This window comes from Symphalangus syndactylus, chromosome 10 (genome assembly GCF_028878055.3).
Source record: "Symphalangus syndactylus isolate Jambi chromosome 10, NHGRI_mSymSyn1-v2.1_pri, whole genome shotgun sequence".
NCBI classification, from domain to species: Eukaryota; Metazoa; Chordata; class Mammalia; order Primates; family Hylobatidae; genus Symphalangus; species Symphalangus syndactylus.
The window spans coordinates 39,309,333-39,453,511 of record NC_072432.2 but is presented as its reverse complement, the minus strand read 5'-3'; the positions used below and the strand labels follow the sequence as shown (position 1 = coordinate 39,453,511).

Genomic DNA, 144,179 nt, shown 5'->3' with positions numbered 1-144,179 from the left:
GCAAAAAATAGCACAAAGTCATTTTAAAAATATTACAGTAGATATTAAAATGTACTATGAAGCCAGTTGAATAATGTTATATGGTAAGGTAGACTGCTCAATAGACTAATTACAAAGGCAGAAATGCATCCAAATACACATGCACATTTTTGACCCAGCAATTCTTTTTTTCTTTTTATTTTATTCATTCATTCATTCATTCATTCATTCATTTTTAGATACAGGGTCTTGCTCTGTCACCCAGGCTGGAGTGCAGTGATGCAATCATGGCTCACTTCAGCCTTGAACTCCTGGGCTCAAGCAATCCACCCACCTCGGCCTCCCAAAGTGCTGGGATTACAGGCATGTGCCACTGTGCCCAGCCTGACCCAGCAATTCTAATTATTGTATTTTGTCAGGTAGGTAATATTTGTATGTATGGAAAATGACATCTGTACAAAGTCATTCATTACAGCACATTAGTAATACCAAAACATTGAAAATAGCCTTACTGTTCATTAATATGGGACTGATTAAATAATGATCTTCCCACACAATGGAATTCTATGCATCCAGAAAGGAAAATGAGAATATTCTCTATGTACTGATAACAAATGATCTCCTAGATGGAGAGCAAGATATTTAGTACACCATCACTTAATTTTTTAAATGAAAGGAGGGGAAAATTACATGCGTCTATATCTCTGGAATGATACATTGTGGTTGATAGAAAACAAAGAATGGCAATGGGAATTTAAAATATTACCTTTATTATTGATAAAGCTCATATCAGAGAACACAACTCAGGTATGTGCCAACAGTAGATTCCCCAATACTAAACCCAAGAACTAGGCAGTCTCATTCACTTGGGCTGGGCCCCCACAACCCTCCCCATGTGAGGGCCACTCCTGTCCATGTTTAGACATGATTGGAGAGCAAAAAGTCTGTTTGCTGGAGTCACATTGCTCCAAAAAGGAAGGGCAGGAAGGAAATAACTAAGCTCCATGCACCGATTTTTCTGCCATCCTCATCAATCATATAACTCATTATTTTCTGAGGAGAGGAGAAAGGGATGAGGGCCGAGGCCAGGAGAGTTAGGGAAAAAACGCTTTTCAGGTAAACCTTGTAGATGAACAAAAGAAGTCCTTCCCCAGCCCCTTCCCCAAGAGAATAGACAAGAAACTGGAAACTCTGAAGGCCTCTGGGAACAGGCACTAGATGACTGGGCGCGTGGACAGAAGGAGGCCATTTACTGAGTTGCCTTTTCTATTTTTGAAATTTTGAACCAGGGGACTCTATTTATATTGAAATATAAATAAAAATATTTCCAAGTGATTCTGTGCAGATAATTAAGAGCTGTAAGGAAAGAATAAAGAAAAAATATTGAATTCATGTATCATGAATTTTACCTAACTTGATATAATTGGAAAGTGTTTCCAAAACACAGGTAACCTACCCAGAAAGTATAGTTGATCCAGCCATGTTTTTGCTCCTTCTGCATGAAATGTATTGTCTGTCCATCAAGAGACCACAGATGGGGGAGCCAGGTGCAATGGCTCATATCTGTAATCCCAACACTTTGGGAAGCCAAGGTGGGAGGATTACTTGAAGCCAGGAGTTAGAAACCAGCCTGGACAACATAGGAGATCTTGTCTCCACAAAATATTTTAAAATCAGCTGGGCATGGTGGCATGCACCTGTAGTCCCAACTACTCAGGAGGCTGAGGCAGGAAGATTGCTTGGGCTGAGGAGTTTGAGGCTGCAATGAGGTATGATTACGCCACTGCACTCTAGCCTGGGTGACAAAGTGAGACTCTGTCTCAGAACAAAAAGAAAGAGAGCGTAAATGAGGTTGAAGAAAGTAGCTACAGGCTGGATCTGTGAAAAATCCAGAATCTAGAGGAGAAGGCAATATGATCAGTAAAATGCCTTCTCAGCACGGGGGGCTCGTAACATGTGGGCAAGGGTGCTCTGGGTTGAGAGCTCATGTTGACCAACATGGATAATGTTAAAGAATGTCTTCTCCATACTCTGAGAATCGCTTCTCCTTCAGGGCTGGAGTTGGTCATATAGGTGTTTGCTCGTGCAGAAGGGGCAAAATGAACTTGTGTGTGTCCCCATTTTGTGCCTCTTCAGACTGACTGCTTTTTTGCCTCTTGGACATTGACAAATGGAGAAACTGAGATATAACTCAGTAGCTCTCACCTTGACTCTGCTATTGAAGACCAAAGAAATCTAGATTTTTACGACTACTCCTAGATTTTATATATATATATATATACACACACACACACACACAAATAATCTATTTTATATATATATATATATATATATACACACACAAATAATCTAAGAGTAGTCATAAACCCATATGCGTGTGTGTGTATATATATATATACAGGTTTGTTTATTTTTTGCTAATTTTCATACCCTTTTTTACTCATGTTCCCATACTTCTGATAGACTCTGAAGTGTCAAACCAGGCATATTTTTAAAACAGGTACTATAAATAGGTCATGAGAGGCAGCCAATGAAAATGTCACCAACTCACAGTGGCACTGAAAGAAACATTTCAAAGAACAATTGACTCAAAGTGCTTCCTTGCTGAGTGTGCAAAGGCTGAGGCAATGGTGAAAGAATTTAATGTGCCAAATTCAAAAAGGGCATTTAGGACAACCATTCTACCTTGTTCTATCCCTCATCCCCTGACTTCCTCCCATGGAAAAATCAGCTTCTCCCTGACTGGCTCTGCTGGATTTAAAAAAGTGTTGTGTAATTTTTATTCTGAGTTTTCCAATTAAGGTAATGGATTCAGGAGAATAGATTGTGTAACAACGAAGGAAAAAATGAGAAAGAAAAGGGTGTTAAGAGAAAGAGATAACAAAAGAAATAGCAAGCAATATTGAAAACAGAACCAACCAATCAACAAACGTAACCCAACTTTTCTCCCAAACACTGCAGCTTAGAGGTGGCCTCAGGAGATCTATTGCCTAGGGCGGGACATTTGTCTCCCAGGACCTGGCCTTCCAGGCAAGGAGGCTCTTCACACCTGATTGAAATAGTGGCTGGTCCCTGGACCAGAGGAGTTGTGTGGTGAAGCTTTCCCTAATCTACATGAAACTGATGAAAAAGGGAGCAACGCAGCTGAACTTTTATGAAGTTAACATTCAATTAACTCTTCGGAGTCTCATTCTGTTGCCCAGGCTGGAGTGCCTTGGGGAGATCTTGACTCACTGCAACCTCCGCCTCCTGTGCTCAAGTGATTCTCCTGCCTCAGCCTCCCAAATAGCTGGGATTACAGGAGCAGCTAATTTTTGAATTTTACCACCACACCCAGCTAAGTTTTGAATTTTTAGTAGAGACAGGGTTTCGTCATGTTGGCCAGGCTGGTTTCAAACTCCTGACCTAAAGTGACCCGCCTTCCTCGGCCTCCCCAAGTGCTGAGATTACAGGCATGAGCCACCATGCCCAGCCTAAATAACTCTCCTTTTTTATTCTGATGTTGTCTTTCCTAAATTTATGGTGCTAAAATGTTATGTTTTTATCTTATGGAAATAGTAGATGCTAGTTGCTTTTTTTTTTTTTTTTTTTTTTTTTTGGTTGCTTTTAAATATACCCTACCTGGCCAAAAAAAAAAAAAAAAGGTTGGGAACTCCCACCTTCTCCAATATTTTTAGAAATATATATCTTAGTGGAGGGGCACAGTGGCTCAGGCCCGTAATCCCAGCATTTGGGGAGGCCAAGGCAGGCAGATCACCTGAGGTCCAGAGTTCGAGACCAGCCTGACCAACACGATGAAACTCCATTTCTACTAAAAATACAAAATTAGCCAGGTGTGGTAGTGCATGCCTGTAGTCCCAGCTACTCAGGAGGCTGAGGCAGGAGAATTGATTGAACCTGGTAGGCGGAGGTTGCAGTGAGCCGAGATCGGTCCACTGCACTCCAGCCTGGGTGACAGAGCAAGAGTCTGTCTCAAGAAAAGAGAGAAAGAAAGAAAGAGAGAGAGAGAGAGAGAGAGAGAAAGAAAGAAAGAAAATATATATCATAATGATCCATGAAATATAATATCTTATGCTTATAGCTGGGCATGGTGGCTCATGCCTGTAATCCCAGTGCTTTGGGAGGCCGAGGTGGGATGATTGCTTGAGCTCAGAAGTTTGATATCAGCTTTGGCAACATAGCGAGACCCTGTCTACAAAAAATTTAAAAATTAGCTGGGCATGGTGGCATGTACCTATAGTCCCAGCTACTTGGGAGGCTGAGGTGGGAGGCTCTCTTGAGCCCAGGAGGTTGAGGCTGCTGTGAACCATGATCAATATTAGTGTACTCCAGCCTGAGCAACAGTGAGACCCTGTTAAACAAACAAACAAACAAACCCAAAAAATAGATATCATTATGGTTAATTTGGTGAATTTACTTTAAATGAATATCAAAAATCACAATGTGGCAGGTTAGCAAGTACACATATAATTTTTTGAATTGCAAATAATGGGTAAACATATCACTCTTCAAAAATTAGAAGGAAGAGTTAATTTAAAATTCTATTTGTCTGTAAAGACTTGCTTTCTTTATAAATCGCTTTCTCATTGTAATAGCTTTAACAATTATCCATTAAAAAATAGAAATTTACTCTTATTTTAATATCTTTAGTAAAGTCAGAGCAAAATATTAATGTAAAATCTAGAACTTTTCATTCCTGTGATCCAAAAAAATTGTATCTTACTAAAAAATGATAATCATGTAATGGCATGTCTGTATTTCCCTTCTGAAATATTTTAGGATACAAGTTTGCATTATTGAACATATTTTAGACCCATTTACTTGCATCTGTGGCTTCCTGGACAAATTTTCAGGACAGCAGACCTAAAGTCTCATACCAAGATGTGAGTGTAGTCCCTAAAGGATTAGAACAATGGCCTGGAAATCATGATAGAATCATGGTATTGGACAGTAATTCAGCGATCTCTGGGTTCAGCAATTCTTGACAGTGCTTCTATTAAGTGCTTTTCAGTAAAAGAGTTCTTTAGTCAGGCAAATTTAGGAGATCCTGCATAATGCATTTCTACTTTGAAAATCCACAATACACATTGGCATGTTAAAACTTCTGAGAAATCCTACATTAAAGAAAATCTTTAACTTGGCTTAATCCAATATTTCCAAACTTTCTTTAGCATTTAATACTCATGAATGAAGCACACTTTGGGAAACAATGATCGAATACAACCTGTCTTACTGGTTGAAAAAGGGGGATCACTAAAAGGTTAAGAGACTTGTCCAGTAGGTAGTAGCAGGGTAGAGTCAGGACCAGAACCCAGGCCCCCTGGATCCTAACCCAGGGCACTTTCTACTATGACATGCTACTTTTCTTTTACCTCATAAACAATTTAGAAGTGATGATGAAAAGCCTGTTATCAAAATAAAGTAAACCCGAAAGGATACAAAGTGCATTCTTAACCATTTCCATGCTTTTCCAGTTGATGTTGTTAAAACAACATTTTAAAAAACCTGAAGGATGGCTGGGCACAGTGGCTCAGGCCTGTAATCCCAGCACTTTGGGAGGCTGAGGCAGAAGGACCACCTGAGGTCAGAAGTTCGAGACCAGCCTGACCAACTGGTGAAACCCCATCTCTACTAAAATACAAAAATTAGCCAGGCGTGGTGGTGGGTGCCTGTAATCCCAGCTACTCGGGAGGCTAGGCAGGAGAATCACTTGAACCCGGGAGGTGGAGGTTGCAGTGAGCTGAGATTGTGCCACTGCACTCCAGCCTGGGCAGCAGAGCAAGACTTCATCTCGAAATAAATAAATAAATAAATAAATAAATAAAACTAGAAGGCTGGGAGCAGTGGCTCACACCTGTAATTCCAGTGCTTTGGGAGGCTGAGGCGAGTGGATCACCTGAGGTCAGGAGTTCGAGACCAGCCTGACCAACATGGAGAAACCCCGTCTCTACTAAAACTACAAAATTAGCCAGGCACAGTGGCACGTGCCTGTAATCCCAGCTACTCAGGAGGCTGAGGCAGGAGAATGGCTTGAACCTGGGAGGCAGAGGTTGCGGTGAGCCAAGATCGTGCCATTGCACTCTAGCCTGGGCAACAAGAGCAAAACTCTGCCTCAAAAACAAAAAAACAAAAAAACAAAAAAAAAAAACTTGAAGGTTAAATGTGTGCATATATAAGAAAGAAGGGAGGCTTGTGATTGGTGAATGCTGTGAGGAAGTTGCTTTTTCGACAGGCTGTTATTCAAATTATATGTTTGCATGTATGAAAAGTTGAGACAAAGATGTGAGCTTCTAAATAACACACTAAAGCCCTCTCTGAGAATCAAGTTATACAAATTAGTATGAACTTGGATACCTTGTGTCAGAGATTATTTTGGGCATGTGTCTGACAACTGATGTTTGAAGTACAAAATAATACACTGTACAACAACATAAGTTCTCCACAAAATATGTTCATGCTTATTTAGTAACCTCTAACACCTTTAAAGGAATTTTTTTCATCTAGAAATTGCTTAAAGGTAATTTAACAAACATTAATTTTAAAAAATACTCCTTTTAAAATTTTTGAAATAATGTTTATGTAGCATTGGTGTCCCATATCAGAATAGAATTAGTCATGCATTTCCCATTAGTTTGGAATATTGTGAGGTGGTTAATTTTAGTGTTTCTGGATGACTTCCATTAGTACCTTAAAACAGGCCTTAGTGATCCATGTCATACAATGAGTTAAACACACACACACACACACACACTTCTAATTTAATAGCTCCTTATCTTGAAAAAAAATTAAAGAAATCCATCTCCAAATTATCCCACATAAAAATCTTGTGATGATTAGAGAACAGAATTTTCGAGTGGTCTTCATTTAAATAATGACAGAAATGGTTGGGGACAGTGGCTGTGTGCTCAGCACTGTGCTGAAATTAAAATAATACTAGGTGAGTGCAAAAGTAATTATGGTTTTTGCATTGTTAAAATTTGCCATTTGATATTGGAATACATTCTTAAATAAATGTGGTTATGTTATACATCATTTTAATGGGTATTTCTCACTTTTTTGGCTAATAACTTATTACTTTCTATTTATGTTTATTTTAGACTATGGAAATGAGGTTAGACAAAAAGCAATTTTCTTACTCGAGTTCAAAATGGGTTGTAAAGCAGAGGAGACAACTTGCAACATCAACAGTGCATCTGGCCCAGAACTGCTAATGAACGTAAAGTGCGGTGGTGGTTTGAGAAGTTTTACAAAGGTGGCTGGGCGAGGTGGCTCATGCCTGTAATCCCAGCACTCTACAAAAAATACAAAAACTAGCCAGGCATGGTGGCATGCACCTGTAATCCCAGCTACTTAGGAGGCTGAGTCAGGTGAATCGCTTGAACCTGGGAGGCAGAGGTTGTAGTGAGCCGAGATCATACCACTGCACTCCAGCCTGGGTGACAGAGCAAGACTCTGTCTCAAAAAAAAAAAAAAAAAAGTTTTGCAAAGGAGACAAGAGCCTTGAAGATGAGGAGTGTGGTGGCCAGCCATTGGAAGTTGACAACGGCCAATTGAGAGCAATCATTGAGGCTGATCCTCACAACTACACAAAAAGTTGCCAAAGAACTCAATGTTGATCATGCTGTGGTCATTGGGCATTTAAAGCAAATTGGGAAGGTGAAAAAATCGTCATTGTGAAGTGTCGTCTTCTCTTATTCTATGCAACAGCAATGAACAATTTCTCGATTGGATTGTGACATGTGACAAAAAGTGGATTTTATACAACAACCAGCAATGATCAGCTCAGTGGTTGGACCAAGAAAAAGCTCCAAAGCACTTCCCAAAGCCAAACTTGCACCAAAAAAAGGTCATGGTCACTGTTTGCTGGTCTGCTGCCAGTCTGATCCAGTACAGCTTTCTGAATCCCAGTGAAACCATTACATCTGAGAAGTATGCTCAGCAAATCAGTGAGGTGCACCGAAAACTGCAAAGCCTGCAGCCAGCATTGGTCAATAGAAAGGGCCTAATTCTTCTTCACAACAATGCCTGACTGCACATTACACAACCAACGCTTCAAAAGTTGGATGAATTAGGCTACGAAATTTGGCCTCATCTGCCAACCAAGCATTTATCAAATCTTGAAGCAAGGATCTTTATGCTACAGGAATAAACAAACTTATTTCTTACTGACAAAAATGTGTTGATTGTAATGGTTCCCATTTTCATTAATAAAGATGTTTGAGCCTAGTTATAATGATTTAAAATTCAGTCTGAAACCACAATTACTTTTGCACCAGCCTAGTTTATTCAAAAAATTTGCAATTTAATATATGTCTCTTTTGTCTTTTACCTTTTTATAAGAGTATTTTTTCTCAATTTAAGATTGTGTTCAAGTTACAAAGAAAAAAATCACATGTTAAATTTTTATAGCCTAAGGCTATTTCTCTCTATTCGTGGTGTACACCACACCTTCATAATCCTGTCTTTGTTTCTCTAAGCTACTGTTGTAGGCACAGTTCTAAGATGATCACCATGGTCTCTGCCCCCTGGTGTTTCTCCTATGATTATATTAGTTACATGGCAAAAGTATTTTGCAGATGTAATTAAGGTTACTAATCATGTGATCTTAAAATAGAGAGAGTACCTTGGTTGGTGTTAATCATATGAGCCCTATAAAAACAGATTTTTCTCTAGCTGGTAGTAGAGCTGGAAGTCAGAGAGATTCCAAGTGTCAGAAACATTTGACATGTCATTGCTGGCTTTGGAAGTGCAGGAAACCATGTGGTGAGAAATATTAACAGCTTCCAGGAGCTGAGAGCAGTCCCTGCCAGACAGCAAGCAAGGAAACAGGAAGTGCGGTCCTACAACCACAAGGAGCTAAGCACTGCCAACAACCTAAAGGGGCTTGGAAAAGGATTGTCCCCTACTCCCCCTAGGTAAAAGCCCAGTCCAGCCGATACATGACTTTAAAAATGTGTTGAGAAAATTTCTACTAATTCTTATTATTTTTTAAAAATCAAAAAGAGATATTGAAATTTTTTAAATGCTTGTATGCATCGAGATAATCCTGTCATTCTCATTTCTTATCTATTAACCTGGTTAGCTGTTATTGTTTTCTTTGTGACTGTTCTTGTATTTCTGATATGACTCCAACTAGAGTATAGACTATTACTGCATTAATGTGCTATTAGATTCTTTTTTTTTTTTTTTAGATGGAGTTTTGCTCTTGTTGCTGAGGCGGGAGTGCAGTGATGCAATCTCGGCTCACCGCAACCTCTGCCTCCCAGGTTCAAGTGTTTCTCCTGCCTCGGCCTCCCAAGTAGCTGGGATTACAGGCATGCACTGCCACACCTGGCTAATTTTGTATTTTTAGTAGAGATGGGGTTTCTCCCTGTTGGTTAGGCTGGTCTTGAACTCCTGACACCTGCCTCGGCCTCTCAAAGTGCTGGGATTACAGGTGTGAGTCACCATGCCCGGGCGTGCTACTAGATTCTAATTGTTAATATTTTAAAGTTTGTGCACTGATATGTGTACAATTACCCTGTAGCCTTGCTTGTGATACTAGTTTTGTCAGGTATATTAACTGACACTTATATGCCCATCCCAACATGCTGATGCTTACCATTTGCATGCTATATCTCTTTCCTTTTGTTTTTAATATATCTTTCATATTTAAAGTTCATTTCTTGTGGATAGTATACATTGGAGTCAGTCTTGCTTTTTTAATCCATTCTGATAATCTCTACCTTTTAATAGTTTAGTCCATTTATATTTATGCAGTTATTAATATGGTAGGATTTTGATCTACCAATGTAATTTTTAAAATATTTGACCCTTCCACTTTTTGTTGAGGTTTTCAATTTTTGCAGGACTTTTTTTGCCTATCTGGTGGGTTTGGGGTACTATCTTATGGTTTTACTTTATATTTTCCTAAATACTAATAAGATTTGGTACCTTTTCACATGTTTGTGAACTATATGGGTATCCTCCTTGTAAAGTTGATTAGGTAATTTTTCTGTGAGTTTTCTTATCTTTTTCCTTCTTGATGCTGTAGAAGTACTTTACATATTCTGGTTGTCTATATATGTTGCAATTTCCTTCTCCCACTCTATTGCTTGCCTTTTTACTATCTTAATCGTCTTCTTTTGAGAAATACAGACTCATAATTTTAATGTAATCAAATTAACTTTTTCTTAACATTAATGCATTTTGTGCCATGGCCAAAGGCCATGAAGATGTTATCTTCTAAATATTTCATTGTTTGGCCTTGTATTTAGGTCTTTGATATGGTTTGGCTGTGTCCCCACCCAAATCTCAACTTGAATTATACCTCCCAAAATTCCCACATGTCGTAGGAGGAACCCAGGGGGAGGTAACTGAATCATGGGGGCTGGTCTTTCCTGTGCTATTCTCATGGTAGTTAATAAGTCTCATGAGATCTGATGGATTTATGAGGGGTTTCCACTTTTGCTTCTTCCTCATTTTCTTTTGCCACCGCCATGTAAGAAGTACCTTTTGCCTCCCTCCATAATTCTGAGGCCTCCCCAGCCATGTGGAACTGTAAGTCCAATTAAACCTCTTTTTCTTCCCAGTCTCAGGTATGTCTTTATCAGCAGTGTGAAAATGGATTAATACAATAAACTGGTACCAGTACAGTGGGGTGTTGCTGAGAAGATACCCGAAAACATGGAAGCGACTCTGGAACTGGGTAACAGGCAGAGGTTGGGACAGTTTCGAGGACTCAGAAGAAGACAGGAAAATGTGGGAAAGTTTAGAACCTCCTAGAGACTTGTTGAATGGCTTTGACAAAAATGCTGATAGTGATATGGACAATAGGACCAGGCTGAGGTGGTTTCAGATGGAGATGAGGAACTTGTTGGGAAATGGAGTAAAGGTGACTCTTGTTATGTTTTAGCAAAGAGACTGGCAGCATTTTGCCCTTCCCCTAGAGATTTGTGGAACTTTGAACTTGAGAGAGATGATTTAGGGTATCCAGCAGAAGAAATTTCTAAGCACCACAGCATTCAAGAGATGACTTGGATGCTGTTAAAAGCATTCCATTTTAAAAGGAAAACAGAAGATAAAAGTTTGGAAAATTTGCAGTCTGATGATGCAGTAGAAAAGAAAAATCCATTTTAGGGGGAGAAATTCAAGCCAGCTGCAGAAATTTGCATAAATAGCAAGGAGCCTAATGTTAATTCCCAAGATCATAGGGAAAATGTCTCCAGGCCATGTCAGAGACCTTCACAGCAGCCCCTCCCATAAGAGGCCTGGAGGCTTAGGAGGAAAAACTGGGCCCAGGGTCCCCGTGCTGTGTGCAGCCTAGGGACTTGGTGTCCTGTGTCCCAGCCACTCCAGCCGTGGCTGAAAGGGGCCAACATACAGCTCGGGCTCTGGCTTCAGAGGGTGGAAGTTCCGGGCCTTGGCAGCTTCCCTGTGGTGTTGAACCTGCAGGTGCACAGAAGCCAAGAATTGGGGTTTGGTAACCTCTGCTTAGATTTCAGGAGATGTGTGGAAACGCCTGGATGCCCAGGCAAAAGCTTGCTGCAGGGCGGGGACCTCATAAACAAACTCTGCTAGTGCAATGTGGAAGGGAAATGTGGGGTCGGAGCCCCCACACAGAGTCCCTCCTGGGGCACTACTTAGTGGAGCTGTGAGAAGAGGGCCATCGTCCTCCAGACCCCAGAATGGTAGATCCAACAACAGCTTGCATTGTGTGTGTGGAGAAGCCACAGACATTCAATGCCAGCCCATGAAAGCAGCTGGGAGGGAGTCTGTACCCTGCAAAGCCACAGGGGCAGAGCTGCCCAAGACCAAGGGAACCCACATCTTGCATCAGCGTGACCTGGATGTGAGACCTGGAGTCAAAGAGATCATTTTTAAGCTTTAAGATTTGACTACCCCACTGGATTTCTGGCTTGCATAGATCCTGTAACCCCTTTGTTTTGGCCAATTTCTCCCATTTGGAAAGGCTGTATTTACCAAATACCTGTATCCTCATTGTACCTAGAAAGTAACTAGCTTGTTTTTGATTTTACAGGCTCATAGGCAGAAGGGATTTGCCTTGTCTCAGATGAGACTTTGGACTGGGGACTTTTGGGTTAATGCTGAAATGAGTTAAGACTTTGGGGGACTGTTGGGGAAGGCATGATTGGTTTTGAAATGTGCAGACATGAGATTTGGAGCATCCAGGCATGGAATGATATGGTTGGGCTGTGTCCTCACCCAAATCTCAACTTGAATTTTACCTCCCAGAATTCCCATGTGTTGTGGGAGGGACCTAGGGGGAAGTAATTGAATCATGCAGGACAGTCTTTGGCATGCTATTCTCGTGACAGTGAATAAGTCTCACGAGATCTGATGGGTTTATCAGGGGTTTTCACTTTTGCTTCTTCCTCATTTTCTCTTGCCACTGCCATGTAAGAAGTGCCTTCCCCTGCCCCCGCCATGATTCTGAGGCATCCCCAGCCATGTGGAACTGTAAGTCCAATTAAACCTCTTTTTCTTCCCAGTCCAGGTATGTCTTTATCAGCAGTGTGAAAATGGACTAATACAGTCTTTATTTCATCTGGAGTTACTTTGTGTGTGTGTGTGATATGAGTTTGGGCTGAAGCTTCTTTTTTTCCACAGTAATATCTAATTTTTCCTACATCATTTGTTGGAAAGGCCGTCTTTTCCCCCCACTGATATGCAGTGTCATCTTTGTCATGAATCAGGTGTTCATATATGCATGAGTCTATTTCTGGGTTTTCTATTTTATTCCGTTGCCTTATTTTCTGATCTTCGCACCGAAAGATTGTATTTTTAAAATTCCTAATACTTAAAAATAAGTCTTGACACTTGGTAGGGCAAGTTCCCTGAAAACTATTCTTTTTTATTGAGTGTCTTGTCTATTCTTAGCCTTTTACTTCCACATAAGTTTAAATCACTGTTAATTTATACACAAAATTTCCCTTGCCATTCTGATTAATATTACATTAAATCTATAGCTCTATGGGCAATTTGAGTGAATTGACAGCTTACAGTATTGGATTTTTCATTCCATGAACATGACATACAGCTCCCCTTATTTAAATCTGTTAAAATTTCCTTCAGTAATCTATTTAGCCTCCTGCATAAAGGTCTTTAACATTTTTTTCATTAGATCTGTTCATTAGACATTTTTTATGCTAATGCCAATATTGCCTATTTTAAATTTTATTTTCTAACTGCTTGTTAATGATATATAAAAATGTGATTTATATATTGCTTATGAACCCAGAAAACCTGCTAAATTCTAAGTTCACCTATTATCTGCAAATAATGACAATTTTATTTTTTATCCCATACTCCTGTGCATTGCTATTTTCAGTTTTGTGATCTCTCTAGGACCTCCCATAGAATGTTGAATAGAAGTGGGCAAATTTATCTTTCTCCCATTCTTAAAGGGAAACCTTTTTACTTTCCCTGGTTAAATATAACATCTGCTGTAAATTTTGGTAGATGCTCTCTGTAAGATTAACGAAGTTCCCTGCTATTCTTAATTTACTAGCAGTATTTTTTAAATCATGGATACTGGATTTAGTATAATCCTTTTTCTGCATATATTGAGAAATATTATAATTTTTCTCCACTAATCTATTAATTGGTGAGTTATGTTGGTAAATTTTCTGATGTTAAGCCAACTTGAAATCCTTACATAAATCCAATTTGGTCATGATATGTCATCTTTTTTTTTAAAGTGAAAGCAAGTTTATTAAGAAAGTAAAGGAATAAAAAATGTCTACTCCATAGGCAGAGCAGTGTCTTGGGCTGCTCAACTGCTTGTACTTATTGTTACTTCTTGATTATATGTTAAACAAGTGGTGGATTATTCTTGAATTTTCCAAGAAAGAGGTAGGCAATTCTGGGAACTGGAGGTTCCTCCCCTTTTTAGACAATATAGGGTAACTTCCTGATGTTGCCATGGCATTTGTAAACAGTCATGGTGCTGCTGGGAGTGTCTTTTAGCATGCTAATGCATTATAATTGGCATATAATAAGCAGTGAGAGGGGTCAGAGGTCACTCTCATCACCATCTTGGTTAGGATGGGTTTTGGCTGGCTTCTTTACCACAGGCTGATTTATCAGCAAGGTCTTTATGACCTGTATCTTGTGCCAACCTCCTATCTCATCCTGTGACTAAGAATGCCTAACCTCCTGGGTATGCAGCCAAGCAAGTCTCAGCCTTATTTTACCCGGCCCCTATTCAAGATGGAGTTGCTCTGGTTCAAACACCTGTGACATATTTCCCCCTCCCTTTTATAAGAGAACCTGTAATCCTAACGGTTGTAGAGGAATGAATACCCATCTTCTGTAACTTCTTCAGGCTGAATGAGGGCAATGATATTCCTGCCTGTTAGGGTCTCTTGTATTCAGGATAGAGAGGAGCTCAGTCACAAGATATCTGTATGCTGAGGGTCATTCATAACTCTGAGTTCTGACAAAAGGTGGTATCTGGAAGATTAATAAGTGTTCAATTTAAGAAAACATTCAGTAAACTTATCCTGCATTCCTAAACAGAGTACAACAGCAATATTTTCCACAACAGTAAAACAAAATCAGTAAAATTATCCCAAGTAAACTAAATAAGAAGGATTTCCAAGAACTGTGCAATTATTGAAACCAAGCTGATTTGGGGTTGCTAGCTGATTCCAATATGTGGTCAGAATTAGAATATTGATCCAAATTTTTACATTACCCATCCTTGTTTCTTCTGAGCTGCAGCCAGAGATCACTTGTTGGTTCACAGGAATATGCAGTCAGTCTATTGCTGGAAAAAAAAAAAAAACTCAAAAGCAACTGATGGCACTAGAAACTAATAACAGATGTATCATTACTATCTTGAAATAATAATGTATCATTATCTTGAAATAATTTTTTTCTTTTTCCAGTTTCCCATTTTTACTAAAGACAAATTATGGCAAGACTGATTTGCTTTATTATATTTGGCCTGGTTATTTGTATAAAGTGCAGCAAAAATAATTATTTGCTACATAGGCTTTTAAAATTGGCTTTGATGGAACTTAGTTCCATAAGAGGAATCTCAGATAAGACTTTTTCTGAAGTCGAGCCCAGCCCAGGGTTTGTACCCTCAAATACCTAGGAATTGGGTAAATTCCTCTCCTCTTGATGTCCTAAGATCACTTGGGGCTCCTGGGCCTGTCAGAAAGTAACATTCTTTACTTACTACAGTTAGCAACCCTGTACAGGGACTGTGTAGACAAGGTATGAGGCCAGTTTTCAGCTTTTATTGGCTCTACAAGTCAAATTTGATTCCTTAAAGGAAAGTGTACTATTCCAGCCAAAGCCTTGGTAAAATAACTAACTTCTCCAATTGTGAACTGTTACAAAAGAAAACATTCTTATTGTATTTATGCAAATAACTACATTGCCATAAATTAAGAATACTCACAAATAGTTTCCAAATTCTGGAGAAATCAGTTAGAGAGAAACAAATATACTCCAAAGTTTGTTCACAGGGGTATACTTTGCTCAATTGTTAAAAGCTGTAAATAGTTCAAGAGAAAAGTTTTCTTGGCTCTGATAAACAAAACAAAGGATCAGCAACATTTTAAGCAAAAGTCAAAAAGATTACTTCAGTCTTCTATTAGTTCAGTCCATGCAGTTAACTCCTGTTCTGCTTGATATTCATGAACATTCCAGCTCTCCAGGAGAGCCCTGAAAGTTTTTTCCTCTATTCTAATGTCACAATCTCCAAAGTTACTAGAAACCTACATTCAAGAGCACTTGTTTGTTAGAGTTCTACAGTTGATTATAAAACCACCTTTTGAAGAGGATAAAAACAAGACAACAATTATCTGTGGATGACAAAAAGTCTTAGGGCAGCCACTATTAAAGCCACAATTAAATAGGAATTTTGGTTATGTCTGTGTCATACAATAATTGTACATAACAATTATAACTGTTATTCACTGAGTTATACCAGAATTATAAGTTTCCCATAATTTTAGAACACATACCAATAACATATTTATACAAATACAGCCCAAAGAAAGCCAAACACCATTTCATATTTGATAACATTTCCTGTATGATTTTAATATTCCAAATAAGCCAAATACATCATTTTTGGACTTTAGGGGACTTAATATACAAAAGATTAACTACGTAAGAAAAAGACATAATTTATAATTTGATTTTGGAAAGTTTGTCAAATATTAAAGGTTTAAGTACTTGATATTTTAAAATAGAATATGAGGTTATTATAAGCCATTCATTTAGCCAAAATGATAACTCAAAATTTTCAAAAAGGAAAACCTTATTAATAGAGAGAAGACTTAGCTTTCCAAACAGTCTCTCTTTTCTTTCCCTTCTTTTTCCTGTAGTTTTTTCAAAAGGCAAACAAAAATTTTCATTTTTTTAATTAAATCAAAATCTTGTTCAAGAGAAAGCCTAAATTTTACCTTTGCATTAATGCATAATTGATGTCAAACCCAATTCTTAATAAAACCTTATGGATAAATCTATCAAATTTTAATCATTTTGATCATAAGGTAAGATTCTCATAAACATTTTATAACCACTTACAATTTTTTTGTTAAAGAGCAGATCATTGCTCTCAGGAAACCCTGTTGTGCTTTTATTCCAATGCTCAATTTATGAAAAAAGTGAATAATGCCACTTTAACTTTTAGCTAATATGTTTGCACACAATTTTTTTACAAGAGTAGTTGTTCATAAATCTTTCACAACTTGTTCAAATCTTCAGCTTTTTCCTATCTAACTTGAAACAATCCTTTAACACTTTAGGCAAAAAAGATCCACATTTTCATGATTTCTTATAATCTTTTACCAAAAACACATTTCACTTTCCTTATACACCTAGCATGTAAAACTGTTTCTTCAATAGTCTCAATTATATGTTATAATGTTAACTCTTAGAAACGATTATTTTTGGGAAAAAAAACCCTGAGAACTAAGCAATTTTAATTATTTACTAGGTGTGGAGCCTAGGACATCAAACAGAAGTGCAGATAAGGTCTGCCTCTTTCCAGCATAGCTAGGGCCATGGCTGACTCCAGATGTCCCCATGCCTTATCTAGAATCTAATGCTCCAAAGTAGTTAAATGGAAAATTTTCAAGAGTCAAAGAAGTTGGGCATGGTGGCTCACACCTGTAACCCCAGCACTTTGGGAGGCTGAGGCGGGTGGAACAGAACAGAGCCTTAGATTTTGAGAGGGATCTATCCACTTTCAATTCCTGGGGTTCCGTGAGGAAAATTTTTCCCAAAACAGATTTTTCCCAAAACATGATCTTGTGCCTCCTCAGTTCTTCCCAAGAAGTCCCAGGCTATAAGAGCTTGAATATCTGCTTTTAATCAAGCTGAATTTTAACCATAGTGCTCTTATAAAAAAAAAAAAAGTCCTTTTAAATCTCTTATTACCTGACTTTAGCCATGCCAAACCACCAATATTTCTGGCTTTTGAACTTTACCAAAGGTACCTCCCAGTTGCTCAAAGAAAATTCAAGATGGTTCATGGAGGGGAAGAGAATAAAAAAATGTCAAAGGTCACTCAAATATCAACCAGAAAGTACTCATACCCTAAATCAGGATTGAACCTTTCACGGTAAAATGGCAAAGCCTTAGCTACTGAACTACAACACTGGGCGGTTTCCATTGCCCGACCCAGAAGGAGTCCAGAGCAGCCAAGTTTGAGCTTGCAAAGGCTTTTAACTGCTCAGAATAATTTTTAGTGCTAACTATGACAGGAGCCCCAAAATCCCTGTTCTATGGAAGCCGGAGACCAAGAGGAAGTACTGCCACGTGGTTTCAAGGTCAAGCTCCCAAGAACATTTTTCAACATGTGGTCTCTGGGCAGGATGAAACAGTGGACAGTTGCCCTGAATAACAGAAAAGATAGAAAAGAGAAAGGAAAGGAAGGGAGAAAAGCATTGCCTGCAGCAGAGTGGGGAAGGCAAGGAGTTCAGGGAAGCCAGAGAAAGACACACCCATTACAGTGACACTGAATCAAAAGTTCAGGCAGCTGCTTGTTGGTAGTGAAGGAATCTTTTCCAGCAGTCCCATCAGCTCTCAAGATTCCCCCTTTGGAGAGAAAAAAAGTTCCCCATGTCCCATGATCCTGTACATGCCTAATCCTGTCACCCACAGCCATCAGCAAAGAGTGCAAGGCAGATTAATCCAAAAAGAATAGCAATTAACATCCTGTAGTGCCAAATCTGTTCTTAGCTGAGGGACTTTACTGAGAGAGATCTCTAACCCCCTAAATCTTAGGAAGGACTCTAACCTTCCTAAGTCAGGCCTTGAAGGCAAGTGCAGTCAAGAGTCCTGCCTTTTAAGAGGCACCTTTAACCTACTCTGTCTTAGGAGAGACATTAACTCTCCTAAGTTGGGCCTCTAACCCAATCCCATCCTTTACCCGGATACCCTACCACTTATCCAAGGTCGGCCAATCAGTGTTGTATCTATTTCCTTTGGGTCGGGGGTCTCCTCAGTATAGTCCCTTTGGGGTTTGCAAGGAAAATGTTATTGGAAAGGGGTCCCAATCCAGACCCCAAGAGAGGGTTCTTGGATCTCGTGTAAGAAAGAATTTGAGGCTAATCAGTAGAGTAAATTGAAAGCAAGTTTATTAAGAAAGTAAATAAAAAAATGGCTACTCCACAGGCTGAGCAGCCAGTCATGATATATTATTTTTTAATTTATTGCTGAATTTGTTTTGAAATTATTTTATTTGGCCGGGCGCGGTGGCTCACGCCTGTAATCCTAGCACTTTGGGAAGCCGAGGCGGGCGGATCACCTGAGGTAAGGAGTTCAAGACCAGCCTGACCAACATGGAGAAACCCCGTCTCTACCAAAAATACAAAATTAGCCAGGAGTGGAGGCACATGCCTGTAATCCCAGTTACTCGGGAAGCTGAGGCAGGAGAATCACTTGAACCCAAGAGGCAGAGGTTGCGGTGAGCCGAGATCGTGCCATTGCACTCCAGCCTGGGCAACAAGAGCGAAAACTCCGTCTCCAAAAAAAAAAAAAAAAAAAGAAATGATTTTATTTAGCATGTTTGCATCCATGTTCATAAATAAAATTGGCCTTTATTTTTCTTTTCTCATTTTGTCCTTGTTGGATTTTTGTATCAGGATTTTGCTAGACTTATAAAATGATGTGGGAAGTTTTCCTCTTATCTATTCTCTGGAAGAGTTTACAAGATTGAGATAATTTCTGCCTAAATGTTTGGCAGAACTGGTAGTTGATGCCATCTGGGCCTGTATACTTTTGTATGTGTGTGATAGGTTTTTAATTATTAATTCAGTTGCTTTAATAGTAATATGATTTTATTCCTCTTTCTTTCACAGGTTTAGTGAGTTGCATTTTTGTTGAAATTTGTCCCTTTAAATCAAACTTTCAAATGTATTGGCATAAAGTTATAAAAAAAAAGTTTGTTATCTTTTGAGTGTTTGTAGAATCTGAAGTGACATTTTTCTTTAAATTCCTGATCTTGGGTATTTCGTTTTGCTTTCTTTCTTGATCAGACTGAACAACTTAATCAAATGTATTAATGTTTACAAAGAACTCACTTTTAGTTTGGTTGGTCCTTGCTTTTGTAGATTTGTTTTCTGTTTCATTCTCCTATCTTTTTTCCACGCTTTTCCTGAGCTGTAAATTTGTTTTAATTCTCTTATCTTTAACACTTCTTTCTTTTTACTTCTTTTCTAACTTTAAGCAATAAAATGAATGCTTAGCTTATTAGCTTTCAGCCTTTTTCTTTTCTAATGTAAAGTTTCCACTAAATAGTGTTTTAATTGCATCTCACAAGTTGAGGAGCCACTGACAATTTATTCTTCTACTTAAAAAAAGTACGATTCCCTAATTATGTTGATTTATCTCCCTCCTCTGGAATATAAACTCAATGAAGGCAGATATTTTTGTCTATTTTGTTCACTGACTTATCCCCAGAAACTAGTACTATGCCTGGCACACAGTAGGTAATCAAAAAATATTGAAGGAATGAACAACTTAGAAGTTGAGAGCACCTGGTGGAGCCAAGATGGCCGAATAGGAACAGCTCCGGTCTCCAGCTCCCAGCCCCAGCGACACAGAAGATGGGTGATTTCTGCATTTCTGCTTGAGGTACAGGTTTCATCTCACTAGGGAGTGCCTAACAGTGGGTGCAGGACAGTCGGTGAAGCGCACTGTGCGCAAGCGGAAGCAGGGCGAGGCACTGCCTCACTCGGGAAGCGCAAGGGGTCAGGGAGTTCCCTTTCCTAGTCAAAGACAGGGGAAACAAACGGCACCTGGAATATCGGGTCAGTCCCATCCTAATACTGCGCTTTTCCAACGGGCCTGGAAAACGGCACACTAGGAGATTGTGTCCCGCACCTGGCTCGGAGGGTCCTATGCCCACAGAGTCTCGCTGATTGCTAGCACAGCAGTCTGAGATCAAGCAGCAAGGTGGCAGCGAGGCTGGGGGAGGGGCGCCCGCCATTGCCCAGGCTTGCTTAGGTAAACAAAGCAGCCAGGAAGCTCGAACTGGGTGGAGCCCACCACAGTTCAAGGAGGCCTGCCTGCCTCTGTAGGCTCCACCTCTGGGGGCAGGGCACAGACAAACAAAAACTCAGCAAGAACCTCCACAGACTTAAATGTCCCTGTCTGACTGACAGCTTTGAAGAGAGTAGTGGTTCTCCCAGCACGCAGCTGGAGATCTGAGAACGGACAGACTGCCTCCTAAAGTGGGTCCCTCACCCCTGAGCAGCCTAACTGGGAGGAACCCCCCCAGTAGGGACAGACTGACACCTCATTCAACCGGGTACTCCTCTGAGACAAAACTTTCAGAGGAGCTATCAGACAGCTGAATTTGTGGTCTCACGAAAATCCGCTGTTCTGCAGCCACCGCTGCTGACATCCAGCCAAACAGGGTCTGGAGTGGACCTCTAGTAAACTCCAGCAGACCTGCAGGTGAGGGTCCTGTCTGGTAGAAGGAAACCTAACAAACAGAAAGGACATCCACACCAAAAACCCATCTGTACGTCACCATCATCAAAGACAAAAAGTAGATAAAACCACAAAGATGGGGAAAAAACAGAGCAAAAAAACTGGAAACTCTAAAAAACAGAGCACCTCTCCTCCTCCAAAGGAACGCAGTTCCTCACCAGCAACGGAACAAAGCTGGATGGAGGATGACTTTGATGAGTTGAGAGAAGAAGGCTTCAGACGATCAAACTACTCTGAGCTACGAGAGGAAATTCAAAACAATAGCAAAGAAGTTAAAAACTTTGAAAAAAAAATAGAAGAATGGATAACTAGAATAACCAATGGAGAGAAGGGCTTAAAGGAGCTGATGGAGCTGAAAGCCAAGTTTCGAGAACTACGCGAAGATTGCAGAAGCCTCAGTAGCAGATGCGATCAACTGGAAGAAAGGGTATCGCTGATGGAAGATGAAATGAATGAAATGAAGAGAGAAGGGAAGTTTAGAGAAAAAAGAATAAAAAGAAATGAACAAAGCCTCCAAGAAATTTGGGACTATGTGAAAAGACCAAACCTACGTCTGATTGGTGTACCTGAAAATGATGGGGAGAATGGAACCAAGTTGGAAAACACTCTGCAAGATATTATCCAGGAGAACTTCCCCAATCTAGCAAGGCAGGCCAACATTCAGATTCAGGAAATACAGAGAACGCCACAAAGATACTCCTCGAGAAGGGCAACTCCAAGACACATAATTGTCAGATTCACCAAAGTTGAAATGAAGGAAAAAATGTTAAAGGCAGCCAGAGAGAAAGGTCGGGTTACCCACAAAGGGAAGCCCATCAGACTAACAGCTGATCTCTCAGCAGAAACTCTACAAGCCAGAAGAGAGTGGGGGCCGATATTCAACATTCTTAAAGAAAAGAACTTTCAACCCAGAATTTCCTATCCCGCCAAACTAAGCTTCATAAGTGAAGGAGAAATAAAATACTTTACAGACAAGCAAACACTGAGTGATTTTGTCACCACCAGGCCTGCCCTAAAAGAGCTCCTGAAGGAAGCACTAAACATGGAAAGGAACAACCGGTACCAGCCACTGCAAAAACATGCCAAATTGTAAAGACCATCGAGGCTAGGAAGAAACTATAGCAACTAACGAGCAAAATAACCAACTAACATCATAATGACAGGATCAGATTCACACATAACAATATTAACGTTAAATGTAAATGGGCTAAATGCTCCAATCAAAAGACACAGACTGGCAAACTGGATAAGGAGTCAGGACCCATCAGTGTGCTGTATTCAGGAAACCCATCTCACATGCAGAGACACACATAGACTCAAAATAAAGGGATGGAGGAAGATCTATCAAGCAACTGGAAAACAAAAAAAGGCAGGGGTTGCAATCCTAGTCTCTGATAAAATAGACTTTAAACCAACAAAGATCAAAAGAGACAAAGAAGGCCATTACATAATGGTAAAGGGATCAATTCAACAAGAAGAGCTAACTATCCTAAATATATATGCACCCAACACAGGAGCACCCAGATTCATAAAGCAAATCCTCAGTGACCTACAAAGGGACTTAAACTCCCACACAATAATAATGGGAGATTTTAACACCCCACTGTCAGCATTAGACAGATCAACGAGACAGAAAGTTAACAAGGATATCCAGGAATTGAACTCAGCTCTACATAAAGTGGACCTAATAGACATCTACAGAACTCTCCACCCCAAGTCAACAGAATATACATTTTCTTCAGCACCACACCACATCTATTCCAAAATTGACCACATAGTTGGAAGTAAAGCTCTCCTCAGCAAATGTAAAAGAACAGAAATTATAACAAACTGTCTCTCAGACCACAGTGCAATCAAACTAGAACTCAGGATTAAGAAACTCACTCAAAACCGCTCAACTACATGGAAACTGAACAACCTGCTCCTGAATGACTATCCAGGACCTGACGGATTCACAGCTGAATTCTACCAGAGGTACAAGGAGGAACTGGTACCATTCCTTCTGAAACTATTCCAATCGATAGAAAAAGAGGGAATCCTCCCTAACACATTTTATGAAGCCAGCATCGGCCTGATACCAAAACCTGGCAGAGACATAACCAAAAAAGAGAATTTCAGACCAATATCCTTGATGAACATTGATGCAAAAATCCTCAATAAAATACTGGCAAACCGAATCCAGCAGCACATCAAAAAGCTTATCCACCATGATCAAGTGGGCTTCATCCCTGGGATGCAAGGCTGGTTCAACATACGCAAGTCAATAAATGTAATCCAGCATATAAACAGAACCAAAGACAAAAACCACATGATTATCTCAATAGATGCAGAAAAAGCCTTTGACAAAATTCAACAACTCTTCATGCTAAAAACTCTCAATAAATTAGGTATTGATGGGACGTATCTCAAAATAATAAGAGCTATCTATGACAAACCCACAGTCAATATCATACTGAATGGGCAAAAACTGGAAGCATTCCCTCTGAAAACTGGCACAAGACAGGGATGCCCTCTCTCACCGCTCCTATTCAACATAGTGCTGGAAGTTCTGGCCAGAGCAATCAGGCAGGAGAAGGAAATAAAGGGTATTCAATTAGGAAAAGAGGAAGTCAAATTGTCCCTGTTTGCAGATGATATGATTGTATATCTAGAAAATCCCACTGTCTCAGCCCAAAATCTCCTTAAGCTGATTAGCAACTTCAGCAAAGTCTCAGGATACAAAATTAATGTACAAAAATCACAAGCATTCTTGTACACCAATAACAGACAAACAGAGAGCCAAATCATGAGTGAACTCCCATTCACAATTGCTTCAAAGAGAATAAAATACCTAGGAATCCAACTTACAAGGGATGTGAAGGACCTCTTCAAGGAGAACTACAAACCACTGCTCAATGAAATAAAAGAGGATACAAACAAATGGAAGAACATTCCATGCTCATGGGTTGGAAGAATCAATATCGTGAAAATGGCCATACTGCCCAAGGTAATTTATAGATTCAATGCCATCCCCATCAAGCTACCAATGACTTTCTTCACAGAATTGGAAAAAACTACTTTAAAGTTCATATGGAACCAAAAAAGAGCCCGCATCGCCAAGTCAATCCTAAGCCAAAAGAACAAAGCTGGAGGCATCATGCTACCTGACTTCAAACTATACTACAAGGCTACAGTAACCAAAACAGCATGGTACTGGTACCACAACAGAGACATAGATCAATGGAACAGAACAGAGCCCTCAGAAATGATGCCGCATAGCTACAACTATCTGATCTTTGACAAACCTGACAAAAACAAGAAATGGGGAAAGGATTCCCTATTTAATAAATGGTGCTGGGAAAACTGGCTAGCCATATGTAGAAAGCTGCAACTGGATCCCTTCCTTACACCTTATACAAAAATTAATTCAAGATGGATTAAAGACTTATATGTTAGACCTAAAACCATTAAAATCCTACAAGAAAACCTAGGCAATACCATTCAGGACATAGGCGTGGGCAAGGACTTCATGTCTAAACCACCAAAAGCAATGGCAACAAAAGCCATAATCAACAAATGGGATCTCATTAAACTAAAGAGCTTCTGCACAGCAAAAGAAACTACCATCAGAGTGAACAGGCAACCTACAGAATGGGAGAAAATTTTTGCAACCTACTCATCTGACAAAGGGCTAATATCCAGAATCTACAATGAACTCAAACAAATTGACAAGAAAAAAACAAACAACCCCATCAAAAAGTGGGCAGAGGACATGAACAGACACTTCTCAAAAGAAGACATTTATGCAGCCAACAGACACATGAAGAAATACCCATCATCACTGGCCATCAGAGAAATGCAAATCAAAACCACAGTGAGATACCATCTCACACCAGTTAGAATGGCCATCATTAAAAAATCAGGAAACAACAGGTGCTGGAGAGGATGTGGAGAAATAGGAACACTTTTACACTGTTGGTGGGACTGTAAACTAGTTCAACCATTGTGGAAGTCAGTGTGGCGATTCCTCAGGGATCTCGAACTAGAAATACCATTTGACCCAGCCATCCCATTACTGGGTATATACCCAAAGGACTATAAATCATGCTGCTATAAAGACACATGCACACGTATGTTTATTGCAGCACTATTCACAATAGCAAAGAGTTGGAACCAACCCAAATGTCCAACAACGATAGACTGGATTAAGAAAATGTGGCACATATACACCATGGAATACTATGCAGCCATAAAAAATGATGAGTTCGTGTCCTTTGTAAGGACATGGATGAAACTGGAAAACATCATTCTCAGTAAACTATCGCAAGGACAAAAAACCAAACACCGCATGTTCTCACTCATAGGTGGGAATTGAACAAGGAGAACTCATGGACACAGGAAGGGGAATATCACACTCCGGGGACTGTTGTGGGGTGGGGGGAGGGGAGAGGGACAGCATTAGGAGATACACCTAATGCTAAATGACGAGTTAGTGGGTGCGGGAAATCAACATGGCACATGGATACATATGTAACAAACCTGCACATTGTGCACATGTACCCTAAAACCCTAAAGTATAATAAAAATAAATAAATAAATAAATAAATAAAAGAAGTTGAGAGCACCTGTAGTTCTAGCTACTTGGGAGGCTGAGGTCAGAGGATTGCTTGAGCCCAGGAGTTCCAGACTGCAGTGAGCTATGATTGTGCTATTGCACTCCAGCCTGGGTGACAGAGTAGGACCTTTCTCAAAAAAGAAAGAAGGAGGGAAGAGGGGGGAGGGAGGAATGCAGGAAGGCAGGAAGGCACAAAGGCAGGCAGGAAGGAAAGACGGGAGGGAGGGAGGGAGGGAGGGAGGATGGAAGGAAGGAAGGAGGGAAGGAAGGAAGGAAGGAAGGAAGGAAGGAAGGAAGGAAGGAAGGAAGGACAGAAGAAAGAAAGAAAGAAAGAAAGAAAGAAAGAAAGAAAGAAAGAAAGAAAGAAAGAAAGAAGGAAAGAAAGAAAGAAGAAAGAAAGAGACAGAAAGAAAGAAAGAAAGAAAGAAAGAAAGAAAGAAAGAAAGAAAGAAAGAAAGAAAGAGGAAGGAAGGGAAAAGAAAGAAAGAGAAAGAAAGAACAAGAGAAAGAAAAGAAAGAAAGAGAGAAAGAAAGAAAGAAGAAAAGAAAAGAAGTGGATGATTGGTGTGAAGAAAATAGAACTGGGTGAGGAAGATTGGGAAATAACATGGAGTTTTTACAATTTGAGGAGTTAGAGTCAAGGTAGAGCTCAATGAGCAATGACTTGAGGAGTAGTGGGAATATGCCATATGGGTATCTGGAGGAAAGAGGCTCTAAGCAGAGGAAAAAATGGAAAAGCCTTGAGACTAGAATATTCTAGAAATATCAAGGAGAACAGAGTGGCTGGTGTGGAATGAGCAAGGAGGAGATTACTAGGTGATAGGAAAAAAAGAGGTAAAGAGGGTCAGAGCACATAGAGTCTTTGGGATATGAAAAACTTTGGCTTTTATTATGCGAAATGAGGAGCTATTACAGCATTTTGAGCATGCACATTGCATTTTTAAAGGATCATTTTAAAAAATCATTCTGGCTGTGCTGAGAATATAACAGAGAAGGAAGGATAGAAGTAGGAAGACTAGAAGGTAAGCTAAGACTTATTGAAGTGACTTCAGGCAAAAATTGGAAGAATTAAATTGGATACAACAAGGAAACACAACCTTTTTAAGTTTTGCAGAAAAAGAAAACAGAAATGATTTAAGGAAAGGTTTTATTTTTTAAGATGGTAGAGATAAACAAATATTTGTATACTAATAGAAATGACCCAACAGAGAGTAAAGCATGAGTGGTTCCCAAAACCCAGGATTCTAAACTCTGGGAGAGGAAAGGAATTAGTACAAGAGGGTGAAGAACAAGAAAGATACTAGGGCCTGATGGAGAGTGGTCACTGAGACTTTTATGTAAATACTAGTTTCAAATTACAGCTACCAGAAATACCATTCCCCCTGGAAAGTTTCAGAGTAGGGTGGCATATCTCTTCCCCTTCCACATAACCAATGCTACAATTACAAATCAGGAAAGAATGGTTTCACATAGAAGTGAGAGTGGGTTTGTCAGCCTTTTCTCCAACCTCCATGGGGGAGCCGCTGTTGACCCCAGAGTTCACATTACCACCATTTCTTCCTTGCATTCTTGATTTTATTTTCTGGTAAACTGCATGTGGTTTATCTTAATATTTAAATCCTACCTCCCCACTCCTGCACCATATTCCCTCATGAAGACACGTGCTGTCTGTTCTCTTTATTTTCAAATCCCATAGCAGAATTAAGTGGGTGGGTTATTTGCCAGCAGATCATTCTTTCAGAGAAAGATGTAATCATCTAGATTGGGGTTTCTTAACTTCAGCACTATGACATTTGAGGCTGGATAATTCTTGGTGGTGAGGGGTGCTGTCTGGTGCATTGTGGGATGGTCAGCAGCATTCTTGGCCTCTCCCTACAAGATGCTAGTCACACCTTCCTCCCTGCTTTCCCCTCATCCCAATTGTGACCAAAAAAAACAAACAAACAACAACAACAACAACAACAACAAAACAGAAGTACTCCAGACATTGCCAAATGTCCCCTAGGGTTCAAAAATTGCTCCCAGTTGAGAACCACTGATTTAGATGTAAATTTTCTCAATTCATTAGCCAGGAGTAGTGGCTCATGCCTGTAATCCCAACATTTTGGGAGGCTGAGGCGGGTAGATCACCTAAGGTCAGGAGTTCGAGACCAGCCTGGCCAGCATGGTGAAACCCCACCTCTACTAAAAACACAAAAATTAGCTGGGCATGGTAATGGGCACCTGTAGTCCCAGCTACTCGGGTGCCTGAGGCAGGAGGATCACTTGAGAAGGAGGTGGAGGTTGCAGTGAGCCAAGATCACGCCACTGCACTCCAGCCTGGGCAACAGAGCGAGACTCTATCTCAGTAAGTAAATAAATAAAATTTCTCAATTCATTATCAATAGATCCTGGTGGTGTCAATAATATATGGAAAGAAGCTGAGGATTTATTACCTATATCTTTATTCTCTGATTTATTTATGTCAAGGATATCAGTGTTAACCTTCCACTTCTTACCACTATTCCAAAATGAATATTATGGACCCTCATTTTAGCAACTGGTACATTTCTGCACATGATTAGCCTGGGAGAATAAAGGAATGAGTAAAGTCGTACTATGGAAATTTAAAACACCATTGGTGAGATTTTACCATCAGAGGCTCTTCAAAATATTTGCCTCAAGCATCATGGAAGAGACTTTTTTTTCTATCAACTGATTGCTGATAACCTAAAATTGATGTTATCTGCATTGGACCCACAAATATGTATTACTTTGTGAGGTATCAAAAAAAACCACAGCATCAGAAAAGCTCAATCAAGCTTGAAAAAAGATAAATTTGAAGAATTTATGCTACCAGAATTCAAGACTTAGCGCAAGAGCTGCAGTAGTTAAGATAGTGTGGGATGCCACAAGAATATACAAATAGACCACTGGAAGAGAACAGTCAGAAAAAGACCTGATTTGTAACAGATATCAGTGCAACTCTCTAAGGGAATGAATCATTTTTTAATAATTGGTATTGGAACAATTGAATTCATAGGACAAAATGAAACTTGACCCCTCCCAATCATACTTTGCCAAAATTAATTTGAGATGTATCACAGTTTCAAGTGTATAAAATAAAACAATAAAGCATTTAAAACAAGAGAACATCTTCAAGACAGTCCTAAATAGAACACTAACCATAAAAGACTAGCTTCATTAAAATTAAAATTAAAATTCATCAAAAGACAGAACTAAATATGTCAACAGGCTGGGCATGATAGCTCACATCTGTAATCCCAGCACTTTGGGAGGTCAAGGTGGGAGGATCACTTGAGGTCAGGAGTTTGAGACCAGACTGGGCAACAAAGTGAGACTCCATTTCTACATCTAAACTATATTTAAAATTAGAATTAAAAAAGCAAACCACAAACTGAGAGATTTCCATGGCATGTATATCCAACAAAGGCTCATATCCAAAACAGCAAGAAAATGACAAATAATCCAATTTTTTTAAATGGGAAAAAGACCTGAACAGGTCTGTCACAAAATAGGCTATTCAGGTAGCCAACAAGAATAGGCAAAGGTGTTGAATATAATTATTCTTCATAGAAATAATAATTAAAACTACAATGAGACTGGGTGCAGTGGCTCATGCCTGTAACCCCAGCACTTGGGGAGGCTGAGGCAGGTGGATCACTTGAGGCCAGGAGTTTGAGACCAGTCTGGGTGACATGGCGAAACCCCATCTCTACTAAAAGTACAAAAAATTAGCCAAGTGTGGTGGTGGGCACCTGTAGTCCCAGATACTCAGGAGGCTGAGACAGAAGAATCACCTGAACTCGGGAGGCAGAGGTTGCAATGAGCTGAGATGGTGCCACTGCACTCCAGCCTGGGTGACAGCACAATACTCTGCTAAAAAAAAAAAAAAATCTACAATGAGATAACTCACCTACCATACGGTTAAAGTTAAAAAGACTGTCAATATAAGATATTAATGATTAATGTTGCTATGAAGCAACAATTGGAACCTTCATTTATTGCTGATAAAATACAAAATTAGCCAGGCGTGGTGGCACATGTCTGTAATCCCAGCTACTCAGGAGGCTGAGGCAGGAGAATCGCTTGAACCCGGGAGGCAGAGGTTGCGGTGAGCCGAGATTGCACCATTGCACTCCAGCCTGGGCAACAAGAGCAAAATTCCATCCCAAAAAAAAAGATAACTTTGTTCAACCACTTTGGAAAATGGTTTGGCAATAGAAAAATTGATGGCACTATGTGCTAAAACAAAACAGTTCTATTTCTAGACGCATACCCAAGAGATGAATGCACATGTCCACCAAAATATGTCTTTAAGAATGTTCACAGCAGCATAATTCATAATACTAAAAAACTAGAAGCCACTCAAATGTCCCTCTGTAGAATGAATCAGTTATGGTATGGTCTTACAATGGAATAGTACATAGTAATTTTAAAAAATCAAAAACCTTGATGCTTGCAACAAAATAGATTAATACTATAGACACTGTATTAAGTGAAAGAGGTCACAACAGTGCATACTGGATGCTGCATTTATATGAAGTTTGAGATCAGGCAAAACTAATGAATAATGACAGAAGTCAGAATAGTGATTGTTAAGGGTGATATTGACTAGGATGGAACATGAGGAAACCTGAGGAGACAGAAATGTTCTATAGATGTACATGGATGATAGTTTCATGGATCCTCTAGAAAGTGCAGATCACTCTTCTGAGGCATTTTGCTGTAAAGCAGAGAATGAAGGCAGTGGCTGGCAAAGCAAACAACAACAACAAAAACAAAAACAGGTTCTATAGGAGCAGAGGTGAGACCAGGATACCTGTGAGTCATTGTCTATGTGAGCAGATGAAATGGGGGCCTAGGGAATTTTCTTCCGATTGCCTCCATTTTCTCAGAGAATTAGGAAGCAAAAATCATCAGAGTGAGGACAGAGGAAGTGACTTGGAAGTATGGGGAAAGTGCAGCAGGAGATAATTAGAACAGGAACTCAGTGAATGGACCAGGGATATATACTACACTCTCGAGGTAGGTTCAGGGCAGGGAAGTTCATGTGGGTGGGTTTCTCTCCAGTTATGTTCTGCTGCACAGAGCACAGGCACTTCTTTGAGAGGAGACTTGGATTTAACCAGCCTTGCAGTTTTACTATAGGGTAAACATAAATTTTGTGCGTGAGATAATATATAACCTAGGAACCTTATTTTTACCAATTGGGGCATCATCAGATCTAGGTTCTTTCAGTGCACAAAACTAGGAAATTATTTAAATATATTTGAAGAAGTTCATGTTGATATTTATAATTCACATTTAAGACCACAGCGATCTTTCTGAACTTTTGATGTGATATTTGCAGCTCTTTTCTCTGGTAGTGAAAATCTTGGTTGATAATTACAATACTGATATTACTATCAGCAATAAAACTACCCAGCAAAGTTTAAGTTGAGTTCCTTTTTTTCTTAGAATATATCATATTAAGGATGTACAAGTGGAGTACTATATTCAACAGTCACTTGGAATCATTACTTTCTCTGTATGGATCCTAACAATATGAAATAAAAACAGGTTCCTTAATTGTTTGAATTAAATTTGGATGTTTGCTTTTCACACTTCTAAATTAATTTTTAAAACATTTGAAACACATTAGTAAGAAGAAAATCAAAACTATAGAAAAGGTTATATTCAGAGAAGTCTTGCTTCTATCCTTGTCCTCTCCTCATCCCCTCTTCATTCCTTATAGGTGACCGTTTCTTACTCTGAAAGCTGGTAGTTTAAAGAGAGGAATTAAACTCTGAGGACAAACCAAAATTTATCTGCAGCTGATGAGTGAAAATTGTTCTTTCTGACTGAGAAAAAATGAGTTAATAAATGAAGAGGAATTTACTTGGAAAATCTTTCTGCAAATCTCATAAAGTAATTCAGACAAGGATGCTAAGACCATTAGATATAATATTGTTGGAGAAGAAAATATTGGTGCAGAACCAAAGTATCACCCCATTCTGAAGCTGAGTTCAAAACAAACAAACAAAAACAAAGTATCACCCCACAGATTACTTGCTTGTTGCAAAGGAAAAACGTATGACTACAATGGAGAGATCTCATATTATCATCCTAGCCAGGTGATCAAGCTTGACATTATGTGCTTACTGATGTGAGGCAATATGCCATACACAGCACCAGCCATGAAAATAAATATTTTCAAAAATATTTAACATGATTCTAGTCAAGCCACTAGGCTGAACTTCCAGTTTAGAACTGGGAGAGGATAGAGGAATAAGTTTAAAAATCTGGGGTATGGATCATCCCACAAAACAACTGGTCTTGTTTCTTCAAATAGGCAGTGTCATGGGGAAAACATAACAGAGCTGTCTAAATAAGACTAGATTTTTAAAAGACAGAATGATACAAATAACAAAATATTCATACCTGGCACCCAAAGTGCAACACTGTGCAATATTAACCAACTCTTAAATGCATGTATAAATAGTTGCAGAAGTAATATGTGAAATGTGCTACTGATTTTTTACACTGGCAACAAGGTGGACATTAAACATTAGAATTGCAGAGGTTTATATAAACCATTTAATAACATTTTATTAAATTTTCAAAAATTAAATTTAAAGTTTTATTTAAATTTTTATTTAAAATTGAGACAATTATATTTACATTTTGTCTTTTAAAAAATAATTTTGAATATTTTAAAAGACAACTTTTTTGAAAACATGAAAATAATTTTTAATATTTACTTAACTTTTCATTTTCAATGAAATGTATGTAAATATTATACATTTGAAATACATTTCTTATATTTTATATTACTGCCAACAGACCACAAATAATGAGAAAATTCATTTAGAGGCAGAGGCAGGAAGACTGCTTGAGCCCAGGAATTAGAGGCTGTAGTGAGCTGTGGTTGCACCACTGCACTCCATCCAGCCTGGTGACAGAGCAAGACCCTGTCTCTAAAAATACACACACACACACACACACAGAATTAAATTAATGATTTTGCTAGGATGAAAGCAAGACAAAACTGAGAAAGTTTCTTGGAATGAAGATTTGAAAAGACAAGAAGAGATGGCTGGACATGGTGGCTCATGCCTGTAATCCCAGCACTTTGGGAGGCCAAGGCGGGCAGATCATCTGAGGTTGGGAGTTCGACACCAGCCTAACCAACATGGAGAAACCCCATGTCTACCACAAATACAAAATTAGCCGGGCGTGGTGGTGCATGCCTGTGATCCCAGCTACTGGGGACACTGAGGCAGGAGAACTGCTTGAACCCAGGTGGCGGAGGTTGCGGTGAGCAGAGATCGTGCCATTGTACTCTGGCCTGGGCAACAAGAGCGAAACTCCATCGCAAAAAAAAAAGAAAAGACAAGAAGAGATAAAACAATGGAAGAATAGCCAAATATATAGATAACAGAATCAAAATAAGCAGAGTTCCTGAAAAAGATATCTGAACAAAATGAATATTAATCAAAGATACGTTTTCATCACTCACTCAAACATTGCTGCTAAACACCTGGATAAGTGCAATAATTGTCATCTTTGATATTTTGCACTGTGTCATATACAAACCACAATGTTACATATCTTTCTTAATGTCATTATAATGAAAAGTTATTTGCCAAGGTAAGAAGATGGAATATATTTGAAGTTTGTTAGCTTGATTCAAATATTTTATTTTATTTTTCATTTTCTCTTTGTTTTTCTTTGAGACAGCGTCTCACTCAGTCACCCAGGCTGGAGTGCAGTGGCACAATCACAGCTCACTGCAGCCTCAACCTACCAGGGCTCATGTGATCCTCCCACGTCAGCCTCCTTTGTAGCTGGGACTAGAGGACTGTGCCACCACACCCGAATGATTTTTTTGTAGAGACAGGGCCTCACTTTGTTGCCCAAGCTGGTCTCAAATTCCTGGGCTCAAGTGATCCTCCTGCCTCAGGCTCCTAAAGTGCTAGGATTATAGGCATGAGCCACTGTGCTCAGCCAATTCAAATATTTTAAATAGTTAGACATATTATATGTGGATCTTCATTTGAACTCTTGCCTTGGGCTCTACAGCTGCAAACATTAGGGGGTGGGCCTGACTGCAATTTTTAAATGCCAAGAATAATTAAGCAATATCTATAAAATTTTCAAAGAAAAACATTGCAACCAAAGGATTCTAATTATTTATACCTATTCAAGTTTCCTTTAACATGTAAGAGAAACGAAAGAACATTTCAGATATTCAAAGGCTGAAAAATATACCACTTATGAATCCTTCCTGGAAAAATTATATAAAGACCAAACATCCCAAAATACAGAGCTCAAGATTAGGAGATTTCAGGCAAGATGGCCATATGAATGTGTTCCTGCCATTCGACACTCTCTACTCCAGCCCAGTAACAACTGCTTCCCCAAGTAGGTAGGTATGGACTATGTGAGCTAACCCTCAGGTCTTCTTAGATCATTTCAGATAGAGGGAACTTAGGACTTTCCCCTCCAGGCCAGATGAAGCCGTGGGGCCCTGTAAAAAGAACAAGAGCCTTAGGATGAGGATTGAAAAGTCACCCATATAGGCTTGACTGGCTCATGCCTGTAATCCCACTACTTTGGGGGGCTGAAGAGGGTGGATCACCTGAGGTCAGGAGCTTGAGATGAGCCTGGCCAACATGGTGAAACCCCTGTCTCTACCAAAAATACAAAAATTAGCCAGGCGTGGTGGTGTGCGCCTGTAATCCCAGCTGCTCAGGCTGTTGAGGCACAAGAATCACTTGAACCTGGGAGGCGGAAGTTGCAGTGAGTTAAGAGTGCACCACTGCACTCCTGCCTGGGCAACAGAGGGAGACTCCATCTCAAAAAAAAAAAAAAGAAAAAAAGAAACAGAAAAAAAAAAAGGCACTGATATAAGATCATACCAGATCTCACGAACATTTCTTTTTGAATCTCTGGCCCTTGGGGACCTGTGGAAAACTGACAGGTAGATTGGATCCCTGCTGCCCAGAATCTGAGAAGTCAAGGGAATAGAGCATTGTCAGCAGTGAATAAACACCTTCTGGCTTAGGTGCCAGTGGGCCGCAAGATAGAAAACGACAGTGCCTCTCAGAACTAGTGGAGTTGCACTAGAGGAACACCAGCATCAGGACTTTAGCTCTGAGCAAGGGTGTAGCCAAGCAGAGTAAAAGGAAAATAACAAGACCCCTAACCTAGCAACCAGAGTGAGGAGGAATGGGCAGAACCACTATTACCTCCCAAAACAGAATTACTGGAGGACAAAGAAGCCATCTTGAACAAACCAAAAAAAGTGCTTAAGAAAACCTGATTACAAATCACAAACCATGGGTTTTAAACTTAGAAAATAAGTAGATGAATTGAAGCAAAGAAAGGTCACTATTTAGATTTCAAATGCTGAACTGTAAAGGTCAGGTTGAAGGCCTAGCTCAAAGCATTCAGCAAACATGCAAAAACATGAGAGAAAAAATAAAAACTACCAGGACAGATCCAGAGTATCTCTCATAAAAATGACAGGAGTGCCAAGAGAAGTTAAAGAAATATAGACGAAGGAAAGGCAATAATTAAACAAATTAATAAAAGAAAACTGAAGTCTGCAAATTAAAGGGGTCCACTAAGTCCCAGTTAGGATTGTCAGAAAAAACATACACACCTACACATGGCTTCATAAAATTCTGTACTCCAAGGATAAAATCATACAAGCTAACAAATTGAAAGAAAAAGCATAAGAGAGAGAAAAAGAGTCATCTTCTTACCCCTCCAAAAAAAAGATTTCTTTCTTAATCAAGTTTGAGTCCTTTCTTGAACATTTGGCTAAAATGCTGTAGGTGGTTTGTATGGTCTCTGAATATTTCCATATCTGGAAATTATTTTTCATTCAGCAAGTAAAGGATATCTTAGCTGCGTAACAGACATTTATATAATACTTACAATGTGCCAGGCACTCTTCTCAGCACTTTAGAAATGTTAACCCTCCTAATTCTCATAACAATCCCATGAGATTGTTATAATACCCATTTTAACAGAATGGAAGTACAGAGGTTAAGAAACTTACCCAAGGTCACAAGCTAGTAAGTGGCAAAACCTTTTCTCTTTGTTACTATCAGTCCATGTGCATCTAATATTAAAAGCCATACACTGAATAAAGAGAGGCATCATATAAAGTAGCAATTCATGCGGATATAATGGTCATTAACTTGTATGAACTAACAACATACATACATAGATTTGTATCACAGTTTTTGGATGAGAAAAAGTACCATAACTAGAGTCAATAAACAATATGCTTGCAAAAGTATTTACAATGCAAAACAAATAGTTAAATAGCTCTTAGAAAACAGTAGTAAAAAAGCAACCTGACAGAAAAATGTCCTAAGAAAGTAAATATGCAGAAAAGTAAATACAAATACATACATGAAAAGATGTTCAAAATACTACTTTGCAGAGAAATATAAAGTAACAATGACAAATTACTTTACATCCATTAGATTATCAAGAACAAAGAGCTTTAGTTAACACATTACCAAAGTTGTTACTATAGCTTATAGAGCCTAATGTAATCCAAACCCAGACCATCCCTTCTGACCTCATTTCTTTCTACTTCTCCCTTATCACTCCACCCCAGCCACACTATCCAGCTGACCTTCATACAAAGCACGGCTCCCTTTTCCTGAAACACTCATTCCTTAGATACAACTCTGGCTTGCTCCTTAATTCAGGTCTTTGGCCAAAAGTCAACTTTTCAGAAATTTGCCCTGATCACTCAACAATCTTATATATAATGCTCCTTCCATACTGCTCCATGTGCTGACCCTACTTTATTTGCCTCACAGCACTTATCAGTTACCTAGCATAACTGACTTGCTTATTGCATTTGTACAATACTTATTTTATTGTATTCATTTGTTTATTGCCTGTCTCCCTCAGTAGGAGACAGGAACTTTTTCACTCTAGCACCTAGAACAGTGCCAGGAACATGGCAGACACTCAGTAGACACTGACAGAATGAACAAACATGCAATGAACAAACACTGACCACTGGAACAGATACCAATAAAATGGAACTCTTCTATACTCATGGAGAATATGCAGATTTATAACAGCATTTCTGAGTTTCTGTAAAATGATACATATGTATGATAATATTCCCCTTAACTGAGCAGTAGGTCACCATCTGCATAATCTAAATAAACTTCCAAATGTAAGGACAAATGTAAAAGAAGAATATCTACAACGACACTGCTTATAGTGGAGAAAACTAAAAACAAGAGTGAATCCTCAGCAATAAGGATATAATTAAGTAAAATGTGATACATACACAGCCTAGTTTATGCAGGCTTTAAAAGAACTGAAATTAGATCTATGCCTGTTTTCTTAGAAGGATCTGTACTACGTATTAAGCAAGAAAAGCAAGATTCAGGTGTTTATACTGTGAGCCCACTTTATGAAACAATGACTAAACCTCCACTCTATAGATACACATATATTAGCCTAGTGAAAGGGAGGTACCAGTGTTGATAATCGTCATGTGGAGCTTGGGCAAGGTAACGAAAAAAATAATGCTCTTTTGAAAAATGTCCACCCCAAAATCAACACAAATGATACAGTCCCCATTATGTACAATTATACATGTGTGGCAGATACCATAGGTTGTCTATCCAACAGCTGCTCCTGATCATTCTTCCTTGCTATCAAAGCTTACCTCTCAATATAGTAGCAGAAAATGCCAGAAACACTTGTTCCCGGTCTCCATTGTAGTTGAAGGATGACCATGTAACCTGACCAATGGGAACTAAAAATCTGCCAGAGTCTCCTAGGAAGCATATTGTTTCCCCTTGAAAAGAGAGACATGAAGAGAAGCAGCTCATTTCCTTGCTTCTAGCTTTTGAACATAGTTATCTGAGGAAGTTATGACTGGAGCTGGTAGAGCCATCCTGCGACTATTCCAGGAAGGCAAGATCAAGAGAAGTCAATCCAAAGCCCTGACTCTGCTAAACTGCTATCAATCCTACAACTGTCATCTCCAGCCTTGTTATTACAAGTTATATATTTAATGAATAAATTTCTATTGTTGACATTACTTTCAGTCAAGTATTTGGGTCAACTGCAGCCCAACATCTTAACTAACCCTGTATGTATGTAAATTTTATGAATCCATAAAAATTTGACCACCAGGCCAGGTGCAGTGGTTCATGCCTATAATCCCAGCACTTTGGAAGGCCAAGACCAGTGGATAACTTGAGCCTATGAGTTCAAGACCAGCCTGGGCAACATGGTAAAACCCTATCTGTAGAAAAATATATATATATACGAAAATTAGCTGAGACTGGTGATGCAGGCCTGTAGCCCCAGCTACCTGGGAGGCTGAAGTGGGAGGATCACTTGAGCCCTGGAGGTTGAGGCTGCAGTGAGCCAAGATTGCACCACTGCACTCCAGCTTGGGTGACTGACAGAGCTAGATCCTTTCTCAATAAAAACATTAAAAAAAAATTACCACCAAAATATTAACAGTACTTATCTTGGATCAGGGAGATGGAAGGAAATTGCAGGTAAGTTTCATTTAATCCTATACTTTTATAAATTGTTTGGATCTTTAGTGAGCAAATATCCTTTACAGAGTCAACTCAAAACAATAATTTTATTTTATTATTACACATAGTTTCATTATTTTAAAATAATGAAATCAAAATAATACAGCTGATTTCATTATTTTAAAAAATGATATTAGAGTCAGGCAATAAATAAGATATATTAGAGATAAACTTTTGAGATAAACTTAAATGCTGTAAACGTGATTATAAAACATGGTACAAGGCCGGGTGTGGTGGATCATGCCTGTAATCCCAGCACTTTGGGAGGCGAAGGTGAGATCACCTGAGGTCAGGAGTTCCAGACTAGCCTGACCAACATGGAGAAACCCCGTCTCTACTAAAAAATATATAAAAGTTAGCCAGGCGTGGTGGCACATGCCAATAATCCCAGCTACTTGGGAGGCTGAGGCAGGAGAATTGCTTGAACCCAGGAGGTGGAGGTTGCAGCGAGCCAAGATTGCACCATAGCATTCCAGACTGGGCAACAAGAGTGAAACTCTGCCTCAAAAGTAAAAAAAAAAAAAATTAAAAAAAAAAAAACCATGGTACAAATTGTCAAAAGTTACTATTCAGTGAGAAAAGAGATGATGTTTTTAAAAGTATTTAAAATAATCGGGCATTTAAAAAAGACTGAGAAATATAAAAGTTGAATTTTTTTAAATAAGAGGAGCTAAATAAAAATATTACATGTCATGTCACGGTTGACACTGGCACTTAAAGAACACAGATTAAAGAATGATTTTGGAGACTTAAAACATCCACTATACAAATCAAATACAAAATTTGCATATTTTAGAAATACAAAAGGAAAGAAAGTAGTTTAAAGCAAAACACTGAAAAAGAAGTAGCAATCAAGCATTTAAAAGACTAAAAATGCAGGGTGGGGTTGCTCATACCTGTAATCCCATCACTTTGGGAGGCTGAGGAGAGAGGATCACTTGAAGTCAAGACCAGCTCTGGGCAACATAACGAAACCGTCTCTATTTTATTTTTAAAAAAATTAAAAGTGAAAAAATTAAAAATAAAAATTAAAAACTAAAAAGATGACTATAATCAAAGATATATGTTATAACAATAAAGATAAATTAATCTTGTACAGTAAATAAGGATGATCTGAAAAGTTAAAAATGACCAAACTCCGGCCTCCAATTGAAAATAATAGACAGAGGATAAATTTGTCTCCCTTCCTTCCCAAAATCATAAGGAAGTAACAGTGAAGAGGAATAAGGACTTCCGATGTGAAATAGCTGTGCAAATCAGCATCTTTTACTTTCTCCTTTTAGAACTGTTAGATATGAGTTCTAAATTTCTTTTCAAAGAATCAATATGTCAGTATGTTCAATTCTTTACCTTCTACTTTTAAACTTGACTTCCTCCTAAAGCAACCTTTTTCCATTACCTGTTCCACCCTGACTCATTCTGATTACCTGCTCCACCCTGACTCATTCCAATTACCTGCTCTGTCATAACCTTTTTTCCCCGCCAACCACTCACCCCCTCACTCTCTTTAAATTAGCCAATCGGAATTAGTTTATCCTGTGCGGCCTAACCCTAGCCAATAGGGGAAAGACACAGCAGAAGGCGCCACGTGCGTCAGGGATAAGAACCCCTTCCCCTCCCTTGTCCAAGTGTGCACTCACCATTGCTCCATCTGTAAGGGCGCACCCTTCTATAGAAGTGCCTTGCCTTGCTGAGAATTAAAAAGAAAATTTTATATTCGAGTGCTATTTATTTTGTGGCACCAAAACTTTATATATAACAGCACCTGGATGAAAACAACAAGAATATGGGGTAGGGGAGACCCTATGACCTTTCTCAATGAAACACAGAAAAAGTATAATATGGACCCCAAAACATAGGTAAGTAGTGCGAAAGCACCTGAGATTGTACAGACAGAATGGAGACAGCCCACTGGTGGCAAATCTCAGAAAGCACCAGCAAAATACACGTGCACCCTAAAATGTATATCCTTCTTCGCTATAAGCAGTGCAAAAATGGAAGTGAGCAGGACTGATACAGGCAGCGGGGCATACAAAACTTAGATGGTACCAAGGAGGCCTGGCAACAGAAAATGTGAGAAATACCGGAAAAGTACACTCAAACTGCAATTCACTAATTTTTTTTTTTTTTTTTTTTTTGAGACAGTTTCACTTTTGTTCCCCAGGCTGGAGTGCAATGGCTCACCTCAACCTCCACCTCCCGGGTTCAAGGGATTCTCCTGCCTCAGCCTCCCAAGTAGCTGGGATTACAGGTATGTGCCACCATGCCTGGCTAATTTTGTATTTTTAGTAGAGACAGGGTTTCTCCGTGTTGGTCAGCCTGGTCTTGATCTTCCGACCTCAGGTGATTTGCCCAATTCGGCCACCCAAAGTGCTGGGATTACAGGCATGAGCCACCACGCCCGGCCTCACTAAATAACTTTTTAAAAATGGCATATCAAAGATAATATCAGAAATAAAATAAGCCATGAACAGTGGCTCACACTTGTAATCCCAGCGCTTCAGGAGGCTGAGGCAGAAAGGTCACTTGAGTCCAAGAGTTCAAGACCAGCTTGGGCAACAAGACCTTGTCTCTATGAAAAATAATAATAGAAATAAAACGAAAAAGCAGCAAAACTGATCAGCAGATAGAAAATACTCCCCCAGAGAATATGAAAAATTTATAGTTAAAAAGAATAAAATGGTTATTTTCATCAGGCTATGCAACTGAAATCCAACTGACAAGCAAAAAACAAAACAAAACAAAACAAGAAAGAGTAGGAGGTGTATTGGACAGACGGTAAAATCTGAATAAGGCCTATAAAATGCTTGAGTGTATTAATGCTAATTTCCTGATTTTGATCATTATACTATGGTAATGCAAAAAAATGTTCTTGAAAGCTGGGCGCGGTGGCTCACGCCTGTAATCCCAGCACTTTGGGAGGCCGAGGTGGGTGGATCACGAGGTCAGGCGATCAAGACCATCCTGGCCAACATGGTGAAACCCCGTCTCTACTAAAAATACAAAAATTAGCTGGTTGTGATGGCACACACCTGTAGTCCCAGCTTCTCAGGAGGCCAAGGCAGGAGAATCGCTTGAACCCAAGAGGCAGAGATTGCAGTGAACCGAGATCGTGCCACTGCACTCCAGCCTGGCGACAGAGAGAGACTCCATCTCAAGATTAAAAAATAAAAAATGTTCTTGGTTTTAGGAAACAAAGATTTTAGGAAATACACATTGAAATATTTGGGGCTAAAGGAGTATCATGTCAGCTTATTCTCAAAAGGTTCCGGAAAAAAATTTAGGTAGGAAGAATAGGCTGAATGTGGTGGCTTATGCCTGTAATCTCAGTACGTTGGGAGACCAAGGTGGGAGCTGCTTGAGGACCGAAGTTTGAGAACAGCCTGAGCAACATAATGAGATCCCATCTCTATAAAAAGTTTTAAAAAAGAATAAAGTAAATGTAGTAAAATGCTAACATTTAATGAATCTAGGTGAAGGGTAGTCTTGGAAATAACTGTATTCTTGCCAGGCACGGTGGCTCACGCCTGTACTCCCAGCAGTTCGGGAGGGTGAGGGAGGTGGAACACCTGAGGTCAGGAGTTTGAGACCAGCCTGACCAACATGGAGAAACCCCATCTTTACTAAAAATACAAAAATTAGCCGCGTGGTGGTGGGCGCCTGTAATCCCAGCTACTCGAGAGGCTGAGGCAGGAGAATCACTTGAACCCAGGAGGTGTAGTTTGCAGTGAGCCAAGATGGCGCCATTGCACTCTAGCCTGGGTGACAAGAGCGAAATTCTGTCTCAAAAAAAAATGTATTCTTGTATTATTGTTATAATTTTTATGTAACTTTGAAATTATGTCAAGATGTAAAGTTAAAAAAAATATATTTACCTGGAATTGGCCCGGTGCTGTGGCTCAGGCCAGGTGCAGTTGCTCACGCGTGTAATTCCAGCACTTTGGAAGGCCGAGGCGGGCGAATCACGAGGACAGGCGATTGAGACTATCTTGGCTAACAAGGTGAAACCCCGTCTCTACTAAAAATACAAAATTAGCCGGGCGTGGTGGTGGGCGCCTGTAGTCCCAGCTACTCGGGAGACTGAGGCAGGAGAATGGCATGAACCTGGGAGGCGGAGCTTGCAGTAAGCCGAGATTGCACCACTGCACTCCAGCCTGGGCGACAGAGCGAGACACCGTCTCAAAAAAAAAAAAAACACAATAATAATAATAATAATAATAACCTGGAATTTACACATAGATAATTCTAATGATTGGTCTAAAGTGAAACCTGTCCATTTACAATTCTAACCTACATTAAAGGTTAGACTTCAGGGGTTAGAGAGAAGCAATAGTTCCTAGAGGAGAGGAGTTCACACAGATAATACCAGTGATATATATTGCATTGGAGAAATATTAGACATTTCTGTGTGTAACAAAGCCTAGTTAGCAATGAAAATTGCCATCTTTTAGCATCAAATAACTTTACATGAATTGTATAAGGCAAAAACTCTTAGAAATACAAGGGGGAAATGAGCATATCTACAAATCCATTAGGACAAAAGCTTTAAATCAGGCATGGTGGCTCATGCTTGTATTCCTAGCTACTTGGGAGGCTGAGGCAGGAGGATCACTGGAGCCCAGGAGTTGAAGACCTGACTGGGCAACACAGTGAGACCTCATTTCTACAAACAAATTTAAAAATTAGTTGTGTGTTATGTTGCATGTCTGTATTCCCAGCTACTTGGGACCACTGAGCCAGGCTGGGCAACATAGAAAGATTGCATTTTTTAAAAAAACAAGCAAACCAAAAAACCCCCCAAAAAACAAAAGCTTCATTTGGGAAGATGTTTTTGTCCTGATCTTTTACTAGTGTAAACCAGCACTTAAGAGGTACCTGGCATATAATAATCACTTAACAAAATGTAATAGAGATTGGGACACATTTCATAGATTTACAGATAATCATCATGAGGGTGAAACCATGTCCTATTTTGTTCTCCACTGTCTATTCAACACATAATAGATGCTCAATAAATATCTGTTGATTGGCTGAGTCTGCTTTTTGATGCTTGTGGGAGATTGAGTAATAAAAACATCTTTTAATGGGTCAGAATTCTAGTGGTATAAAAAAGGAATATGCATATTCCCTCCACCTTCTTTTCAATTTGTAACAACGTGACACCACATTTGGATAAGGTGAATATAGGCTCTTCTGCTATACACAACAAAGAGAAGTATTCATGTTATTGCAGATGATGACATAGGCTTGCGGTCATGAATTGTGAGGCTTTAAATAGGCAATGTAATTAAATGTTCCATCGTTGACCTGCCTACCCCCTGCAAAACATATTCTACAGAGAACCTATCTAAAACCAGCATTACACTTTTAACAGATTATTTAGCTGATTAATAGTTAACAGTACCATGTAGCAAAATGATTCACTCAGTTATTTAGGGATATATTTTGTATTTATGTTAAGAGTATAACTTGAAGTTAAATTAACCAATTGTAAACAAACAATGAAGGCTTCAGAGAGAATTTTTTATGACCAAGGTGGCCAACTCTTATAAATTGCTTTGTAATTTTCATAGGCCCACATTACCACAAATACTTTTTGTGGCACTTTTTCAAACTACAGATTGTGACTGACTAGATAAAGAGGATTGAGACCAGCATTAAAAGAAAAAAAAAAAAAAGAAGAAGAAAAAGTTGGGTGGTGCACACCTATAATCCTAGCTACTAGAGAGGCTGAGGTGGGAAGATGGCTTGAGCCCAGAATTTGAGGCTATAGTGCACCATGATGGCACCTGTGAATAGTCACTGCACTCTAGCCTAGGAAACAGTGAGATTCTGTCTCTTAAATTTTTTAAAATTTTTAAATGAAATAGACTAGCATAGAAAATCTCAAAACGCATTCCACATGGTAACACTGAGAACCACTTACTGAAACTTTTGTTTTGGTGTATACATATATCTACATAAACTGAGCCACAATATAGAATGTATTTCTTACTGTAGGTTGCAGTAAGGAACTTTTTTGAAAAACGCTTTATGCTTTAGAGCTCTTTGTAGCAGAACTTCGACCCACTGCTAGGATGATTTGGTGGCATTCCAATCAGGTACATTTCATTATCAGACTCAACAAAAAGAATGACAAACTTATTTAAGCTTAGCTCTCAAAGCATATGATTGCTCTTCAGATACTTGTCCAAAAGTAAAATGCACTGCTATTTGAAACACTAAAAGCTCACCTGAGAAAGAAATGCATACAGCACAGCTGTCCAATAGAACTTTTGGAGATAGAAATACCTGCACTGTCCAACATAATAACCACTAGCCACATGTATTGAGTACCTGAAATGTAGCTAGTATGAGGAGCTGGTGAATTTTATTTAATTAACATTAAGTAGCCACATGTGGATAGTGGCTACTGTTTTGGATAGCACAGATACAGGGCATTATGCCTTAATACTTTCAAAATGTAGGTACATGAACAAAGAAATAAATGTTACATGTTTGAGATGATGAATATCCTAAATACTCTTATTTGATCATTACACATTGTATGCATGTATCAAAATATCACACATACCCCATAAATATGTACAATTATCAACAAAAAATAGATTTTTAAAATGTGGTACCTGGACTATAAGGATCATCTGAATCACTTGGGAGCTTCTTAGAAATGCTGAATCACAGACCTGACTGCAAGCATAATTAGAGTGACCAGCTGGTTCATGAGCACAATGAATTTGAAAAGCACTGATCTATAGGACTGGTTTTCAATGGGCACGGAACCAGTGAGCACTGCTGTACCAGTAAAAATTAATGGGACTTTGGTTGGAACAATTACTGGTGAAGTGCTTCTGGCACTACTACACATCTAAGAGCTGGCATCTCAAATGGCATTCAAATATCTTGCCAGATATTTATGTAATTTTAAAATAATCTCATCATAATAGTGAACATTTGAATTGAACTCAATTTTCTAATATTATCTAGCACCAAGTATTTTTTGTGCAACTTTAATGTATTCTGAATTTTCCAGGAATACCATATGTAAATTGAGGAAAAGATACATTTTTGTCCAGAACTTTTACTAAGTGTTGTGCCCCATTTCAGAAAAACTTATTTAATAGCCTACATTTAAAAGTTATCATGTGTACATCTAGGTAGAGGTTCAGTTATCAGACTACTTCATTATGTAGTTATGTTGGAACTAAAACAAATATTTTATTTAAAACGACTTCCCTCTTATTTCTCCTATTATATTATCTCTATTATTCTCTAGTTAAGACTTTTTTTCTTTAAAAAAAAGTAGGTAAGCAAGTTATATACACATGAATTTCACTTCAGGATAATAGTGTGCACTGATTTTACATATGAGGTGCTGGGTCTAACAGACTTAACCACTGATTTAAAGATTTATGCACCTATTACCATCCCTCCAGATCAGGGGGCCTTAATCTGGGAATACTGTACAAGGATCCTCAGCCAAGAATTCTACTGAGTGCAGCTTCAGGAGATCTATAAAGTCCTCGGTAGTACACAATTTGATGTATATGTATTAAATGATAATCAATCATCAAGGTGTTGCCACCATGGGGTGAAGAACATATAACTTTATCAGGAAGTATAAGATTAAGAAACACACATTACACCCTGAGACTGTATAAATTAGGCTGGACTATAAACTTGGGCCTCAAAATGTGGATCACCACCCAGTTACATTTACAGAATTGCAATTTGTATCATTTCGTCAACCTACATTGATGAACTCTACAAAAAGAAAAAAAACATAAAAGAGTTACAGAGTCACTGCATTACTCACACTATAGGTGTTCCTTCACCGAGACATAGGGAAGGCTAACATTCATTAAACATTTGCTACACACCAAGCCATACGTTACATTCTGTACACTCAGGAATTCATTTATAAAGTTTCACAACCACCCTCTGATACAGGTATTACTCCTTGTTTCACAAATGAGGAAACTAGCTTAGAAAGCTCAATTAACTTTGACTAAGTTTATACAGCTAATAGCAGAACTAGAATGTGAACTCAGGTTGTCTGCCTCCCAAACATGCATGCACTTATCTGGAGAGGGTGGCTACTTTTTCTTTAATGTTATCGTAAAGTATACATCTATTGGATCTTGTCTTCCATTGGCATAGCCTGCTAGATTTCTTAGGGCAAAAATTGTATCCCACAAATGAAAGTTGCCCAAGCATGACATCAGCATCTTTGAGTAAATTGCTTCACTTACAGTGGTCACTTAGAATGGGCTTTATGGAATGCATTTGGCATGCTAACCTTACTTTTGGTTTAATATTTTTTCACATTCTCCCTTTTCTTCATTTTTAAATTTACTTCCTGCAATAAGGCAATGAACAAATAAATCCACACTACATGCTGCTTTAGGTAATGCAGGAAATACTAAGACAGTCCTACAGAGTGAATACAGCTTTATTGGATGATTCAGAAACCACCTGGAATCATTCTTATAATTCAAAACACCAACTATCATTATGATAACAGTATATAAGTTCCAGTATTTTCCACTTTGAGAGAACCCTGGTTTCCTTGGCTGCTTTCTAAAGAGTAGAAAAAGAACACCTAATAAGGAGATAGATCAACAATGAGCACATTTGAGGGCAGAGGCAAAAAGTAGGGAGATCAGCTGTTATGTCATTTAGGTAAGAACTGATACAGGAACAGTCAGGAGACAAATAGAAACTGCAGTGGACTGGGAAACACTGCCTAAGTGGAAGGTGAAAGGAAGTAGAGCCATGCAAACCAAGGTTAGTTGACCGTATTGATGACCAAGTCGTAAATGGTGTTAGGAGTTTGTAGGAAGTAAAAGAGAAATTTAAAGATAGTAAGCTATTTGGTTTTTTGCCAACAATACCATCACTACAAAACGTTTAGAGTAGGTGGTCAGCAAACTTTTTCCATAAAGAACCAGTTAGTAAATATGTCATGCTTTACAGCCAGATAGTCTCTGTCTACTTTAAGACAACTCTGACACTGTGGCACAAAAACAGCCACAGATATACGTAAACAAATGGGTAAGGCCACGTTTCAATAAAACTTTATTTACAAAATAGATGTGAGCAGTCAGAATGGCTATTATTAAAAAGTCAAAAAATAACAGATGCTGACAAGGTTGTGGAGAAAAGTGAACACTTATACACCGTCGGTGGGAGTGTAAATTAGTTCAACCATGGTGGAAGACAGTGTGGCAATTCATCAAAGACCTAAAGGCAGAAACAGCATTCAACTCAGCAATCCCATTACTGGATATATACACAACAGAATATAAATCATTCTATTATAAAAAGACATGCACATGTATGTTCACTGCAGCACTATTCACAATAGCAAAAACATGGAATCAACCTAACTGCCTGATGATAGACTGGATAAAGAAAATGTGGTACACATACACCACAGAATATTATGCAGCCATAAAAAAGTACAAGATCAGGTCCTTTACAGGGACATGGATGGAGCTCGAGGCCATCATCCTTAGCAAACTAATGCAGGAACAGAAAACCAAACACCACATTCTCACTTATAAGTGGGAGCTAAATGATGAGAACACATGGACACATAGAGGGGAACAACACACACTGGGGCCTATCAGAGGGTGGAGGGTGGGAGCAGGCAGAAGATCAGGAAAAACAACTAGTGCATACTAGGCTTAACACCTGGGTGATGAAATAATCTGTACAACAAACCCCATGACACAAGTTTACCTATGTAACAAGTCTACACTTGCACCCCTGAACTTAAAGGTAAAAAAAAACAAGTGATAGGCACAAAATGACAGGATGGATAACCCAAGGGCAGTAGAAATGGAAGATGCGAACATTTGAAGACAATCTTCATAAAAGTACTACTTACAAAACAGCATGTAGAAAAGGAAAATAGTGGTTTCCTGAAAGGAGAAAAAATGTGCTTACTAATCACTTATCATTCTGACTCAGTTACAAAACCCGTGTGTGGAGACATGCAGGACATTGCAATATTTAACCATGGTTATTATCTAAAAAGCAGAGCTAGGACACAGAGCCCCAACAGTATATCTAATATACTCAATACCTTGACATAAACAATACAAAACAAGATCAAGTTGGGACACATCTTGTCTCACATGTCCTATGGCATATACTACACATCAAAACACGTCAGGTATCATGCACAAACCATTCACCCAAAATTGAGTCAAATGTTGAAGTCACAAAATAAAGCAGAAAAATAATGCTCTTAAAAACAAATCAGGCCAGACACTGTGGCTCACGCCTGTAATCCCAACACTTTGGGAGGCCAAGGTGGGCGGATCACCTGAGGTTGGAAGTTTGAGACCAGCCTGACCAACACGGAGAAACCCCGTCTCTAAAAATACAAAATTAGTTAGGCGTGGTGGTGCATGCCTGTAATCCCAGCTACTTGGAGGCTGAGGCAGAAGAATTGCTTGAACCCAGGAGGCAGAGGTTGCAGTGACCCGAGATCACGCCATTGCACTCCAGCCTGGGCAACAAGAGCGAAACTCCGTCTCAAAAAGATAAATAAATAAAAATAAATCAAATGCCAAGGGAAACTGGTTATGATCATAAAGATGTGTTTGGGAAATGCTCTCATTTAGAAAACTGTGAAGTTAAATTCATTATAAGGCATAACAATAAAACTAGGTCCAATATCACTGCATTTGATTCAGCTTTTTCAATGTTTACAGGTAAATAGGTAAAATGAAAGTAGATGCTAGTTCATAGCCCAGCTTTGGGAAAGAGTACAATCTAGCAAATAAACAAATTACATGTATAACAACGTTGGCTCGTTAGAAGAAAATACATTAAAAACCAATCAGAAAAATATCATGAGGACCAAAACTGCGTAACTCGAAAAGCTGCATTATGGAACACAATAACAAAACAGATGATAGTCTGTATACACGGATTAGAATGGTTTGGGTGTTGAAGGTGTGGATGGCAAGTGCAACTTGATACTGCTGAAGAAAATCAATCCACCTTTTTTTTTTTTGAAACAGTCTTCCTCAGTTGCGCAGGCTGGAATGCAATGGTGCAATATGCTCACTGCAACCTCCGCCTCCTGGGTTCAAGTGATTCTCCTGCCTCAGCCTCCTAAGTAGCTGCAGGTCTGCACCACCACGCCTGGCTAATTTTTTTTCCCATATTTTTAGAGACAGGGTTTCAGTATGTTGGCCAGGCTGGTCTCAAACTCCTGACCTCGTGATCCACCCACCTCAGCCTCCCAAAGTGCTGGGATTACAGGCGTGAGCCACCATGCCCGGCCCCAATCCTTCTTCTTTATGCTTAGTGTAAAAAGATACAAATACAACTTGAGGGTCTGTGAAGGCAAAACTTCAACCAACAAGACATCTGTATAATGGAACACCAGACACTAAAAATAATGTGTTCTACATACATCATGACAAGTAAAAATGAGAAAACAAAGCTAATGGAATTTTTGTGTCCAACGAAAAAAGTTACATATAGTGTCCATCTTTTTTTTTGAAGATGGAGTCTGGCTCTGTTGCCCAGGCTGGAATGCAGTGGCGTGATCTTGGCTCACTGCAGCCTCTGCCTCCCGAGTTCAAGAGATTCTCGTGCCTCAGCCTCCCGAGTAGCTGGGATTACAGGTGTGCACCACCATGCCTGGCTAATTTTTTCTAATTTTAGTAAAGATGGGGTTTCATCATGTTGGCCAGGCTGGTCTCAAACTCCTGACCTCAGGTGATCCACCCACCTTGGCTTCACAAAGTGCTGGGATTACAGGCACGAGCCACCATGCCCAGCCACACTGTACTTCTGTTGTATGCACAAGTTTCTAGACACGTACAAGAAATTTGAGTGGCACCTTGAAAAACAACAGTAGGATAGGAGACGGAATTCTCATCTTCTACCTTTCCGTAGGGATGAAAAATAAAATAAGCATGTATTACGTTTGGCCAAACATTAAAGAAAAAAATCACAGATCAGTATTTTGGGAAGGTGGCTGGAGAAGCCTCTAAAGCCACACCAATGCAAACACAATTGCATTAAAAATACTACAGTATGCTAAAAAATGTTAAATGAATGGTGAAAAATTTTTAAAGTACAATCACATACTCAAAGAGACACAAAACTTTACTTGGACAATCATATAGAGTTCAGTAATATAAAAGTAGAAACGGTCTTGCAAAAGCTATAATTTGCATATGCTGGTTTGCTAGAGTCCTCCTGGAATGTGATCTGTTTAGAATCAATGTTTTAGAGCTAGAAGAGTATTTAGACCAACCAGGGCCGGGTGCAGTGGCTCACGCCTGTAATCCCAGCACTTTGGGAGGCCGAGGTGAGCGGATCACGAGGTCAAAAGATCGAGACCATCCTGGCCATCATGGTGAAACCCCATCATCTCTACTAAAAATACAAAAATCAGTTGGGTATGGTGGCACGCCCCTGTAGTCCCAGCTACTCAAGAGGCTGAGGCAAGAGAATCGTTTGAACCCGGGAGGCGGAGCTAACAGCGCGCCACTGCACTCTAGCCTGGCAAATAAGACTCCGTCTCAAAAAAAAAAAAAGAACAACCTCATTTTATATTTACCTCGACTGCATAATACCCAGTAATAAAACCCTAGTCCTATTTTCAGTAACAACAGGTTCTCTATTTGTAGAACCTTATGAATAGACACGTGCTTTTTTTTGAGATGGAGTCTTGCTCTGTCACCCAGGCTGGAGTGCAGTGGCGCGATCTCAGCTCACTGCAACCTCCACCTCCTGGGCTCAAGTGATTCTCCTCAGTCTCCAAAGTAGCTGGGATTACAGGCGCATGCCACCATGCCCGGCTAATTTTTGTATTTTTAGTAGAGACGGGGTTTCACCATGTTGGCCAGGCTGGTCTGGAACTCCTGACCTCAGGTGATTCACCCGCTTCAGCCTCCCAAAGTGCTGGGGTTGCAGGCATGAGCCACCGCTCCTGGCCAGAATCACGCATTTTTAATATATGTCTGCTTTCAAATCTTCTTTAGAGCAGGGCCCCAGACCGTTCTGTTCTTGCTATATGCCTAGCATGTGGAACATAGTAAACAGAGGTGCTCAATACATATGTATGTGTGTATACATACTTTTTTTCAGAAAAGGTAGGGAAGTGAGTTCCGTGCATAACTATGAGAAATCACAATGCATGAAGTAAACAAAAAGCTGCAAGATTAAAATATGAAAATTAGTTCCCCTGTATTGGAAAACACAGCACCATAGGCACATGTGATCACATGCCTACAATTTCATTTTTTGCTTCTACCAGTGGAATGGTCATAGGAATATTTAACTCTAAACTATGGTAGTAGGAAGGCTACCTAATGCCTACTTTGGAATTCACAGTAAAGCAGGACACAAGAGTTTATTTTAAGATGGTACAGAACAGGACCAAAGTTTTTGACACCAAATCCATAACTGTATGAAGACGAAAATTGTAGATGTAACAGACCCGGTTGTTTTAGGGAATGACGGGCAAATGAGTTGCCCTGGGCTAATGGGGAAAGCAACCTGTGAACAGTGTTTCTCACACCATTATGTGAGGGACCAGTCTTAACCCCTAAATTGTACTCTGCCAGACATACTATATATACACATACGTACACGTGTTTTGTTATATATTATATATATTACACACATACATATTTTTTAATTTGTTTGTAGCGATGGGGTCTTACTTTATTGCTCAGACTGGTGTTGAACTCCTGGACTCATGCAATCCTGCCACCTTGGCCTCCCAAAGTGCTGGGATTACAGGCATAAAGCACTATGCCTGGCCTGTAAGATATATTTTTTTAAAACATTACTAGAAAAGTGATTACATACTAATGTCACAGTAATATAAAATTACTATAGAAGTTTCCAGACACACAATTTCTACACTGACCTTGAGAGATATGCTGAAGTTTTGTTTATCAATGTCAATCTGCCCTAAACTCTTGAATTTGTATAAAAAGGATGACATTTATTGTTTTACTACTCAATAAAAACATTCTGAAAGAAACAATTAGAGATAAAAGGTGCATAGCCTTGTCATTAACTTTAAAATATAACACTGCTTTGTCACAACGCCCAAAATTATCCTTTTGAATGCAACTTTAGCACTTAAGAATCTCAGTGCCTATCAGTTTTAATAATTTTGCCTTACTTTGCCATTTATATTAGATCAGAATACAGAAGCTTAAAATGTATATGAAAACATGACCATGCATTCATTAATGATGGGAATATGTTTTGAGAAATGGGCCATTAGATGATTTCGTTGTGTACTTACACAAACCTGAATGGTATAACCTACCACAAACACAGGCTTCAGGGAACAGTCTATTATTGCTCCTAGGCTACAAACCTGTATAGCATGTTACCATACTGAATACTCCATAATGCTATTTGTGTATCTAAACATAACAAAACATAGAAAAGATACAGTAAAAATACAGTGTTATAATGTTACTGGCCCACCATCCTATATGTGGTCTGCTGCTGACCAAAACTTCCTTATATAGCATGTGACTATATTTACTTACACTACCTCCCGTAAACCCCTGTACCTTTGCCTCCAAACTTCCCCAACTGACTAACACAGTGAATCTAGGGAAAATTTCCATCTTTTACTAGATTCATTACCAAAGGGAGTAAAATGGAGAAATGTTTGTATGCCCGACCTATAACAAGCTGAGGTGATTTACTATAGCCTATTAGACAGGCTGTACCCTGTGGAGACAGGGTTAAGTAATTATTGTCTCTGGAACCAAATTTCCAGAATTCAAATCCACCTTTTGCAATTTACAAGCAAAAGTTAAATTCTCCGTAACAGCACTCACATCTCAAAAGATTATTCTGCAAGTTAATATGCATGTAAAGTGACTAAACTACTGCCTGGCACATAAATTATTACTATGTAAGTGTTGTAATTATTTAATTGCATAGTATGCATTAAATCATTCTGTAGAATTGGGATAATAAACATTAAATTCATTAAATGAAATGTCACATGCCTACAATAAACTGCTATTCACCCATTAAAGCCTATTTCAATTCTCTATTACGAAAATACATCTATTTGGGCCGGCGCGGCGGCTCACGCCTGTAATCCCAGCACTTTGGGAGGCAGAAGCAGGCGGATCACAAAGTCAGGAGATCAAGACCACCCTGGCTAACATAGTGAAACCCCGTCTCTACTACTAAAAATACAAAAAAAATTAGCCAGGCATGGTGGCGGGTGCCTATAGTCCCAGCTACTCGGAGATCACGCCACTGCACTCCAGCCTGGGCGACAAAGCGAGACTCCGTCTCAAAAAAAAAAAAAGAGAAAGAAAATATATCTATTTAATCTACTTATAATATCCTGCTAAACAGAAGTTGGAAAATAACATATAGCCTAATTTTATATTTAGAGAAGGTGCTAATAAAGTTATAAAAGTTGCAAGTCACTGTACTATTTAAGTGGCAACTGCCAAAAGTGATTCAGAGTAATTTATTATCCTTTCTTGTCCCCAGGAAAAAGGTTTAAAATAAAATCATGATTCTAAAATGGTAATAACAATAATCAAATGCTACAAATTAGTTATTTCAAAAATTTAGAATTGTATACATTTAATGTGTTATTCCTCCTTTGCACCTAAAAGCTGATGCTTCTTAAAATTGGACTTCATCTTAGAATTAAGAAAATAGATTAGTTTATAATAGATATACTACTTCAGTCCCACCCATTGCCAACATACCACTAACATCATCACTTTTAAGTAAACTCTTGAAGTACTCAAAACTATACATATTGACATAGTAAGTCACCTTAACCAATTACCCAAGTTTAACTAGCAGACATTACGTACGGTATGCTGAGATTATAATAAACACAGAAGATTCAGTATTTCTAGAATACTGAACAAGAGGTGTTTGTGGCACTGAGAGTACTGTGATAACCTGTGGTACCCTTTAAACTGCTTTAAAATTTTACAATGAAATCAGTGCTATTAATTTCATGTTTATTTCATACAGGGTTTTTGTCAAGTTTATCAGTTTTAAAATGATTAAGTCATCATCACCATTCAAAGACAAATTTTCCTCTCAAACTAATAATTACCATTCTGCTACCTACAGTTTGGCTTATCCTTTGGTCTGATAGCCATACTTCATTTCACAGGACTATACAAGTATGTACTATGTACAAAACATTTTCAAGTTTGCTTTCAAATGATACCTACAAAGAGTAGATCAAGTTTTCAAGTTTACAGAATACCATACTACAACAATTTACCACTATAAATATGTCTTAATACCTGTTTATTCCATTCTATTTAGATTGCAACACTAACAAAATTCTTAATGCATATGTCCCCACCACCTGTACTTTCCCTACACTATCTTTTTGACACTTACATAGAAACAACTCAATTCAGCAACCAAGTTTTACAACCACTGTTGCTACCAATCAAATGGTGATGCATCAGATCCCAATTCTCATGAGTATTAACATATTAAGAGAGTACATTATTTACCTAAGACTGAAGGACTGTGCCTTACTTTATAAAAAAACAAAGATAGCCACATCAATTTAATTCTATATATATGATACTACCTACTCAATTTATTAAAAATTGTAATAAACATAATAATCAAACTAGTGCTCCAAACTTATGCTGTTCACATAGAAGACACCACAAAAGAAGACATAATATAGAGACTGCCTTGCAATAAGAAGTACAAATTCCTTCTATAAAGATGGAGAAATAAAAGGACAAATCTAGTTGTCTAAAAGACAATTCACTGTACACATTTTATTTACAGTTTTGTACACTGTCTTAATATGAATGGGACTGCTTTTCTACTTGAGCCACTTTTAACCAAAGCAAAATAACCTAAGTAATACAAAGTGTTAAAATACAGCATAAAGATATAAAAACAGACATACTAATTCTAGTTAGGAATGTAATTATGATGTTACATTTTTTATAATCCACAATTATGTTTAGGAAATCACACAAACAGATCACTGATTTGAATGAAATGCATAAATTTGTAGCAAAGCTTTGTAGTTACAGAAAACAAAAAAAATTACCAAAGAATGCACAAAATTAATGTTTATTCCACCTTTGTGTCATATTCCTGGATCCTTCACCAATGTTACATGAGGAAAAAAACAAAAGCAAAACAAATGAAAAACTGAAATCAGAAATCACTAATATCAAGTAGGGAAACAAATAAATTAAAATCTAGCAGCCATCAGCAAGAGTACAGCAAAGACAATGCTGTAAAAAGAAACAAAGAAAATTGCTAGAAAACTGTATGCATCATAATCTTTCAAACCAGCAAAATATGCTCCTGCATACAATGGAACAACAGAATTTTTTTTCCTGTAAAGTATAGAAATGCCAAGTTGTTTTTTGACTATTGTGAATGGGTAAAATCTGTATGTAATTAATGGTAATTCTACTGAACTATTACAGAGTGGGCCAGGAACACATTTATGGATTCTGGGGATGTGTACTGTAATTCTTTGATTGGGATAGTGGAAACTCTAGCCAAAAAGAAAAAAAAAAAAAAATGAACACAGAAGTACAAGACAAAGGCGAATGAGACTTCTCTTATATCTTAGAAACATTTAGATGGAAATCAAATTTAAATGCAGTCCACTCTGCTTTTTGAAGAGGCTTTGGTTCAGCTCCCAAATCTCGATTGCTTGACGCAGTCTCCTATGAGAATACTCAGAAGGTGTCTTCTTAAACAACAAACCTATTTTTAGTGGTGGAGCCGCTCTTAGTAGCTGTGTCTGCGTGGGACTGATAACCAATCACTATCTTTGGAGGAAGTCCTAACCTTTCCTTGTATACCCTCCTAGAAGAAAAAAAAAGAAGAAGAAAAAAGTAGCCATTAACTTTTACTCACAAGAAATACATTTAAAAATTTACGGTTATTAGTTTTTATATTAAAAAATATAGACTTGAGAGTAAAATAGGAAATTAAATATACACCCTTTTCCTTTTAGCACAATTTACTCTTCATTTTTGCAATATTCTTGGTTAATTACTTTTAAAATATTTGAGAGCCAGTCAGGTATGTTATTACTAAATTACAGGAGCATTACTATATTATTATACTGTTATTTATTATGATACTATAATTATTACTAAATCAACAGTGAACAAAGCAAGGACAGTCCCTGAGCTGACTGCATTTATAGTCTAGTAGAGAAAACACAATCAATCACAAATACATATGACAGACTTGTATCACATGCATACTTAAACAGAAATCTGTAAAACAAACATGTTTATTTTCATTCTTTGATCTAAAATGTTGCATTTCATGTCTGAACCCTGGCAAATATTGTATATTACTACACAAATTATATTAACCATACCTGTTATAAGATTGCACAAATAAAAACTAAACACTTTAAGGGAGATTAAAATGAAACACTTTGAGGGAGAATGTCATTTCTGCCTTACATACTAACTTTACGACCTAATTTTCAAGACACGACTCTATTGCAATTATAAAATGGCACTTGTCATGAGTGCCAAAGAGTAAATATAAGGGCTGTGATACTGTATAACAAAAAGATTCTAATCTCATCTACAAAATTAGACAAGTCTTCCCCTTTAAATATCACGAGGTCAAAAGGATAATGTTAAGAGAATGAGCACATCTGAAAGCTGAGAAATAAAAATTAGGCTGTGTGGCTATGGCTCATAAGTAAAGTGAACATGAGATAAAGGTGACAAGGTTTCAGAGGAAGATCACAGAGAGCTTCACAGGCCACCTTAAAAATCTGAATCTTTGGCCAGGCGCGGTGGCTCACGCCTGTAATCCCAGCACGTTGGGAGGTTGAGGCAGGCGGATCACGAGGTCAGGAGATCGAGACCATCCTGGCTAACATGGTGAAACCCTGCCTCTACTAAAAATACAAAAAATTAGCCGGGCGTAGTGCGGGTGCCTGTAGTCCCAGCAACTCGGGAGGCTGAGGCAGGAGAATGGCATGAACCTAGGAGGCGGAGCTTGCAGTGAGCCGAGATTGTGCCACTGCACTCCAGCCGGGGTGACAGAGCAAGAATCCATCTCAAAAAAAAAAAAAAAAAAATTGAATCTTTAAGAAAAAAATATGCTGCAACCACTATGAAAAATAGGATGGAGGCTCCTCCAAAAATATAAATCAGTATTACCATATACCCAACTATTCCTCTTCTGGAATTTCCTCCCATCCTGTAGGCTGTCTTTTCACTTTTTTGATGGTGTCTTTTGCTTTGCAAAAGTTCTAATTTTGATAAAGTGCAATTTATTTATTTTGTAAAAAAAAAAAGAAAAAAATAGTAAAAATTCAAAAATAAGCAAAAATCAAATAAAAATAAAGGAATAAACATATTAATGGAGTTAAATCCTCCAACATAGTAGGATAGGTTTTTTTATACCTTCCAGAAGATTTACTACCTTCCCCCTAAAATAAGGTATTAAAAAGTAATTTTATGGTAACTAAAGTGTTAATTATCAAATTTGCATTATAATGCAATGCATTCCTTTCAATTATACTTAATTATTAAAAATGCCAAAAAGCAAGACCATTGAGTCATGCAAATTGGAAGGGTTAAAAAAGAATCTTCGTTTGAAAATCTGAAGTCTTAATATACACTCAAAAACATTTAATACTGACAAAAATACAAAACTTCCATAGGAAAAAAATTCTTAATTAACTCTTGTTTAAAAAAAAAAAAAGGTAAATCCTCCAAAATTAGGTTTTGATGCTGGAAGAAACATTTATATGATGACAAATCAACTCCTTTCTCTAATGGAACCCCATATAGCATGAAATGTAGAAAATCCCTATACCTTTTGATCCAGAAATAAATTATGTTCACAGAAAAATTTACATGGCTGAGAGCAATGGATCACGCCTGAAATTCCAGCACTTTGGGAGGCTGAGGCAGGTGGATGACTTGAGGCTAGGAGTTTGACACCAGCCTGGCCAACATGGCAAAACCCTGTTTCTACAAAAAATACTGTAGTGGCTCAGGCCTGTGGTCCCAGCTATTCAGGACGCTGAGGCAAGAGGTGGAGGTTGCAGTGAGCTGAGATCGCACTACTGCAACCCGGCCTGGGTAACAGAGTGTGACTCTGTCTCAAAAAATTAATTTTAAAACGAAAAATTAATATTTGAAAAATCACAAAGGGGCAAACCAAACATTTTGACCACTGACTGACCAGCACTTAATTTTAACATAAAATTGTAAGTCAAATTTTTTTTTTTTTTTTTTTGGTGAGACAGAGTCTTGCTCTGTCTCCCAGGCTGGAGCGCAGTGGCCCCCTGCAAGCTCCACCTCCCAGGTTCACGCCATTCTCCTGCCTCAGTCTCCCAAGTAGCTGGGACTACAGGCACCCGCCACCACGCCCAGCTAATTTTTTTTTTTGTATTTTTAGTAGAGACGGGGTTTCACCGTGTTGGCCAGGATGGTCTCGATCTCCTGACCTCGTGATCTGCCTGCCTCGGCCTCCCAAAGTGCTGGGATTACAGGTGTGAGCCACCGTGCCTGGCGTCAAATATTACTAATATAATTGAGGTAAAAAGAAATCCTAGTTAGAAAAAAAATGTCAGCTGGTTTAGCGTGGTGGCTCACGCCTGTAATCTCAGCACTTTGAAAGGCTAGGGTGGCTTGATCAAGTCCAGGAGTTCATGACCAGTCTGGACAACATGGCAAAACCCCTTCTCTACAAAAAAATACAAGAAAATAGCCAGGTGTGGTCATACACACCTGTAGTTGCAGCTAATTGGGTGGCTGAGGTGGGAGGATCACCTGAGCCCAGGAGGCTGAGGCTGAAGTAAGCCATGACTGCACCACTGCACTCTTGCCTGAATAACACAGTGAGGCCCTGTCTCAAAAAAAAAAAAAGCCACTTTTGCAAAGAATAAAATTTACAAAAAAAGGTTTAATAAAACCCTACATATGTGGGTTTTAAACATGGAACAAAAACCAAGATATGTTATATAAATTTTAATGAAAATTATATGTAGTAAACACACATGCTTTAAATGCACATATACTATTTGCCAATAATCACTGAATTATTAATTATTATGAGCATACATTAGCTCTTTTCAAAGTAGTACTTTTTTTCAAACAGCACTTTCAAAGTAGGAAATAATACATTCTCATTTGTGAATGAATAAAAAATGCTACATGCCAAAGGAGAGTGCTCTAGTGGTTATATACTTCACTGCTAAGAAAAAGCAATTTTACAGAAATAAAACACATATGAACAAGGCCAGGCACAGTGGCTCATGCCTGTAATGATAGCACTTTGGGAGGCTGAGGTGGACGGATCACTTGAGACCAAGAGTTAAAGACCAGCCTGGCCAACATGGCGAAACCTGGTCTCTACTAAAAATACAAAAAAATTACCCAAGCGTGGTGGCATGCACCTGTATTCCCAGCTACTAGGGAGGCTGAGACATAAGAATCTCTTGAACCCAGGAGGCGGAGGTTGCAGTGAGCCTACATCATGCCACTGTACTATAGCCTGGACAATAGAGTGAGACTCTGTCTCTAAATAAACAGCTGTGAAAAAAAACCAAAAAACATATATATATATATATATATATATATATGTTTTTTGGTTTTTTTTATATATATATATATATATATATATATATATATATATATGAACAAGACGTTGCGCACCAAATGAGCCATTCAAAATTATAAAAGTGTTCAAAAACAATACAAGGAAAACAGGATCTACACACCGAAGTATTTCTAAAGCTACAAATAAAATAACTTCTGGTTTTAGTCATCTTAATGTTGTAAAATAAGTAGGCAAAGAGCAAAACTTACCCTATATGTGTAACAGCTTCTCTGTTTTCACATTCAGTAGTCCATATTGCTATCTTATCACCTTTAGCTCTAACATTAACAACAGCGCCACATACATCATCACTGTAGTCATCAAAAGATTCTCCAATAAGGCACAGAAGCTTAAAAAAAAATCCCAAATTACATTTAATAGATTATAAACAAGCTTATTACACTGCAAATGTCTCTTCTGTATTTGCATAGATAACAAAACTGAAGGCAGTTTTTAAATCGAGTTAATTTTTTAAATGTGTAAATTTTATTTGCATATATAGATCTGTCCTGACTTTTAAATATTCATTTATTTACTATCAAATCAGCCTTTTTCAGCAAATTTGGCAGTTAATATGGCAAACATAAAAGCTGATTTTATTAATATTCATTTGCTCTGCTGCTGCTTATATTTACGAGCAAATAAATATTAATAGAATAACAAAAATAGCTATTCATGGTTAATTTCCTCTTGTTCTTATTTTTTATGAATATTTTTTAATGGTCTGGTTTTTTGTTGTTGTTTGAGACAGGGTCTTGCTCTGTCACCCTGGCTGGAGTGCAGTGGGATCATCACAGCTCACTGCAGCCTCAACCTCCTGGGCTCAAATGATCCTCCCACCTCAGCCTCCTGAGTAGGTAGGCATACATATAGGGACGGGACATGTCACTATACCCAGTTAATTTTTGTATTTTTTGTAGAGACGGAGTTTTGCCATGTTGCCCAAGCTGGTCTTGAACTCCTGAGTTTAAGTGAAATGCCTGCCTCGGCCTCCTGAAGTGTTGAGATCACAGGTGTGAGCCCAGCCCTAACAGGTTTCTTAATTGTGGTAAAATACAAATAACATAAAATTTACCATTTTAACCACTTTTAAGTGTACAGTTCAGTGGTGTTAAGTACATTCAACATTGTTGTACAACCATCCCTACCAGAACATTTTTTTTAACTGCAAAATGGAAATGTCCTGACTTTTTAATGTGGAATTCCAAAATGGTATTTGCTCATGATCTATCCCCCTCAAAAACAGAATTTTCTTCTTAAAAAGTCATTCATTCATTAGCTGGGTGTGCTGGCATGCACCTGTAGTCCCAGCTACTTGAGAGGCTAAGGCAGGATGATTGCTTGAACCCAGGAGGCTACAGTGAGCTATGATGGCCCCACTGCATTCTAGCCTGGGCGACAGAACAAGACCCTGTCTCTAAAAAAAAAACAAAATAGTCACTTATTCAAACATTTAAAGTGATTAACTTAACAAGTGCTAACTATAAACCAGGCACGGTTTCAAGTGCTAGGGATACAAAAGAGACTACAAACCCCGCTCCTATAAGCTTGGGGTTTGGAACCTCTGTCTACAGAAAATGCCTATTATCTCATATTTAATTTGTCTTGTAAAGCCAAAAGTTCCAGTTAATATCACAATATGTAGGTCGAATGGTAGTACACAACAATTTTATTATTTGCTTCACTGATCTAAAAAGTTTAGTGGGACAGGCACAGTGACTCACACCTGTAATTCCAGCACTTTGGGAGGCTGAAGTGGGAGGATCACTTGGGGCCAGAAGTTTGAGACCAACCTGGGCAACATAGCAAGATCCCATCTCTAGGAAAAAAATTAGAAAATTAGCTGGGCATGGTGGCATGCACCTGTAGTCCCAGCTACTTAAGAGGCTGAAGTGGGAGGATCGCTTGAACCCAGAGGGTGAGGCTGAAGTGAGCCATATAAATAAATATCCACACTCCAGCCTGGGTAACAGAGCAAGACCCTTGCTCTAACAATATAAATATTTAAAAGTTTAGTATACATATAGCAATGCTGTAAGAGGGTTGCAAAAACTTCAATCATACAAAATGTAAGGTTCTATAATTTTGAGGTGAATGAAATGACCACAGTGAGCTTATTGTGGTGAGAGTCAACTGCCAATCACTTAAAATATCTGACTTATAGGATGTTTCACTGTACTATAAACGGGAGTGATATGACAGAACAAAAATAATTACTGACCCTGATTTTCTAGTGTTGGGCATCCTTCTCTTAAATTAAATAACAAATGTAAAACGTAACATATCTTAAGTTTCAGTATTCCAAAACTACCTCTAAAACTGCTTATACTTTTAAAACCTTACTGTCTCTAGCCAAAAGCGATCGAGGTCACTTCGTCTCTGCTGTTTGTTCAATGTAATTAGCCATCGTCCTCCCCGTTTGTTTTTCTCATCTTCCCACATAGGCTCAATACCATCCTACAGGGTTAGAAGACAACAGTATTACACAACATTGTTACCTTGACTTTGAGAGCTAATCATTAGAAACAGTTAAGCAACAACACTGTCAACTTCTTACTTTATTGTCCATAAAACTGCCATTGATGTAGTTTTTAAAAAGCACATAAGACTTAAAGCCAGAGGCATGACATTGCAGAATTAGAGTCCTGACTTTGTCACTTATTAGCTATCAAATCTTGGGTTTCACTTAATTTGAAGGTTCTTAAACTTTCTGAGAAGCAAACATATTTTAGAAGCTCTGTACATTTCTATAGCTAGAAAATACATGCAAAAACTATGCAACTTCGGTTAATGAATGTCCTGTCCCCCTACCACCTGACAAAGCCCAATAGTAAGTATTCCAAGGACCCATGCTCCTAAAGTTAAGAATGCTTGATAAACTCAGTCTGCTCAAATATATAAAGAGTAGACTGGATAATCAAAGCTCTCATCAAAATCAATCTCAGTATGTGCCCACAGAGTAACTCTCTCTCAATTTTTATAAACAAATAGAGTAAGATATATTGATACTAAAGCATACTACAGCCAATTAAATTATCAGCCTATTCATCACACTATCAAATATTCCTAAGTTTATGGCAAGATTTCTTAATGAATACCAAATGGACCAGTCCTATAATATATATATAAAATCACCAATTAAGCATACCTTAAAAAGTGAGTAGTCACAGCCAGGCATTAAATTACTAGACAACTGGATATGGTTGTACAGACTAGGTAAAAGAAAGTAACAATTAAAAACACAGAATATGTAATATAGAGTTTAGGTGCTTACATATATATACATTTAGAACATGTGATGAAAATAAACAGATAAAAGTTCATGTTTACTTGTTTCTAAGGAGTCAGTTTCTAAAATGGACAAAACAGATCTTAAAAGCAGTTAAATAATCAACTTCAGATGACAGGTATAATTTTCAAAAAAATTTCTAGTGACTGCTCTGACAAAAATATATTTTATGTTAGTTAACTCAGTGCATATATATGTATATATACAAGAAACTGGGAAGAGAAGTATAAGGTGGCTTCAAGTAGATGAAATTACTTCTGAAGTTAATAAACAGTTTTTTCACAAACATAAAAAAAAAAAAAAAACAGAAAAGATGAACTTCCTGACCATCAGGATTGCATGACTGAAACAGTCATTATCCTTGAGGGTATCCAAGAGTAGAACAGATCAATGGTTCCCAAACACCACAAATTGTCACTGGTTAGTCAACATAATAATCATTTTAAAAATGATTTTAGAAAAATAAATAAATAAATATAGTTCCAAGCCCTACCTCTTGGGATTATAATCACCTAAATATGAGATGGAACACTGCAGTCTGTATTTCTAAACTCCTAAATTTCTAAACTCCTAAATCCTGTATTTCTAAACTATTTCCCAAATATCAAAATAACAGAATAACATTTGCAATGACTTAGTTGCTTGCCTGAAAGCAGGAGGCTTAGATCATTTGATCTCCTGTAGTCTTTTACAGCAAAATTGATTTAAAAATTGGCAACTCTTAAGAATCTTTTGCTTGTCTCCAGTATTAGATGGCAGAAATAATGATCTTAGCTGTGTCTACAGACCATGGATGATTCTATTATCCTTAGTCTGGTTCTCCTGGTGCTATGTTAACCCCATCTAGGAATATTTCAGGTAAAGATTTAAGGGGCAGGCGCGGTGGCTCACGCCTGTAATCCCAGCACTTTGGGAGGTTGAGGCAGGTGGATCACGAGGTCAGGAGTTCGAGACCAGCCTGACCAACATGATGAAACCCCATCTCTACTAAAAATACAAAATCAGCCGGGCGTGGTGGCATGCACCTGTAATCCCAGCTACCAGGGAGGTTGAGACAGGAAAATCGCTTGAACCCAGGAGGCAGAGGTTGCAGTGAGCCAAGATCACCCCACTGCACTTCAGCCTGGTGACACAGCTAGACTCCATCTCAAAAAAAAAAAAAGATTGAAGAAAGAAGTTCGCATCCTTTCAATCAAATTCCATAGTCTAACACACAAATATAGTTTAGGTGAGACAACCTAAGACCACATAAGGTTTGCTGAGTCACCACCTAATGGTAACTCCCAACTACATCATCAATGACAGCCTCCACTAGGCAACAAAAAAAGCCTGGATACTAAGTGACTATAAAATTAGCGCTACTAATTTCATAAAATAAATGAATATTGTGGGAATGACCTTCAATAAAATACTTTTTTCTTTTTGCTGCCCCCTTTCTCTTCCGTGGTGCTCAAAGGTCTCCCAAGTGAGTCTATAATGAGAATCTATAATGGCACATCTAAACAGAATCCTAAGACTATGCAGTCTGGATAAATACAAAAGGACTCAATGGTTATTTGCAATAAATTTGCTAGATAAAAACAGAAATTAGGAAGTGGCCCACACATTTATAGAAAACTGAAAAATCCTTCATATCTCTAAACTATGGTATAAAAATCTACTAAGCGATGACGTTGACTACACGTAACTGAAGTGTGGAGGAACTGTTCTAATTAGAAGGTAGAATTATGTAAACTGGTAAAAGCCAAACAAACTAGATAAATGCAAATCTGATTGGGCAAGGCGGCTCAAGGCTTCCTTTTTCTCTGTAGGAGAAGGAAAAGCTTTTTTTGGGGGGTGCAGAAGACTGGAGTTATTTAAGAGTCCTGAATAAACAAAATTAGAGAAGAAAAACTACCTGATGTTTTGGTGATGGGCAAAGAAGAATAACCCTAGTTTAACTACACAACTAGACCTATAAATTATTAGGCCTTAAATGTAGTTATTATTAAGTGTCAATGCTTTTAATAAAAAATAAATACTCTCAAAGTTTACTCTCAAATGAATGTTCTCAAATACTCTCAAAGTTTATACTTTTAATCGTATGCTTTGCTTTTTTCAACAACACAAATGAATACAAAATATCTATTAGAAGCCAAGCACTGGAAATATACAAAAAAATACTGTTTCTGCTGTTGAAGATGTACGTATATATGTATAAATTTTATACCGCAATCTATTTCATTGTATGAGCAGAATATCTTGAGGGGGTTACATTAAAACATAAGAGTAGCATCACTAATTCAGCATGTATGTGATCCTAAAAAAAGATGTACAAGTTAGAATATTTAGATAACTGCTAGGTAATTTAAAGTGCTTATTAAAGAGTTTTGCCTTTCATGGTCTCAAATAGTACCTCCCTACTCATTCTCCAAGTAAATTAGACACACTGGATTAACTCTGTTTTTAAGAGAATCAATTATCAAAACTTCTTGAAATAGACTTTACAATTTTTAATTTTATTTATTTTATAGAGAAACAGGGACTCATGTTGACCAGGTTGGTCTTGAACTCCTGGCCGCAAGTGATCTTCCTGCCTCAGCATCCCAAAGTATTAGTATTACAGGCATGAGTCACTGAGCCCAGCCTTAAATTTTGTTTTGAGGTCATGCAAAAGTTGATGATCCCAATTCTTAACTTTCTGCCATACAGAAACAAAATTTCAAAAATATTTCAACTATTCTTCTTGAGGTTGATCAAAGTATAATGAAATGAATAAAGTATCATGATAGATACTGGCATTCCCTTGACAAACCCTGAATTCTGAACACTTCAGCCTTTGATATCTTAAAATCTCTGATACAGGAAATTCCAGATATTGCACTGAAAACAGTTTGCAGAAATGAGGACCCAACAATGCACTGGAATACCCAGTTATGAGGCAAATGTATCTCAGCAACCAAGAGTGGAACAAGTTCCAACTAGTTGTCAAAAGTTCTAAGGGCAATAAAGGATTCTTGAGCTAAGGATATCTCAGGACAAGAAACAGAATAATCGGGGCTGAGGGATGACAAGATTGAAGCTCTATAAAACTAATAAAGCATAATCCACAATTCAAACTATTGTGAGGAGATAAAAAATAGATGAACATTCATTAACTGTTTACCTCACGCTTCATTTTGTGAATTCGACTTAAAAATAAAAAAACTACATAACTAATAAAACAACAAACATCCTAAAACAAATGGTTACTTACGCCCAAAAGTCTTCAACAGTATCAAACTTAGAGATCAGCCGCAGGTTTGCTTGCCAAGTTTTGCTTTTATCATTTTTAAAAAACCAGAGTGCCCATCTAAAAATAAAAAGTCAATGTCAAAAAATGGTAGCTGCATACCCATTTTGTTAAAAGCAACATTATTCACAAAAGTCAAAAGGTAGAAGCAACCCAACTGTCCATCAACAGATGAATGAAAAATGTATATATACACACAATGAAATACTAAAAAGCCCTGATGAAGGAAATTCTAACACTTGATAAAACATAAGGGGAAACTAAGGACATTAAGTGAATAAGCCAGCCCCCCTCCAAAAAAGACAAATACTATATGATTCCACTTATATGAGGTATAAGAAGTCAAATTCATAGAAACAAAAAGAATGGTGATTGCCACTAGCCAAAGAGAAGAGAGTTTAGGGTTACAGAGTTTGCAGTTTTGGAAGATGAACAAGAGTTCTGGAGATTAGCTGCACAATAATTGGTCGCAGAAAGTACTTAACATTAACTGAACTGTACATTTAAAAATAGTTAATACAGTAAATTTTTATGTTCACCACAAAAATTTAGGGAAAAAAGTAAAATGCTGGTTGTTATTACAGTGGCAAATAATGAGAGTTCTCCATTTCTTTCATTTAAAAAATATGTATGTTATGTCTACTACATAATAGATTCTCTGCTATACCTAGAGACTCAAGACACACTGAAACTCATCACTCAATGGAATTCACAGAAATGAGGCAGAGGGACAACTACAGTGTGCTAAGTGCTCTGACAGAGATAAGAAAGCACAGTTATTTAAGAAAAACACAGCAGAGCCGGGCGTGGTGGCTCACGCCTGTAATCCCAGCACTTTGGGAGGCTGAGGTGGGCGGATCACCTGAGGCTGGGAGTTCCAGACCAGCCTGACCAACATGGAGAAACTCCATCTCTATGAAAAATACAAAACTAGCCAGGCATGGTGGTGCATGCCTGTATTCCCAGCTACCTGGGAGGCTGAAGCAGGAGGCTACGGTGAGCTGAGATCACGCCACTGCACTCCAGCCTGGGCAACGAGCGAAATTCCATCTCTAAACAAAACAAAACAAAACAAAACAAAAAAAACAACCAGCAGAAACACTTAAGCTATAAAAGAAGACAAGGGCCAGGCGTGATGGCTCAAGCCTGTAATGTCAACACTTTGGGAGGCTGAGGTGGGCGGATCATGTGAGGTCAGGAGTTCGAGACCAGCCTGGCCAACATGGTGAAACCTGGTTTCTACTAAAAATACAAAAAAATTTAGCCAGGCATGGTGGTATGTGCCTGTAATTCCAGCTACTCAGGAAGCTGAGGCACAAGAATCACTTGAATCCAAGTGGTGGAGGTTGCCGTGAGCCGAGATTATGCCACAGCACTCCAGCCAGGGCAACAGAGAGAAACTCTCTCTCAAAAAAAAAAAAAAAAAAAAAAAAAAGAAGGCGAGAAACAGGATGGCTGATATTTCTCAGAGGAACAAATTAGCCAAGAAGAAATGAGAGTGCCAGGAGTGGGGAAACTATTAAATGTGATTCCATATTTAATCAAATACCTAACTGGGAAAATAATAAAGATTGAGTAATGCTGCATAGATATGTTCTGAAATAATGTATACCAGTTTTAATATATCTGTATATACTTCTCTTAAAATAGCTTTATTCCTACATAATATATAATAGCTTATATATACTTAACATATTATATATACAGGTGTACCTTGGAGAGATATATATATATATATATATATTTTTTTTTTTTTTTGAGACGGACTCTTGCTCTTTCACCCAGGCTGGAGTGCAGTGGCGCAATCTCGGCTCACTGCAGGCTCCGCTCCCCGGGGTTCACGCCATTCTCCTGCCTCAGCCTCCCGCGTAGCTGGGACTACAGGCGCCCGCCACCTCGCCCGGCTAATTTTTTGTATTTTTAGTAGAGACGGGGTTTCACCGTGTTAGCCAGGATGGTCTTGATCTCCTGACCTTGTGAGCCGCCCGCCTCAGCCTCCTAAAGTGCTGGGATTACAGGTGTGAGCCACTGCGCCCGGCCTACCTTGGATATATTGTGAGTTCAGTTCTAGATCATCATAATAAAGTGAGTATCACAATAAAGGAACTATCTTTAAGGAGAGTCACACAAATTTTTTGGTTTTCCGGTGCATATAAAAGTTATGTTTACACTATACTGTAGTCTACATTATGTCTGAAATAGCATTATGTCTAAAAAAATATGTACATACCTTAATTAAAAATTCTATTGCTAAAAATGCTAACGATCATCTGAGCCTACAAACACTGGTAATCTTCTTGCTGATGGAGGGTCTTCCCTTGTTTGCTGCTGACTGATCACAGTAGTGGTTGCTGAAGATTGGGGTGGCTGTGGCAATTTCTTAAGACAACAACGAAGTTTGTCACACTGATTGTCTCTTCATTTCACAAAAGATTTCTCCGTAGCATGCAATGCTGTTTGTAAGCATTTTACACAGTAGAATTTCTTTCAAAATTGGAGTCAATCCTCCCAAACCCTGCAGTTGCTTTATCAATTTGGTTTATGTAATATTCAAATCCTTTGTTGTCACTTCAACAATGTTCACAGCATCTTTACCAGGAATAGATTGCATCTCAAGAAACCTTGTTTTCTGCTCACCCATAAGAAGCAATACCTTATCCATTCAAGTTTTCTCATGAGACTGCAGCAATTCAGTAACATCTTCAGGCTCCGTTCCTTGCTACTGGTCTCTTGCTCTCTGCACATCTGCAGTTACTCCTTCCACTAAAGTCTTGAACCCTTCAAAGTCATCACTACGGGTTGGAATCAAATTCTTCCTAACTCTTCTTCATGTTGATATTCTGACCTCCCATGAATCATGAATTTTCTTAATGACATCCAGAATGCTGAATCCTTTCGGAAGGTTTTCAATTTACTTTGTCCAGATCCATCAAAGGACTCACTATCTACAGCATTTATAACCTTATGAAATATAGTTCTTATTAATAAACAATAAGGCTTGAAAGTCAAAATTCCTCTTTGCTGCTCCATAGGCTGTGCAAAGTACACTGTGTTAAGAGGCATGAAAACAATTCATCTCCATCAGCACTCTTGGGCAACCAGGTGCATCATCAAGGAGCAGTGATATTTTGAAAGGAAACCTTTTTTCTGGGCAGTAGGCTTCAACAGTAGGCTTAAAGTATTCAGTAAACCATGCTATAAATCGATGCACTGTCATCCAGGCTTTGTTGCTCCATTTCTAGAGCATGGGCAGAGTGGATTTAGCATCATTCTTTAGGATTCTTAAGATTTTGGGAATGGCAAATGGGCACTGGCTTCAACTTAAAGTCATCGGCTACAAGATCCCCTAACAACAGTCAGCCTGTCCTTTGTAGCTTTGAAGCTAGGCACTGACTTCTCTAGCTAGCAAAGTCCTAGAAGATGGCATCTTCTTCCAGTAGAAGGCTGTTTTGTTTACACTGAAAATCTGTTTTTAGTGTAAACTTCCTTCATCAATTACCTTAGCTAGATCTGGAGATTTTGCTGCAATTTCTATATCAGCCCTTGCTGCTTCACCTTGTACTTTTAGGGGGGTGACTCTCCTTATACCTTATAACTGACCTCTGCCAGCTTTCAACTTTTATTCTGCAGCATCCCCACCTCTCTCAGCCTTCATGACACCAGAGTTAGGGCCTTGCTATGGATTAGGCTTTGTCATAAGGGAATGTTGTAGCTGGTTTTATTTACTACCCAGACCACTTGAACTTTCTCTATATCAGCAATAAGGCTGTTTTGTTTTCTTATCATTCATGTGTTTGCTGGAGCAGGACTTTCGATCTCCTTCAAGAATTTTTCCTTTGCTTTCACAACCTGGCTAACTTATTTGGTACAAGAGACCTAGCTTTTGGCCTGTGTTGGCTTTTGACATGTCTTCCTCGTAAGCGTAATCATTTCAAGCTTTTGATTTAAAGTGAGAGACATGTAACTCCTCCTTTCACTATAACATGTAGAAGCCACTGTAGGGCTATTAATTGGCTTAATTTCAACATTGTTGTGTCTCAGGGAATAGGCAGACCCAAGGACAAGGAGATGGGAATGGCCAGTCAGCGGAGAAGTCAGAACACGAATTACCGAAATGTGACACAGAGACACCAAGTGAGCACATGCCATTGGAAACATGGCATCAACAGAACTGCTTGACACAGGATTTCCACAAACCTTCAATTTATAGAAAAGGCATGATTTGTGAAGCACAGTAAAATGAGGTACGCCTGTATAATATTTTCTCTAATGCCTTGAAGATAAACTCGTGGAACATTAAAGTTACACTTAAATGTTATTATCCCAAGCTGATTCTCCTTTAGAAGAATTAAACTGAATATTCTCTGAATTACAATACCAAAGGAAAGTCAAAGGGAAATTTCATTTTCTCATCAACACAAATGTTGTCTAAAGAGCCTTCCAAATTGAATATATATTTCATAATCCTATAATTAATGCTTGGTAACTTCACCTAGACAGAAAAATGAGATGCATTTCAACATGTACTTGATAATTTGTCAGCAACTGCCACCCCATTATCAATAAAAAAGAAAAAGGCAACAAAACTACCAACAAGGTCAAGTACTACATGCTGGATTTTTAAAAATAATTCAGTCTTTTTTCAAAACAAAAAAACTCTGCACTCAGCCATTTAAACACATAAAGATCTGTGAGGCCAGGCAAGGTGGATCACACCTGTAACAGCACTTTAGGAGGCTGAGGCAGGAGGATCACTTGAGCCCAGGAGCTCAAGACCAGCCTGGGCAACATAGTGAGACCTCATCTCTATCAGACATTTAAAAAATTAGCCAGGCATGGGCTGGGCGTGGTGGCTCATGCCTGTAATCCCAGCACTTTGGGAGGCCAAGGTGGGTGGATCATGAGATCAAGAGATCGAGACCATCCTGGCCAACACGGTGAAACCCTGTCTCTACTAAAAATACAAAAACTGGCTGGGCGTGGTGGCACGTGCCTGTAGTCCCAGCTACTCAGGAGGCTGAGGCAGAAGAATCGCTTGAACCTGGGAGGCGGATGTTGCAGTGAGCCGAGATCGCACCACTGCACTCCAGCCTGGTGCAGAGCGAATCTCCATCTCAAAAAAAAAAAAAAAAAAAAAAAAAAAAATTAGCTAGGCATGATGGCATGTGTCTATAGTCCCTGCCACTCTGGAGGCCAAGGCAGGAGGATCACTTGAGCCAAAGAGTTCGAGGTTGCAGTGAGCTATGATCATGCCATAGAGTGATAGAGCAAGACCCTGTCAAGGAACGGGACAGGGATGGGGACAGGGACAGGGAATGGAAGGGGAAGGGGAAAGGACTGCTTGAGGTCAGGAGTTTGAGAACAGCCTGAGCAACACAGCAAGATCCTGTATTTCTCAAAAAAAAAAAAAAAAAAAAAAAAAAAAAAAAAAGTCTTAGCTAGGCATGGTGGTACACACCTATGGACCTAGCTACTTAGAAGGCTGATGTGGGAAGGTCATTTGAGCCCAGAAATTTGAGGCTGCAATGAGCTATTATCATGCCACTGCTCCCTAGTCTGGGCGACAGAATGGGACCATGTCTCTTCAGAAAAAAAAAAAAAGCCAGGCATGTTGGCTCATGCCTGTGATCCCAGCATTTTGCGAGGCCGAGGTGGATGAATTGCTTGAGTCTACGAGTTCAAGGCCAGCCTGGGAAATAGCAAAACTCCCCAAAATACTAAAATGGTGGTGGTGCATGCCTGTGGGGCCCCAGCTGGGGTGGAAAGACGGCTTGAGCACGGAAGGTGAAGGCTGCAGTGAGCCGAGATTACACCACCCCAGCCTGGGTGCCAGAGTGAGACCCTGTCTCCAAAAACAAACAAATGATGTTTTTAGTTTTGGAAAATTTGAAAACATCCTAAGTGCTTATCAACAAGGAATTATTTAAATCAACAGTTCTCAAAATGTGGTTTGCAGACAGGCAGGAGGCCCTAAGATCCATTTTCATAATAATGCTAAGTCACTTTGCTTTTCAGTACTCACATTTGCACTAATGGTGCAAAAGCAACAGTAGTTAAATCTGCTGGTGCCTTAGCAAGAACAAGACAGTGACACAAAACTATACGAGTAGTCACTGTCCATTTATTACTACCAACTCTCACAGTACTGATAATGTGAGTTTCATATAAGAATGCCTTTGGGCCGGGCACAGTGGCTCACACCTGTAATCCTAGCACTTTGGGAGGCTGAGGTGGGCGGATCACCTGAGGTCAGGAGTTCAAGACCAGCCTGGCCATCATGGTGAAACCCTGTCTCTACTAAAAATACAAAAATTAGATGGGCATGGTGGCAGGTGCCTGCAATCCCAGCTATTTGGGAGGCAGAGGCATGAAAATGAACCAGGAGGCGGAGGTTGCAATGAGCCAAGATCACATCATTGCACTCCAGCCTAGGCAACAAAGCGAAACTCCGTCTCGAGAACAAAAAAAAAAAGGAATGACTCTGATGAGGCAATAAACATTACCAGTTTCATTAAATTTCAATCTATTTCCATATTTTTCATAATCTGCACAAAAATCACTTCCACTACTGTACAACAAAACACAATATGTAGGCAATTGTCTGAACTTAAGATTGTTGCTTAAAATTTAAGCTTTCAGTAGAAAAATCAGAATTTTAGAAAGATTTCATCTGCCACTGTAAGCCTGAAAACTTTCTAAAAATCAAAGACGCTTAATGAGTTTAGAGGTAATATTAATGAATTATTGTTTGATACTATATAAGAAAATGTGTCAAGATTTGGAAGATCTGCGTAACTCACTGAACCATTATTTTCCAAATAAGTAGTGTATGATGTTAAAAATCTTACACACGTAAGAGATCTATTCCAGATGCAAGACAACAGACCAATGGATTTTAACATAACAAAGTAGAAAAAAATTCTTGGATATGGTTTCAGATTCCACATTGCAACTAGCCTCTAAGAAACCTAGTGTCTCTTTGAGCATGTGTCCTAGGAAAAAGGGGGGGGAAGAAACCTAGTAGTGTATCAAAGGAGCATATCAACAATTATTTTTAAAGGCTTTTAAAAACTATTCTCCTTTTTCCAACCAAATACCTGTGTGAGGCTGTATTGTCTTCTTATACTTCCGGTGAAACATCTTAACTCCACAGACTGAAGGCAGAAACAGCTATGAAAATCCAGTTGACTTCTAAGATGGCAAAAGTGTGGCCAGGCGCGGTGGCTCATGCCTGTAATCCCAGCACTTTGGGAGGCCGAGGTGGGTGGATCACGAGGTCAGGAGTTCAAGATCAGCCTGGCCAACATGGTGAAACCCCGTCTCTACCAGAAACTACAAAAATTAGCCAGGTGTGGTGGCACACACCTGTGGTTCCAGCTACTTGGGAGGCTGAGGCAGAAGAATCGCTTAAACCCGGGAGGTGGAGGTCCAGCCTGGGCGACAGGGCCGAGACTCCAAAAAACAAAAAACAAAACAAAACAAAAAAACCAGATGGCAAAAATGCTGTTCTTCCCATTATATATTTTTTATTTCAAATAATTATTTTCATTACAAAATGTCACTTATATTAACGTGATAGATTTTCTAAACGAATAATTTTACATTTCTCAAGTTTTTCAGGTGAAATTATATATTCATTTTTAAACGTGAAAAATAAAGTAACATCTTAGCATTATTTACTGTAAAAATATAGTAAATAACAATAGATAAAAATCCACATAAAGCTCTGTACAGTTGCCAATAATTTTTAACTGTAAAGGAATCGTGAGACCAAATACTTGAGTACTGCTGATTTAAATAATATTATACATCCATGCAAGTGACTACTATGCAACTATTAAAAAGTTTTAAAAAAAAAAGCTTAATTGTGTGGTAAAGTTTTCCTAAAATTGATATAAAACCCAGAAACCACTGAGGAAAAGCAGTATTTGCCTACATGAAAATTAAAGACCTCTTAAAAAAAAAAAAAACATAGAATTCCACAGACAATGTTAGAAGACAAATGATTTGGACAACCTGTTTCTGACTTAATACTCCTCCAACTTCCCTGCCTTGGGTGAGTTAGCACTCTAATATAAAATGCTTGGAAATAAACTTGAAAAGATATTCCATAACTTGTTAGCTTGAAAGTAGGGGAAAAAAGATAATCCAAAAGAAAAAAAAATAGAAGAATTGAATAATCTGTCCTTAGATAAAAACCACAAATCATCAATATGAAAATATTTTGAAACTTCAATTTTAAAATGCAAATTGAAAATACTGAAATTGTTTTCCCAAATCAGACTGGGACCGATCTGATTGGCAACAACTTAAAAGACTAATCACAAGAGTTGGCAAGGATATAGAAACCAGGAACTCTCAAACTATTAAGTCTAAGCCAATAAAACAGAATAATTTGGCAGTATCTGTGCAAAGGTTGTTGAAGGGTAATCTTTGTTCTAGATCTGAAATTTTACCCTATAAATATATTCACACAAGGGCCAGGCGCAGTGGCTCACGCTTTTAATCCCAGCACTTTGGGATGCCGAGGCGGGCGGATCACGAGGTCAGGAGATCGAGACCACTGTGAAACCCCGTCTCTACTAAAAATACAAAAAAATTGGCCGGGCGTGGTGGCGGGCGCCTGTAGTCCCAGCTACTCGGAGAGGCTGAGGCAGGAGAATGGCGTGAACCCGGGAGGCGGAGTTTGCAGTGAGCCGAGATCGCGCCACTGCACTCCAGCCTGGGTGACAGAGTGAGACTCCGTCTCAAAAAAAAAAAAAAAAAAAATTCACACAAGTGCACAAGTATGTAAGGATGTAAATTACAGCACTGTGTGTAAAAAGAAAAATCTATACAGCCATTAATGTAAACCTAATAAAATACATGGCTGTATATTAATATAATACAAGACGGCGGTTTAAAACAATGAGGTAAAATCTGCACATACAAACAGAAAAATCAACTGTATAGACATATGTATTAAAAAGTATATATATGTGCATTTAATACTTCTGGAATACAAACCAAATTTAACATTGACTACTCTGGGGAGTGAAGAAAGTAAAATGCAAGAAGTAAATAATGAGAAAACTGCCAAAATTGGAGCCATAAAATACAGTATTTTTCCAAATGATACTTGCTATTTTACACAAAAAGTAGAATTTATAGAGAAACTGAAGTCCCCGGAGACTTCATTTTAAGATTTAAACCCTTTTTTTTTTTTTTAAACTGATAAGGAACCTTAAGAATCCTTTCTTAGACTCCATTCAAGCCTTGAGGGATATACGCCTTGTTTACTTCTCCCCACAATAAAAGCGACACCAAGAACTGGGTTCACAGACAGCTAGAAGATACACAGAGTTTGTTTTATATCACTGAAAAAACGAAAAAAAAAATGTGGGTTTTGGTGCTACTATTAGGTTAAACTATATAAAACTGCCCCTAATGAATTGTTCAACCTAATACATGTGGTACATTGCTTTCCTGAGGAAGGATTTTATCCTTCATAGACTGTTTGACCTCTGGTGTCCCCACTAGCTGACAATCTCCATTGTCTAAAAAACTGATTTGTTCCTCTCTGGAGGATATACTGAACCAAAGGGTCTCCTATGAGAAAACTACATACAGCATATTTGAACTATTTATTTCAGTAGGTCTTCCATGATGAATAAAGGAAACATTTTAAAAAATTAAGATCATAAAAAAATTTTAATAAATGAAACTAAATTATAAATACACTTGTGGACTCTTTTAAGTAAAGAGTGAATGGTCTGCCCTAAAAAAAGTAAATAGAAAAAAAGACAACGAAATGAATTGAAATACTTCAAGAACCTCAGAAGTTAATTCCAATTTACTTTCCTCTAGATTGTTACAATGTTTCTAAACTGTCATTTTCTTCCCACCATCAGCATTCAGTGAACTCAAGTTAATTCTCATATACCCCAGAAAATAAATAAAAACAAACCTACTGGAAAGGAGTGGGAAGAGTTGGGAGAAGCCATATAATGAACTAATACTCAATTTCCTGCTACACTGTTAACTATGAAAACTTAACTAATTTTAATCTGTCCCCTTTTCTAGTCTCTCACTTACAAACCAACCAACCTTCAAACTCCACATTCCCTGGCTCTCGTTTCTCATTCTCAGTCCAACTTCAAGTCACCTGTTCTTACTCTATACATCTGTATATCTCCTATTCACTCTTCAAACTGCCCTAATCTCTTTTTCCATGTTTTATGGAACTACTCTATGGAACCTTACTAAAAAACTTTTTCCTAAGTTAGTAGGGACTTTTTTAAAAGTGTTCAATCCAGTGGATATTTTGACATCTTGCTTCATTTGACCTTTTTAGCACATGTGCTGTAAACCACCCTATCTTAGAATAAACCACCTTCTTGGTTTCCATGACCACCACTGTCTCTTTTTTTTTTGAGATGGAGTTTCGCTCTTGTTGCCCAGGCTGGAGGGCAATGGCGCGATCTCAGTTCACTGCAACCCGCACCTCCTGGGTTCAAGCAATTATCTCACCTCAGCCTCCCGAGCAGCTGGGATTACAGGCGTCTGCCACCACGCCCAGCTATTTTTGTATTTTTAGTAGAGATGGAGTTTCACCATGTTGGCCAGGTTGGTCTCAAACTCCCAACCAGGTGATCCGCCCGCGTTCACCTCCTAAAGTGCTGGGTTTACAGGTGTGAGCCACCACGCTGGGCGACCACCACTGTCTTTGTATGTCCATCCTTCATAGGCATTCTTCTTCAACAAAAGCCCCCTATATGATGCTAGTATCCCAGGTCTTTGTCCTGAGTCAAGTTCACTTCTCCTTAAGGGAACTTATTTACTAATGTGGCTTCCATTACGACCAATACTTTTCAAACTAATCTCTCACATAGTTCCTTTTGAACTCAAGACTCACACATAAAACCGTCTGCTGGTCATGGGTCATCCAAGTGAAAACAGAACCCTCAACCTTAGCATATCTAAAACTAGTTTCATAATCTAACTTCCCTTCAAACTTGCCCCATTCACCATTTACCTTGTGGCCTAACTCAGAAAACCTAGGTGTCAGGAAGCTTACCTGTTCTGTAGGGGATGTTTAATATAGTGTTCTGGGTTAGCAACCTCCTGATTAGATTCAGTTTTCTCCTCTTCTGTAGTCGGGGGATTAGGAGTAGGGGTGGTTTCCTAGTGGAAAAGAATACAAAACATTATTTTAAATGTCTTAACACATCTATGACAGCAATATTCTAACTAAAGCTGATCTGATATGCTGATAATTTTTTTTTTTTGAGATGGAGTCTCTCTCTGTTGCCCAGGCTGGAGTGCAGTCGTGTGATCTTGGCTCACTGCAACCTCCTCCTCCCAGGTTCAAGCAGTTCTCCTGCCTCAGCCTCCTGAGTAGCTGGGATTACAGATGTGTGCCACCACGCCTGGCTAATTTTTGTATTTTTAGTAGACACAGGGTTTCACCACATTGGTCAGGCTGGTCTTGAACTCCTGACCTCGTGATCCACCCACCTTGGCCTCCCAAAGTGCTGGGATTACAGGCGTGAGCCACCACACCCAGCATTGATATTTTTTAAGAAGAAGGAATTAAAGCAGATTGCTTCACAAAACAGACCACAGACCAACCTCTAAAGAACCATTCTCTATTCTCCTATCTCTTCATTAAGAGCAAAGAGCAAAGGGTTTCTCATATTTGAAAATATAACAGTATTTATAGTTATCCTTCCACTTGCACTTTTTTTTTTTTTTTTAAAAATAGCAAGAAGACTGTCACAGACTATGCAACAAAGTTGGGAAAAATCTATCTTTCTTAACATACCATCATATTAAGATACTGCATATGGTACTGAAAGGGGTATCAGGAAGGATAGAGGATGGAAACTAAAGTTTCAAGAGTATAACAACTATATCACTGGGTTGTGGTGCGTCTCTATAATCCTACCTACTCGGGAGATTAATAGGATTAATAGGAGGATTGCTTGAGCCCAGGAGTTTGAGACCAGCCTGGGCAACACGGCAAGACCCTGTCTCAAAAACAAACAAAACAAAACAAAACATTATGATGACCAAAAAGCTTTGTAACGTGATCAAGCCAATGATACGCAGGTCTTACCTTCATGGCATACTGTTGACCCTATGGTAACCTAAAAGTTTGGCAACTTAATATTTTCAATGGACCCTAACAAGATGGACATTGGCTTGAACTTAAATCTTCTTTTAGGCTAGACAAAATTAAGACTGTCATCTAAAAATATCAGAAAGAAAAGGAGTCTGGGGACAGTAATTTAAAATAGGTATTCACCACATTCTTCCATGTAGCTCTTCATACTATCATAAATTGTTGTCAACAAAAGAAGAGAGCCACAGAAAGGCACTAGGACAAAGACTGATACCAAAAAAAGGACAATGCAACAAGTGTTTGGATATCAGACTGAAGCAGCAAAAAATAGAGATCTATGTTAACATAACAAGATATGTAAGTCAAATATTTATTATCTAAAAGAACTCAGAGCAGAAAGGTGGTAAATATTTATTTGAAAGAATATGGGTTTTTTTTTTTTTTTGTATTTTATTTTTCTTAGAGATGGGGTCTCACTCATAGCTCACTGCAGCCTCAATCTCCCTGGCTCAAGCAATCTTCTTGCCTCAGCCTCCAGGGTAACTGGGACTACAGACAGGCACCATGATACCCGGCTAATTCTTTTTTATTTTTAGTAGAGACAAAGTCTCACCATGTTGGCCAGGCTGGTCTCAAACTCCTGAGCTCAAGCGATCCTCTCACCTCAGCCTCCCAAGGGATATGTTTTTTCTTATCAACATACGACATGTACAAGAATTTCTATTAGCCTATAAAGTCACCCAGAATAGAGACCATGTCTTGATTTTACTCAATAATCACAGTACTTAACCCAATAGGAACTTATTAACTTGATTACTTAATTGAATAAGTTTAAATGTTTACATAGAATGATTAAGGCCTGAAAATTGACATACAGTAAGTAATGCCTTAAAACCAAACACTTTTATCAACATTTAATTACCAGTAAATTTAAGTGTTCAAACAGATGATAATTACTGAATGCCATTTCCTATCCCACTAGCTTAAAATTAATGACGGGTTTCCAGGCAGACAGTGGGAGTCTCAATGAAAACAATGAGAGACCGGCAGGCAGGTAGACTTTGGGGGACAGGGTACCAGAGAAAAACTGCTGTAGATGAGAAGTGGGCTCCTCAATATATGTAAAAATCCCTCACAGGTTTTTGGCTAACTCCTAAATTGGCACTTTCAGAGTGTAACTCTGGTTGGCCTAACAGAAGAACAGGTGAGCCAAAACTTGCGACTGCACAGTATTTGTGAAACATAAGCAAAACGGGTGCAGGGACTTATGTCTGTAATCCCAGCACTTTGAGAGGCCAAGGCGAGGGGATTGCTTGAGTCCAGGAGTTTGAAAACAGCCTCAGCACGTGAGACCCAGTGAAGAAAGGGGAAGAAAGAAAAAGAAACAATCCTCTTTCTTTCTCTCAAGTCTTTGGACATATAGGAATTAAAAGCAAGTTATCACTCAGGAAAAACATATTCAGTTCCTAGAATTTTAAAGTGTTATTTTGAATTAAAATAAAAGTCCCACTGTAAATAACTGATACTATAGTCTTCATATCAAGAACACATAATTGGCTGGGCATGGTGGCTCACGCCTGTAATCCCAGCACTTCGGGAGGTCGAGGCAGGTGGATCACCTGAGCTCAGGAGTTCAAGACCAGCCTGGCCGACATGGTGAAACCCCATCTCTACTAAAAATGCAAAAATTAGCTGGCCGTGGTAGCACGCGCCCGTAATCCCAGCTACTGGGGAGGCTAAGGCAAGAGAATTGCTTGAACCCAGGAGGCGGAGATTGCAGTGAGCAGAGAGCGTGCCACTGCACTCCAGCCTGGGCAACAAGAGCAAAACTGTCTCAAAACAAAACAAAACAAAACAAAAAAGGACACATAATTCTGTACTTTCCCAACAACTTAAAAAAGGAGCTACACATTTTTAAATATGTGTATATGTATGAACCAGTAAGTATACTAATTTAAAATCTTTAGTCTTCACTTTTAAACATACTAGATTTTAAAATGAATGATGTGAAATACCATAAAAATTTTTATTGGGCATAGACAGTCATCTTTTCGTATGATCTATAAGGGAACTAAAAAATATTTCAAGAAACAAGTTCTATTTTAAGATATCTAACCTTAATTTTAAGGTTGCTTCCTATAGACACTAAATAGTTTTAAATTTACATTCAGTTTGAAAACAAAACTCTACTGCAAAATCCTACCATATTCCTCTCTCTACTCTCTTAGGCTGGTGTTCTCTCAATAAGCAAATTTAACTGGAAATTACATCCTAAATGACCAATCTCAGGTTCTATTAGGGAATTTAAAAAAAAAAAGGAAAAAAAATAAAATGACCAATATTTCTAGGTTTATAAACTACCTGGACAAAAAAGTAAAGGCTAATTTAGCGTATAGCTAATCTCAAAGTAGTCAAACACATTTTTACCCTAAAATAGGCAATATTCCCTTGAAAAAGCATTGTGTAACAAATTTTAGGTGGGTAGAATAGGGACTAAGAGTGAGGCCATGGGATGGTGCTGTGTTCATCCAGCTAGTAACCAATGTGGCTGAAAGAGAGGGTTCATGAAACCAAAGAGCTAGAATGGTAGGTTGGAGTGAGACTGTTAACGGCCTCAAAGGTCAGGCTAAAAGTGTACCTTTCATCTTGGGGGCAATGAAAGCCATTAACTAGAAGGTCAAAGAGATTAAATACAAATGGCAAGTAAGGGAACAGAAAAAGATAACCAATTTGAGAGCAAAGTATTAAACCTGGTTTAAGATTTGCTGAGTTTATCAGCTTCAAATAAAAATGTTCAGTATTGTAATTTAGCAAACCCAGGACTGAATAAACTGTCATAGCAACAAGAGAAAGTTGAAAGTGAAGAAAAAAAAAGCAAGCAAGGGTGAGAAAAGTCTAACAATTGGCTGCAAAGAATGTCAGATAGCTTTTTACTACATTCTGCAAAAATTAGCACAGGTATAATACTAATCTTACAGGACAATCCTAATATTATAGAGGTAAATATTTCCCAGATCTAGCATCATTCTGTGGTGTTTTCAATAAATCTGACTAAACTTTAGATTTTCCTCATCATGTTCAAGTCTACATTGCTTAAATTCCAAAACCATGATGTGCTTTTCCATAGTTTTGAACATTCAAGATTTCTCGGCCGGGCGCGGTGGCTCACGCTTGTAATCCCAGCACTTTGGGAGGCCGAGGCGGGTGGATCACGAGGTCAGGAGATCGAGACCACAGTGAAACCCCGTCTCTACTAAAAATACAAAAAAAATTAGCCGGGCGTGGTGGCGGGCGCCTGTAGTCCCAGCTACTCGGAGAGGCTGAGGCAGGAGAATGGCGTGAACCCGGGAGGCGGAGCTTGCAGTGAGCCGAGATCGGGCCACTGCACTCCAGCCTGGGTGATAGAGCAAGACTCCGTCTCAAAAAAAAAAAAAAAAAGATTTCTCAGCAACTCTCAACCTAAATATACATATAAACCATTTCTTCTAGAAATAATGATGAGCCTTCCGCCTCAGAACACCCCATTTGTGTCCTCCATTACCTTCATTCAACAAACATCTACTTACTCACAGGACTTCCAAAAAATTTTTTTCCGGGTTAAGACAAATCACCCAACACCTTATTTGAAATATGTAATAATCAGTAGTCCCTCTCGGCACTAATAATGGTTTGAACCAGTAACTCAAAGTATAGTCCACAGACTACTACTGCTGGTCCACAAACTGGTTATGGTTGACAGTGAGGTTAAGTATAGAAATGCAAAGTAAAGACTTTGAAAATCTGTAGCAATTTGACAATTCTGTTATCTGCTGAAACTAATCAAATTCAAGCTTACATTTTGTATGCATGTCTTCATCTTTATCATTTTACAAAAGTATTAGAAATTTAAAAAAAAGAAAAGGCCAGGCATGGTGGCTCATCCCTGTAATCCCAACACCTTGGGAGGCCAAAGCAGGAGGATCTCTGGAGCCCAGGAGGCCAAAAGAGGAGCACTACTTGAGCCCAGGAGTTCTAAAGCTGCAGTGAGCTATGATAGCACCACTGCATTCCAGCCTGGGTGACAGAGTAAGACTCTGTCTCTAAAAAATTAAATTAAATGAAACTTTAAAAACAAACACAAACCAGATTGTCATCAGAATATGAGATGCACTGCTTCTGATCACACCCTCTAGAGCCATGTTCCCCATGTTGGAATCCCAGCTCTGCCATTCACAGCTGTAAAATTCAGAGCAAGTAACTTCTGCGGCCTCAATTTCCTCATCTTAAAATGGACATTGTGACATTTATCTCCTAGGATCACAATGGGGATTAAATGAATTAAAAAATAAAAGCATTTAAACTGATACATGGGAAATGCAAAATAAGGGTTGCTTTTTATAAAGTAGCTAAAAATTTTAAGTGAATGGTTACCTGGCTTGCCATTCTCCAAATATTTATTCAGAGCAAGCTGCATGACCAGACACTATGCTGAGTTGTTTTATATTTTAGAAATAAAAAAAAGTTTTTAATTATATTTATCACTTTCCTCCTTCCTGAATTCTTTGATATGTGTAGATATAGGTATTCCTCCCAGAACAATAATGATTAATGCAATATAAAGTCATTTTAAAGTAAATTCAAGTGAGGAAACCTACTTTTCCTACTTTTAAAGGTACTCCCAGATACCCTATTTCCCCTTTTCTGTACTGAAGGCATCGTATCTTTGGCCTCATGGATGGCTAAAATGTAGCATTGAGCTGCAACTATCTATTACCAAGGAACGGCATAAAGGACATTGAAATCAAGCATCAAAAAAGGCACAAAAAAGGGGGCTAGAGGGAGAAAGACATTCTGTATCAGGCACATTTATTCACATACCATCCATCTTCTGTGCTTCCAAATAATGCTGCAACTGACAGTCTGTATATACCAGGCTCTGACTTCACTACTACAGTTTTCCTCTCATAACAGAAAAAGCAATCCCAGGTTTATCAATCCCTGATGCTCTAGGAGCCATATTGCAAAATGGGTAGCTCAACAACACAGCCTGGATCCACCTCTAACCCCAATTTGATGAGTCCTTTAAGTCTTAAAATGAGTATGATAGGCGAAAACTTTCAGAGTACAATAGGGATTTAAGTGATCTAGGGCAAGTCCTTAAAACCCCTGTAAGGATCAGTTTCTTCCCTTGTAAAAAGTGCCGTGGGGGTTTTCATCAACAATCCAAGAGCTTGGCATTAAAGTGATCAATAACTGTCAGCTACCATGAGCAATCAGTACTTGAGATGACATTAATATAAGAGTTTACAAAGGTAAGATCTGAGTAAATGCGGCATACTAAACTAGACTTCAAACTCTGGAGGAAGTTCAGCCAGTCCTTTAAATTTTAAGATGAGGAAAAAACTTTAAGAACAATAGAAGATAAATTACTAACATTCATATCCCAGTAATATACTGAACAGGGAGTGGTAACCTAAACTACCTAGGATATGCTCTCTAAATTATTGTCCTGGCTCAATAATTTCTATCTATCCTCAGATCCTTACACCAGACCTTCCCCACCTTCATCCCACCCCCAATCATACATACAGTAAGTGGGGATATGAAAAGAGAAAGAACTCATGATTAAGTTAGAAATAACTAACCAATTACTGTTACCACACCTAAATAATTCTGATACCAACACTCTCCCCCTTCCTGATGACACAAAAATAAACGTGTTCGGTCAATGCTACAGCACCAAATAGTGGATAACAACATGATTGGTGACCCATATCCAGTAGCGCTTCCTTATATTCCCCCTTCCTTCACTTTCTGTAGCTGAACTGGAAAACCAGCTGTGTCCATATTAGAAATGTAAATGCTACATATGGCAAAGACAGCTGCAATTATTTCTACAAGGTACTAATACAACGTTCTAGTAAACTGAAGTCACTATATTAAATAAAGGTATCAAATAATGAGCAGAAGGACAGACACAGTAAGAACAGAAAAGGGTGGTGCTTCGTGATTTTGAAAAGCTCACACCTCATCCAAACTATGAGTTTTTACTCGATAGGGAATATTTACTAAGCAGTAACTACCAGGCCATGTGCTACATTATTTTCATACATATTATCTCAACATACTATAAATCATCTCAACATAGTCAATCTTCATAATCCTGTGAAACAACCATTATTCTCTCCACTCTTCAGACAAACCTGAAGTCCTGGAAAAGTAAATATGTCATTTAAATCCAGGACTATCAGGGTTTACGGCTAAGAGCAACACATGTCCTAGTTCTACCTGTTTGTAGTTTCAGTATAATTGTTAATAGAACTCTCATTCACTCCCAAAGGTGGCCAGGACTGAATAATAAATTATATGGTTACAAAGATTCTCTTTCTAGGCAACATAAATCTATAATATATACTGTGCTCTGCTCTACAGCCTCAGGCTCAACACCTTTGCTCATCTTGCCAATGCATGTGACTGCCAATAAACTAGTAAAAAAGGCATAAATGGTACACCTCACCCTTCCTCCCACACAAAAAAACCCACTACCAGGAAAAAAAGCAACCATATAGTGAGTTCGTATTATTATGCACAACAGGACACTAAATACCCATTGGTCAAATATCTCACATATACAGGTAAGTGTAAGTAAAAACCTCTTTTATGTGTACAAATAACTTTAATGAGAACATTATTTAATACAAATATGTAAACAGACTTCATACTTTTCTGCTCCTTGTAGTATCCACTCAGTTCTCAGTTTTGTCATTCATTTGACAAATTAAATCAGGCAAAAAAATATATACAATCACATAAAAAGAATCACGTTGTCACACTTGAACACACAGCAGTGGTCAAAAATAATGAAATGTAAACTGGACCCCATGATTTAATGCAAAACACATCCTGTACAGAAAAGTTTCAGGCTTCTAACTTCACTGAATCCAGGACTAAATGTTCTTTATATTCCTCAGCTTCTCCCAAATCTTTTTCACTTTCTAACATCTGCCAAAGAACGGTATATGCAGCTTCCAACCTGTGCTGGCAAACAAGGCTTATCACCTGGGATTCTCGCAGAATTTCTGCCTGCTTTTTAATGGCATCATTTTCACCATCTTCAGCTCTCATTTTTTTCTTTCCTTCTTGTTGTTTTGCTTCTTTTTCATGCATCACTTTTTCTCTGACCAACTGGTTCATCACAGGAGTCTTAATTTGTCTCACGACAGGATCAGCCATGGTCCCCCAAGCGCCATGAGAAGGGTGGGACAGAGAGCCAGGGTAACCATGAAGGAGGCGGCTGTCAGTCCTCAGTTCTTTTCAACAAACCATGCATTTCCTCACAGCACCCTCCTATATGTAAATTAGTGTAATTAATTAACTAATACACAAGAACAACTACAGTCTTACCACCTGTCTTGTAAGGAATAAAAAATTTGGTGAAAAACACTGAAAAATTGCCTCAGGCTATTAAACTGTTTTGGTTTTTAGCTTTCAAACATCTATTTATAGTAAAGGAATACCAGCTAATACAGCATCACTCATGAAAGTGTGGCTGTGGATTTTGCAGGTCTTCCTTATCTGTAATAAAGGATCAAAACTATGACTTTTATACTCCTCCCTTAACCTAGAAAGTTGAAATTTAAAAAAACACATGGAGATTTAGCAAAATACAAATCTTTCAACATTAAAACACTGCTCACATGGAAAAAATTTTTTCATGTAAAAGACCCTGAGACATCATGTATCAATCATGATTCAAAAAACAGTACTTCTTAAAGTGCTTTTCAATTAATATAAAATGGCATCTCAGCAATAACAAAAAATCACTGGTAGCTGGATTACTAAAGGAAAGAGTTGTGATGATGTGTACAAATTGTGCAGTGTCCAAAAATACTATAAAAATTCAATAGCTGTTTATTTAAATAATAACCTAATTACTTGATCAAAATTAATAAGTAGCACTAACTCATGAGTGAATAGAGCTGATTACATTTGTTGGGCTATAGCTAAATATTTGTATTTCTGGATACTCAGCAAGCTATACTTAAACACATTTTATTAATTTAAAAAACTCCCAACAGTCTACACTTGCATTTCTGATCTTCAAATAAACAGTTTTAAAACTTGGATGGATTCTTTTTTTTTGAGACAGATTCTCACTCTGTCACATAGGCTGGAGTGCAGTGGCAAGATCTCGGCTCACTGCAACCTCCACCTCCTGGGTTCAAACAGTTCTCTTGCCTCAGCCTCACGAGTAGCTGGGACTACAGGCATGCACCACCACATCTGGCTAATTTTTTTGCATTTTAAGTAGAGACGAGGTTTCACCATGTTGGCCCGGCTGGTCTTGAACTCCTCCTGACCTCAAGTGATCCACCCACCTCGGCCTCCTAAAGTGCTGGGATTACAGGCATGAGCCACCGCACCAGGCCTAAAACTTGGATGAATCCTTTTTTTTTTTCCCTTTGAGACAGAGTCTTGCCTTGTTGCCCAGGCTGGATTGCGGTGGCACGATCTCGGCTCACTGTAACTTCCATCTCCTGGGTTCAAGCAATTCTCTGCCTCAGCCTCCCAAGTAGCTGGGATTATAGGTGCCTGCCACCACGTCCGGCTAATTTTTGTATTTTTAGTAGAGACGGGGGTTTCACCATCTTGGCCAGACTGGTCTTGAACTCCTGACCTCGTGATCCACCCGCCTCGGCCTCCCAAAGTGCTGGGATTACAGGTGTGAGCCACTGCGCCCAGCACATTCTTAACTACTAGAAAGAGTTGTAGGAGGCCTGGAGCGGTGGCTTACGCCTGTAATCCCAGCACTTTGGGTGGCCGAGGCAGGTGGAGCACCTGAGGTTGGGAGTTTGAGACCAGCCTGACCAATATGGAGAAATCCCATCTCTACTAAAAATACAAAATTAGCAGGGCGTGGTGGCACATATGCCTGTAATCCCAGCTACTCGGGAGGCTGAGGCAGGAGAATCGCTTGAACCCGGGAGGCAGAGGTTGCAGTGAGATGAAATCAAGCCATTGCACTCCAGCCTGGGCAATAAGAGCGAAACTCTGTCTCAAAAAAAAAAAAAAAAAAAAAAACCGTAAGACTTGTAGACACCTTTTAACATTTGAAAATAAAATTTTTTAATGAACATTCTTAAGGGAGCACTAACATGTACCTACTGATCAAATTACTTTGCACATATTATATAGCTTAAGCCAACATCACAAATTCAGTTTAGGTTTGGGGAGGTGATAACACAGACACAAGAAATAACAGATGTGTGATCTAGGATGACAAGGCTAATGATAAAATTTAAATGTCTCTACTATTTAAACCAAAGGTACCAGAAGATTCATAACTTAAAATAACTAGAAAAATTTACAGGCCAGGCGCAGTGGCTCACACATATAATCCCAGCACTTTGGGAGGCCGAGGCGGGTGATTGACGAGGTCAGGAGTTCAAGACCCACCTGACTAACATGGTGAAACCCCATCTCTACCAAAAACACAAAATTAACTGGGCGTGGTGGCGCATGCCTGTAATCCCAGTTACTTGGGAGGCTGAAGCAGGAGAATCACTTGAACCCAGGAGAGGGAAATTGCAGTGAGCTGAGATCGCGCCACTGCACTACAGCCTAGGCAACAAGTGCAAAACTCCGTCTCGAAAAAAAAAAAAAGGAAAAGAAAAAGAAAAATTTACGAACGGCCAGGCGCTGTGGCTCACGCTTGTAATCCCAACACTTTGGGAGGCCAACACGGGTGGATCATGAGGTCAGGAGATTGAGACCATCCTGGCCAACATAGCGAAACCCAGCCGCTACTAACAAATACAAAAATTAGCTGGGCGTGGTGGTGCATGCCTGTAATCCCAGCTACTCAGGAGGCTGAGGCAGGAGAATCACTTGAACCAGGGAATCAGAGGTTGCAGTGAGCCGAGATCGCACCACTGCACTCCAGCATGGCGAAAGAGCGAGACTCCATCTCAAAAAAAAAAAAAAACACAAAGAAAAATTTACATACATTGAACATTATACAAAAGTAAAAAATGATTCAAAATATATCAACACTAAAATGGCATTAGGACCAGTGCACAAAACTGTTGACTGCAGTAACATGATAATTTCCATTTCAATTATTCCTTAAAGCTTTATAAGAAGTATTTGAAAGGCAAATCTTTTAAAGAATTTAACTGCTACTTGAACGTTTATACATTTTAAAACTTAGAAAGCATAACTAAAATTTCATGATACTAATTAAATTCTAGTTTTTTAAAAAAACCAATCTTTACATGTCACAGTTTAAACAAATGAGCAGTTACTGTTAAAATTCTATGTGTTTGGCTGGGTGCGGTGGCTCATGCCTGTAATCCCAGCACTTTGGGAGGCCAAGGCAGGCGGATCACCTGAGGTCAGGTGTTTGAGACCAGCCTGGTCCGACATGGTGAAACCCCGTCTCTACTAAAAATACAAAAATTAGCCAGGTGTAGTGGCACGCGCCTGTAATCCCAGCTACATGGGAGGCTGAGGCAGGAGAATTGCTTGAACCTGGGAGGCAGAGGTTGCAGTGAGCCAAGGTAGTGTCACTGCATTCTAGCCCGGCCAATAGAGCAAGACTCCATCTCAAAAAAAAAAATTCTATGTGTTCGTTTTTAAAAGTTAAAGGTTATAATTTCAATGTAAACTATAGCTTTAATAAGGTCATTTTGTTTTCTTTAACAACTTCTTATGCAACAGATTTTTTTTTTCTTTTTTTCTTTTTTTGCCTTCAGAGGAAGGTATCACTATTACTCAGGCTGGAGTGCAGGGGTGCAATCATAGCTCACTGCAGCCTCAAACTCCTAGGCTCAAGAGATGCTACTGAATAGCTGGGACTACAGGCATGAGCCACCATGCCCAGCTAATTTTTAGAGACAGGTCTCACTATATTGCTCAGCCTGGTCTCAAACTCTTGGCCTCAAGTGATCCTCCTGCCTCAGCCTTCGAAGTTGCTAGGATTACAGGCGTGAGCCATCACAACTGCCTTTTTATGTACCAAGGTTTTAAAATCACCTTTCAAAAGAAAATATTTTGAAGAAATATATGCCTTAAAAAAATTTACAAAACCAGGTATAGTCAGTTTCATATGTTCCCAGGATTACAGAGTGGAATACAACCTTCTATTTACTTAGTTTAAGTTTTACTTAGTTTAAGTTAATAAACTATGAAGCTTCCAAACGTAAAAGGATCTACTGAGTTCCAAGTCAAAACTAAATGGGAAAATAGAAAAATAATAAAATTAAAACAAAAAGATCTACATTCTTTAACCTAGTAATTAGACTTCTAAGAGACAATACATCTATCAACAGATATAACCAAAAGGTAACAGATAAACAAACCATGGCATTTATGATGTAAGCACTAAACATGTTTGTAAAAATTACTTTAAAACTAATACAACTGTGGAGAAAAGCAGATTACAGAACCATATAAAAATGAGCACTTAAAAAAAAAAAAAAAAAAAGGCCAGGCGCGGTGGCTCACACCTGTAATCCCAGCACTTTGAGAGGCCAAGGTGGGCAGATCATGAGGTCAGGAGTTTAAGACCAGACTGGCCAACATGGTGAAACCTCATCTCCACTAAAAATACAAAAATTAGCCAGGCGTGGTGGCGCGTGCCTGTAATCCCAGCTACTTGGGAGGCTGAGGCAGGAGAATCGCTTTAACCCTGGAGGAGTTGCAGTGAGCTGAGACCACGCCACTGCACTCCAGCCTGGCAACAGAGCCAGACTCCGTCTCAAAAAAAAAAAAAAAAAAAAAAAAAAAAAAAAAAAAAAACACTTTTTTTGCTTTTGACCTATTTAAGAAGTCCTAAATAAACTGTAGTGCATCCAGAAAATGAAACATTACTGAGTGCTAAAATGAGTTATCAAGCCATAAAAAGACATAGAAAGAACTTAAATGCATATTACTAAGTGAAAGAAGCTAAGCTGAAAAGGCTACATACTGTTTGATTCTAACTCTGTGACACTTTGGAAAAGACAAAAAGATCAGTGGTTGGTGGGGAGGGTATAAACAAGCAGAACAGAGAGGATTTTTAGGGCAGTAAAATTATTCTGTACGATATTATAACCATAGATACATGTCATTTTACATTTGACAAAACCCACAGAATGTACAACATCAAGAGTGAACCCTAATGTAAAGTATGAACTTTGGGTGACAATAATGTCAATTTAGGTTCATCAATTCTAACAAATGTGCCATTCTGTTGTAGGATGATGACACTGGGAAAGCTCTACCTGTACCAGGGCAAGGAGTAAGTTACGGGAACTGTACTTTCTGCTAAATTTTGCTCCGAACCTAAAACTACTCTAAGAAAATCAAGTAGTTAGTTTTTGAGACAGGGTCCCGCTCTGATCCCCAGGCTGGAGTGCAGTGGCACAATCACAGCTCACTGTAGTCTCGACCTCCAGGGCTCAATCAATCCTCCCGCCTCAGCCTTCTGAGTAGCTGGGACTACAGGCACATGCCAACACACCCAGCTAGTTTTTTCTATTAATATTCTTAGTAGACATAGAGTTTCACCATGTTGCCTAGGCTGGTCTTGAACTCCTGGGCTTAAGCAATTCACCTGCCTCAGCCTCCCAAAGTGCTTCAGGTTTCAGGCATGAGCTACGCACACACACCCGGCCGAAAATTAAGTATTTAAAAGGGAAAAAGAAAAGGTACGAAGGAGGATATGGTTAAAAAAAAAAAAAAAAGTTCACAAACAAGTGAACCAAAACATTACCAGAGAACACCTAGTTGTTGAGATTACAGATTACTTTTTTCACGATGATCTAAATGTTCCAAATGTATTATAACAAAGTTACATTAAAGCCCAAATAAACATCTGAAACTACTCCTGGACTGCTCAGTGTATTCCAATAATCTGCCCATCCCCTCATGTGCCAACAGCCAATATCATATTTTTGTAAATTACTTTTTTCTTTTTTTTTTTTTTGAGACAGAGTCTTGCTCTGTCACCCAGGCTGAAGTGCAATGGCGCGATCTTGGCTCACTGCAACCTCCACTTCCCAGGTTCAAGCAATTCTCCCGCCTCAGCCTCCCAAGTAGCTAGAATTATAGGCACCCGCCACCACACCCAGCTAATTTTTTGTATTTTTAGTAGAGATGGGGTTTCGCCACGTTGGCCAGGCTGATCTCGAACTCCTGACCTCAGGTGATCCACCTGCCTCAGCCTCCCACAGTGCTAGGATTACAGACGTGAGCCACTGCGCCTGGCATTACCTTTAATAATATTTTTCTTCATGGTATGGTAAGTTCCCCAGTCACCTTTGCTCTTCCTTTTTAAAACTTTGCTTCTGCTCATGCCTGTAATCCCAGCACTTTGGGAGGCCAAGGCTGGCGGATCACTTGAGGTCAGGAGTTTGAGACCAGACTGGCCAACATGGTGAAAACCCGTCTCTACTAAAAATATAAAAATTAGCTGGGCATGGTGGTGGGCACCTGTAATCCCAGCTATTCGGGAGGCTGAGGTGGGATAATCGCTTGAACCTAGGAGGCAGAGGTTGCAGTGAGCCTGGGCAACAGAGTGAGGCTCTGTCTCAAAAAAACAAGTCTACATACTTCCTCAAAGGAATAAGTTAAGATTTTGCATGTATATAACAATTACAGGAAGCTATAAAAATGAACATTCAGAGGACAAAAAAAAAAAAAGGAAGGGAAGGAGGATGGGAGGGAGAAAATAAATACCTGGAAATTCAAAATAAATGGAAATTTAAAATGAAGGTTGAAAAATAAATGAAACTTCCCAGAGAACTAGTCCAAGAGATCTAATATCTGAGTAACTGCTTCAAAGAGAAGAGAAAAAAGAGGAGAATTACCAATAAACCTACGAGAAGTGATGGACGCGAGTGGCCATATTAAAAATGCCCAATGAGTACACAGTACAATGGATGAAAACAGATTTATACTAAGGTGTATTATTGTGAAATAGGGACAAGAAAAAGAGTCTACAAATTCTAAGGAGTGAGGGTGAGAGAGGAACAGGTCACACTAAAAAATTTTTAGCTACCAGAATAATTTCAGACTCATCAGCAGCTACAACAGAAGTCCACCATGAAACTTGACTTCAGAATCATCAAAAATTTTTTTACTATGTACTTTTTCTCAAAAAACTGCTGGAGATGTGGCCCACCAACGTGAGACAAGAAACCAAATAACAGGAAGATAAAGGGCACAGCAAATGGAAGAGTGGAACACAAAAGTCAAATGAAAGAATCAGGCCGGGCGCGGTGGCTCACGCCTGTAATCCCAGCACTTTGGGAGGCCGAGGCGGGCGGATCACGAGGTCAGGAGATCGAGACCATCCTGGCTAACACGGTGAAATCCCGTCTCTACTTAAAATACAAAAAATTAGCCGGGCGAGGTGGCAGGCGCCTGTAGTCCCAGCTACGCAGGAGGCTGAGGCAGGAGAATGGTGTGAACCCCAGGGGGCAGAGCCTGCAGTGAGCCGAGATCGCGCCACTGCACTCCAGCCTGGATGAAAGAGTGAGACTCCGTCTCAAAAAAAAAAAAGAAAAAAAAAAAAAAAAGAAAGAAAGAATCAAGAACATGGTAAAAGGAGATCCAGGGAAGACAAATGTTTACCATATATAAATGGCAACAGTCCAGATTGGAGCAATGTGATTCAGGTGAATGTGACGGGAGCAATGCGATTTAATGGCTGTTATGATTAAAATGCCTATTATTCTACCTTTTCTAAACACATACACACAAAAAACCCAAATGCTCAAGTGTCCGGTCCAGACTTTTATCTCTACTTAACTCTGCTTGACCACGTGTTCATGAAGTTCCTCTTCTCTCCTTTATGACCTGCTAACTGCATTAGGTAACTTCATACCAGAAGAGTTCAGTTTAATCCAATCTTAAAACAAGATACACAGCAGCATATTCCCAAAGACCACTCTCTTACTGGAGATTTTTTGCCTGGCCCACAAAACAGCCTCACCAGATAACAACTATAAATCCTATGTTTCCCATGTTCATGTTCATGCCCACTGGTTTCCCCAAAAAGGGCTCTAGTAGAAATTCTAGGAAGCTGAAGCCAAAGTATAAACCAAAAACTGTGTGCAGATTATCATTTTTTATGAGCGTTCATCCAATAGTGGCAATACCATCTTTCCCTTAAACATCTAGCTTTTCAGTTTTTTCAAAACTAAACAACACCCAGCTGAAAGATACATACATGAGAGGTTAATGTAGAAAAAACAAAAAGCAAGGGAATGCTTGACTCAAAAGTCAGAAAAGAAGATGGAGGAGGGGCCAAAGACACAAGAATGTGATCACAGAGTATTAAAAAAGCTGAAATGCTGCTATAGTGTCCTAGGTCATGGTACATGGGTCTTCAGTTTACTACTCTAAAACCTGGCCAGGCATGATGGCTCACACCTGTAATCACAGCACTTTGGGAGGCCAAGGCAGTAGGACTGCTTGAGCCCAGGAGTTTGAGACCAGCCTGGCCAACATGATGAAACTCCGTTTTTACTAAAAATACAAAAATTAGCCAGACGTGGTGGCGCACACCTGTATTCCCAGCTACTCGGGATGCTGAGGCAGGATGATCGCTTGAAAGTGGGAGGCGGAGGTTGCAGTAAGCAGAGAACAAGTCACTGCACTCCAGTCTGGGCAACAGTGAGACCCTGTCTCAAAAAAATTTTTTTTTGCCAGGCATGGTGGCTCATGCCTGTAATCTCAGAACTTTGGGAGGCCAAAGCAGGTGGATTACCTGAAATCAGGAGTTTGAGACCAGCCTGGCCAACATGATGAAACCCCATCTCTACTAAAAACACAATTAGCTGGACGTGGTGGCAGGCGCCTGTAATCCAGCTAGTCAGGAGGCTGAGGCAGGAGAATCGCTTGAACCCAGGATGCGGAGGTTGCAGTGAGCTGAGATTGTGTCACTGCACTCCAGTCTGGGCAACAGCAAAGCTCCGTCTCGGAAAAAAAAAAAAAAAAAAAGAAAGAAAAAAAATTAAAGATAAAAGAAAACTTACATACCTATTTTATACTTTGTTTTTACATATAAACATTTCATTATTTTGAAAAAGGGAGGAGCACTAAAAAAAAAAAAAATTGTAGCCTGAAAACCAACTATAGTTGCAAAAGTGTTTTATCTGACCAACAGGGTTTAAAATTTTTCAATTTGTTGTCAAAACATCTACTTTATAGATATATTATCTCGTGTATGGAATGATACAGGGAAAAGTTTATTCATCCCAATAATGTTTGAAATAGCAAATGGTTGGAAATGACCTAAATATTAATATAGAAATAATTATGTTAAAACCATATAGTGTAATATATATCATCAGAAAAAAGAAGTGAAAACTGTATGTGTTGATATGTAATGCTCTACAAGACATATTAAGTGAAAAAACACAATGTGCCAGAAGAGTGCACATAGCTGGCTACTATTTACTTTTTATAAATATACATATTTGCTGTATATGCACAAATCTCTATTAAAAGTTAAACAATTGACAATGCTGGTTGCCTCCAGGTCATCTGCCTGGATAGAGATCAGCTTCAGTATCAGCTTCAGGAGACTGTGTACTTTTGCAAAAAACTTGAGTTTTGAACAATGTAAAGTACTGTCTATTTACACACACATTTTAAAAACTAGTAAAAAGGCTGGGTGTGGTGGCTCATGCCTGTAATCCCAGCACTTCGAGAGGCTGAGGCAGGCAGATCATGAGGTCAAGAGATCAAGATCATCCTAGCCAACATGGCGAAATGCTGTCTCTACTAAAAACACAAAAATTAGTTGGCAGTGGTGGCGCACACCTGTAGTCCCAGCTACTCAGGAGGCTGAGGCAGGAGTCACCTGAACTCAGGAGGTGGAGGTTGCAGTGACCTGAGATCGTGCCACTGCACTCCAGCCTGACAACAGAGTGAGACTCCATCTCAAAACAAAAACAAAAAGACTAGCAAAAAAGAAAAAAAATTAACCCACAGAACACTTCTAATTCTATACAAGAGTAAATAACTATCTTTCAAAGTTTAAAATACAGAGCGACAAGCTTTTCTGGGATAGAATAATGTATCTAACCAAACTGGACATATCCAGTTATACCTTATAAAGTTGAACTAAATACAATATGTATACATAGATTTGCACACACCAGAATTTCTAGATTCTTTGTTTTTTTTTTTTGAGATGGAGTCTTGCTCTATCACCCAGGCTGGCGTGCGGTGGTGCAATCTTGGCTCACTGCAACCTCTGCCTCCCAGGTTCAAGTGATTCTCCTGTCTCAGCCTCCCGAGTAGCTGGGACTACAGGCACGTGCCACCACACCCAGCTAATTTTTGTATTTTTAGTAGAGATGGGGTTTCACCATGTTGGCCAGGCTGGTCTCAAACTCCTGACCTCAAGTGATCCACCTGCCACAGCCTCCCAAAGTGCTGGGATTACAGGCATGAGCCACCATGCCCGGCCAGAATTTCTAGCTTCTGAGGCCATACTGCACAATTTGGTAGCCATTACCTACATGTGGTTAATTATTAATATTAAATAAAGTTTAAAATTTATTTCCTTGGTTGCACAAGCCACAATATCCAAATGCTCAATTACCATGTACAGCCAGTGGCTACTGTATTGGACAGTAAAAAAGACCCTTTCCATTATCTCACAAAGTTCTCCTGGATAGCCTTTTTCTAGTAGAATCCTCAAAAAACTGTAACCGGGCAATTTCGAAAGGGGAATGAGGTGGTTGGGGAAGATAGGCAGGAGATAGGTTTTCCACAATAGACAGAACTTAGCCTGTGCCAGATAATGTCTTTAATATGATTCATGCTAATTCAATCCTTGTTGTACTTCACTATAATTGGTTTCCTTTGTAAACCTATGTATTTTATGTAATACATGTTAAAACATTTTTTTTCTTTTCTTTTTTTTTTGAGACAGAGTTTCACTCTTGTTGCCCAGGCCGGATGCAATGGCACCATCTCGGCTCACTGCAACCTCCACATCACAGGTTCAAGCAATTCTCTTGCCTCAGCCTTAGCTGGGACTACAGGCACCCACGAACACGCTCAGCTAATTTTTGTATTTTTAGTAAAGATGACGTTTCATCATTTTGGCCAGGCTGGTCTCGAACTCCTGACCTCAGGTGATTCACCCGTCTCAGCCTCCCAAAGTATTGGGTTTACAAGCATGAACCACTGTGCCTGGCCTACATTTTAAAACACTCTAAGATAGGGGCTATAGGCTTTACCAAATTGTTATTTTGGACCATGAATATGTAACTAAGTCAAAGAAAAAAAAACAAAAAATAAAGAAAAGCTAAATATCATGATCTATAAACCAACATCCAAAAGAGATTTTACAATCCACAACGTGGGGCCGGGCGCGGTGGCTCACGCCTGTAATCCCAGCACTTTGGGAGGCCGAGGCGGGCGGATCACGAGGTCAAGAGATCGAGACCATCCTGGCTAGCACAGTGAAACCCTGTCTCTACTAAAAATACAAAAAAATTAGCCGGGCGTGGTGGCAGGCGCCTGTAGTCCCAGCTATTCGGGAGGCTGAGGCAGGAGAATGGCGTGAACCCGGGAGGCGGAGCTCGCAGTGAGCAGACATCGAGCCACTGCACTCCAGCCTGGATGACAGAGCCAGACTCCATCTCCAAAAAAAAAAAAATCCACAACATGGTAACAAAGTGTACAAGTTCAAATGAAAAAAATTTAACCCTCCTAATCCCACCATCCATAAACCATCTGGCATATTCTTTCAGTTAGAATTTTACACTTATTTGTGTACCTATGCATCAGTATCAACCCTAACATACAAGTTTTACTGAAGGATGGACTTTAGTTTTGGTTGAATTTGTTCCTCTTTTTACACAAGATAGTAATAAAGCTTGAGACTCAGGTTTGAGTTCTCTCTCACTTATGTTAAATATGAGTTCTATAAAAATAACTTGCCTTGCTAAAACTTAAAAAAAAAAAAATTTATATTCAAGTGCTATTCCTTTTGTGGCACCAAAACTTTATATGTAGCACTTAAAGAACTACGTGACCGTGGTAGAAAGTTAAAAATCACTTGAAATATGAATTCCTCACCTATAAAGTATTCATTTATTCATTAGAAAAAGAACTATAAGAAAAAATGTACATTTCACATATCAATTAAAATATCAAACTTTCTTGCCTTAGTTAATACTTCTGACCAGATTTTGTGCCAGCATAGGCTACTGCCCCATAAGAAGTTTCATGGCAATATTAATATGTTGACATGTATGTAGACATATATATCAAAATTAGTTACAATATTTTTTTCTGTGCTCTGCTCACTACAATGACAGTAATGGAGTGCAATGGCATCATCTCGGCTCACTGCAACCTCCACCTCCCAGGTTCAAGCAATTCTCTTGCCTCAGTCTCCCGAGTAGCTGGAACTACAGGTACCCGCCATCACGCTTGGCTAATTCTTGTATTTTCATTTTTTATTTATTTTTATTTTTTTGAGACGGAGTCTCGCTCTGTCGCCCAGGCTGGAGTGCAGTGGTGCAATCTCAGCTCACTGCAAGCTCCGCCTCCCGGGTTCACGCCATTCTCCTGCCTCAGCCTCCCAAGTAGCTGGGACTACAGGTGCCTGCCACCACGCCCGGCTAATTTTTTGTATTTTAAGTAGAGTCTGGGTTTCACCATATTAGCCAGGATGGTCTCGATCTCCTGACCTTGTGATCCGCCCGCCTCGGCCTCCCAAAGTGCTGGGATTACAGGTGTGAGCCACCGCGCCCGGCTAATTTTGTATTTTTGTAGAGATAACAATGACAGTAATGAGCAGAGCACAGAAAAAAAATTACAACTAATTTCTGTATAGCATTTTGTAGTAACAAGCTTAAAATACACCAAGAAACATGTATGTGTACATTTTATCTTAAACTTTTTCAAAACAACTGTTTTACCCTTTGCCAGACCTAGCATCAAAATTACTAAAAGTACTGAGGTAGTTAAGTCTAGAATAAATCCAAAATTCACAAACTTTTAAAAATGTACTAAAACTTTTTTCACTAGCAAAGTATTTTAACTGGGAAATCATACGAACTAGCAAATGCCAGAAATCAAATTAGAAAGGGGGAGAAGGTTAAGCGTCCATCCGCTTTCTTTAGAAATCTATCCACAAAGTTCTCAATTAGTTACTAAAACACGATTGGTGTAATTGCTTGGTTTGGTCCTCAAGATTATATATTTTTGTTATCTAACATTGTAATATAACAGGGCCTAAAAATAAATGTCCACGCATTTTATTTTATAGCTGTAGCAAAACATATACTAAGCTTATCAAAATTCACCTCCCCTTCTGAAGTCACCTAAGCAAAGCACATTACATGCCTACTGGAAAGACAGTGCAGAATATACACTCTGCACTTTGGCTGCTTTAATTTAAACTCCACCCCACCACTTATTAGCTGTGTGATCTTGGAGCTAGTCACACAATGTTACTTCATCTGTACTGTTAAGAATTAAATGAGTTGGCTGGGCGCGGTGGCTCACGCTTGTAATCCCAGCACTTTGGGAGGCCGAGGCGGGCGGATCACGAGGTCAGGAGATCGAGACCACGGTGAAACCCCGTCTCTACTAAAAATACAAAAAGTTAGCCGGGCGTGGTGGCGGGCGCCTGTAGTCCCAGCTACTCGGAGAGGCTGAGGCAGGAGAATGGCGTGAACCCGGGAGGCGGAGCTTGCAGTGAGCCGAGATTGCGCCACTGCACTCCAGCCTGGGCGACAGAGCGAGACTCCGTCTCAAAAAAAAAAAAAAGAATTAAATGAGTTAATATATGTAAAGCATTCAGTGTGGTACTTAACATAGAATAAGTGCTATGTGTAGCAATTACAAATAACGATCTTTCTACACTAAAAATAGCTGTTACAAACAAGGTATGTTTGTTAAGATTTTTTTTTAGTTGCTTACAACTATAAATCCATATCCTTAATTCCATATCCCTATAAATCCAATGCTGGTAAGATTTGTAATGATTCCACAGAAACTTACTGAATATAGTGTGACTAAACTTCATTTTCCTATTGTTTGTTTCTTTTTTTTTTTGAGACGGAGTTTCAGTCTTGTTGCCCAGGCTGGAGTGCAAAGGCAGATCTCAGCTCACCGCAACCTCCACCTCCCAAGTTCAAACGATTCTTCTGCCTCAGCCTCCCAAGAAGCTGGGATTACAGGCATGTGCCACCATACCCAGCTAATTTTGTAATTTTGTTAAGTAAAGACACGGTTTCTCCATGCTGGTCAGGCTGGTCTCGAACTCCCGACCTCAGGTGATCCGCCCACCTCGGCCTCCCAAAGTGCTGGGATTACAGGTGTGAGCCACCACGCCCAGCCCATTTTCCTATTGTTTCTTTGGAATAATGTATCAAAAATTCCAACTGGGGAAAGAAAAAAAAAAAAAACCACTTATATTTCTGACCACATTCTGAGGTTCCAGAAGTGCCCAGAAATGACTATTAGTATTTTAGATACAAAAAAAAAAAAAAAAAATCTTTTTTTTTTTTTTTTTTTGGTGAGACAGGGTCTCTTTCTGTCACCCAGGCTGGAGTGCAGTGGTGTGATCACAGCTTACTGCAGCTTTGACCTCCCAGGCTCAAGGGATCCTCCCATTTCAGCCTCCTGAGTGGCTAGGACACAGGTGTGCACCACCATATTCAGCTAATTTTTTAATTTTTTGGAGAGACAGGGTCTCACCATGTTGGCCAGGCTGGTCTCAAACTCCGGGCTCAAGTGATCCTCCTGCCTTTGTCTCCCAAAGCCTCGGATTACACATGTGAGCCACCAAGCCCAGCCCCTTTCTTTTTCTGGAGACATGATTAGGGACTTTTGAAGGAACACTAGCGATTTTTATGGCAGGGATAGGAGTGGGAAGAACATCTGAGGATTGTGAATCACAGGCTTTGCATTTCTTGCTAATGGCTAAGGATTGATAATTAAAAAGCAGCAATGTGAATTTCCTAGAAAAGAGGGAAAATAGTATGTAAATGCATGGGTATACGTGAGTATAAAACATTCATGGAATGTCAACTTTAGTCCCTTACAGTTGACAAACTGTCACCTTTGAATACTGCATTTAAAAATTGAAATCACTGTAAGATATCTTATTCTGACTTTCAGCTGACTTAGAAATTTCAGTCTTCAAGATCACTCAGATATTAAAATGAGACTATAACCCATGCTCATTTCCACTTCTCAAAAAAGTCTCTATGACTAAGACGGTGCAACTCACCAGTACTAATAGATTAAGGAAACTTCTTTTATTTATTTATTTTTTTGAGATGGAGTCTTGCTCTGTCACCCAGGTTGGAGTGCAGCGGCACAATCTCAGCTCATTACAACCTCCGCCTCCCGGGTTCAAGAGCTTCTCCTGCCTCAGCCTCCTGAGTACCTGGGATTACAAGCACGCATCACCACGCCCGGCTACGTTTTGTATTTTTAGTAGAGATGGGGTTTCACCATGTTGATCAGGCTGGTCTCAAACTACTGACCTGGTGATCTACCCGCCTTGGCCTCCCAAAGTGCTGCGATTACAGGTGTGAGCGACCGCACCTGGCCCATATTCTTAACTTTATGTAAATTAAACAATATCTTACTTAAATGTTTTTTGCCTACAGTTTTCTGTCCAAACTAGAGTAAGCTTACATAATTCATTTTGCATATTATCCCTTCTGCAACTTCTGTGTATAAACTGTCTCTACATTGAATTTCTCTAAGTCTAATAATCATGCTCATTAACTCATTATAAAATGAAGAGTGAAATTTGTTTCCGTTTTTTTTTTTTTTTTTTCTTTTTGATGGAGTCTTGCTCTGTCGCCCAGGCCGAAGTACAGTGGTACCATCTCGGTTCACTGCAACCTCCGCCTCTAGGTTCAAGCGATTCTCCTGCCTTGGCCTCCCCAGTAGCTGGGATTACAGGCACCTGCCACAACGCCTGGCTAGTTTTTGTATTTTTAATAGAGACAGGGTTTCACCATGTTGGCCAGGCTGGTCTTGAACATCTGACCTCAAGTGATTCCCACCCGCCTCGGCCTCCCAGAGTGCTGAGATTACAGGCGTGAGCCACCGAACTCAGCAAGTATATTTTTTTCTTTTAATTGAAAAAATCTGGAATATGAACACCAGAGCCAAATTTACGTGAATTATTGAGGAACTCTGATATAGTGGGTTCTTTCATTAAGCAAAAAGCCCGCTAATTTGCACAGTCTGGTTGGCGTTCAATTGTTCATTAATATGAATTATATAGCACAACATATATTTGTCAATATGTATTTAAGCCTTAATTACTCTTATTAATAAGCTGTGTAGTACAGAGCACGTTTCCAAAGTATAAAAAAGGAAGCATTAAATCAGCTGATTGTCCAAGTTGATTCACTTATGAAATTAGTGTGGTTTTAAAAAATTCAAGAGCTACAATGTAAAAACAAGTAAAATTATATACTTTCAGTTAAGCTAAAGAAACCAAAATTAATCTCTTACCTCAAAAGGAACTACAAGTCAAAAAAATTTTTTTTAATTCTAATAATGAAGGATGTAGAATGAAGATAAAGCTACAAAGAAACACGACACACTGGAGGTAAGACGGCCTTGCCATTTTCACAGACTAATGTTAAACCTAATTTTGACCCAGCCACAATTCAAATGCCAATAGAGTAACATCAGAGTACTGTTTGCCCTAATGTTCAAATTTTTGCCAAATTATCCGTTAAGAGGTAAAATGTTTCCCTTAATTTTCCCTTTCAAGCTTCTCAACAAATTTAATATTTGTGGGCCACATCTTCAGGTAACTCAACTCATACAAAGAGAAAACCACACAATAATATCAAACTGAAAATGATACTTTATGTAATGTCCATAGACAAAAATCATCCAGATACCTATGAATGATGGGATAAGCAGGAAAAGCCCATGGCTCTTTTTAAGTGTTTATGATAATGCACAGCAGAAAACCATTATGGAAGCTCACAAACTAGCTGAAGTAAGAAAAAACATGACTTTAGCAGCCTTCAGCAGGGGTATCTCAAGTACGATCCAATTCTAATCAGTTGCTTCAAAAAAAAATCCAGGCCAGGCTCGGTGGCTCACGCCTGTAACCCAACATATTGAGAGGCCAAGGTGGGAGGACCACTTGAGTCCAGGAGTTTGAGACCAGCCTGGGTAACCATCGCGCGATTCCACCTCTACAAAAAGTTTAAAAATTATCTGGCGTGGTGGCCCGCGCCTGTAGTGCTTGCTACACCAGAGGCTGAGATGGGAGCATCTCTTGAGCCCAGGAGTTTGAGGCTGCAGTGAGCTATGATCGCGCCACTGCACTCCAGCCCCAGCAACAGAGCAAGATCCTACACCCCATACACACAAAATCCAACTATTTAAAACTGTCAAAAATAATTCTACATAACTAGCCTGTGCACAAGGGTATATTAAAAGCGCTAAAAATTTTCAGGCCGGGTGTGGTGGCTCACACCTGTAATCCCAGCACTTTGGGAGGCCAAGACGCGCAGATCACCTGAGGTCGGGAGTTGAAGACCAGCCTGACCAACATGGAGAAACCCCATCTCTACTAAAAGTACAAAATTAGCCGGGCGTGGTGGCACATGCCTGTAATCCCAGCCACTCGGGAGGCTGAGGCAAGAGAATCGCTTGAACCCAGGAGGCGGAGGTTGCGGTGAGCCAAGATCGTGCCATTGCACTCCAGCCTGGGCAACAAGAGTGAAAGTCAGTATCGAAAAAAACTCATTTCTCACTAAAACTAAACACTTCGATACTATTTTACATATATTCTCAAAATACTTTAGTTTCCACCTTCACACACTTTGTTTTTAGGTTCCCCTACTCCCTAAATCTAAACATAACATCCAAATCTCCCAAAGTCTGCACCAGAACAAATACTGTATCACCGACCACATCCCTAGGAATTAAGTTCCTTAAGGGTTTACATTCAACAAGTCACATATTGTATAACTTTGTATCCTAAAGAACACTTGGTACAACACCCTGGATATATCAGGAGCTATTAATATTTACTAACTCAAAATATAGTCCTTCATCACTTTGCAGTTCTGTTCTGTGCTGCTGAAACAAAACTGCATAAACTGCAAAACTCAAGGGACCTAAATGTGACAGAAACCTCACAGAATTCCTTATTGTTTTATAGTTTACAGTCTTGTAGCCTTGCCCCTATTACCAGATGTAATGCTTTCTACTGACACTAGTATAAGTGGGGCAGGAACAGATCTAGACAAAAGTGGACATCAGAACCTGTCAAAGGGGTTTAAAATGTATATTTTACATACTTATCCTTCATTAATGTTATATAACATTAATGTCCTAAAGTCAGTTAGCTATAGCAACAACTTATGAGTTTTTCAGTCAATTTAATTCCCAGGAACATAAATGAAAACTGATGCCAATAAAAAAACAAGTAAGCAAGCAGAGAAGTTGCCTTGAATTCTGACAAGGTAAGGATAGTTTACATCAACGCAATGAAAAATAAGCCTTTGTGTAGTCTATAAGAGTTTTTGAAATAGTTTTATAAAAGTCTTTAAAAGTGCCGGGTGCGGTGGCTCATGCCTATAATCCCACCAATTTGGGAGGCTGAGGCGGGAGGATCACTTGAGGTCAGGAGTTTCAGACCAGCCTGGCCAGCATGGTGAAACCCCGTCTCTACTAAAAATACAAAAATTAGCAGGGCACGGTGGTGCGCACCTGTAATCCCAGCTACTGAGGAGGCTGAAGCAGGAGAATCGCTTGAACCCAGGAGGCGGAGGTTGCAGTGAGCCAAGATCACGCCACTGCACTCCGGCCTGGGCGACAGAGCAAGACTCCATCTCAAAAAAAAAAAAAAAAAAAAAAAAAAAAAAAAGTCTTTTTAAAAGTCAAAGCAAACTGGTAAACCATTAGCAAAACCACGAGCTACCATGAAAAGAGACACAAAAGTATCTGGCAACCAAGGGCTAGAGCTGGTTCCAGAGTGTGAAAGGTTTCCTGATTGCTAATAAACTCCATTATGCACACAAGATATCTTCACTTAGCTGTGTCATCTCTAAAAAGGCAACAGGGCCCAGAAGTTTCAGTGAGCCAGTCCTGGCAAACCCAAATTATGAAAAATATACCCTCTGCTTAAAGATTAACTACAAACCTACCCTGGGACTAGCTTGCTTCAGTTAAGTTTAAAATGGTGCCTAAATTGAAATGAAAGTCTGTAGCACAGATAAAGAGAAAAAAAAAGTCAAATGGAAAAGTAAATTTAAAAGTTTCTATTTCCAATAAACTGCGTCTCAGAAATCTTCCAGGTGATAAAGACTGGAAGAACAGAGGGATCGAGACCCATTCGCATTCTCTGAGGCGTGCGCACTGCGCGGAAAGGATGAATGAATGGAAGACGGGCGCATGTGAAATGCAGCAGGTCCGGCCGGCAAGCCGACCGGCTACAGCGATCTGTAGGCCTCGCTCCTCCCCCTTCCCTCCTCCATGACAGCCCAGTCCCAAGCATGGAGGGGCGAGGACAATGTGATACCCCTTCTCACCACCACCATCTCTCATTCTACTTGGAGAGCTTCACCGTGACACACGAGTGTTCCTTCCCACCCCAAACCTTTCTCGCCTCCGCTGGCGCAAACACCAGCAACTCTCCCGCGCGCCGGATTAACAGGCGCTCGCCCGTCTCAACTCCCCTAAGCGAGGTCGAAGCTCCTCCGCGCGTGCCGCGGCACCACTCCCGCCTAACCAACCCTCCGGCAACACTCGCCCACCAGCTCCCCAGTCCACCGGTCTAAGGAAGACGTGCGCGCGCCCCGCACCCGAGCCCCGGGGTTGGGGCTCTGCAAGGAGGGAAAGGCTGCCCCAGGGCTCCCTCCTCCATCTCACTCCAGGCCGGCTCGCCGCCCACCCTGCCTGCGGATCCCAGCGCTCGCTGGGAGCCGGCCCCGCGCCTTCCTATCACGACGACACCATCCCCACACACCTAGCCCAGAACCCCAGCTACCCTCCACCCTGTAGACACCTCGCGGTTCCGCAGGAGGCGCCACGCCGCCCCTCCCCCACACCGCTCCCCCAGTTCTCGGGCCCCCACCAGAAAGTGTGCGCTACACGCCGCCTCGGCCAGCCTCCGGGACGTCCCCACTTGTCCGCGGGAGGTCAGGTCCAATATGAGGGGGAGGGGGCGGCAAGGGGTACAGTGCGCGCCGGGAACGCCGTCCCGCGGAGTCCCCCAGTCAGAAGGGAGACGGAGCGCGGAGACCCGTGGGGGTGGGGGCCAAAGGCAATACTCACCGGTTCGACAGTCGCCATCTTAGATCGATCTGATCGCACAACCGCTCCAGAAGGGGGGGGTAAGAGGAAAAAAATGAGATTCAAACCGGATTGGCCAGCTACTGGCCACGTGACGGATGTGTCCGTTTGGCCTTGGCAGCGCCTGCGCAAGACTGCGGCTGCGTGAGTAACGAGAGGCTTCTGGGAAGTGGAGTCTCTCCCCCACCTTTTTTTTTTTTTTTTTTTTTAAGGCAAAGAAATTTTTTTTTAAAAAGGACTGGTCACGTGGCCGATGGGTAGGGTGCGAGGTTCTCAACGCGGCGGACACTCGCTTGCTGGAGGGTGGTTTCAGTCCTCTGCTCTTCCGCCTAGATAGCTGCGGTCACACTTACTGCCAGGCAAGCCTACTGTGCCGTTTGTCGCCCTGTCCTCCCATCTTCCCCGGAAGGTTGGGAACTGCAGGCTCAGCACACACAATAAGGCTTCATTTGCTTAGTTGAGGTCCCAGGACAAGTTGCCTGTGTGTTTATTTAGTTTTCTTTTGATCTCCCACCATTTTCTCTTAGTTTCAAAAAGAGGCGGCGATGCAGAGTCGTTTAGGCAATCAACCCTCCCACGTCCCCTGGCTCAGCTAATGCTGGTGGTCATTTGTTGCCATTTCTGCGAAAGGGGACGGACGGAACCGCCCGCAGTACCCGCTTGCCACCGGCTGGACGAGGGGGAGGGACGACAGCTTTTACTGTCCCAAATCCTGAGATTAAGACCTCAGGGCTAAATCTTGCGTGGCGGTAAAAATTATTTGGAAGTTCTGTGCAACCGTTCCAATATTCTGCTTTTACGTGCGCGGAAATAGCCTAAGTCCAGGTGCCAGCCGGGGAAGCCACTCCGGGCCCCGCTGACTAAGCCCTGGACTGATGGTCTGGAGTCGTTAGGCCGGGTCAACTATGACTCTTGACGTTGACTCATTCTCCTTAGGCGAGTGACTTAATCGCTCGGCGTCTCAGCTTTTTTATTTATGAACCAAAGGTGATGATACACTTACCTCACAAGGGTGTGCTTTGTAATGACTGTAACCGGCTTTGAAAATGCATCGGACCCTAGAAATGATTCATAATAAGCAACTGCGTGCCTTCCTAAAGATCAACTTCTTCTGCCTTTTTTTTTTTTTTTTTAGCAAAGTTTAAATTTTTTTCTGTTTACTTTGTTTGATTATGATGTACACCAGTGTAGTTTTAAATGTTCGGGACCATTTTTTTTTCCTTTACAACTGCAGCTGCCCTCAATAGAGGCTTTAATGTTCATGAAATTATTGTTATGCTCACAACAATCACTGGCAATCAGAAATTTGTCCCCACACTGGCATCCTACATTTCCTTTCCCTCTAAGATACTGTGCTATCATTTCTCAAGACCGTGTTTTTTGCACAGTTTGGCTACTAATAACAACAAATAGAGATGAAGAAATCTAGTAGATTCCTAAGGTTCTAATGAAGAAGACACTGTCTCATTACTATTTCCCATGCTTTTAAATAATGTTGACACCAGGAAAAGGAGTGTATGCAGGCTGCCTGTGCCTGTGTGTTTATAGTGTTAATGAGGTCCAGAGCTGTGTCATACCTATTATTGAGTACATAATGGATGCTTGACTTGACTAACACCTAATTGAGGCTGTATGAGAACTCAAAGCCATTGCCTGTTCATATGTTTTGGTTTACCTGAATATCAGAAGTGATGAATGAAAGCTTTTGTCTAGTGGGCTTAGCTCTACTAGGTTTTAAAGTAGATAGAATTAACAGGCCAGGTGCAGTGGCTCACACCTGTAATCCCAGCACTTTTGGAGGCCAAGGCAGGCGGATCACCTGAGGTCAATAGTTCGAGACCAGCCTGACCAACATGGTGAAATCCTGTCTCTACTAAAAATACAAAAATTAGCCAGGCATGGTGGCACCTGCCTGTAATCTCAGCTACTCAGAAGGCTGAGGCAGGAGAATCGCTTAAACCTGGGAGGCGGAGGTTGCAGTGAGCCGAGATCCCACCACTGCACTCCGGTCTGGGTGACACAGCGAGACTCCATTTCCAAAAAAAAAAAATAATAATAAAAAACAGATAAGTGGATTTCTAATTACAGAGACTATCTACTGTTACTTAGACTATCCAAAATAATTCTGTTGATCGCATTGTTATTTTCTGCTGGTTAGAAGTCGTGTCAGGTTACCTTCTTTGAAGAGAAAAAGACAGCATAGATGTCCTATTTTTCCCCTTCCCTTCCCTTCCCCTCCCTTCCCCACCATTCCCCACCCTTCCCCACCCTTCCCCACCCTTCCCCTCCCTTCTGCTCCCTTCCCCTCCCCCCTCCTCCCCTCCCCTTCTCTCTCTCTCTCTCTCTCTCTCTCCCTTCCATCCTTCCTTCCTTCCTTCCTTCCTTCCTTTCTTTCTTTTCAGGGTGTTACTCTGTTACCCAGGCTGGAGTGCAGTGGCATGATTATGGCTTACTGCAGCCTTGACCTTCTGGGTTCAAGGGATCCTCCCACCTTAGCTTCCCAAGTAGCTAGGACTACAGGCATGGGCCACCATGCCTAGCTAATTTTTTATATTTTGCAGAGACAGGAGTGTCTAGTTATGTTCCCCAGGCTGGTCTCGAACTCCTGGGCTCAAGCGATCCCCCTACCTGGGCCTCCCAAATTGCTGGGATTGCAGGCTTGAGCCACCATTCCTGGCCAGATGTCCTATTTTCGTGAAGCTGTTATATAACAGCAAAAAATCAATGAGATTGGCAAGGAAATACCTATAGGACTGAAAGCCAGTGATGTTCTTAAAACTTTTTTTAAACAACAGGTTCCATTTTTATTAAATTTTCTGTTAATCAAAAAATTCCCTCTTGTCAACCAAGACTCATACTTTTACAATACTTATAGATGCTCTATTCTTTATGGTTTAGTTTCTTTCCATTTTTAAAATAGTTTTTAACAATTTTTCTTTATTTTTTTCAAGCACAGAGTTTCAGGAAAATCTCCATTTTTGTATATACTTTGTTGCATGTGTTTTATGACCATTAGTGTGTCTTTGCCTATTTGAGATTCTACCATGTCAAAGATTTAATGATTAGGTTTTTATGTATGTGTGTAAGTGGTTGTTTTTTTTTGTTTTTGCCAATCTTAAATATATAGAGCTGAAATTTTATGTTTTATTTCTCTATCTATTCTCTATTATTCTTTATTGCTCTTCAAAGGACTTGTAATTCCAAATTCATTTACAGAACTGAATAGAAACCATCCAACAAGTACTAAGTTAGTAATGGGAACTATGTAACCAGTGGAGGATATTTAAAGGACACAGGAAGTACAGGCACTTCCTTCCCCGACTGTAAAATCTGGTTGGCGTACTAAGTCATAGAAATATAAATAGTTCAGTACCCATATAAAGAGGTGTGACTAAGAACCAAAAGGATGCAGTTAACAAGCACCATAACCAGCACACATTCACATAATGAATGAGAGAATCACATACTTCCTTCCCTCATTTCATCCAGGCCTCTGTTCCAATGTGATCTCCTGAAGGAGGGCTTCCTTGACCACCCTATCTAAATTACTGTTTCCATTACTCTTTATCCCCTCACTCTGCTTTGGTTTTCTTTAGGCCACTTCATAACCCTAACTCTAAAGTTGCTGTTAAACATTATTTAATTAGTTGTTGATTGCCTCTACTACTAAAATATTAGCTCATTGATGATTTGTAGATAGATTGCTATCAAATATTTGGGGAAAACCCAAATGTAATTTTTTTTTCCCCTGAGATGGAGTCTCACTCTGTTGCCCAGGCTGGAGTACAGTGGCACGATCTTGGCTCACTGCAACCTCTGCCTCCTGGGTTCAAGCAATCCTCCTGCCTCAGCCTCCCAAATCGCTGGGGCTACAGGTGCGTGCCACCACACCTGGCTAACTTTTGTATTTTTAGTAGAGACAGGGTTTCGCTATGTTGGCCAGGCTGGTCTCGAACTCCTGACCTCAGGTGATCCACCTGCCTCGGCCTCCCAAAGTGCTGGGATTACAGGCGTGAGCTACCAGGCACCTGGCCAAATGTAATTTTTTTTAAAGTCTAGTCTCAGAACTAATAATGGAACGAATAGGAAAATTACTATATGCTAGTTGCTATGTTAAGTCATTTATATGCACTTATAGTACCTCATTGTATCTTCAAAACAATATTTTGAGGTAGATACACTTATTTTTCAGATAAGGAAACTGAAGCTTAAAAAACTTAAATAACTTTCACAAAAACACAATTCCATCGTTGGAGCTCTTAACCACTATATATTATTAACTAGATGGTAATTGGACCGTATAATAAGAAAGATCATTGAAATAGAAATAAACTGCAAAGTATGTGAAAAATTTATGTAGGTAGCATGTTGAGCCAACAACAAGATACTTATCAAAATGAATTTATCTTATAAAACTGAAATTCTGAAAAAATAAAATATATGGGATAAATCGATAGTCTTTAAAAATAACTCAAGGCTGGGTGTGGTGTCTCACACCTGTGATGCCAGCAATTTGGGAGGCCGAGGCTGGAGGATAGCTTGAAGCCAGTAGTTCAGGATGAGCCTGGGCAACGTAGTGAGACATCGTCTCTACAAAAAATAAAAAGCAATTAGCCAGGCATGGTGGCACATGTCTATAGTGCTAGTTACCTGGGAGGCTGAGATGGGAGGATTGCTCCACCCCAGGAGATCAAAGTTGCAATGAGCTATGATCGTGCCACTGCACTCCAGCCTGGGTGAGAAAGCAAGACCGTGTCTCAAAGAAAGAAATATGTTAATAGGTGGGAGTTGGCTGCTTGACATCTATAAAAGAACAACCTAGAATGACAATATTTGGTAATCCATCTCCAGCATTGTCCCAGGGACAGGGTGCCTTGGCACAAAAATACTAATCTCTGGTCCATTGGCCTTTGTTGGGGTTGGTTGCTTGAGGACACAAACCGTACAACTAATTCACCTTGTTTGACTTCCAGATTGATCAAGCAGCCATATGATAAACATATCTTCCCATATTGATTTACATTTAGGGCTGATCAGAAAACATTAATATCCAGACCACAATAGTTACATTGCTCAGAGTCCATTTTAAAAATGGTATTCGGTTTTCTGGTTTGTTGGCTTGTTAGAATTACCCTCTATGAGTTTGGCTAAGGGAAAGAACCCCCTCTGGACTGGATTTTCTCTGAGTCCTGAGACTGTGATGATTCTCTGAGGACATGCTATACTACAGGTATTGTCTGGGTAACTGACCATCCTTCCCCAGGAATTGCCATGAGCCTCTCTTTGTACTCCAACTATATCACTGGAGACCTGTGAATTAGGAACTCTTTTAAAATAGAGTTTAAATGGGGTCTTGCTCTGTCACCCAGGTTGAAATGCAGTGGCATGATCATAACTCACAGCAGCACTGGACTCTTTGGCTCAAAAGATCCTCCCACCTCAGCTTTCCAAGTAGCTGGGGATACAAGGCACATGCCACCACACCTGTCTAATTTTTAAATTGTTTTTGTAGAGATGAGGCCTTGCTATATTGTCCAGGCTGGTGTCAACTCCTGGCCTCTAGTCATTCTCCTTCCTCAGCCCCTAAAAGTGCTGGGATTACAGGTGTGAGCCGCCATGCTCAGCCTTCATGTATTTTAATAGCAAACTTATAGGAATTGCACAAAAGACAGACACTATTAAAAACATGTACTTGCTGTAGGACAACCCAGAAAAGTATAGTGAGTGGATAGAATCTATTGAATGATAAAAAACACTATAAATATCATTTAGTTGCCATCAATAATAAATTTACTTATTTTTGTAAAATCCAGATACTGGCATTGTCCAGAAAAATTTAACAGGTTTATTTGTAATTGTTATAAACTACTGAAACTTGCTCACTGAAGTATTTGACCTGCATTAATGATTAGTGCTTCTTTCATCTGTCTTTAAACACTTTTTTCTTTTTTTTTTTGAGATGGAGTGTCACTCTGTCACCTAGGCTGAAGTGCGGTGGTGCAGTCTCGGCTCACTGCAACCTCCACCTCCTTGGTTCAAGAAATTCTCCTGCCTCAGCCTCCCGAGTAGCTGGGACTGTGGGACTGCAGGCACCTGCCACTACGCCCTGCTAATTTTTGTATTTTTAGTAGAGATGGCCAGCCTGGTCTTGAACTCCTGATTTCGTGATCTGCCCACCTCGGCCTCCCAAAGTGCTGGGATTACAGGCCTGAGCCACTGTGAACCCTTATTTTAATTTTACAGTTTGAGAGACACCAATTCCCATTACCTACTCAGGACATTGCTTAAAAACATGGGATGTACTCAAATGTGACCAAGGAATTTTGAAAATTAAAAGATTGGGGCAGAATTGGAATTTTTAAAATTATTTTATTATTCTAGTTAGTTTTTTGTTTACTCTCTCCTTGGTGATTTTTATGAGACTGAGGCACTACCTACTGGCTAATAAGGCACCTTGATTTTTAAAAGAAAATCAAGGAAAAGAAAAAGTAAAGAAAAAAATTTTTTAAGGGAAACCTCTTCTGCTATTCTAATATATCCATGTGCCAACATTTTATGCTTTTACAATTATAGGGTGCAAAGAGTTTTTGTTTGTTTGTTTAGAGACAGGGTCTTCCTGTACTACTAGGCTGGAGTGCAGTGGCACAATCCTGTCTTACTGCAGCCTCTAACTGTGGGGCTCAAGCGATCCTCCCACCTCAGCCTCCTGAATGATGGCTAGGACTACAAACATGTGCCACCATGCCCGGCTCATTTTTTTTATTTTTTGTAGAGAAAAGATCTTGTTATGTTGCCCAGGCTAGTCTCGAACTCCTGGGCTCAAGTGATCCTCCAGCTTTGGCCTCCTAAAACTCTGAGATTATATGTATGAGTCACCCCCAGCCTGCACAAACAATTTTGAATTCTCCATTTTTTCCACATGACATCTTATTGCAAACATTTTGGACATTGCCTATAGATGGGATAACAGTTTTTAAACTTTTTTTTTTTGGAAAAATTTTAAACTTACAGAATACTTGTAATAGTAACTCTTCTTCTAAGCCCTTCTAAATTCACCAATTATTAATTTGTTGCATTGCCTCTCTTAATCTCATTACTTCTGAACCATTTGAGAGGAAGTTGCAGGCATGATGATCCTTTACCTCTAAATACTTCAGCATGTTCCTCCTATGAATAAAGACGTTTTCTTACAGCACCATAATACAAATAATGAAATCATGAAATATAATAGTAGTTTTATCTAAAATAAAAATCATAAAATCAATATTCGTATTTTGCCAGTTTCTTCAATCATTTTGACAGAAATACTACAAAAATAATATTGTATTCTTCCTGGTGCATCACATCATTGGTAACATTAGTGGCTTCAGAATATTCTACTGAGTGGATATATCACAGTTCCCTTAATCAGTTCCAAATGGTTACATATTCAGGTAATTTCCAGTCTTATATTATTATAATGTTCTAATGCATACATTTATGAGAAATGTGTTTTCCTATTTAGATGATTTCCTCAGGATAATTTTTCATCAATAGAATTAGTTTATAGGATACACAGTTTTGACTGTTTATACATAATGGAATTCATGTTGCTCTCCAAAAGTGTGGTATCGGCATGAGATTTCACAGCCAACTTATCAGTGTTGGGTGTTAAAGGAATTAAAAGAATGTATTGTTGGCCGGGCGCAGTGGCTCACGCCTGTAATCCCAGCACTTTGGGAGGCCAAGGCAGGAGGATTGCCTGAGCCCACCAACCTGGACAACATGGTAAGCCCCACACTCTAAAAAAAATGAAAATAAATGATGGATGATAAGGAGGCCATAGGCAGTTGTACCAATGAAACATCACAATCTCCTGCCAAGTTCCTGGACCTGAGCCAATTTTTAGACCCAAAATCCATTGACTGAAGAAGTTAAGCGCCAGGAGAAAGGAACTGTGGCAAGCAATGGGGTTAATGATTCCCCAGTTCTTCCCCCAAAATGATCTATGGCTGTTTACTTGTGCAACTGTATACTTTGTAAAGGGAAACACCCAAGCAGTTCTAATACTGCCGGACTCAGGTTTGACTTGACATTGATACCCAGAGCCTGAAGTACTATCCTAGCCTTCCTGTTTAAGTGAGGATATACGGGGTTCAGGTAATACATGAAAAGCAAAAAAAATGGAAGGTCCAAAATTCCTTAAATGTCTTTTAAGCAACATTAATAGGAGACTGTTATATACAGTTGACCCTTGAACAACACGTGTTTGAACTATGTGGGTACATTTACACATGGACTTTTAAAATATAAATATATTGCAAATTTTTTTGGAGATTTAGGACAATTTGAAAAATCTCGCGGAACCGCCATCTTCCAGTAATTCACCAAAATGACAAACACAAAGAGAAAGAGGAGAGGCACCCGATATATGTTCTCTAGGCCTTTTAGAAAACATGGAGTTGTTCCTTTGGCCACATATATGCGAATCTATAAGAAAGGTGATATTGTAGACATCAAGGGAATGGGTACTGTTCAAAAAGGAATGCCCCACAAGTGTTACCATGGCAAAACTGGAAGAGTCTACAACGTTACCCAGCATGCTGTTGGCATTGTTGTAAACAAACAAGTTAAGGGCAAGATTCTTGCCAAGAGAATTAATGTGCGTACTGAGCACATTAAGCACTCTAAGAGCTGAGACAGCTTCCTGAAACGCGTGAAGGAAAATGATCAGAAAAAGAAAGAAGGCAAAGAGAAAGGTACCTGGGTTCAACTAAAGCGCCAGCCTGCTCCACCCAGAGAAGCACACTTTGTGAGAACCAATGGGAAGGAGCCTGAGCTGCTGGAACCTATTCCCTATGAATTCATGGCATAATAGGTGTTAAAAATAAATAAATAAATAAAGGACCTCTGGGCTGTAAAAAAAAAAGAAAAAAGAAAAAGAAAAAAATCTCACAAACTGCATAGCCTAGAAATATTGAAAAAATTAAGAAAAAGGTATGTCATGAATGCATAAAATATATGTGTTAATAGATAGACTATGTTATTGGTAAGGCTTCTGGTCAACAGTAGGCTATGAATAGTTAAGTTTTGGGGGAGTCAAAAGTTATATGTGAATTTTCAGCTGGGCGTCTCATACCTATAATCCCAGCACTTTGGGAGACCAAGGTGGGTGGATCACTTGAGGCCAGGAGTTCGAGACCAGCCTGGCCAACATGGCGAAACCCTGTCTTTACTAAAAATACAAAAATTAGCTGGGCATGGTGTCGTGGACCCGTAATCCCAGCTACTTGGGAGCCTGAGGCACGAGAATCACTTGAACCCGGGAGGCGGAGATTGCAGTGAGCTGAGATCATGCCACTGCGCTCCAGCCTGAGCAACAGAGCAAGACGCTGTCTCAAAAAAAAAGTGTTTTAAATTTTGAAAAAATTAAATAAAAAAGTTATGTGTGAATTTTCAACTGCATGGGGAGCTGAACACCCCTAACTCACACATTGTTTAAGGGTCAACTACTGGGAAACCAACAGATGTGTCTTCTGTAATGAAAACCACACAGAATCTGTAGAATGTAGTGGTCACTGATTTTGTAGATTTGAAATGAAGAGGGAATAGCTGTTTTACTCTCTGGGAGAAGACTATCTGTAAGAGAAATAACATCCAGGCTAATGAAATTGGTAAGGTACTGGCCAGGCATGGTGGCTCACGCCTGTAATCCCAACACTTTGGGAGGCCGAGGCTGGCGGATCACAAGGTCAAGAGATCGAGACTGTAAGATACAATGAATTTCTTTGAACTTCTCTTCAAAGGTTTAGCCTGCTAACTTCCTTGTCCTTTGTTCTTAAACTCAACTTTCCTGTTCCTCCTTGCCCCTAGTTACTGTAAAACAGCCTACCCCCTTCCTGTCAGCTCTAATCAATAACTCACATCTTTTCCCTTGGCTACCTGCACCCATTGTTCCCCTGAAACTGCACGTCTCAAACAGTCTCACATGCTTTACCACTGTACTTCACGTCCCCCTTCCCTTCCATATTTAGAAAAATATTTGCAAGTAGCCAATCGGGTCAGCTCAGATTGTGCAGTCCGACCCCAGCCCATCGGGGAGGGACAAAGAGGTAGGTATTGCATTAAGGATATAAAAAACCCCTGGTCTCCTTTATTCTCTGTGCTCTTGCGATCTTGATTGACACAAGTGGCACCCTTCTTCCGAAGTAAATTGCCCTGCTGAGACAACTTTTGCCTGAGTGCTGGTTTCACTTTGTGGCACCGAGCATTTATTTCCAGAACATTTTTGTATCCAACAAGACAATTCTGGCCAACATGGTGAAACCCTGTCTCTACTAAAAATACAAAAATTAGCTGGGCTTGGTGGTGTGCGCCTATAGTCCAAGCTACTTGGGAGGCTGAGGGAGGAGAATCACTTGAACCCAGGAGGCAGAGGTCGCAGTGGGCTGAGATAGCGTCACTGCACTCTAGCTTGGCAACAGAGCGAGACTCGCCTCAAAAAAAAGAAAGAAAAGGAAGGAAGGAAGGAAGGAAGGAAGGAAGGAAGGAAGGAAGGAAGGAAGGAAGGGAAATTGGTGAAATTGGTAAGGTACTGACATGAGATTACAAAGTGCATTTTAGTCTAAATAAATAAGAAAGAAAAATAAGGTATTAGAGGAATCTGAGGCAAGAGAAAGTTGGCTGGAGATAGTTAAAATATTTCTAAGGCCCAGTCTCTTGAGATAGACCTGTAGCCAATGATTTACAAAATAACAAAAATGGCAAGGGAGTGAGTAAACAAGTGGTTCACAGAGCTAAAGGCAAGGCATGATGCAAGGTGTGAATGGAACTAGTAAGTAAAATGTGTTGCCTGGTATGTAGAATTTGATATTTGTTTTAACAAATTTAAAAACTGTCAGCTGCTACTTTAAGTGGAGACAGAATTTCCCTTTAGCACATTTTTATTCTGAGAAGAATCACAGTAGTGGCTGCTTTTAGTTATGTAAATGTATGGACAAAAGCGTAATTGCAAACTAGGGCTGTTGGTAGACTGGTCCACTTCTCTAATTCTCTCTTCAGCAGCTAAGTAGCTTGGTATTAGGATAGTCCTCTTGGACTAGTAAGTTTCTAGGCTTTTTAATTAATTCAAAGGGAAATGCGACAACAGAAACTACTTCCCCAATAATGAGTGGAAAGTACCAAAATTAAATAAATATAGCTGAGGTGTAATTTTAGGGAAGAACAATTGGATTGTGATTTTAACCAAGGAATGTAAAACTATGTGGTTGCAATATATTCTGCCTGAACTAAAAAAGTGCTTTAACAGAGGAAAGGAAATTGGTGGTAGTCTCCCTGTCACATTGAAAAGGATAGTCCAGAAAGATTTGGCTGTGTGTTGCCTGCACTACTCCAGGCCCTAGAATACAAATATGGTAACTGACTCATGGGCTAAGTATCTCCCTATATCAGACTGGGAAAGTTAGTGACACTTGCCATTATTGAATAGGTTATAAAACTCAAGAACAGGACAGGTGTGGTGGCTCATGCCTGTAATCTCAGCACTCTAGCAGGCCAAAGGAGCAAGATGACTTGAGCCCAGGGGTTTGATACTAGCCTGGGCAACCTAATTTTTAAAAATAAATAAATTTTTAAAAATAAAATAAATAAATAAATAACCTCAAGGACAACCTTATAAAATTAATCCTGATAATTGCTCCTAGATGAATGCTGATGAAGGTAAGTGAAGTCTCAAAACAGTACTAATCTCCCTTCTACCTCACCGAATATGTTTCTTTTCCTGAATTCTTTATCCTGGTTAATTATAAAATCATCTTCCAGTCACTCTTTTCCTAAAATCTTGTCATCATCTCTCCAATGATGGTCACTCTTTCATCCTCCACATCCAGTAAATCAGCAAGGTTTAGCAGTTATTATTTTTTTTTTCAAGACGGAGTCTCCCTCTGTTGCCCAGGCTGGAGTGCAGTGGCTCAATCTTGGCTCACTGCAACCTCCGCCTCTTGGGTTAAAGTGGTTATTGTGCCTCAGCCTCCTGAATAGCTAGGACTACAGGCACGCCTAACCATGCCAGCTAATTTTTGTATTTTTAGTAGAGACAGGGTTTCACCATGTTTCCCAGGATGGTCTTGAACTCCTGACCTCGAATGATCCACCCACTTCACCCTCCCAAAGTGCTGGGATTACAGATGTGAGCCACCGTGCCTGGCCATATTTTTAAGTTCTCAAGTATTCCCTCTCCTCTTCATTCTCACTGTCTTAGTGTAGTGGACATCTATAGATCTATAGTTCAGCTTTCTTTCTGTAATAATTGCAATTCTCATCTTTTGGGGACCTATTCCTTCTCACTCTAACCATGTGGTTCTACTGGGACTTGCCTCATGGTTCCCCTTACACCATTATTGGAGGCACATGACCTGGGTGGAAAATTAGAAGGAGTCATAACTGAGAGGGTGAATGCAGACACTTGACTTTATACAAGTCAAGGTTATCGTAGTGGTCATGGTGGATGACTCCTCAACAAGCGTTTCTCACAATGATTAGTCTAAGTCAGAAGTCACCATACCGTTGGCATTTAGGGTCAGATAATTCTTAGTTGTGGAGGTCGTTTTATGTATTGTGAGATGTTTAGCAGCATCCCTGGCTTCTATCCTTTAGATGCCAGTGCACCCTTTCTCTAAGGTGTAACAACTAAAAATATCTCCAGATATTGCCAAGTGACTCCTAGACAGTGAAATCATCTCAGGTTGAGAACTACTGGTCGAAACTATTTGTGGCAATCCTATTGCTTATTTCATTGGTCTCCAAAAACAGGCCAATGTAAGGTGTTAAAGTTTTGTCCACTAGAGGGCTTCTGGGAGGGTTTCCACAATCCTGAGAAAGTCGACTGGAAGTAAGAGCATTTTCTTGAGAGAAGTTGTTTTTATGTGAATACTTAAACTGGCTGCAGTCAACATGGAAAGGGAAATGGAGAAATAAGGAATGTAAAGTAGGAGATATAATAAATTTTACTCCTTAACTATTGAGGCGATGACTTCCCTGCATGAGCCTAAAACAATCTTATCTCTGTACTACCACTTATTTTTGGGTATATATGTATGTACTAAAAAAAAAATACACACGCTCAAATGGGAGTATGCTATACATGCTTTGTGTTACTTCTTTTTACATATTTGTAGGTGATGCTTTCATATAAGTATATAGAAAGCTGCCTAATTCTTTTCATTGACTGCAAATTATTTCATTTCACAGATGAGGAATAATTCATCTAACTAGTATCTTGGAGTCTTTTATGTGTGTTTTTTTAAAAAACAAAAACAGGCCGGGTGCGGTGGCTCACGCTTGTAATCCCAGCACTTTTGGAGGCCGAGGCGGGTGGATCACGAGGTCAGGAGATCGAGACCACTGTGAAACCCCGTCTCTACTAAAAATACAAAAAAAGTAGCCGGGCGTGGTGGCGGGCGCCTGTAGTCCCAGCTACTGGAAGAGGCTGAGGCAGGAGAATGGCGTGAACCCGGGAGGCGGAGCTTGCAGTGAGCCGAGATTGCGCCACTGCACTCCAGCCTGGGCGACAGAGCGAGACTCCGTCTCAAAAAAAAAAAAAAAACAACAAAAACAAAAACATTTTTTCTAATGCAAAGAATGGTTCCATAACTTCCCATTATACACAAGTCATTGGAATAGATTTGAGAAGAGGAATTATTAGGACGGGCGCCATGGCTCACCCCTGTAATCCTGACACTTTAGGAGCCCGAGGCAGGTGGATCACTTGAGCTCAGGAGTTCGAGACCAGCCTGGACTATATGGTGAAACCCCGTCTCTACTAAAAACACAAGAAAATTAGTTGGGCGTGATGGCACACACCTGTAATCCCAGCTACTCAGGAGGCTGAGGCAGGAGAATCACTTGAACGCAGGAGGAGGAGATTGCAGTGAGCCGAGATCATGCCACTGCACTCCAGCCTGGGTGACAGAGTGAGACTCTGTCTCAAAAAAAAAAAAAAAAAAGACGAATTATTAGGTGTGCATATGTGATTTTCATAGATATTATAAAACATCCTGGGAAGAGATTGAATTAACATTCTCATTATCAACATGTGGTAGCCTCATACTCTGATTAATAAATTATCAAACTTTGAGACGGAGTCTCGCTCTGCCACCCAGGTCGGAGTGCAGTGGCACGATTTCGGCTCACTGCAACCTTCACCTCCCGGGTTCAAGCGATTCTCCTGCCTCAGCCTCCCAAGTAGCTGGGATTATAGGCATGGGCCGCCATGCCCGGCTAACTTTTGTATTTTTAGTAGAGATGGGGTTTCACCATGTTGGCCAGGCTGTTTCGAACTGACCTCAGGCGATCTGCCCGCCTCGGCCTCCCAAAGTGCTGAGATTACAGGCTTGAGCCGCTGCACCCAGTCAGTTATCAACCTTTTTGTGCTTTGGTAATTTCATGAAATATTATATGCAATGTAATTTCAGTTTATATAATAAAACTTGTCAGAATGAAAATGGAATCATTTGTGTAAAACCCTGGTAAATGGAAGGCCTTGAAAGGAGGGTTTTTACGCATGTATGCCTGATAACAAGAACTATCACAAAAGATAGCAAAAAACACGACCTTACACAGAGGCTACTTCAACCTCACACAAAAAATACTTCTGTGAAAAATAAAAATACTTCTGTGAGCACATGTGCTGAGCAACTGCCTGTCCAACCTTGGACCGACACCATCCTTGTTATTGGTCTCTGTAGTCAAAGATAATTGTTTCAAAATAGTTATGTAATCCCCCTCATTTTTCATTGAAAAACCCTTTTACCTCCCAGAACATGCTCCCTGTATTCCCATTGCAAGGCTCAATCCCCAAAACTATCATTTTCTTTTATAGAGTCTGTCTCTGCCTGTTATTTAGATTGACATAATCTGGTGTCAAGAAGTGGGACCAAAGTGAGCTAACCTTGATGGATCGGTGACCCCTGAAATCACGTGAAGTTCCCACATTGAGTCCCTTTGAGCTCTCCAATCCTACAGCTCACCATTTCTGTTACGGTGAATCTCCTCTCAGGTTCTTGAACTCCCTCATTTTGGTGAGTTCTTTTGACTTTCTTTGGGCTTTGTTTTGGATAATGGCTGCCTTAATAAAGGACCTTGTATCCCTCTTGAGACTAGAAAATACATTATTTCTGACAAATCCTTTCTGGTACAAAGATATTTTATCTTTCTGGAGAGTATACTCTTCTGATTTCTATAAAATTTACCTCATGTATTTTCTGGTGAGTTCTCTTTTTTTTTCTTTTTGCATGCCCCAGCAGTCATTATACAATTCAGTGAGTCCTAGCTGAAATGTAAAAACACCTGAGAAACTAACCACTAAATTTGAGGCTTAAAAAAAAAAGGTTAGAGAGAGTTTTTTTCTTTTTACCAGCTGCTATAGGGATGTAACTCAGATCCAACCAGTGAATTTATGTTACTATATTTTACAGTCTCATGAATACATGTAAAAGTGAAAGCTGTAAGATCTTTGTTAACATATGTGTTTATGCATGTTATATGTTGTGTCTACGTGGTAAAATCTGGCATAATTGACCAGAAATCCCTTAAGGAAGCCTATTTAGATTGGCTTAGAGATAAATGGTTACTCATGTAAAATTATATCTAAAACTGTTGAAATATGTAGTAATTAACACAAATGCCTTTTCATTTATGTGACTTAAGTGAATCTTTGATAAATAAGCTGGTTTTAAATTTGTCAGAAAAATAGAAATGTTTTTAGAATTGTCAGCATACATTTTTGCCTGCATTTATTGTTCAGACAATTTTATATTTGTTCTAGCTGTTTTAAAGTGTCAGGATTCGACACACAGGTCATAAAACTATAATTCCAGCCTTAAAAGCAAAATGATCTTTGTGTGATGGTTAATACTGAGCGTCAATCTGATTGGATTGAAGGATACAAAGTATTGATCCTGGGTGTGTCTGTGAGGGTGTTGCCAAAAGAGATTAACATTTGAGTCAATGAGCTGGGGAAGGCAGATCCACCCTTAATCTGGTGGGCACCATCTAATCAGCTGCCAGTTAATATAAAGCAGGCAGAAAAACGTGAAAAGGAGAGACTGGCCTAGCTTCCCAGCCTACGTCTTTCTCCCATGCTGGATGCTTCTTGTCCTTGAACATTGGACTCCAGGTTCTTCAGTTTTGAGACTTGGACTGGGTTTCCTTGCTCCTCAAGCTTGCAGACAGCCTATTGTTGGACCTTGTGATCATATAAGTTAATACTTAATAAACTCCCCTATATATCTATAAACTCATATATATATATGTATGTATGTATATATGTATATGTATGTATGTATGTATGTATCCTATTAGTCTGTCCCTCTAGGGAACCCTGACTAATACAGTTTATGTCACTTTTTTTTTTTTTTTTGAGACAGAGTTTTGCTCTAGTTGTCCAGGCTGGAGTGCAATGGCGTGATCTCTGCTCACTGCAACCTCTGTCTCCCAGGTTCAAGTGATTCTCCTGCCTCAGCCTCATGAGTAACTGGGATTACAAGCAAGCGCCACCATGCCTGGCTAATTTTGTATTTTTAGTAAAGACAGGGTTTCACCATGTTGGTTGGACTGGTCTCGAACTCCCAACTTCAGGTAATCCTCCCACCTCAGCCTCCCAAAGTGCTGGGATTACAGGCATGAGCCACCACACCCGGCCTACTTTTTTTTTTTTTTTTTTTTAAGGCAGGATCTTGCTCTGTTTCCCAGTCTGGAGTGCAGTGACATGATTATGACTCACTGCAGCCTCAACCTCTCAGACTCAAGCAATCCTCTCACCTCAGCCTCCCAAATAGATGGGACTTTTTTTTTCTTTTTAATTTTTTTATAGAGATAGGGTTTCACTGTGTTGCCCAGGCTAGTCTCAACCTCCTGGGCTCAAGTGATCCTCCCACCTTAGCCTCCCAAAGTGTCAGGATTACAGGCATGAACCATCCTGCCCAGCCTATTTTTGTGCAACTTTTTGATGAATAAAACTAGTTTAGTATTGTTACTTTAGTGAAAACAGCTGTATCTTCTAAGTAATCAATAAAATATCCATGTACTTTAAGGTTCTTAAGGTGAACATCTAACATTCACATGCTGTAAAAATGGCTAACAGAAAGGTAACTTGAAATAATGATTAGCTCTGTGTAATATTTGTTTTCATAAGTAATCTAGGTATAATTGTTAAAAACTAAATTAGGTAAATGAAAAGGGAATAAGCATTTATAAATGAACTTTTCATATAATTTGAGATCTTAAAGTTATATTAAATAATTAATAGTTATTCATTAAATGTCTGAGTCATAGCCAAATAATATAAAATATAAAAACATTAATTACTGAACATAGATTCAAATTAATTTACTTTTGGCTTTTTTTTTCTTTTTTGAGACAAAGTTTCACCTTTTCCCCCAGGCTGGAGTACAATGGCGCAATCTCGGCTCACTGCAACCTTCCCCTCACAGGTTCAAGCAATTCTGCCTCAGCCTCCCAAGAAGCTGGGATTACAGGCGCCTGCCACCACACCCAGCTAATTTTTGTATTTTTAGTAGACAGGGTTTCACCACGTTGGCCAGGCTGGTCTTGAACTCCTGACCTCAGGTGATCTGCCCGCTTTGGCCTCCCAAAGTGCTGAGATTACAGGCATGAGCACCGTGCCTGGCTTTTTTTTTTTTTTTTTTTTGGAGACAGGGTCTCACTCTCACCCAGGCTGAAATGCATGATCACAGCTCACTGCAACCTCTACCTCCCAGGCTCGAGCAGATCCTCCCAGCTTAGCCTCCCCAGTAGCTAGGACTACAGGTGTGAACCACCACACCCAGCTAATTTTTTGATTTTTTTTTTTAAGCCAGAGTTGTGCTCTTGTTACCCAGGCTGGAGTGTAATGGTGCAATCTCAGCTCACTGCAACCTTCGCCTCCCGGGTTCAAGCAATTCTCCTGCCTCAGCCTCCTGAGTAGCTGGAGTTACAGGCATGCGCCACCACACCCAGATAATTTTGTATTTTTAGTGGAGATGGGATTTCTCCATGTTGGTCAGGCTGCTCTTGAACTCCTGACCTCAGGTGTCCGCTGGTTTTGGCCTCCCAAAGTGCTGGGATTACAGGCATGAGCCACCATGCCCAGCCTTTGATTTTTTTTTTTTTAAGAGATGGGGTCTCTGTATGTTGCCCAGGCTTGTCTTGAACTCCTGGGCTCAAGCAGTACTTTCACCTCAGCCTCCCCAAGTGCTAGGATTACAGGCATGAGACACCACACCTGGCCTACTTTTGGCTTCTTAAGTTTTAAAGAAAGAGAAAAGATATTTGGGCTTATTAATAAATATGTCCTGTTTCACGTTGGAAAATTGTTCTATGAGAAAGCACATGTTTCTAGAGATTATGAAATACATATTCATAGGAGGTTGATATATGTCAGATAGTTCAGAGTTTGCTTGCCTCCTGGGCTTTCACTAGAAATTAGGGTTACTGAGAGTTAAAAATTCTAATTAATGTATGTGATTCTGCATGCAAGATGTATAAGAAATTAAGTTATGTTTTTGGTGAGAAAAACTTTGAAGATGAGAATTTTTTTAAGGGAAAGAATAGTTTTGTCTAAATTCAGAGGTTATTTAAGGTTATTTTGAAAGTAAATTTAGAAAGAAGATAGCAGCAAGGCAGAAAGGAACCAGTAGGTAGAAGAGAGGCTTGCATAGAAAGTTATAGGTATGAAGATGTATTTTTGGAAAGGGAGGTTAAAAAGAGAAGAGGTTTTTTTTTTTGGTATGAGAGAGAATCTCAAGTGGTCAAAATCAAAAGAAAAAAAGTAAATTTTGTCCTAAAGTAAAATGACTGGTTGTTAAAGAAGGAGCAACTATAAATAGGACAAAACCAAAGGTCTGAGCAGGTCACAGACGGTCTGAGCTAGTTGTAAAATGTTTGTGAAAGATGACTCTTATGAAAGAAATTTTGTGTGTGATCAAATTGGCTAAAATTACACTTGGTTTTAGCCAAAAGGCTGAGAAGCGATGAAGTTGGCTAAAATTAAAAGAGAATTATTTATAAATATTTCTAAAGATTTTGATTTAATTATATGTATAATTAAATAAAAATAGCTACATATGTGTATATATACATATATATAAATATGTTATGGATACAAAACTAAAATTTTAGTTCCCTGTGTTAGAACAACTTTTTTTGGAGTATTGATCTGCTCTTCATAAAATTTTAAGAGGTTTTGATTTCTAAAATCGATTCTGAACTCTTTAAGTTTTTAACCATCTTCTGAACTAAACTTTTTTCTGTTTTATAGTCTCCATTTAATTTCCATAATTCCAGGTTAAAAATGCTATCTTCTTCATTGAGAATAGTAATTTAATTTCTCAAAATAGAGTTTTTCTTTGGAAGCTTTTCAGATTCATATCTCAGAATTTCAAATTTTGCTACATCTCACTGCATGTGATTTGCAGGTCAGGCATGATTACCTTCTGCTTCTCCTCTTTTTCTCCTTGAGAAGGTACTCTTTTTGTTTGGCTGGGGTGATGACTTTCGCCTTCAGCTTTTTGTCAGCTCTTGTAACTTTTTTCTCCAGTCCTAACTCTGCTGTTGTGACCTGACACCGAATATGTTTGTCCTGAAGGCCTAGGAGAGCAATGCTTTCCTCCAATAGAACTAGATTCTGTACTCTTGGCTTTTCTTGATGTATCTGAATTGTTCCATGTAACCAGGCAATTTCACATGCTTTTGCTTTTTCTAAGAGCCATATATTCTCCCTGCTCAAGGGACTGGTTTTCTTGTTTACTTCTATGACACAGTGTACACTCATAACCTTGGACATACACTCTTCCAGTGTCTGATTGAATTCAAGTATCTTTACATCAAATCTGACTTCCAGGTTATCTGAATGTGCTTCCCATAAAGAAAAGCAATCACAATGCAGGAGGTTTTTCTTTATGCTTTGGTAATTGGCCTAGGAAACAAAGATTGGTGTTTCATCAAGATAATTCCTGCGTATCACATTGTTTTTATTAGGTTTTTTATTACGTAGGAAAACTGAGCTTTAAAAGGGTTAAAGTTTCTTTATTTGTTTTGTTTTCTTTTGTTTTTGTTTCTATTTTGCATCTATATAATATTCTGTATTTGCTTTTGAAATATTTTAATTACCATTCTGGTTAAGTGAATGACTGTTATTTCACAATGACATGTGATCCCATTTTGATCAGATGTTTTAAACCTTTTGACATCTTTGGCAGGCTTCCTCATATCAAAGCTCTAAATTAAGTTTTCTTGACCTACAATTAACTTTGAGATTTTCCATTTGGAACTCTGGAGAGCCTCCAATAATGTATTTCTCACCTGGTAGAAATGTTAATAATTAGGCTTGTTAGATGTATTACATTGTTTGGGAAGCATTGTCAAATAAATGATGTTAAATCTTTGTTAAAGTTATATTTACACGAATATAATATTGATATTCTATATATTAACACTGTGACTGCGGCCGGGCGCGGTGGCTCACTCCTGTAATCCAAGCACTTTGGGAGGCCGAGGAGGGCGGATCAAGAGGTCAGGAGATCGAGACCATCCTGGCTAACACGGTGAAACCCCCGTCTCTACTAAAAATACAAAAAATTAGCCGGGCGAGGTGGCAGGTGCCGGTAGTCCCAGCTACGCGGGAGGCTGAGGCAGGAGAATGGCGTGAACCCCCGGGGGGCGGAGCCTGCAGTGAGCCGAGATTGCGCCACTGCACTCCAGCCTGGGTGAAAGAGCGAGACTCCGTCTCAAAAAAAAAAAAAAAACACTGTGACTGTTCTGAAGATTATGTAAAATTTCTGAAAGTCTGATGATCCTGATGTGTTGCTGTCAGTCATGATTCTGGTTGTTATCTTAAAATGATATATGAAACAGAAATAACTGAATTTCCTTGTCAATTGCTAAACTTTCATCAGATTTCTCACCCTGGTTATTCAAAGTCTCTGTCATCCACAATTTTGATTTTTCACTAAAAGTATCTGCATTCAGCTTGGGTATGGTGGCTCATGCCTGTAATGCCAGCACTTTGGGAGGCTGAGACAGGAGGATCACTTGCGACTGTAGGTTCAAGATCGGCCTGAGCAACATGGCAAGACCCTGTCTCTATTTAAAATAAAATAAAATAAAATAAATAAAAAATAAGAGCATCTGCAATCCGATTCATGGAAAGACTCTAGCAAATGCTCTTGAATACAGGTTTCTGATAACTTTAAAATCAATGGTTCTAGTAAAAATTTACAGAATTCTAATGAAGAAACTGATGCGTTCATGAAACTGTTAATCAAGACCAAGTAAAACAAAAATTAATTACATGAGATTGTATAACTGAAAAGGATAATGTTTTTATAACTGTTATTTGAAACATTGTTGGCTCTTTACTTAAATGTTTTGTTTTCCAGATTTAAGGAAACTTTTTCTCATAACTAGCTATAGTTTATGGAAATTTGATAATGCATACTTTTGTAATAAAATTGGAAGAATTTACTTTTTCTTCCTACTTGATTCCTCCAAAATTCCGAAACTATTTGTATTTTAGTTTAAATTTTTTTAAATCAATAGTTTTGGCCAGGCGTGGTGGCTCACTCCTATAATCCCAACACTTTGGGAGGCCAAAGCGAGTGCATCACCTGAGGTCAGGAGTTCCAGACCAGCCTGGCCAACATGGTGAAACCCCGTCTCTACTAAAAAAAATACAAAAATTAGCTAGGCGTGGTGGTGGGCCTCTGTAATCCCAGCTACTCGGGAGGCTGAGGCAGGAGAATCGCTTGAACCGAGAGGCAGAGGTTGCAGTAAGCAGTAAGCTGAGATCGCACCGTGGCACTCCAGCCTGGGCGACAAGAGTGAAACTCTGTCTCAAAAAATAAATAAATAAACAAATGATAGAAAAATTAAATAAAATAGTTTGCATAAGTTCAATAAGATCTGCTCTCTTTATAACAGGATACAATTGAAGATGTTGGCTTTACTAGCAAGATTTTGACTGGGATGTTATATTTAAATAATTTAGGCCGAGCACGGTGGCTCATGCCTGTAATCCCAGCACTTTGGGAAGCCAAAGCAGGCGGATCACGAGGTCAGGAGTTTGAAACCAGCCTCACCAACATAGTGAAACCCCATCTCTACTAAAAATACAAAAATTATCCGGGCGTGGTGGCCCGTACCTGTAATCCCAGCTACTTGGGAGGCTGAGGCAGGAGAATCGCTTGAACCCAGGAGGCAGAGGTTGTAGTGAGCCAAGATGGCACCACTGCACTCTAGCCTGGGTGACAGAGTGAGACTGCATCTCAAAAAAAAAAAAAAAAAAAAAAAAAAAATTCATTTATAGGTACTGCAGGCAAAATCTGAAGTCTCTTTTGGTTTGGCTTCTTAGCCTCAAGTGGTTTTTAAATACGAGATTTCTGCCAGTCACAGTGGCTCGTGCCTGTAATCCTAGCACTTTGGGAGGGTGAGGTGGGCGGATCGCTGGAGGCCAGGAGTCTGGGGCCAGCCTGGACAGCGTGCTGAAACCTAGCTCTACCAAAATGCAAAAATTAGCCGGGCATGGTGGCACATGCCTGTAGGTCCAGCTACTTGAGACACTGAGCTGGTAGGATTGCTTAAGCCTAGGAGGTCGAGGCTGCAGTGAGCTGAGATCATGGCACTGCACTCCAGCCTGGGTGATAGAGTGAGACCTTGACTCAAAACAACCAAACAAACAAAAAAAAAAAACAGGAAAAAGAAAAAAGATGAAATTTCTGTGTGAAAAATAACTATTCTTCCTGTACTTCTGTAAACGATCATACCAACATCGATGACACTAAATTATTTTACAAATAATTTTGTCTTTTTCTGATTGTTTTTAGTAGAAATTGGGATGACTGGAAAGAAAGTTACGTGTTTTTGTTGTTGTTGTTTTTTGTTTGTTTTTTAAAAAAGCTATAATACACCTGTGACTAGATTGTAGCCCTGTATCATGGTTGACCACTGCTTAATTTGATAAACAAAATTGTAGCCCTGTGCAGTGTTTTGAGTTTTTGATATCTGCTTATAGACTAGATTAGATCCTGAATTCACCTCATTCCCACCAATATCTGGCTACAACTATTCAACTAAGTATAAGAACTGCTCTGTTTAGCCGGGTGCGGTGGCTCATGCCTGTAATCCCAGCACTTTGGGAGGCCGAGGTGGGTGGATCACAAGCTCAAGAGATCGAGACCTTCCTAGCCAACATGGTGAAACCCTGTCTATACTAAAAATACAAAAATTAGCTGGGCATGGTGGCACGTGCCTGTAGTCCTAGCTACTTGGGAGGCTGAGGCAGGAGAATTGTTTGAACCCAGGAGGCAGAGATTGTAGTGAGTCGAGGTCAAGCCACTGCACTCCAGCCTGATGACAGAGTAAGACTCCGTCTCAAAAAAACAAAAAAAAAAAAAAGAAAGGAATTGCTCTGTTTTTCAGGCCTTATAAGATGAAACTGAATAACTTTTAAGGGACAAATCTCATGCCTAATGTAAGGGCTTCCCCAAAAGTTCACTGGACCACCCAGTGCCAGGACCAAAACCAGGATGTGAATTTGACAGTTTCATACTGTAGATGGGTTTTCCCAAGACAATGGAATAAGATTCTCCATCATAATGAGACTCTTATCCCTATTAATTTTTTCTTTGCTTATGCCTACCTTTTGTCTTTGACAGGTGTAATGGAAATTTCACAATTAGTAGCTATTGCATGTAACTTGACAGAACCTGATCTAAGAAATCCTTTAGTTAATGGGTAACTTTGGCAACATCCCTAATACAACTTTTTGTTCATATTATACTAAGGGTCCTTTTTTCTTTTCTTTTATTTTGAGCTAACTCTCTCTGCTTTAATTCAACCAAGTCATGGAATGCTAAATAACAGGATTGCTACCTACTAGCTAAACAGAGATATCTGTGTCAACACAAACACTACATGCTGTACCAGGATAAATTCTTCTGGGGAAGTTGAGACCCAAATACACAAAATAAGAAAAGAAGCCATGGTTACAGCAGGTCTCATATGGCCGGGTGCAGTGGCTCATGCCTGTAATCTCAGCACTTAGGGAGGTCGAGGCGGGCAGATCACTTGAGCTCAGGAGTTCAAGACCAGCCTAACCAACATGGTGAAACCCCATGTCTACTAAAAATATAAAAATTACCCGGGCGTGGTGGCATGCACCTGTAATCCCAGCTACTCAGGAGGCTGAGTCAGGAGAGTTGCTTGATACCAGGAGGCGGAGGTTGCAGTGAGCCGAGATCATGCCACAGCACTCCAGCCTGGGCAACTGAATGAGACTCCATCTCAAAAAACAAACAACAACAACAGCAACAAAAAAAACCAGGTCTCATCCAATTTCCCATGGCCATTTGATTTATTCAATTGGTTGCCTTTAAACATAGGCTCATGGCTTAAAACCACTATGCAAACTGGGATTATCATATTACTATTAATTTTACTTAGTGTTTTCCTTTTTAAACTTTGTACCTGTTGCCTGTCACATTTCTGCAGATATACAACTCTTTGCAGATTTTAATGCTGGTCTAGCACTTTGAGATGATAGACAACATCTATGGAACACACAAAAACTTAACAATGGACTCCCGGCGGATTTAGCCTGAGAGTCATTTCCTCCAAACCTCCCTTGCTAAAAAGGTTTTGCCACTGATTCTTAGTCATGAGTCACTCCCTCCAATGTAGACAACAACCTGGGACACATAAGTCTTGGCTTTGAGAGATAATCAAAACCTAACTCCATAGCTGGGTGTGATGGCATTTGCCTCCAGTCCCAGTTACTCAGGAGGCTGAAGCCAGAGGATCACTTCAGCCCAGGAGTTCAAGGCCATAGTGCACAGTGACTGAGCCTATGAACAGACACTGCACTCCAGCCTGGGCAACATATCAAGACACTGTTTATACTTTTTTTTTTTTTTTTCTAAGACAGAGTCTCACTCTGTTGCTCAGGCTGGAGTGCAATGGTGCAATCTTGGCTCACGGCAACCTCTGCCTCCCGGGTTCAAGTGATTCTTTTGCCTCAGCCACCCGAGTAGCTGGGACTACAGGCATGCACCACCATGCCTGGCTAATTTTTGTATTTTTAGTAAAGGCAGGATTTCACCATGTTGGCCAGGCTAGTCTCGAACTTCTGACCTCAAGTGATCTGCCTGCCTTGGCCTTTCAAATTGCTGGGATTACAGGGGTGAGCCACCATGCCTTGCCTACTTTTTTTAAAAGTAGGAAAAAACAAACAAACAAACAAACAAACAAACCCTAACTATGGAATAACTGATCAGCAATGCTTGTAGAAAAATCTTTTGATCAAAAGGGGGATGTATCAAAGTTGTCGGATCAAAAAGGAGTCACTTGTGTCAAACCCTGAAATATGAAGCCAGAGAAGGCCACAAAGCGAGGGTTGTCATGCTTATATACCTGATAAGAACTATCACAAAAGACTGACTGCAAAAACCACAACCTTGCACAAAGGCCATCACAACCATACACAAAAAGTATTTCTGTGAGTACATCTGCCTAGCAACTGCCTGTCCAGCCTTGCACTGATGCCACCTTTGTTATTGATTCTTGTAATGAAGAATAATTGTGTATAGACACTTATGTAATATTTTCATTTTTTCTTTAACAACTCTTGTCTTTCATTACCTCCCTGAATATGCACACCATGTTCCCATTGCTATGCTCAATCCCAAATAAATATTATCAATCCTGAATAATTATCAATAAATATTTTAAAAATATTTTATATGTAATATATGTATATAAAAATATATATTTATAGTATATATAAATATTTATAATATAAAAGTATTAATGTTATACTCTTTTTTGAGACAAGGTCTCATTCTGTCACCCATGCTGGAGTGCAGTGGCATGAACATGGCTCACTGCAGTCTTGGCCTCCTGGGCTCAAGTGATCCTTCCATCTCACCCCTCTGGGTTGCTAGGACTACAGATGTGCACCACTATGCTTGGCTAATTTTTTAAAAAATTTTTGTAGAGACAGGATCTCCTTGTCTTGCCCAGGCTGGTCTCGAACTCCTGGCTCAAGTGATCCTCCTGTCTTGTGAACCTCCCAAAGTTCTAGGATTACAGGCACTTACACATGAGCTACTGCACCTGGCCCTATTTATATATTTTCTTAATCCACCCATCTGCACACTGAGTGTGTGTGTGTGTGTGTATGTGTGTGTATTTAATTATTTTTTATGCAGTTTCATGTTTTTAGATCTTAAGTTTAAATCTTTGGATTATTTAGCAATTTTTTGGTTTAATGTGTTATATAAAAACCTTTATATAATGTGTTTATATAAAAACTTTTACTCTGAACTATTATCCAATACTACCATGATGTTTTCTTTCTTTTAGTTTGTGTACTTATTTATTATAGTACACTTTTTCCATGGTTCATTTATGAGCAGTTCTGTCCAAATCTGCTTTTCACCCAAAAAATTTTGGTGAATTCTGCTTGACTGTCCACTCTCTTTTTACCTGGAAACTGTAAACTATACCATAATATTAGGAATGGGTATATTCTCTTTGTAATAACATCTACATTATACTCTGTGTTATGTAGTATGTACAAACAGCTTCTGGAACCAGAATGTCTGATTGTGTCTGTTGCTTACCATCTGTGTGCCCTTGGACTTCTTCTTTTTTTTTTTTTTTCTCTTCCTTTTTCTTTCTTTCTTTCTTTTTTTTTTTTTTGAGACAGAGTCTTGCTTTGTCGCCAGGCTGGAGTGCAGTGGCGTGATCTCAGCTCACTGCAACCTCAACCTCCGCCTTCTGGGTTCAAGTGGTTCTCATGCCTCAGCTTTCCAAGTAGTTGGGATTACAGGCACGCACCACCACACCCAGCTAATTTTTATATTTTTAGTAGAGACAGGGTTTCATCATGTGGCCAGGATGGTCTCGATCTCCTGACCTCATGATCCACCTGCCTCAGCCTCCCAAAGTGCTGGGATTACAGGTGTGAGCCACTGCAACCAGCCGCCCTTGGACTTCTGAACTTTTCTGTGGCTCAGTTTCTTTATCTGTAACAGGAGACTAGTTAGGATTGAATGAGTTAATGCTTATAAGATGTATGAAATGGTTCCTGGTACACAGTCAAGGCTTTGTAAGTTTTAGAATTAGGATCATCCCCTTCTATGGCTTAAGAGAGAGAGGAAGAGGGCTGAAGCTATGGGAAGCTTGAGTATTTTGTGGGTCTTGGTTTCTGATTTAGAAATGAACTCAGTCTTGCTCAGAGACTGTGTTCCTAACCTCTAATGTTTTTGTCTCTCTATTTTTTCTTCAATTTAGTCCAAATTCTTGTGTATTTGAGTGATGTTTTTCAAAGTTTAAAAAAAAATTTTAAATTTTTTAATATAAAAAACTCCAAACATTAAACAAAAGCTGGAGGAATAACAATAAATCTCATTTACCCATCATCCAGTTTCACTTTTTTATGGTATTTTTATTCCATTTTTTTTAGAATAGAGACGGAGTCTCACTATGTTGCCCAAGCTGGTCTTGAACTTCTGGGCTCAAGTGATCCTTCTGCTTCAGCCTCCCAAAGTGCTGGGTTTTGAAGGCATGAGTCACCATGCCCGGTTTTAATGTTTTAATTGTTATAATTAAAACACATCCAGTTTTAATTGTTATTGTCTTATGGCCTTCACAGTTCTTGGTATGTTGGAAGGATTACTTGAACCCAGCAGTTTGAGACCAGCCTGGATGATATACAGAGACCCTATCTCAAAAAAAAAAGTTATTAGTATAAGGTTGAGAACTCTTCCCTAGTTTCCACATAGATGGTGCTATTGTTCCTAGCACCTAGGAGAAGGAAGCTTTGTGGGTCTGTACCTATTCTTTCAGATTTGCTGTAGGTCATAAACCCAATACTTGAGCTATAATGATTTAACCACTTTTTCTTGCAACTGTAGCAGCTCATCAGGCTGTTATAGCTATCTTATTCTCTTTATTTCCACTCTAATTGCCCTACTTGGACCTTCACTGCTTTTCATCTGAATTATTGCAACAGCAGCCCAATTGGCCTTCCTGTATTCAGACCTCTATATTCAGTCCACCCTTCATACTGTTGAAAGTTTATTTTTTTTTATATCACAAGCCTAATTATGGCACTCTGTTCTAGAAGCCAAGCAATTGCTCTCGGTTGCCTATAGAGTAAAATTCAAATGGTCTTTTTTTCCACAAGAATACGAGATGGGCCTTTTCAGCCCTTCACTAGAGTATCTTTCACTATATACCATAGTTACTCAATTCTAACATGCCATTGATTATATGACTATATATTATGATTGTATGTCATTGATTTAACAAACATTTTGGGTCAGGGACCAAGAGGCACAATGGAACCTACACATCACTGATAAGATACATTGTGATTTCACAATTATGAAAATGTGGAGACATATTCAATGATTCCTGTAATCACAGCAACAGTATTAAGGTAACAGCAAGAAATGGATGGCATATTAACCTGCGTAATTATAGGAGATTTTTAGTAAGGTAATTATTTGCAAACATGGGCAAAGTTTAGGGAGCCAACAGGACATGGTATAGTATTCCCAGCTGGCTTTAGGGTGGGTGGGGGACTGTTGCAACTGAATATCTAGGTATGAAGGCTAAGGGGAAGGAACTCTGCCAGAACCCAGAGAGAAAAGTGTACAGAGCAGGACTCTAGACAAAAGTTGTGGACTTCAGTAGAGAGAGCGAGTGAGCCACGGAAACATGGTAGGGAAGGGGCCAAAGGAATAAAGATCTTGAATACTTCACTCTCTCCCCACCCTCTTATCTCCAAGCTAGCTAAACCCATCTTGAATCCAGAGGATAAACAAGTCCACCAATACAGGTAAGCTTCCCAGGGCACAAAGCATGATGGAGAAGAATGGAGCACAGTGGGGAGGGAAGCCAAAGGCTAAATGGACAGTGTCAGGTACATCCTCCATTCCATTTACTCTCCATCTTATTTTATTTATTTATTTATTTATTTATTTAAGACAGAGTCTCACTGTGTCACCCAGGCTGGAGTGCAGTGACACAATCTCGGCTCACTGCAATGTCTGCTTCCTGGGTTCAAGTGATTCTCCTCTCTCAGCCTCCTGAGCACCTGGGACTACAGGCCCATGCCACAACACCTGGCTAATTTTTTGTATTTTTTTTTTTTTTTTTTTTTTTTTTTTTTTTTAGTAGAGATGGGGTTTCACTGTGTTACCCAGGATGATCTCGATCTCCTGACCTTGTGATCCACCTGCCTCGGCCTCCCAAAGTGCTGGGATTACAGGCGTGAGCCAGCACACCCAACCTACTCTTCATCTCAAATCACAGATTAAATCTCTACATACCTGAATATTTGCCCGCTTGCTGTTTATTTGGCCTTTGAGCTCAGCTTAATTTTCACGTTCTCCATGAAGCCGTCTCTGACTTGTTTAGTCAATTTGTCCTCTGATGTGTTCCCATAAAACGCCACTTAAAAGATTTAAACTTTAGATGGTCCAAAAGGAACCGTTGATGTCAGGACAACCATAAACCAAATTTCATCTCACGGGGAAACGTGAGATTGGATGAGTGACAAAAGAGGCTTTGAAAATGTAGAACTGGGAGTGATACAAGGAAAGAAGAAAGTCCCAAGGAGAGCCATCCTCTTTTGTTAGTGATGAAACAATGAAGGAATACAGCACAGATGAAGATGAAGTTGATGGCCTAGAGAGGAAAGATGTTTTGCCTACTCTTGACCCATAAGAAGAAGGAGGTGGAGGAGGTGGAGTGAAGGAAGAGGAGGAGAAAAATAGGATGTCTACAGAAGCAGAAAGACAGTACTAACAGAGGAGGAGGAGGAAGAGGAGGAGAATGTCTCTAGGAGCAGAAAGACAATATCAACAGAATAAGGCCAGGCGTGGTGGCTCACGCCTGTAATCCCAGCACTTTGGGAAGCTGAGGCTGGCAGATCACGAGGTCAAGAGATCAAGACCATCCTGGTCAACATGGTGAAACCCCATTTCTACTAAAAATACAAAACTTAGCTGGGTGTGGTGGTGTGCCGCTGTAATCCCAGCTACTTGGGAGGCTGAGGCAGAAGAATCGCTTGAATCCTGGAGGCAGAGGTTGCAGTGAGCTGAGATTGCGCCACCACACTCCAGCCTGATGACAGAGTAAGACTCCATCTCAAAAAAAAAAAAAAACAAAAAAACAAAAACAAAAACAAAAAACCCAACAGAATAAATTGCAGACTGATTCCATTGTTCAGACAGATCAACCAGGGACAGTGGTATTCAGTTCATTTGTGAATCTCAATTTTGAAATGGAGGGAGACAGTGAAGTAATTATGGAAAGCAAACAAAATCTAGTCTCTTTTCTACCGCAAAATGAAATGACTATCAAACTTCAAACCCTAAAGGTTTTATTTTTTTATACCGGGAACTTTCACGTTCTCTACTCAGTGAGACTTAAGGCAATTATTTATATTTTAAATTACTTAAGTAATCTGGAAAAGGGAAATGTTTCTTCATTCTTAGGCTCTATTCAGCAAAAGCCAAATCTGAAATTTGTACCATTTCTGCTGCGTGTTGAATTAGTGCTTTGGTTTAAAATGATCTTTTAAAAAAGTTAAGGACATCCTAGAGCTTCAATTGCCAATTTAAAAGTTAAATTATCAAGTTTGTCTTATTTGTGTATTTAAAAAAAAAATAGAGGCCGAGAGCAGTGGCTCATGTCTGTAATCCCAGCACTGTGGGAGGCCAAGGCAGGTGGATCACCTGAGGTCACGAGTTCGAGACCAGCAGTTCAAGCCTGGCCAGTGTGGCGAAACCCCGTCTCTACTAAAAATACAATCATTAGCCAGGCATGGTAGCAGGTGCCTGTAATCCCAGCTACTGGGGAGTCTGAGACAGGAGAATAGCCTGAACCTGGGAGGCAGGGGTTGTAGTGAGCTGAGATCATGCCACTGCACTATAGCCTGGGTGACGGAGTGAAACTCTGTCACAAAAAATAAATAAATAAATAAATAAATAAATAAATATAGACAAGTTGCTGATTAAGGCTAATTGAAGCTAATAATCCCACAATCTCAGATTTAAATGAAGATTTTTTTTTCTCCTAGATTTTCTCATGTTATCCCTCACATTTATGTATCTAACCAGTAATTTCACACTAAGGATGGTTCGTTGTATAATAAAAGGAGTAAGATGGGAAAAAAAAAGATTTAAGCTTTACACTTTCTAATAAGTTGTCTATATATCTGTCTTTGCTGATATATCATAAACTCTTTAATAGTAAGGGACATATTACAATCACTGTGTCTTTCCCCTTTCCCTGAAAACACACACACCCGCCTGCCACAATGTCTTCTACTTAGAATCAAACACTTCAGAGCTGGAAAAAGTCCCAGAAACATCTAATCCAATAATCTTATTTTATAGGTGAAGAAACTGGGCTCAAATCAGTGTTGGTAAGGGCTCAGTAAATGCTAACTGAAGTGAAAGTGAAAATTCAGCCCCAGAAGATCAACAAGTAGCTTCAAGAGGCCTTTGAAAACAAGCAGAGAAAAACACTTTGGTGTGGTAAACTTATGGTGCCCAGTCACCTGGAATGTGGTCTGTGATTTCGCTTTTCACTCAGGTTTTGCTCTTATTTTGTAAGAAGAATGAAATAAGCTAATGCATGTCAAGTATCTTAGCTGAGGGCCTGGGACATGATAAACTTGGAAATTGGGGCCAGGCATGGTGGCTCACGCCTGTAATCCCAGCACTTTGGGAGGCTGAGGTGGGCAGATCATGAGGTCAGGAGTTCGAGACCAGCCTGACCAAAGTTGTGAAACCCTGTCTCTACTAAAAATACAAAAATTAGCCAGGACTGGTGGTGCGCGCCTCTAATCCCAGCTACTCAGGAGGCTGAGGCAATAGAGTTGCTTGAACCCAGGAGGCAGAGGTTGCAGTGAGCCCAGTGGGCGACAGAGCGAGACTTCGTCTCAAAAAACAAAAAAAAGAAAAGAAAGAAATTGGTTAGTTCTAGGAAGATTACAGTGAGATAACTTTCAAGAATTTAGACATAATAAAGGAAATAAGGTTTTCCTCTGATACTTGAAACTTAAACACAAATAAATTACGAAACATTTGTACAATCTAATAATATGTACTTGTTAAAATGATAACATACATTTGCAGTTATTGACATCGGCAAATGTCTGTGATATATTTTTGAGTACATAAAGTAAGTAACAAAAATGCATATACTTACAGCATTTTTTTTTTTTTTTTTTTGAGAGGGAGTTTTCTCTTGTTGCCCAGGCTGGAGTGCAATGGCGCGATCTCAGTTCACTGCAACCTCTGCCTCCCGAGTTCTCCTTCCTCAGCCCCCCGAGTAGCTGGGACTACAGCCATGTGCCACCATGCCCAGCTAATTTTGTATTTTTAGTAGAGATGGGGTTTCTCCACATTGGTCAGGCTGGTCTCAAACTCTTGACCTCAGGTGATCCGCCTGCCTCGGCCTCCCAAAGTGCTGGGATTACAGGCGTGAGCCACTGCACCCAGCCATTTTTTTTTTTTTTTTAAATTAAGGGAGATCTAAAAGGATGTTTTCCAAAACATTAACAGTGACTTTAACTGAGTAGTATATGTCTGGTAAATTTTTACATTCTTTATTCTGTAGCATAATATTTAAATGTTTTACGACCAGTTTGTGTTGTTTTTAAAATCAGAAAATTAACGTTGTTTTCATGTCAAAAGCAAAAACCAATAATGGGTGAAGTCACCTCAAATAGCAAGGCTCTAAACCAATTTGATTGGACTGTAAAAGATGGATTAGACTGTAACAGCATTAACATATACAAAGTATGAATGTGTTGGCGAGTAGGGGACGTGTCAGCTTTTGAAGCACTGAATGCAAAGAATCAGAGAAACAAACTTAGGCAGTGATGATCCATGCACTGTGAAAGAAAGGGAGAATCATAGCCAATGGGGAGGCCTTATTGACAAGGGGTATGTATCTCAGGCATTCCCAGCCAAATAGCATTGAATTATAACAAAAGAGAGACAGTGAGAGGAGAAAAAATACAACAAATATACCAGGTTATAAATGAGAAAAGAGATGCACTCAAAAATCTGAAAAAAAATTATATTACATGAGCACGTAATATGCGACTTTATGGCAAAATTTTGAACAAATTAGCCAAGAAGAGTCATGACCAAATAGACTAGTAACAACAGAAGTTGTTGAGAAGATGGTCAAATAATTAACTCTTCCCAAAACAAACTACACAAATGGTTTAACTGATAAACTATTTTACATCATATTTCAGGGAACAGATATCATATATTCTATTTAGATATTTTGGAGCAAATAGAAACAATGGAAAACTTCTCAATATTAGGAGGCTAAGATGACTCTGTCATCAAAACTGATTAAGAACAGAAATTAAAATGGAAAATAATTCCAAATAAAATATTAGAAAAATATACCAGTCATGTCTCAAAGTGAGATTTATTTCAATAATAAAAAATAATCTGGCCAGGTGTGGTGGCTCATGCCTGTAATCCCAGCACTTTGGGAGGCCGAGGTGGGCGTATTGCCTGAGGTCAGGAGTTTGAGACCAGTCTGGCCAACATGGTGAAACCTCATCTCTACTAAAAATACAAAAAAAATTAGCTGGGCATGGTGGCGTGCACCTGCAATCCCAGCTACCTGGGAGGCTGAGGCAGGGGAATTGCTTGAACCGGGGAGGTAGAAGTTGTAGAGAGCCGAGATCTCGCCACTGCACTCCAGCCTGCATGACAGAGCAAGGCTCTGTCTCAAAAAAAAAAAAAAAGAAAAAAAGAAAAATAATCCACTTGTTGAAAGCCTGTCATATGCATGTATATGTTATATACAAAGTCAATCACATTAAACAGTTAAAGGAAACAGTTCATGAATGCATCTAGATAAATGCTGAAAATATATTTAATACAAATTAAGTGCCAACCTCAGATTCAAACTAGAATTGCAGGCAGCTCCCTTACCATAATAATAATTACTTATATGAAACCAACAACCAATGTCATACTTAACAATGAAGTACTACAGGCGTTCATCTGAATCCAGCCCTGATTTCCACTCTTTTCTTTCTTTTTTTTTTTTTTTGAGACAGAGTCCCACTCTGACGCCCAGGCTGGAGTGCAGTGGCGCAATCTCAGCTCACTGCAAGCTCCACCTCCTGGGTTCACACCATTCTCCTGCCTCAGCCTCCCGAGAAGCTGGGACTACAGGCACCCGCCACCATGTCTGGCTAATTTTTTTGTATTTTTAGTACAGACCGAGTTTCACAGTGTTAGCCAGGATGGTCTCGATCTCCTGACCTCGTGATTCGCCTGCCTCAGACTCCCAAAGTGCTGGGATTACAAGCGTGAGCCACCGCGTCCAGCCTCCACTCTTTTCAAAATCTTTACCAAGGTAATATTTGTATAATTTACTATGTGGTTTAACTTAAGTAAAGTTTATGAAGATGGCCCAGAAACTTAAATACCTACAGGGAAAGGCAGGGTGCATAAATGGATGAAGTAGCCAGGATATTATAAAATGTTCTTTGCCAGTGCTATGGTTTGAATGTGTCCCCTCCAAAATCCATGTTGAAACCTAATCCCCATTGTGGTGGTATTAAGAGGAGGGGTCTTTTGGGAAGTGATTAAGTCATAAGGGCTGTCCCCTCATGAATGGATCAGTGCCTTATAAAACGGCTGGAGGGAAACAGCCTGGGTCCTTTTGCCCTTCCCTCCCTTCCTCCATGTGAAGACACAGTGATCAAGGCACCATATTGGAAGCAGAGACGAGGGCCCTCACCAAACACTGAACCTACTGGCACCTTGGTCTTGGACTTTTCAGCCTCCAGAACTGTACAAAATATATTTCTATTATTTATAAATTACACAGTCTCAGGTATTTTGTTACAGCAGCACAAATGGACTAAGCCATAAAAAAGAAAAAATACAATCTTCTATTTCTAAGAAACATATAACACGTTTGTATAAGATCTTATTTTCCTCTGAACTTTACTGCAATAGATACAGCAACATAATTATAGTAATAAGTAGCAATTGACAATAGCACGAATGTGGGAAGCTCTACAGGTTGATAGCCACTCTGTGCTTGATGCCAGAGAGAGCACTTGCATCTACAGGTAAGATGCTGAGGCAGAAGCAGAAACACACACACAAGGTGAGCTGGAGGTGGACTCTGTGAGCTCCAGTCTTAACTTGCTGGTATCTGTGTACCATATCTGTTGTAGAAATAAGGGGTGGGCCCCAGGGATGTGATTGAGGCATCATAAGTGTCTGTTTACACTGTCCATTTATGAAATAGAATAAATCATTCCAAAAAAAAAAAAAAAGTCCTGGCTCACACCTGTGATCACAAGGTCAGGAGCTCAAGACCAGCCTGGCCAATATGGTGAAACCCCGTCTCTACTAAAAATACAAACATTTGCTGGGCGTGGTGGTGGGCACCTGTAATCCCAGCTACTCGGGAGGCTGAGGCGGGAGAATCACTTGAGCCCGGGAGGTGAACATTGCAGTGAGCCGACATGGTGCCACTGCACTCCAGCCTGGGTGACAAGAGTGAAACTCCATGTCAAAAAAAAATAAAAATACAAAATACAAAAATTAGCTGGGCGTGGTGGTGTGCACCTGTAATCCCAGCTGCTCAGGAGGCAGGAGAATCACTTGAACCCGAGAGGTGGAGGTTGCAGTGAGCCGACATGGTGCCACTGCACTCCAGCCTGGATGGCTGAGGGAGACTCTGTCTCGAAAAGAAAAAAAAAGAAGTTTAGCTTTTAGCTTTTTAAAACATATTAGTTCAAAATCTTTTAAGTTTTTTTTAAACTTAAACTGAAAAGTACTCATACATAAATTAAAGGTGTAATAATAATGATCACATATACTTTGCTATGTGTCAGCTGGTTAGTTGTTCCAGAAAGATTATGGTGAGATAACTTTCAAGAATTTAGAAATAATAAAAGAAATAAGATTTTCCTCTGATACTTGAAACTTAAACACAAATAAATTATGAAACATACAATGTAATAATATATACTTGTTAAAATGATAACATGCATTTTTAGATATATGTAGGCAACATTTTTAGGATATATGTGTGAAATCTCACCCAATCCTCACCACAATCCTGCGAGACAGGCACTATTATTATTATTATTGTTTTTTTTTGAGACGTACTCTCGCTCAGCCCCCTAGGCTGGAGTGCAGTGACGCAATCTTGGCTCACTGCAACCACCGTCTCCTGGGTTCAAGAGATTCTCCCGTCTCAGCCTCCCGAGTAGCTGGGATTACAGGCACACGCCATCATGCCCGGCTAATTTTTGTACTTTTGTAGAGATGGGGTTTCACCATGTGGGCCAGGCTGGTCTTGAACTCCTGAACTCAGGTGAGTCCACCTGCCTCAGCCTCCTAAAGTGCTGGGATTACAGGCGTGAGCCATCACGCCCAGCCTTTTGTTATTGAGTTCTATGAGCTACTGACAGCTTTCTAAATTATTCTAAGATTCTGGATTTCAAAGATGTATTACTTTTGAAAAAAATTTCTGTAAAATTGCTGAAAACTGCAAGTCTATAATTATGCATATTAGACTAAGCAGTTGGCTCTGACACAAATGAAGTGGATTTTGTTTTTCTCATCTCAACAGTATTTTTAATCATTATGTTTTCACTTGCTAATGTCTATAGGGATGTCTTGGTTCTCTTTCAGTGGCGAAGACAGCATATGTATTTGTGCATTACTTGAAGATCTTCCACTCTACCAGATGAAACTGAGAAAGGACAATGTACCAAATAGTATCCAAGCACAGAAGGGAATCTCAATCTGAAGTTAGGTGAATTCCCAACATGAACGGGGATGTCTGGCCCAACAGGAACCACTTTCATAAGGAAAAATTTCCCTCTTGGGAGAAATCACGTTGAAGAAAAGCTGAGTCAGAAACAAACTTGTGTTTGTAAGAGAGCCTTCGTAGGAGGATAATAGTGCTCTGTAGGCAGGCTGGTGGCTATCATTCAGCTTCTTATCATACACAAGTCCCCTGAGTGGGTGTCTGGGACCTAGAGAAAGAGTGGTCTGTAAGTAAAAATTGAAAGTACTGTTTCACTGAAAGTTGTAAAACACTGATGCCACTGATTTGAATTCCTCCTGCAGAATTGAATCCAAGAGGAAGAGAAGCATCCTTCCTTCACGTGCCTTTGTGGTGGTGCTTGGTGAGAGATAGTGGTGAAGGCATTGCCTAAAGAGAGAGGCACTAACAGGCAGAGGAGTGGTTGAGACCAGTAAGAACTGCCCTGCCTGGTGGAGCAGAGGCAGAAGCTGATGCCCAGGCTCTGCAGCATCTATAGGGAACTTGGTGCCTGCAGTGCTCATCAAATGATCCAGAGGCCTCCTTGAACACTGCAAAATCCAGAAGAAATTACCATGCCAACGGAGCAGAACCAGATCCTTTGGGAAACACAGTGCTGGTGGAAGAACTATAGCTCCAGTAAGCAAATGTGGTGCCTGGTGGGTGGTTGCTGAATCAGTGTGTGTTTGTGAGCATATGTGAGACACCCACTGAAGATGCCTAAAAACATCTCTAGAAACTGACATTTTAAAAGGAGACTGAAGTCCTGCATTATGCAGGTGCTGTGAACCTGTGACTATTGGGTTATTCCAGTTAATGTGACTTATTTGTATCCACAAGCTAGTGGAAGCTGGGTGCTATAGTTTAGATATTTGTCCCCCAAAACCTCATGTTGAAATTCGTTCCCCAATGTTGGAGATGGGGCCTAATGGAAAATATCTGAGTCATGGAGGTGGATGCTTTATGAATGGATTAACCTCCTCACTGTGGGGGTGGTGAGTTCTCGCTCTCTTAGTTCCCATGAAAGCTGGTTGTTAAAAAGAGCCTTGCAGGGTGTGGTGGCTCATGCCTGTAATCCCAGCACTGTGGGAGGCTGAGGTGGGCGGATCACCTGAGGTCAGGAGTTCGAGACCAGCCTGGCCAATATGGTGAAACCCCGTCTCTACTAAAAATACAAAAATTAGCCGGGTGTGGTGGTACATGCCTGTAATCCCAGCTACTTGGGAGGCTGAGGCAGGAGAATCACTTGAACCTGGGAGGCGGAGGTTGCAGTGAGCTGAGATTGTGCCACTGCACTCCAGCCTGGGTGACAGAGAGAGACTCCATCTCAAAAAAAAAAAAAAAAAAAAAAGAACCTGGCACTTCCTCTCTCTGTCTCTTTCATTCCTCTCTCACTGTGCCTCTGCACATACCAGCTTCCCTTTGCCTTCTGCCATGAGTGAAAGCAGCCTGAGGCCCTCACCAGATGCCCAATTTTGAACGTTCCAGCCAGCAAAGCCGTGTGTTAAATAAACCTCTTTTCTTTCTTTATAAAATACTCAGCCTCAAGTATTCCTTTATAGCAACACTAAACAGGC

At 39.6% G+C, this 144,179-nt stretch overlaps 1 protein-coding gene and 1 pseudogene across 11 annotated transcripts; one reads left to right on the top strand and one right to left on the bottom strand.

Annotated features, from left to right (window-relative positions):
• Positions 1-54,702: 54,702 nt before the first annotated feature.
• On the bottom strand, positions 54,703-106,741 carry EIF4E (eukaryotic translation initiation factor 4E). 11 transcript variants are annotated; one of them, XM_055296939.2, is made up of 9 exons: positions 105,431-105,455; positions 85,465-85,752; positions 77,380-77,486; positions 66,288-66,383; positions 62,912-62,975; positions 62,107-62,220; positions 61,490-61,582; positions 59,973-60,112; positions 54,703-55,983 (listed from the first exon to the last, which is right to left on the bottom strand). In XM_055296939.2, the coding sequence occupies exons 2-9, from the start codon at positions 85,636-85,638 to the stop codon at positions 55,869-55,871; spliced, it is 903 nt and encodes a 300-aa protein (XP_055152914.1). In that variant the 5' UTR covers positions 85,639-85,752; positions 105,431-105,455; the 3' UTR covers positions 54,703-55,868. The 11 variants fall into 11 exon arrangements, with proteins under 11 accessions (XP_055152914.1, XP_063466291.1, XP_055152916.1 ...); XM_063610221.1 differs by lacking the exons at positions 61,490-61,582; positions 105,431-105,455 and adding exons at positions 104,571-104,627; positions 105,180-105,349; XM_055296941.2 differs by lacking the exons at positions 85,465-85,752; positions 105,431-105,455 and adding an exon at positions 105,700-106,567.
• A 7,322-nt stretch (positions 106,742-114,063) lies between these two features.
• LOC129492094 (large ribosomal subunit protein eL21-like) lies at positions 114,064-114,619 on the top strand (annotated as a pseudogene).
• Positions 114,620-144,179: the final 29,560 nt, after the last annotated feature.

What these genes read in the sequence shown, in the direction of transcription:
- EIF4E (XM_055296939.2), bottom strand. Translation starts at nt 85,638, where the DNA reads ATGGCTGATCCTGTCGTGAGACAAATTAAGACTCCTGTGATGAACCAG. An exon ending in AAATTCTGCGAGAATCCCAG is followed by an intron (nt 77,487 to 85,464) that starts GTGATAAGCCTT and finishes CTTTTCCACTAG; the next exon opens with GAAACCACCCCTACTCCTAA. An exon ending in GAAGCTGTTACACATATAGG is followed by an intron (nt 55,984 to 59,972) that starts GTAAGTTTTGCT and finishes TTTTTCTTCTAG; the next exon opens with GAGGGTATACAAGGAAAGGT.